The sequence below is a fragment of the Sander lucioperca genome, chromosome 9 (assembly GCF_008315115.2).
Source record: "Sander lucioperca isolate FBNREF2018 chromosome 9, SLUC_FBN_1.2, whole genome shotgun sequence".
Taxonomy (NCBI): Eukaryota; Metazoa; Chordata; class Actinopteri; order Perciformes; family Percidae; genus Sander; species Sander lucioperca.
Window position 1 is genome coordinate 38,025,256 of NC_050181.1, and position 125,606 is coordinate 38,150,861.

At 41.2% G+C, this 125,606-nt stretch overlaps 6 protein-coding genes and 1 long non-coding RNA gene across 22 annotated transcripts in view; 2 read left to right on the forward strand and 5 right to left on the reverse strand.

Moving 5' to 3' along the window:
• Positions 1-1,460: 1,460 nt before the first annotated feature.
• Positions 1,461-15,324, reverse strand: fndc7a (fibronectin type III domain containing 7a). 2 transcript variants are annotated; one of them, XM_036005748.1, is made up of 14 exons: positions 15,218-15,324; positions 14,652-14,670; positions 13,767-14,024; positions 12,729-12,989; positions 11,891-12,148; positions 11,226-11,480; positions 10,266-10,520; positions 8,975-9,232; positions 8,069-8,326; positions 7,007-7,261; positions 6,576-6,839; positions 6,457-6,486; positions 6,104-6,140; positions 1,461-1,537 (listed from the first exon to the last, which is right to left on the reverse strand). In XM_036005748.1, the coding sequence occupies exons 1-13, from the start codon at positions 15,272-15,274 to the stop codon at positions 6,109-6,111; spliced, it is 2,460 nt and encodes an 819-aa protein (XP_035861641.1). In that variant the 5' UTR covers positions 15,275-15,324; the 3' UTR covers positions 1,461-1,537; positions 6,104-6,108. The 2 variants fall into 2 exon arrangements, with proteins under 2 accessions (XP_035861641.1, XP_035861640.1); XM_036005747.1 differs by lacking the exon at positions 1,461-1,537 and adding an exon at positions 5,239-5,435.
• A 4,644-nt stretch (positions 15,325-19,968) lies between these two features.
• Positions 19,969-32,592, reverse strand: LOC116037444 (microtubule organization protein AKNA-like). 6 transcript variants are annotated; one of them, XM_036004896.1, is made up of 22 exons: positions 32,126-32,591; positions 30,805-31,026; positions 29,029-30,242; positions 28,815-28,889; positions 28,585-28,696; positions 27,902-28,050; positions 27,764-27,823; positions 27,486-27,619; positions 27,133-27,325; positions 25,743-25,897; positions 25,265-25,423; positions 24,796-24,955; positions 24,550-24,644; positions 24,225-24,430; positions 24,014-24,128; positions 23,267-23,449; positions 23,012-23,121; positions 22,454-22,600; positions 22,240-22,338; positions 21,097-21,208; positions 20,809-20,977; positions 19,969-20,689 (listed from the first exon to the last, which is right to left on the reverse strand). In XM_036004896.1, the coding sequence occupies exons 2-22, from the start codon at positions 31,007-31,009 to the stop codon at positions 20,519-20,521; spliced, it is 4,023 nt and encodes a 1,340-aa protein (XP_035860789.1). In that variant the 5' UTR covers positions 31,010-31,026; positions 32,126-32,591; the 3' UTR covers positions 19,969-20,518. The 6 variants fall into 6 exon arrangements, 4 of the variants coding, with proteins under 4 accessions (XP_035860789.1, XP_031137213.2, XP_035860791.1 ...); XM_031281353.2 differs by having other exon boundaries at positions 21,097-21,211; XR_004898218.1 differs by having other exon boundaries at positions 20,671-20,689; positions 21,097-21,146; positions 32,126-32,592.
• Positions 32,593-32,714: 122 nt separating this feature from the next.
• Positions 32,715-44,661, forward strand: gpsm2 (G protein signaling modulator 2). Of its 4 annotated transcripts, XM_031281131.2 has the most exons (16): positions 32,715-32,948; positions 33,889-33,927; positions 35,970-36,344; positions 38,658-38,879; positions 38,967-39,102; positions 39,691-39,830; positions 39,946-40,069; positions 40,209-40,324; positions 40,722-40,877; positions 41,265-41,373; positions 41,543-41,672; positions 41,761-41,837; positions 42,040-42,228; positions 42,377-42,536; positions 42,666-42,856; positions 43,839-44,661. In XM_031281131.2, exons 3-16 carry the CDS (start codon positions 36,280-36,282, stop codon positions 44,031-44,033), a joined length of 2,010 nt encoding a protein of 669 aa, XP_031136991.1. In that variant the 5' UTR covers positions 32,715-32,948; positions 33,889-33,927; positions 35,970-36,279; the 3' UTR covers positions 44,034-44,661. The 4 variants fall into 4 exon arrangements, with proteins under 4 accessions (XP_031136991.1, XP_031136995.1, XP_031136994.1 ...); XM_031281135.2 differs by lacking the exon at positions 35,970-36,344 and having other exon boundaries at positions 33,889-33,939; XM_031281134.2 differs by lacking the exon at positions 35,970-36,344.
• Positions 44,662-44,735: 74 nt separating this feature from the next.
• On the reverse strand, positions 44,736-61,534 carry wdr47a (WD repeat domain 47a). Of its 2 annotated transcripts, none has more exons than XM_031281130.2 (17): positions 61,304-61,534; positions 59,330-59,499; positions 58,817-58,900; positions 58,582-58,666; positions 56,823-56,954; positions 56,428-56,604; positions 55,467-55,975; positions 54,185-54,302; positions 51,683-51,864; positions 50,593-50,832; positions 50,425-50,488; positions 49,930-50,087; positions 49,379-49,548; positions 49,100-49,270; positions 47,919-48,050; positions 47,484-47,702; positions 44,736-46,298 (listed from the first exon to the last, which is right to left on the reverse strand). In XM_031281130.2, exons 2-17 carry the CDS (start codon positions 59,485-59,487, stop codon positions 46,156-46,158), a joined length of 2,742 nt encoding a protein of 913 aa, XP_031136990.1. In that variant the 5' UTR covers positions 59,488-59,499; positions 61,304-61,534; the 3' UTR covers positions 44,736-46,155. The 2 variants fall into 2 exon arrangements, with proteins under 2 accessions (XP_031136990.1, XP_031136989.1); XM_031281129.2 differs by having other exon boundaries at positions 47,910-48,050.
• Positions 61,535-63,195: 1,661 nt separating this feature from the next.
• Positions 63,196-105,878, reverse strand: camsap2b (calmodulin regulated spectrin-associated protein family, member 2b). Of its 5 annotated transcripts, XM_036004944.1 has the most exons (23): positions 105,162-105,878; positions 98,471-98,730; positions 88,550-88,729; positions 87,373-87,459; positions 83,617-83,649; positions 81,981-82,122; positions 80,131-80,270; positions 78,561-78,651; positions 78,302-78,406; positions 77,551-77,620; positions 77,142-77,426; positions 75,813-76,551; positions 75,163-75,309; positions 74,845-75,076; positions 73,910-74,093; positions 72,243-72,978; positions 69,233-69,369; positions 67,564-67,775; positions 67,373-67,472; positions 66,295-66,354; positions 65,473-65,588; positions 65,249-65,367; positions 63,196-65,160 (listed from the first exon to the last, which is right to left on the reverse strand). In XM_036004944.1, exons 1-23 carry the CDS (start codon positions 105,301-105,303, stop codon positions 64,861-64,863), a joined length of 4,617 nt encoding a protein of 1,538 aa, XP_035860837.1. In that variant the 5' UTR covers positions 105,304-105,878; the 3' UTR covers positions 63,196-64,860. The 5 variants fall into 5 exon arrangements, with proteins under 5 accessions (XP_035860837.1, XP_031136941.2, XP_035860838.1 ...); XM_031281081.2 differs by lacking the exon at positions 83,617-83,649 and having other exon boundaries at positions 105,162-105,303; XM_036004945.1 differs by lacking the exon at positions 66,295-66,354 and having other exon boundaries at positions 105,162-105,303.
• Positions 105,879-108,700: 2,822 nt separating this feature from the next.
• Positions 108,701-111,334, reverse strand: ticam1 (toll-like receptor adaptor molecule 1). Of its 2 annotated transcripts, XM_036005441.1 has the most exons (3): positions 111,041-111,334; positions 108,863-110,885; positions 108,701-108,827 (listed from the first exon to the last, which is right to left on the reverse strand). In XM_036005441.1, exon 2 carries the CDS (start codon positions 110,740-110,742, stop codon positions 108,895-108,897), a length of 1,848 nt encoding a protein of 615 aa, XP_035861334.1. In that variant the 5' UTR covers positions 110,743-110,885; positions 111,041-111,334; the 3' UTR covers positions 108,701-108,827; positions 108,863-108,894. The 2 variants fall into 2 exon arrangements, with proteins under 2 accessions (XP_035861334.1, XP_031137132.1); XM_031281272.2 differs by having other exon boundaries at positions 108,701-110,885; positions 111,041-111,333.
• A 9,042-nt stretch (positions 111,335-120,376) lies between these two features.
• Positions 120,377-125,606, forward strand: part of LOC116037393 — an 11,420-nt gene continuing 6,190 nt past the window's right edge. The window contains exon 1 of the long non-coding RNA XR_004101863.2: positions 120,377-120,562. This is a non-coding gene — a long non-coding RNA (uncharacterized LOC116037393). The remainder of the gene's footprint in view (positions 120,563-125,606) is intronic.

Sequence of the window (125,606 nt, forward strand, 5' to 3'; positions counted from 1 at the left end):
ATTGAACACATTGTTCTTAAGACTAGATTGTCATAAAGTAAAAACAATATTTATATTATGTATATATATTTTTTTTTAGTACGACGAGTAGCCTAATATTTTTATATTTCTGTTATGTTTCTTTGCATGTTTAAAGCTATAGTGCGTAGTTTCTGTCTCCCCCAGGAGGAATTCTAAGTAATGACAACAAAACTGTTGGTGCATCCATGTGATACAAGCCTTCCGTGATTGCGCGACTCTTCGGAAGAGGTAATTGTCTTCACACGATTTTTTGCGTGCGAAAGTTGCTGGATGACTCTAGTTTCTGAACATAGTCATACTGAGAAATACACAGAGAGTTTTGTGGAGCCGATAGTCTTAATTAGCTTTGTATCAACTCATTTGGTAATGGCTTGGATGTAACGGACGTACATTAATATAAAAGTTACGCACTAAAGCTTTAACATAACATGCTTAGACAACATGAAAAATAACAACAACAAAAAATTATTTATGTTTACTAATAATTTTTAGTAATGACTACTAACGTAAACTTGATTTGTCTACTGCATCAACTTACTGTGTTAATACAACTTGACCTGTTAAGTTCCACCTTGTGTAAAAACATAGACTGTTTAAGGCAACGGGTTTCCGCGCAAATTTCTAGTAAAGTCCACTAATTCAGGATTACAGTGTATGATCAATCCCTGGGGCACACCACAGATACTGTCAGGAAGGTGGAAGTGGTCAGGAACAAATGGAGCTTCAGTTTCACCCATTATCTGTGAAAATTCCTGTAAAAAACCCTCACTTCTCGACTACATGTAATATAAAACTTTATCATTATGAATTATTATGAAGAGCATGTTTCAGGAGAAATGGAAATTGACAATTACAGATGTCATTAGTCTTGTGTAATAACGTAGTTTCAAATATATGTATCTATGTAACACCACATTTTTAGAATAGTAATACTGCTTATTATTGTTACAGGAGAAACATTCCTCGGGCTGTTACCTGGAGTACATGTCAACTTTTAAATAATAGTAAGGCCAAAAGGTGTCTGTATTTATTTCTATTATTTCCCTATAATCCTGATTGTCAGTCTTTGTTGTCAAATAGGATTAAGAGCACATTGTCCTCAAAGCTACAGGTATGCAATTTCAGTGTATCATGTAAAACAGAGTAAAAAGCTGAAATATATACCACAGACTGAAAAGTATCCTGTTCAGCTTTATTTTGTCTTTGATTTGCTGTTTCTATCTCTCCTAAGTTATATTCTGCAGGTTTCCTCTCCTCTGCTAAAGTAGTAAGGATAACATTGCAGTATTTATTTAGAAGCTGCCTTTTATATATTTTAGTGTTTTAATTCAGTGTTTTTACCTTTTGTTTTTTTCATATTTATTCAGCGGAAAACAATTTGTCAGACTATATGCATCTTTCCTTACAAGCAGCAGTAACAACAAAATATATTTCTTTTGGGTAGATTGGATCTTTACAGTCTTCTGTCCATGTTGGAGGGTTGGTGTTAAGGAGGTGGGGGAAGTGGAGGGGTTCACTGTAGGGCAAGAATGATGAGAGGGAGAAATGATCAACCTGGACTCAGTGGGAAAACCAGTTATTACACACATCTCATGGTTGTTTTGTGCAAAAAAAAAAGTTTCCTTGTGGAACTTTATATGCACAAAGCAGAATACAGCCTTGTCATACTGAGTCAGAGGCTATTGAAGATCATCTTATTTATCATCACAGACATAATAACATGCCCGTGTCACGTTCCTGCTGCAGTTCTCCATCCTTGTCATCCTTTGCCTGAGTCATGTTCCCTCATTCTTCTGCCTGTGTTTTACAGACAGATAGAGATCAGCCTCACCTGTGCTTGTCTATACGCTGTATGTTCTACTCAAACATTTCACGCCTATTGTAACACGAGTGCACTATAGGCACAGTTAATTCATGGATGCTCACGTTGCTGTCATAAGATACCCTTTAAGCTGTGAAGTAGCACAATGGATGTTTTCTTGTGAAAACAGCTTTTTATCAATTTGGTACACACATGTTCACAATCACAAAGCACTGTAACTATACTATACTATAACTCCAAGTGGTCTGTAGACAGTGTGTTCTTATCTGGAGTGATTTTGATTCGCTGTTTCTATCTCTCCTAAGTGATATTCTGCTGGTTTCCTCTCCTCTGCTAAAGTAGTAAGGATAATACCTGAGTATGTGATGTCAGAAATAAACACTCTAAAAGCTTGTGATAAAGTACATTTCTTAATTTAATTTCTGATTTTTCATTCAAATTATATTCATCAACAGTTTGATTGCTTTAAATTATGAATACATCAAATATACTTTACAAAGATCACTACAAACCATTATTAATAATAATAATAATAATAATAATAATAATAACTTTTATTTATATAGCGCCTTTCATGAAACCCAAGGACACTTTAAGACTCATATACTGTACCTTTATTACTAGCTAAATTGGCTACAGGGATGTTCATAATGTTCATAATATGTACAGCATCTCAATTTTAGTGTAACGTACATTAATGTGATAGCTTGCAGTGTGTGACATTCGGTCTCGCTCTCCTCTCTGAGCTCTACCCGGCTGCTTGTCTTCAGCGCGATACATCCCAATGAACATGCAAATTATTACGCGGAAACGTAAAGTAGCTTGTGTCTGCCACGTGCAGGAACAACACGTTCTTGAATACATACATGTTTTGTGAGTTTGACAAAGTACAGTGGCACTCATAAGTTTATGAACCCATGCTAAAGTTGACTAAAAAGAGGAATAAAAAAATCATTTTTTGGAAATTGATGCCTTAATTAAAAAAATGAGGAAAAAATCCAACCTTTAAGGACACCAATTTTCTTTGTGAATGAATAATGTATCGTAAATGAATAATGTATCGTAAATAAATAAATGTTCTTCCTTAAAATACAGGGGGCATAAGTAAGTACACCCTTATGTTAAATTCCCAGAGGCAGGCAGACCTTGGCATGGTTTTATTTCAGTTAACCTAATAGCTGGTTTGATTTGCATTGAGAGATGATTTTATGGAAAGTACCCCATGCCAATCTCTAGGTATGGTGAAGGGTATGTGATGATGTGGGGCTATTTTAATTCCAAAGGCCAAGGGAACTTTATCAGGATGCATAGTATCCTGGATCCATGAAATAACTTGCCTTTAAAATTAAACATCTGCCTGCCTCTATGGGAATTTAACATAGGGGTGTACTGACTTATGCCCCCTGTATTTTAAGGAAGAACATTTATTTATTTACGATAGATTATTGGTTCGCAAAGAAAATTGGTCTCCTTAAAGGTTGGATTTTTCCTCATTTTTTTAATTAAGGCATTAAGATCAATTTCCAAAAGATACATTTTTTTATTCCTCTTTTTAGTCAACTTTAGCAGGGGTTCATAAATTTATGAGCGCCACTGTAATTGTTAGTGTAAGTCCACCTCTGGGCATTCTGGTCACTCTGCTTGTTTTGGTGGTAAATTTACTGAATGGATGTAGTTAGGAAGAAATAAAAGTGCTTTGTGCTGGATATTGTTTATACAAATAATCCAAACTGAAAAAACAACAATGATTTAATTTCCCTAAGATTTTAAAAATTCATAAAGCATTGGCAAAAAACACAGCTGAATAAAATGAGATGAAGTGCACATTGGTTTGATAAAGATATGGGTATCGTACGGAAGTTTGAAACTCTTTTCCTAAAGTGGAATGAAAATCACAGTTACAGTTAGTTACAGTTACAAGTTACAGTTACAGCAAACTGTTACTTGGATCCATAGTGGAGAAAGAGACCTGATATACACTCAAACATCAAGTCGCAGTTTTATTGCACAATTTTTGTACTGAAGAGTGCACAACACACAATCAACCTCAGATAGTGTTCTCTTTGTCAATTTTCATATAGTGCTTTGTCAATACTGTATTTGAATATACTAATAAAGCCCTTATACTTTGATTTAGCAACAGTGATTGAAGAATTGTAGTACACTGATTTTCTTTTTTTTCATAGCGATTTAATGATTACATCACTCGCACATCTGTCAAACATATCAGTTATTGGTATTTCATAGAATTCAATAATAAGTTAAGACTTTCTCTTTTGCTTATAGAGGGGTGATCATCATCATTTCTAGCCTGATCATCCACCCCTGGTAGTAAAATACATGGGCAATAAGGGACATTTTGGTAAGTTTCACCACTTTTACGTTCAGTGGAAGTCGTCTCCTGAATGAGGAAGACCTACTGTATTTCAGGATGTTTGTCTGATGGATTTTTTCTGGATTCTTTTTGGAGGACTGAATATAGCTCATGTGTCCAAGCCCACACACACACCTGAACAAAACATCTTCTACTTTATAAAGAAAACCCACACAAGATGCCATACAATGTTGTAATGCAAAAACGATGTGCTTTATTGGTGGTGATGGTGCAGTGGATGTGACACATGCATTTGGTGTAGGAGACCTGGGTTCAATTCCCACTGCGATATATCAACCAACGTGTTCCTGACCAACACACTTAACCCCTAGTTACTCCAGAGGCGTGCGACCTCTGACATATATAGCAACTGTAAGTCGCTTTGGATAAAAGTGTCAGCTAAATGACATGTAATGTAATGAACAAAACATCTTCTACTTTATAAAGAAAACCCACACAAGATGCCTGCACACAATGTTGTAATGCAAAAACGATGTGCTTTATTGTTATCTGTCAACAGAGAGAAAACAAATCCAATGAAAGCAGCAATCTGATCAGACGTATCATCCACAGGACTTGCTATGCATGACTCCGGGCTAACGAGATGGATACCTGCGGCCCCACTTTTAACTGACCCTCTTCTGAGTCACCAACCAGCTTTACAACCCAGAGGCATGTCATACAGCCACCGCATGGAGGTCTTCTACTTGGAGAAGTCCTAATCTTATTTTAAATTTATTTTGCCTTTCAATGACTACAGTATTGCCATGATTCATTTATCTGGAAGGTTCACTGTGAAGTTTCTATTTCTGCTCCTTTTTCATTTTTACTAGATGTCATTAACATGTTTTGGTTACGTCTTATTATGAAAGGGCAACTGCATTGATTAAACATGAGGAATAGCAGAATGGAAGATAAAATAACATGCAGCCTACTTTAAAAAAAAGTAGCAATAATTGTTCAAATAAATTGGATTAATGCCCACAGTTATTTATTTAGAAGCCGCCTTTTATATATTTTAGTGTTTTAATTCAGTGTTTTTACCTTTTGTTTTTTCATATTTATTCAGCGGAAAACAAATTATCAGACTCTATGGAGCTTTCCTTGCAAGCAGCAGTAACAACAAAATATATTTATTTTGGGTAGATTGGCTCTTTACAGTCTTCTGTCCATGTTGGAGGGTTGGTGTTAAGGAGGTGGGGGAAGTGGAGGGGTTCACTGTAGGGCAAGAATGATGAGAGGGAGAAATGATCAACCTGGACTCAGTGGGAAAACCAGTTATTACACACATCTCATCATAGTTTCAGTACTGATTCATCACACTCAATAAGTGGTTGTTTTGTGCAAAAAGAATTTTCCTTGTGGAACTGTATATGCACAAAGCAGAATACAGCCTTGTCATACTGAGTCAGAGGCTATTGAAGATCATCTTATTTATCGTCACAGACATAATAATATGCACGTGTCACGTTCCTGCTGCAGCTCTCCATCCTTGTCATCCTTTCCCTGAGTCATGTTCCCTCATTCTTCTGCCTGTCTTTTACAGACAGACACGTATCGATAAGTCCCAGAGGTAAAGACAGATAGAGATCAGCCTCACCTGTGCTTGTCTATACGCTATATGTTCTACTCAAACATTCACGCCTATTATAACACGATTGCACTATAGGCACAGTTAATTTATGGATGCTTGCGTTGATACCCATAAGATAACCTTTAAGCTGTGAAGTAGCACAATGTATGTGTCCTGTGAAAACAGCTTTTTATCAATTTGGTACACACATGTTCACAATCACAAAGCACTGTAACTATACTATACTATAACTCCAAATGGTCTGTAGACAGTGTGTTCTTATCTGGAGTGAGTTGAGTGACAATAAACTTACCGCACTTAATTCACACTTCGTCTTTTACGAGAGATCACTTAAGAAGGAGAGAAACAAGGTTTCAGTGCAGTCACAGTTTTCAAACAGCTCATAACTTAATAAAAGTTTATAAGAATAGTTCTGACATTTTGATAAACACGATTATTCGCTTTCTTGCCGAGAGTTAGATCAGAAGATCGATACCACTCTCATGTCTGTGCGCTAAATATGAAGCTACAGCCAGCAGCCGGTTAGCTTAGCTTAGCATAAAGAGTGAGAACAGGGGGAACATCATCTCATCTAACACTTAGCAAAATGTCAAACTATTCCTTTAACTACTGCAAAACAAAAAGTGAAGTTTAGAGGATACTTACCCATGGCAGCATTACCTCCCGGGCAGGGAACTGAAAATATGACGAAAATGAACACATTAATGCCACTTGTTACCAATTGATATTAATCATTTACACACTCCATCCACTTTATGACTCACCTGAGTATGTCCTGGGTTGACAGAAGCTGACTTTGATCCCATTCTGTCCCACTGGTGCTGCCACTACTCTGTAGACGTCCCCACACGTTTCCTCCTGGATGTCACAGTATTTGCTGTCGGCAGCTGCGATACAGGTGTAGTTGGCTGCTGTCCCATACAGCTGTACTGTGTGGTTCTGCAGCTGAGGGCCCAAAGAGCTCCAGTACACCCTGAGGGAGTTGTTGGCCCTGCGATAGAGCTTGACACTGGTTGGACAACAGGCACCTACAAGAATGAGTTTGAAAAAGTTGAGTTTGTGGTGGTGTTCATGTGGAAACTTTATTACTACTGACCATTTCCAACTGTCATTATTCATCCCTCATCTTGCACGCTCAAACAGGCATCCATGTGTATATTTTTGTGTGTGTGTGCATGTATGTTTTTGTCCTCACTGGATGAGAATCCGCGATATTTGCACTCGGACTTGTGTCCTGTGCTGCTGATGGACTCCAGGTTGACGCTGTAGTTGGTGCCACAGGTGATGCATCCCATCAGGCAGTGGGTGTCCAGGGTGTGGCACTTTGCTTTCCCGCGCGGCGACATCAGGGTGGTGATGTAGGAGCGAGCTCCGCTGCCAGGTGACCAGGTCACGTTGGTCATAGCCTGGGTGACCTGGGTCACATTCACATACATGGGGCAGCAAGGACCTTGGGGAGTGAATTACAGAACAATAATCTATACTGGATTGAATGTATGTATAATGAGCAGGGCTTGAAATCAACATTCGACCACACACCAAATGCGGATGAAATTTGCCATTGGCGGGTGAAACTGTCAATCGACTTGACCCGTTGGCGGGTAGCCAATTAGAATTGAATGATTCATTAGTTGTTTTTTTACCACTGTTCTTTCACATTTCAACCAAGTCCACCATTTCCTTGGATTTAAGCAAAAAAATGTGGCAGCACATTACTGGGGTGAAGACAACAAGCAACCAACAAAAAGATGAGGATGATTCAAAGAAAAGTTAAAGCAGACGTTTTAATACCAAGTGGACAGTTGGCGACAATGGCAAGGTTTGTGAGTGGCTAAATTACGACAGCAGTACAGAACAAATGTACTGCAGTGCAATATTGTTTTATAGTTATATTGTTTGTATATATTGTTTAATATAATGCAGTATTGATTTTGTTAATAACTTAACAACACTTAAGTTCAAGAACGATGCTTGTGCATTTCCTGCATTTCCCCTTTATGAGGCAAAAAAAATTGGCTGGTACAAAGCCTGTGTGGCTAGTGGTCAAAAAAGTTTGCTCCAAGTCCTTATAATGAAAATATATAAAATGGACAAAAACAATTGTTGAATGGTTCAGCTGGGATAGCTAAAAGAAATGGATGAAATCACAATCAAATATTTCAGACCCAATAAGAAGACACTTGGCCCTCTAAGAAAAACTTTATTTTTTGGACTGCATATATAAAATCCTATTGATAACCAATCATACTGTCCATACCTGTTTCCAAAGGTTTACTGTATCCAGGTAGACTTCTCCCCACAGTTGTCATGGCCACTGCCATGACCTCATAGGTTGAACCACAGGGCAGCTGTGTGAGCTCACAGGAGCCGTTTCTAGACTGGCACGAGTGTGTGTCATAGCGTCCGATGGCTGTGATGGTATAATTTGTGTTGGGGGTGTTGGGGGTAAGGAAGTGGACTCTGTACGTGGAGTTGTTGGTCTGCGTCATATTCACGATCTCTGGAGCACACGGAGCTGTTTTCATAACAAAAACACATAATGTTATTGCAGCAGATTGAGGAATTATTGTAATTAAGTAGTTTCAGATAATATGATGATTCACTTTCTTGCCAAGAGTTACATGAAAGGATTGATACCACTCTCACGTCTGTACGGTAAATATGAAGCTACCTTCATCAACTGATTGGCTTAGCTTAGCACAAAGACTGGAAACAGGGGAAACAGCTAGCCTGGCTATGTCCAAAGGTAACAAAGTACACATAACATCACCTCTAAAGCTCATTGATGAACATAGTATATCTCATTTGTTTGGGCCCTACATAATTAAAGTGTGTATATGTGCTTGTAGTGCTTTGGACAGAGGCAGGCTAGCTGTTTCCAGTTTTTGTGCTAAGATAAGCTAACCGGCTGCTGTATGGGACTTCATATACAGTATATTGCACAGACGTGAGAGTGGTATCAATCCTCTCATCTAATTCTTGACAACAAAGCAAATAAGTAGTATTTCCTAAAATGTCGAACTAGCATTAGGCTACTGTGTTATGTTTTAGATGTTTGATGTTTTAGGTTTAGGCAACATTCCCTGCCTTCCCTCTCTTGTTTGTATGTGGATAAGTGTGTATTTGTGAGGTGAGATGTCACTCTAAATACCCCAATTAATACCTGTCTCATGTGTCTGGGGTGTGCAGGTGCGGTTGCATCCTCGTAACTCGCTGCAAGGTGTGACGGTCACAGTATAAGCCGTGTTGCACCTCAAATCTGACAGCGCACACACTGGCGCTGTGTCGTTACAGTGGATGACATCATTAGTCTCTGCCGCCGTTGTCTCGTACAGCTCGGCCCCTTTGACGGGCGACCAATTGATCTCCAGGGTCTCTGTAGAAACTAGATTTATGCTAACACCCTGTGGGCAACAAGGAACTGGGGGAGAGGTGGGGAGTAAAAATGCAAAAATAGGTGAGAACATTAATCAACAAAGGACTATACTGATGACTTTACATGTTTTAAAATTATTTTACACCATCCAGACAGTCATTGTTTCCACCTGTCAACTTGCATGTCCTTAAAACTATTTTCTTTCTTCCAAATGTATCTTGTTGACTACAGAAGGTGCAGGTGTAACTAATAACATGGTCTCTGTGGTCCAGAAAGCCATGTGAGTGTGCTTAAAGCTGAGGTAGGCAGTTTTTTGTGTCATTATATTGTAATTCAAGTGGACTAAGAGAAAACTAGATTTCTGCACTTCCTCTTGGCTTTGTTTTCAGGCTTTAGAAAATCTAGCCTGTGATGGGAGACTTTGACCAATCACAGGTCATTTCAGAGAGAGGGCATTCCCATTGGCTGTTCTACACATGCAGATGGCGTGCTGCAAGTCCCTTCAGATGGTGACAGGCTGATTCAATGGCGAAATATCCTGCAAAAAAAGTATCTATTCCAGCATTGGTAACAACTGCCTACATGGCAAAGCAACTCCAAAAAAGAAAGACAGACGGTCATTTTCATAGGATTGCTACTATATAACAGTATGATGATCTCAATCACAAACTGGATAATTGAAATGAATGACTCGTACTGTTTACTGTATGAAGCTGTGCATATGCCAGTGCTCGTCTGGTGGGAGGGGCTTAGGACAGAGAGGGGAGAGCTGCAGGAGGAGGACTATATTTTAAAATTCTGGCTTTTTCTTTTTGCCTTTTCCAAAAAAGTGCCTACCCCAGTTTCATTTGGACTTTTCATATGTTAAACGGTGCTGTTGAACAGCTACAGGTTACATTTTTGATGTGAAAGTAGCTGTTGATAAAAAGTAATACTTTGGAAGATCATTGGTTGTAATGGAAGGTACACACAATGTGAAGTTAATGAGCTAAATAAAACAAAACCACTTGTATGGTCCTTATTGATAACAAAAACATGCATCAGTGCTAGTACTACATGTGGGTGCTTCTGGTCCTACTGGTGGTGTAGTTGCGGACGTTTGAGTAAGGGCTGGAGCCAGCCTCGTTGTAGGGGAAGACGGTGGTGAGGTAGGTGTAGCCACACATGCAGGAAAATGGACAGGTGGTTTTAGTGGTGTTACACGAATTCTCAGTCCCGTCGTCTCTCTTTATGAAAGCCATGTAGTACTCCACTAGTAGCACCTCATTCCACACAAGCGAGCAGTTGCCTGCTTTGGGCTCTTCCACCCAGATGTTCTCTGGGGGACACGGATCTGTCAGAGAAAGAGGGGTAGAGGTTCAGAAAAAATAGGAATGGACATCACTTGTGAAAGGAAAAGTTTGATATTTTGGGAAATACCCTTATTTGGCTTTCTTGCTGAGTGGTATCACTTTTCTCATTTAATTTAACCCTTGTGTTGTCTTCCCGTCAACCATGAACTTGCTTTTTCAGATGTATTTGTCACTTTTTCCATGCTTTCTGTGCTTTTAAAAAAAACCTGGGCTGGTTTAATAATAGGTTTTACACTTGTTCTTGGAATTCATGGTCAACAAACCTCATTTATATAAAATTATACATGTTTTTAGTTAAAAAAGCAGAAATTATGAATTATTTTGACTAATAGTTAAGATCAGAGGATGATAGAGTGGATCACAGATGAGTATATGAAGTTTAGTCCGGATACTGTTTTGAAACCATTTTTAAAAAAAATTCAAATGCAATGAAATTGAATAAAACACTCAAGAATCATTCATTTTACCTGAAGAATGTTGTATGGAACCATCCATGTTATTTTTGGGCAATTTGGTTGAAAGAAATCCATATTTCTGATATAAATCACTTTGAAAAACGGATCAAATTTGACCCGAGGACAACACAAGAGTTAAACAAATAAGCATACTTCCCAAAATGTCAAACTATTCTTTTAAACATGTAGGATTGTATGTTGTATGTGGCTCTGGTTGTGTGATATACCCACATGTAATGTATGTTTGTGGTTTTGAGGGGCTGCTGGGCCCAGCGTCATTATAGGCTGTGACAGAGACAGAGTGGTTCTGGCCACACTCCACAGGTGTGATAAAACAGTAACCACTAACTGTTGAAGTACAGTTTTGACGATTAGTGGTCCAGGCCACATAGGTATCCGCTCCCTGCGCTGACATCCAGTACACAGCGATCCCGAGAGACCGGCCCTGAGTCACCTCAACGTAGGTCACATCTGGGCTTGGAGGGCCTGGAAGTGAAATCACAAGGAAAGTAACAATATCTGCTACATTCTTGTTCTACATCAGGGGTCATCAATGTTTTTTTTAACCCAAGGACCCCTTAACTGAGAGAGAGATATATACATATATTGCATAAAATTAAGTTGCATACTAAACTAGGTGGGTGGCCTAAAGCCTTTATACGTACCCTTTATAGTGCATAGAATACTAAGCTATTAAAATAATTGTTGGCATTATTTTTTTATCAACCAATGTGTAATATAAACATATTCTTAGGGTTCATTGTATCTGTGGATGGCTTCTTTAGTGATTACCTTACCTATAGGCCAGTAAGCCCATCATTAGTTTTATTTTATAGGCTGATTTATATTTGCTAATAATATGTTGGATTCATGTTAAGACATCTCATCGTGTTTACGTGTGATCTGGCAGATGGTGAGGTCGTCTCCAGCTCGACCCGCCGCGTCCCAGGCTGTGCCTTTGATACAGTAGGTGGTCCCTGCTTCAAGGCCACCAAAGCGCACTATGGTGTCCGTGGTGTTGAGTTTGTTGCGGGACATGGAGCCCTCCCGGATGATGCAGAGCGTGTAGAGGACAGCGTTTTCCACCGGGGTCCAGGTCACAAGGATGGTGCCGTTGTCAGGAGAGGTGGTGTTTAACTTGGGCGCCATCACCACTACAGACAGATCAAGGTGGACAGTAATGGGAAAAGATACTGACACACAGATTTCTTACTTCTACTCTTTTTGTAAGAGGTGTGAGATGGAAACAGTTTCCCTGTGATTATGTTACATTACTCCTTCGGGGAAGGGAGACAACCCAGTTCTCATGGATTTGCTTTTCATATTATGAGAATAATATATTGCAAAGGCATGGATAAAGTTTCCACCCTTGTGTGTTGGCTGCAAGAGCAGAGACTCTGTGACAATGGGCGGTGAAATGACGCTGTTATGGCCGGCAGGGTGAGCTAACAAACTATTGTCCTACAGGGTCAACAGAAAAGGCTGCCTTTCACTTTGCAAACACTGATTACCATCTTTAGTAAACTGCTTGTAATGTGTAGTGTCCGTCCGGACATGTGAAAGTGAAAAAGGTCATTATTATTCAATTCTATAGATTATTAGTGATAATAGTGTTAGTGTTAAATCAGTGTTGTCTTAACATTTGATCTGTTGTTCAATCTTCTATTACTATTTGAAATGCTGAAGTCACATTGTGAAGGGTTTTTAGGACTCTTTAAGACTTTTGGTCCGTACCTGTCCTGGCCTCGATGGGGTACGAGGGCTGGCTCCTCCCCCCAGAGTTGACCGACATGACACTCAGCCTGTAGTCCGTGTAGGGCTGGAGCTGCACCACGGTGCCGGGGGAGCTGCTCACCACCATCTCAGAGAAGAAATTACCGGTCTTCGACTCTGCCCTCAGGAGATAGCTGCTTGCCCCGGAAACGGTTGTGAACTCCACAGTGATGCTGTCACTGTGTTTGGAGTAGGCCTGTGCAATGCTGGGGACATCAGGAGCTGGAGAGCAAATGATAGAAGCAAAATCAGTATGATAGATAACAAAATAAAGTAGGTTACTTTATGACGATTGATTGATGATTTATAACAGTTTCTGTATTTATACAGAAATATACTATAAATGCAGAAAGTACAGTAACTAAGTACATTTACTCTACTACTACACTTAAGTACACTTTTGTGTAGTATTTGTACTTTCCTTGAGTTCTTATGCTACTTTATACTTCTACTCCACCATATTTAAGAAAGAATATTGTTCTTTTTACTCCACTAAATTTATTTGAAAGCTATGGCTACTACTTTCTATACAGATAAGGACTGTTTACTCAAAACATGAGAAGATTTTATAAATTGAGGCCACAACTAACTCTTTTTTTCTTGTCCATTAATTGTTTGGTCAATTTAACTTCTAAAAGTAGTGAAAAATGTCCCAGAGCCCAATGTGATGTCTACAAACATTTTCCCAATGTGATGTCTACAAACTGTTTGTTTTGTTTTGTCTGACCGACAGTCCAAAGATATTCAGTTTATAAAGACGACCCATGGGGAAAAGCAACAAATCCTCACAGCGGAGAAGCTGCAGCCGGAGAATGGTTGGCATTTCATGGGAAAAATAATGATTAATTGATGACCAAAACAGTTAGCAGATTCATTTCTGAGGACTTTGTCCACCACTGTAGAAATGTAAGACACGTGTCTTTATGGATATTATCTGAATGTGAATCATCCACCAGGACTCATTTTCCTCCTTTACCTCTCCTCGCTGTTGTCACTGACCTGTGGTCTCCTGTGTCGCTGCACTGCTGAGGACATTGAGAGCATTGTCCATGGCTTCTAGCTTCATGATGTACACTGTGTTTGGTGACAGGGAGTTGACTGAGCCCATCACGACGTTGCCACTGAACTGAGTGAAGACTGATGGTCCCGGGGAGTTCCTGGGTGTTGCTGTGATCTTGTAGGAGCTGGCCCCAGTGTAGCCGCTCCACTGCACTGTCATACTCTTAGATGTGACTGTAAACACTGACACGGTGACGGCTGACGGAGATAGAGAAGAAAGCAATGATGGGATACATTCAAAAAGGCTTATAAGTGATGTTATCATATTTTGGGGAAATAAAAAACAGCCTGATGTTTTTTAAGGTAATTTACATTTCAAATTAAGGAATGCTGTATGTGAGTTTGGGACAGTGCCTGAAATGGTACCGGCACGTGTGATTTTATTTCCACATGAGTACCCTTACTTCTAATTGTTATTAACAGTATTATAATTTGGCAAATATTTATACCAAAAAAGGCTATATATGATGATTTCTTGGAGAGAAAAAACAAGCAATTCTACGTAAAATTGGATATTCAGCGCCCCAATGTAGCCCAAATGGAATGATCCTTTGTTTCATAACCACATTTTCAGAAACTGCGACGATTCAACTGTGAGATTAGTTGAATCAGGCTCCTTAGATCGAATCGTCGAATAGTCGACTATTCGGGGTCACCCTTACAAGATATACTGTATGACTATAAATGTATCCAAGACACATGCAATGATCGTGTCATGGAACTGCTGAATTATGGTACCTCCACCTTTTTTGGGTCCCATTCAGACACTGGTTTGGGGTCATTATAAAGTATCTTAAGGCAAATGTAAAAAAAAAGATCATTTACCACTTTGAGCAGCACAAATCTGAAAATGAAAAAAAAAAACGTGGCAGGTTAATGACTGAAACAAGGAAATAACCCTGATGAGAAATGACAGGAAATGCAGTATTTTCAAGACAGGACATCATTCCAAGGGTAGCAAGCTATTGGTATTTCACATTATATCCTGAGGCTAATTATGAAGCAGGATTTAATGCCTGTATCATATTCTCGGTGCATGAGAGGCAGCAGGCTGCACATTACCTTCACTCAACACAGATTTCAGGACTGGTCAGCGCAGGTATTTCTTTCAGGTCGGAATGAATTTGTCTATTGAGCTAAGGTTGGGCATGCCACACACACTTGTTGAAAACAGTGACACTCAAAAGAGCCAGTGTTCACATGTTTCAAAAGTCCTCCCTTTACACACACTATTATTTATCTGGATGTTTAAAATAAGCACTTTATCAAAGCTAGGGAAACTTGCCAACCAATGCACACTGATGCTGGTAAAATTGTTCTTTGTACTGTATTCTTGTGAAAACATTTAAGAGATAATCAGTGTACAGTTAGAAACGGATCTCATCTCTTACCTCTGTGAATGTGAATAAAATCAAAAGTTTCAGCATCTTTGACTTAGTTTCCCCCATGCCTTCAGCGTTTTTCTGCTGCCTGGAGGCGAGATGTGTGATGCTGTTTCTCAAAATGACTTCAGGGAAGTAGCTCAGGCTTAAATTTAACTTTTTTTTTTTTTGTTGTCCCCCCTGCCCTCCCTCTCTTTCAGATGAAACGACAGGTCCTTTATTGTTTCAGCAAATACCAAAGAGCCCAAAGGCTGTAACTCCTCCCCACAGGGGTGTCTGGGCGGCCTATCAGAGTAAGACGAGTATGCTCATCTTTGTAAGACGAGAATATCGATAAAAATCAACTGTGTAGCAGACTTTTCAGTTTTGCAACCATCTCTTAATTGATTCTTGTCTTGTAATGTTGAAATATTTTTCTCCCCCCAAAGAACTATACCCAAACATCCCAGTTGAGGAATATGCATCATTATACCTTACATAAAAAAGTTACTTGACACAAGCGATGACCTGTTTCTGTCTGAAAGGAGGATGTTTAAGGTTTCATCCAAACAATATTTGATTTCTCATTGGCTCTTATCTTGTGATAGATGAAACCTCTTTTTGAGCCATTATTCATTTTGACCTCAATTCGTAAACACAAATCTATCAACGACACTGAGTTCACTGTAAATACAGATATGACATGTTAGTTGGGTGTCAATAAATTATAGCATTTTCAGCTCAAAACAGTTGGTGTCTTAGTATGTATACAATACACTTGTTTATATTCCCTGATATATACAGTTAATGTATCTGCTTTAGAATCAGCTGAGCTCAATTGTCACTTTCACCACAACACTGACAAACCAGCAGAAACAAGCAGGCTTATGTCATCACACACTTACCCTTACTTACCGTACTCTATACTGTATGTACAGTTCAATACTGTGTATGTGCCAATAGTTCCAGTTAAGGTAACAAAGCGATGTTATCATAATAGCTTTTCTCTTCCCCAGTGGCTGAGTATCTGCCTCAGGTGTGTATTATAACGATGGGCTGGGAGGATTCCAGTGGACCAGATAAACTTGTTTGTGCATAAAGGCCAAAAGGAGTTCAAAGAACAAAAAGTATTCAATATTGTTTTGTATGTTCCAGCATACTTCAATATGTGGTAAATGATACTGTGTTAATAATTGTTTTGTGTTATTAACTATTTGAAAACTTTGAGACACAACTGACGAAGAATTAAGAGGTTAGGGTTAGGTACCGAAACCGGTTCCTATGCAACCGGCAGGAATCGGACCGGATTAGAACGCAAATTTCGGTTCCAATGAATGTGTCGACTGAAATATTTTCCCTCTGTAGCTCCAAAACGGACGTAAAAATATCACACTTTCTCTATAGTCTACCGTTAGCTAGCTACCATAAGTGTAGGCTACTTTTAAAATGCCATATTTTTCCTCTGGGCTCACCAAAACGGACGTAAAAGCATATTACAGCTACCACATCTATAAAAGATTCTTTCTTTGATTGAATTTGATTTCAGTTTTTCAAAAATCCGGTTAGGAATCGGAATCATTTTAAAAGTACCGGTTCGGCATCGGTAGAAATCCAAATGATACCCAACCCTAGAATGATTGTGTTAATCAAGTTAGACAATCTGTATCCTTAAAGGATAGGATCACATTTTGTCTGTCTCAAAACAGTACTCACATTTCCATATGGACATTAAATGTTTTATCTTTCTATAACAATTGCTCCTTCCTGAAATGTTCCTTCTTGGAATGGAAGGGGTGGGAGACTAAATCCACTGTCCTAGTTCCGTGAAAAATAGATATTCAAATGTATATCTCAACTTAGAATGAGGCTCAAGCAGTTTGTATAAGTCAAATCAAGTGACTGTCCTCAAAAGACCTTTTAGTACATAAGTCCCTCTTTTTGCACAGAATGAAATCTGTGGATTTGCTCCTCCCATTACTTACCCTGGAAGCACTTAAGGAAAGATCTTGTTTGCCAGTATGGGCAGAAGGAATGAGTAGGTACAAGTGAAAACTGATTTAAGACAGACTTGAAAATTGTGCACTCATCCTTTAAAGAAGAACAAGAAGACATACTTTATTGAACTCTTGGTAGAGACCACAAACATAAGAACCCACCTGCAGCTACAGTTGTGTTCAAAATAATAGCAGTCCAACATCATTAACCTCATAAATCAAATTTTTTGGTAGAAGCGATATTTCTACATCGCAAATAATTTACTAATAAGTGTTGTAGAGTCATAGAAAACCAACAGACCCAACAGTCATGACATGCATGCTGCTCATTCTGTGTAATTGAATCTGTAATTGAAAGGGGCATGTTCAAAATAATAGCAGTGTTGTGTTCAGTTAGTGAGGTGATTGATTCTGTGAAGAAACAGGTATCAATTATGGCCCATATTTAAGGTAGGAAGGAAGCAAATGTTGTGCATGCTGGTTATAGTGCATTTCACACTGAAATACTCAGCAAAATGGGTCGTTCCAGACATTGCTCTGAGGAACAGCGGACTTTGATTAAAACGTTGATTGGAGAGGGGAAACATATAAAGAAGTGCAGAAAATTATAGGCTGCTCAGCCAAAATGATTTCAAATGCCTTGAAATGGCATCCAAAGCCTGAATGACGTGGGAAAAAACGGTCAACTACCATTCGAATGGATTGAAGAATAGCCAAAATGACAAAGGCTCAACCAATGATCAGCTCCAGGAAAATCAAAGAAGACTTAAAGTTACTTGTGAGTACTGTTATGATCAAAAGAAGGCTATGTGAAGCAAAGCTATCAGCTAGAAGGACACATTGACTGGCCAAAGGAGAACTGGGGCAACATTCTGTGAACTGATGAGAGCAAAATTGTTCTTTTTGGGTCTAGGGGCCGCAGACAGTTTGTCCGACGATCCCCATGCACTGAATTCAAGCCACAGTACACTGTGAAGACAGTAAAGCATGGTGGTGCAAAAATCATGTTATGGGGATGTTTCTCATACTGTGGTGTTGGGCCTGTTTATCGCACACCAGGGATCATGGATCAGTTTCAATACATCAAAATACTTTAAGAGGTCATGTTGCATTATGCTGAAGAGGAAATGCCTTTGAAATGGTTCTTTCAACAAGACAATGATCCAAAACACACCAGTAAGCGAGCAAAGTCTTGGTTCCAGATGAACAAGATTGATGTTATGGAGTGGCCAGCCCAATCCCCAGACCTCAATCCCATAGAAAACTTGTGGGGTGACATCAAAAATGCTGTTTCTGAGGCAAAAGTAGTGCAGTTCCTCAGTGATGCAGAGGAATTGGGGAATGTAGTTCAATCGTCCTGGGCTGGAATACCTGTTCACAGGTGCCAGAAGTTGGTTGACTCCATGCAACACAGATGTGAAGCAGTTCTCAGAAATAATGTTTATGCGACTAAATATTAGTGCAGTGATTCAAAGTAAAGCAAACCCTTGAGACATTTTTCAGTTGATACAGTAAATGTTTCAGTTTGTAAAGAAAAATGCAAATACTGCTATTTTTTTGAACAGCCTAATGTTCGTTTTTCTTCACTTTCTGTAAAGGTATAACACAAACGTGATCAATTTTGGTCATATTTTGATTTGGAATTGAGTGTGCAGTGTTCCCAATGCATTGATATTATGGAATTAAAAGCTATTCTAAGGATTTTAAGCATTATTCACTTTTTTTAAACACACTGCTATTATTCTGAACACAACTGTATATAAGGTGACAGTGCCAATGACAGCAGCTTTTCCTGTACCATTCCAAGTCAAGTCCTTAGACCGTTGCTCATGAGAGGGAAATTAATCTAATAAAGATATCCCTTTTTGAGAAAACATGAGTCATCTGACCATCACAAAGACGTGGAATACTAACTGATTTCCTTTGTCTTTTTTGCACCTATTAGGTATTGAATTCATGTTGGTTTTTATGTGGCTAAACCCTTTGCACCTCCACCACCAACATCAGTTTTGTCTCATAGTAAGGTTACTCAGTGGTTAAAACATATTTAATATTTTCTATAAATAGTTTGGCTGGCCATTTGCAATATATAAAGTATTTTACTGCACAGTATTTTTAGCTTCCCACCTATAGTGGACATTTAGGATTCTACAACTGTGCTAACTAAAAATGGCTCATTAAACATTCAACATGAGTCACTGAAATGTCTGTGTTTAAATGTGAGAGATCAACTGCACTCATAGACTACAGTCTATGACTGCACTGGTTGAAGAGTCATGCTTGCATGCGTGACTTCTTCCTGTTGATGGCCCAGAGGTTAATGCACACTGAGAACTTTATCCGCTCTTTGAACAATCAGATGGAACCGTTCGGGAATGTTGTTTGGACACATCTTCTTTCCTGATACCCCCCTAAGAACAACAGTCAAACTAGATACCCCACAACAAAATGTGAACACAGCCGCACCTGCAAAGCCCTGCAAACAGAAACTCAGTAAGAAGACACTGTCGCTACACCCACAGGCCAGCAGGGATGCACATTAGAGGTGCCAAATGAGCAAATGGGGCTCAAAGGACAAAAGTTACTCATTCAAACTAAAGGCAGAGAGGGATTTTCCTGAGATGTAATATTACAAATCTGGCCTACTTTTAAGTGGCTTAACTTCTTCTCCTAACCCTGTGACTGCGTATGTGTACTGGATAGCGTATAGTTAGGGAGCAGGTAAAATAAAACAAAGCAAAAGGGTTAGGTGACACCTTAGGTTAGGTTAAGTGGACTGACACAGAGAATTGTGAAAAGATAAAGTTTATTGCTTCATCTGCTGAGTGATTGATTGTACTGTGACTGCTGTTGCCCCCTAACAAGAGGTCACAACTGGATCACATTGTTTCTGCTATCAAAAATATAGTGTCAGAAAGTCATTTTCTCCCACTGTAGTGGCTATAATGTATTTTTGGTTACATTTTACACACCGGTCAGAATAAAATTGAGATGCTGGAGAATTTTTTTAAACAATTAAGGGACCTAAAGACATAATATAAACATTTTTTTTTTAATATATATATATAAACAAAATGCTGCCCGTCAACAAACATATGCTTTTTAAGAAAAATCCAAAAACCTTACAATATACAGGTGGTTATAATATCTAATAAAATATATTTTTGCAGTGTGATTTCAGACTTTTCTATGTATAAATACACAAACAAACCATGTAAAAAAAAAAACAATAACTTAACACAAACAGATCCTTAAATAACTTATTCAAAAAAGATATGTTCTACATAGGCCTCAGGAATCAGTGACTGGCAGAGTAAACTGGTGTGTACTCTGCTCGTTATAATGCGTGGTGTTTCCTGCCCCCTGGTGGCTGCATGCTGTGATGTTTCCTGTGGACTTGCGTCTCAGCCAGGTCCGCTGACAGTCTCTTGGCCATTCGGTCGGTGGTCCTCTTCATGCTGCGGGCCACCTCAATAGCCTGGTCTAGAGTCCTGTTCATGTCTTCCTCCTAGAAAACAGTTAGCAGACTTTAATATGAAATTGTTGGCTTTTTTTTTTGGAGAAACACAGCAGATGTTCTTTTATACAAGGAGAATCTCAGCAGACATGCATGTGAAGAAATCTCACCTTGTTCCCTCTGCGTCTGCCTGTCCTGCTGCCAGTCTTTGAGGGCATTGATACTGGGGACGGTGTCCGCTGGAAGTACACATTACTGGGCAGGAGGGCCGAATCTGACTGGGTGGAGCGCTTTCTGTGATGGGACATGGACTGCAGAGGCGGCTCCCTTACTTTATAGCTGGATTGGAGGACACACAGCAAGAAAAAAATAACTCCACTTTACCCGAACTATATCATTTAATATCTTTACCTCTGGTTAATATCTGTGTGCTTTCAGTAAGTGATGTGTATGTTTACCTCGCAGGCAGGCTGCTGGAGGAGCCGTAGCTGACCTGGAGAAGAGGCTTCTGGAGAGATGCAGAGGAGAAAAGAGACCACCTCTCCTTGGAGTAAAAACTCTCCGTGACAGCTGCTGATCACAGGAACATAAGATAAGAAGCACTACAGTATATGTACCAATAGAATACAATACTGATAATCATGGTGATGATTCCGATGACTCGCAAAGACGTGCATGCTAAATAACTCCTGCCATTGCCCTTGTTGTAGGTACTGGCATTACAACTGGAGTTGGTCTCCGGGCGCTGACCACTGCTCCTCATTAGTTAGGATGGGCGGAAGATACATTCCTCGTATGTTTAAATGTACTATGATATATCTCTGCCCTGTTTCAACACTGTTACTCTTACAGATGGATCAACAAAAGTACATTCCCAGGATAATAGCCTGACATCCCTCACCTTCCGCTCTCTGTGTGGTGCTGTTCTCCAACTCTGTTCGCTTCGGGAAACTACAACAATCTTCGAGCTAGCAAGCTACACACTGAAAAAGGCAAGTTTTGAAGAAAACAACAAGGCAGGCCTGCTTGGTTCTTACGGGGAATGATTGTAAAGATTTACAAAGCATATTCTCTAACTGGGACGTTGTGGGACCGATGGGCAGGGATTGCTGTGGACAGATTACACACGCCAGAGACACTGGTAAGAGCAAATTAGGTTTAACTATGTATCCAGCTAATTTAAATAGCTCACATTTCTGTATTGTGTGAACAGTTCATTTAATATTGTATGTGACGTTTTCAAATGTGGGTGCAAATATTTCACCAGAACAAGTTCCTTCCCGAGACTATTTTTGCAGAGCCACCGTTGCTGCGTCTGGAGCTTAGCACCGCCCAAGACGATTGTGATTGGTTTAAAGAAATGCAAAGAACCTATCCTCGAATGTATCTGTGGTGTAGTCAGACCTTACTTCACAGCGCTGTGGAGATAGGTCTGGCAATGCAAGACTACTCTTACAGTATACTCTGAAACCAATTTTTTTTAAATAGTAGAATTTAGTTTAAAATCTGCTATATGTAAATCGGACAAAATGCATTGTTTCATCAATCACAATGACACCAAAATGTTGACGTTCTAAACATTAGATGATAAAGTCACTTACTTTGTAGTCTCTGCTTGGCATGGCTGTCAGAAGCCTTCCCTCCTTTTAAAATGGAGCTGTTCAGACGAGAGGTTTTCACTGAGCTGTTTCCCTCTGACCCTGAAGGAGCATAACACACATTGTTCCATTTTTTTTAAATATCATATCACCCATGTAAATTATATACAATTTACAAAGACTGTGCTACACTGTGAAAAACAGCTTTGGCTCGGACCTCTGTTGGATTGCAGCGCCTCACGAAATTTATATTGAAACTCTGGCGCTGAGCGCACACTGCCGCCGCCGCCTCTCCTGCTCGCTACAGGTGAACTGTGGAACTGCAACATGATCTCAGAGCCAGCTGTGTCACCACTGTCTGTACCTGAAGAGCAAATGATCTAACCATAGTAGATGATGGAGGAAATATACGGACACACGCTCCTCACAAAAAAATGAAAACTCTGTTTCTGTTTTTTTCTCTTTGTTGATGTCAAATGTCAGTAATTTGATGTTTAAGAAGGTGTGTTAGTATTATGCTTTACTATAAGGAAGCCACAATAAAGTTCATAATCAAAGTTTTATTTTACTTTTGCATCTAAGAATTAAATACATTTAATTTCAGAAAATTACTTTTGATACTTAAGTACAGTAAATATCAGAATCTTTAAGACTTTTACTCAAGTAGTATTCTAAAAGGTGACTTTAACTTCTACCAAAGTAATTTTCTGGTAAGGTACTTTTACTCAAGTATTGCTTTCAGGTACTTTATACAAGACTGGCGGTGGTGGAGTACCATTGCTCTTGCTGGGGCCAATGTCTGAAGAGATCCAGTCCTCTATCCTCACCTGACTGGAACTGAGATCGCTCACATTCTGTGTGCTGCCACTTGATGGCTTGCACACACTAGAGAGTAGAATAAAAAGGGTCATAATAATGACAGTACAATGAATACATGGTAAGAACATGATGTCTCTTTCATACATCAATACACCCCCAAAAATGGCCATTATACTTCTGTTCCTCCACTAAAACCAGGCAGCGGGATCACCTGTTGCATGCTGGTCTGTGGTGGGTGCGGGGTCTGGTTTTAGACTTGCGCTCCTGACGATCCTGTCTGTATTTGGAGGTGAGGTAGTCCATCTTCTGTGCTAGGTGAGGCAGTTGGACCAAGCCTTCCTCCAGGTCCTTCTTCAGCCGGGATACCTCTGACTGCAAGGCCAGGAGAGCCTCACTAAACAGACACATATACAGATGTTCACTAGGGCTGTAACGATACATCTATCTGGATCGATATTTCAATCATCAATGATCCAATATTATCGATACAAAGTGAAAATAACGATACATATTGTCATCTTTAAGATGTGCCTTTATTTTGAAATTCCCATCTTGTATTTATTCTTTTTATCAAAAAGAGTAGTTTGTTTTTAATTGTTTGTGTTTTAAGGGCTAAGTAATGAACTTGTCAAATCATATTTTAGTTGTCTTTCATATAATATATAAAGATGTAAATGTCTTAAATCGGCTTATGTATCATCTTATATCGGTCACAGGCCCCTGAATTAAATTGAATCGGCATCATATCGTGGCAGACTTTGTGATATCAGTAAATATTCTATCGTTGTCCAAGTAATCGATGTAATATTGTATCGTGGTAAAATGTGTGATTTACTACCCTAAGGTTCACTGATTAAATAGGCAACAGCAGAGAAGAGGATGATTCAATATTTAGCTTAAAGTTGTAGTTTTTCAGCAGTCAACCACTAACACTAGCTGCTCCTGAGCATACACTGACCTATTACATGAGCAGGAGTACAGTGGGCTGCCTCTCTCTTCTGTATCCATGGTGGTGCTGAGTGCAGGTTCTGATACGCGGTGATGGAGCTGGGCAGGCGGGCTGCGTTCAGATCCTGTTTGGTCAGTGGTGGAGAAGCGTTTATCATTTCAGTATTGACCAGATAAGATGAAATAAAAAGAGAACTTCTTTATTACATGGATTTGCTCACCCTGCAGCCTGACTGAAGGCTCCTTAGTGGTGCTCTCCACCCACCGCTCCACTGCCGCTGCTGCACCACAGGACTGTGTTTGGACAGATGGGTGGGGACTGACCCACTGCTGGCTGGTGAGGGAGGCTGAATGGATGGCTGTCTGCAGGTTGGAGCAGGAGCCCTCACTGTCTGAGCTACTTAAAGCATCGTTCTGGGAGTGCACACTGTAGATGAGAGGATCAAACTTCTCAAATTGACATGTAGATAGTAACTGTCGATTTACAGAAACTCATTTTATTAAATACTAAAGTATTTCATTGTTGCTGTGTATATCGTTTTGTACCTTTCTGTGAGCAGATTTGGTTGAAATGGTCCAGAAGCTGATTGATTCAAGTAAGAGCTCCCAAATCCACTGTCTGTCTCCGGGCTCAAAATCCTCTGCACCCCAGAAAACCCGACATCAGTTTAAATAAAGCAGCCTGTGCATCCTCCACACACGACTGTAACTTAAACAGTATCCCTAAAAAATCTCTTGTACAACAAACATTAGACCAAATATGGTCAAACAAACCAACTATCTGTGACTGACCTGTGATACAGATGAGGTGTTGAGAGGAGGCTCTGAGAGAATGTGGGTGTCTGAGTCGTTGCGTGCATCAGAGGAAGATGAGACCTCCACAGCCAGACTCACACATTCACCCAGATCCCATTCACACGCTGGGTTCAAGACACTGTCTGGGGTGCTACGACTGCAGCAACAACAAGTGAGATATTTAGAGTCCGTGGGGTGGAGATGAGGGGAGTTTGGGAAGGGTGAGGGTTTTGCTTGAAATACAAAAAATGACATACAGTATGCATAGGTAAAATATACATACATACATACATACATACATACATTTTGCACTTACACTGACAGAATTACAAGATGGATTACTTGTATTAGCCATACATTATTGAAAAACAAACCAGTACAGAGAAACCACAATAGAGAGTCAATCAAGTCATAGTTAGCTCTTAGATCTATATGGTCAGGTAGCCTTTAACATCACAACACAGACCTGTCGGGTGTCCACTGCCTCTGTCTCAAGGATGAGCTGCTTCCACTCAAGTATGCCAAGATGTTACTGTTATCTATCACTTCTAACGAAGCAGAGCTCCTCTCTTCTTCAGCCTCAGCTGTCTGGATTTCCAGTCCCTCCGCAGAGCCCTGTGAGCTCCTAGAACAGGACAGAAAAGAAAACCTGCACACAGCGACTCAAACACTCTGTGGAACCTAACACCAACGCTGCACCTGAAACACTATCTGCCCAGGGGAAGGCTGAGAACGTGCCTTTTATTTGAGCACAAACACACATGCAAGCACCACTCAAAACATCAACGGTTAGACAAAACAGTACTCTATCATATGTATGTATCCTAGCCAGGATAACTATTTTCTTTTTTCTATACAGAATTTACACTGCTACCTGTTTGAGTACTTTATACACATTTTGTATTGTTATATTATTGGAGCGTTTAAAATATCTTAACAAGCACCTTGAATGGCAGTATCTGTGTCCAGTATTTTTCAGTAGAGAGTCAGTTGTTATGAGTTCACTGTGTTGCTGTAATTCCTCACTGGCCTCCTCCACTTCCTCCTTATTTTCGTCCTCCGTCTTATAACCCACATGGGTAAAGCCTGCACTTGGCCCCTGAAACATGAGACCCAGTCAGATAATTTGCGGTTAGTGTAATCTTCCACACACACACACACACACACACACACACACACACACACACACACACACACACACACACACACACACACACACACACACACATATACTCAGCATTTTCTCAGTGTGTGGATGCTACAAATTAGCTTTTACTATTCAACACAGAGCAGGTTGCACCCAGGCTGGAGTATATGACGTTAACATTAGAAATATTGAGAGAATATTGAGGTTCAGTCATTATTCATCCTGGGTGGGGATTGGAACATAAATGTTGTTTAGTTTTAAAGTATTTCACTCTGAACCATAATGTCAAGCCACTGGTTGCGCCAAAAGAAAAGTCAGAGGGTAATCTAAGACATCATGATTCATCCTCTGGGAACTATAAATGATAATTCACTTTGGACAGAAGGGCTGACTAACTGACCTACTTCAGCAAATCCTAGAGCCCTGCTGCTAAGGTGGCTTCAAATCCCTAAAATCCTTGAGGTTAATGTATCAAAAAAAGAGAAGGAAATAGGAACCTAAACTTTTAAAGCTAAATTGAAATCAAATGTATACACTATAAAGTATAACCAACATAAATCCCGAAAATGTTGATTAGTATTTAATATGTGCAGCTGACAAACAGATCTTATTTTTTTATCATTTCTATGCATTAGGTCTCATTGGTTATGATAACCTACATTTGTAATACTAAGCTTGCACAGACACAGAGAGGAAATGTCGCTACACACTACTATACAACCATAGGCCATTACAAAATGAGTGATCAGGTATTGTGTATGTACAGCAGTACATTTATGGAAAGCTGATTAAAATTATGAAGTGGCCACAAAAAGCAAGTTAAGTGTACGTTCAGCATTTCGACTGTAAAATAGCTCCATTGATGTGAGCATTATCGACTGTTACCAGAAGTTTTCCCCAACAAAACTAGTGGCCTATACCTCACGTACATTGTTGTTGAGACATTTCACACAAAGCCAGAAAAGTCCATTTCATGGTGGTACTACAGACAAAAGTAGGGATCACCTTGAATGTCTGTACAAAAGTTCATGGCAATCTTTCCAATATTTATTGAAATATTTCACTGTGGACAGACTGATGGACTGACTTGCATGCCATTCCTACAGCAGAGCTGCTAGAGTGGCAAAGAATTGTGAAGGTGAGCGAGTTTTTTTTTGAGGCAATGGGTGTGTCTGTGAGTTGGTTACCTCATGCAGGGATGGTGGAGGTGAGAATGTGGGCATGCAGAGAGGACTGGGCTTCACATGCAGCATCTCTTTCATGGGCGTGGGAGTGGAGGATGAGTGGGGTGGAGAAATCTGCTCACACACGTGTTTGTCTATCATCTCCTTTATGTCCTCAAGGTGCATCCCTATCCTGAATATGTCTCCCTCTATCAGCCTGCACACACACACACACACACACACACACACACACACACACACACACACACACACACACACACACACACACACACACACACACACACACACACGCATGAAGACACAAAATGAGGCAGACACATTCACACAGGTGCGATGGTGTGGTCTCTCTCTCTAACCTGTTTGGGTCAAAAGTGCCAGTGTTCCTGGACAGGCCCATGTAGTTTTGCATCTCCAGAGCTCTGTGCTCCTCCTTCTTACTGATGTATTCTCTTTCCAATTGGTCCTGAGCCTCCATAATGCTCCTCAGCATCTGACAATGGGCACATTTTACATTTATGCACATGCAAAGAAATAATTTGCACCTCAGAGACATAAAATCAAGATGTTCTACATTTCCATATTCTGTGCATTACATGCCGTAAAGAACTGCAAATAGGAAGTAAACAATAGTTACCATTTGCTGCTCTGCTGTGCTCACTGACATGTTGCTCACACTCAATTTGAATTCTTCCACCTGAATAGAAGAAGGTTCAAAAATGGTTTTAGATGTCTATGCATTTAATGGTAGCCTTTTAATATGCTTCAAACTTACCTTTTGCATGAACTGGCTGATGATGCCTGTCAGCTCAGCAGTCATTCTTTCCCCCTCACTTGGACCCTCCTCAGGCTGGCTGGAGGAAGCTGTGTTCACCTCCTTAATGTTGCTCTGGGGGATTGTTTCTTTTTTCTCACCTAAGTTTTCTGATAACAAAGCATTATGAGCACCATCAATTTATAAGCAACATGTCCCTGCTAATGAGTCTATGATAAACTTTGACATTTACATATCATCTATCGAATTGGTACAGAAAGGGGGAATCAAAGGATAACTTTTTCTTACCTGTCTTTACCTCATGAGTGTTCTTGATGAAGTGTGTAAGCCAATATTTTATACTTTTAGTGTATACATGCAAATAATTTGCAAATGCCTGTCTTGTGAACTATTAAAAATTGCACATGATGCGTACAGTTACTGACCATCTTATGATTTAAAAATATGACAGAAATTGTAATTTAGTGTGGTTAGGTTGTCCAGTTCCCAGCTATCGTTTTCCACTTACAGTAATTTAATTTAATTGCTCCAAAAGCAAAGAAAATATGTTTGTGTAACTAGAATAGTGTCATCTGACCCCATTTGTCTCTATGGAAACCAGCTACACTTCACTGTGTAATTTGCAGGTAGCGAAGCAAAGCGTTGACCTCACATAATATCAGATGTCGGACACAGAGACGTACCTGATGGGGGAAGGCGAGGAGCCACGCATCCAAGATGGCTTCCCTCAATTAAGTTTCCCTGATGATCATCATCACACTCTAAATAAAGCATCAGTTCTGAGGAGGGCTCAGCCTGTGAAAAGAGATCCATAAACTTGTAACTTGCATTGAAAATATGAATATGACTCGAAAATTATAATTGATTTCTGCACCTACACAAAGTAGGTCGGACAAAAAAACTTTCTACTTACGTTGGTTCCTATTCTCATTTGATCTATAAGGTTCTCTGCCTCAGCATATTTGGTTAGTAATTTATCATATTCAGCCTAAAGACATATAGAATGAGACAAATGTTAGTCCTATGTCGTATGCACAGCATTCATACTTGATACTGATGGAGGAAATACAAGCAAAATACAACAAAGTGTAGGTGCAGATGCACTGTAAACCCTGAATGTTTTCTACCTGCAGGTGATGCACCAATGCTGGAGCAGACTGTTTGTCCTTGTCTTTGAAGATGTAGGGCTTCTCTGATGTATGGACTGAATCCTCCAGGACTCTGTTGATCACCTCTAACATCCCTGGAGAGGACTGGGCTCTGTGCATGGCAGTGGGGCTCTGAGGAACTGATCTGACTGGTCCGCTTGGAGCTTTGGGGATTTTCACCTTGGGGGCAATCTTGGAGAAGTCCGGGAGTGGGTAATGGACTTGGCCTTGACCATACTTGATCTCGCTGAAGGACCTGGTGCGCAAAAGTGGGACTCTCTGAATCTGATCATCCTCTTCAGGGTTTTCCTGCTTCTCTACGTCTACGGCACTTGTGTTCCCACTCCCCTGTTCTGAGTGTATACTTGCAGAGCTGGATGTAAAGCTGTCAGAAGCAGTAAAGGTTACATTATCAATTTTCATTTCTGCTTCTTCCTCTAAACTTGAAATTTTTGATGCAGTTGTACACTTCTCCTCAGTCCTGTCTGAGCAGAAACTCTGAACAATCTGAGAATTACAAGCATAGCTCTCTGAGTGGTTATCATTAATCTTTGTGCTGTTGTGTGCTGGAGCACAGCTAAAAACAGTGTAATCCACGCTCTCCAGTAGGGACACCTCCGGTAGGGTCTCTGCCTCAATCAGCCTACCCGACCACAGCAACTCCTCCTGGGAGAAGTGTCGCAGCAACAACTGGTTAATGTCTGAAGGACAAGGGCATGATGGGGCAACCTCACTTGGCTTGGAAGGATCAAAAAACCTTTTGTCTTGTTTGGTGTGGGCATCCTCTTGTGAAAAACTTGCTGGTTTCTCAGCATTACACTCAACAGAAGCCAAACGTTCAATAATATCATCTTTATCTCTTGTATTACATTCAAGCAAAGCAGGAACATCAGGACTTGCATGAACTATTTCTCTCCCATCAGAGCTCATATTGCCCTCAGAATTAGCTGCCTGGTTGAAGTAGGGGCTCCCGAGGTCACCATCGTAAGGTAGGTCGTCCTGATCCTCGTCACTAGTATCTTGCTCTGGGTCGTCATGCTGCTGCTTTAAGGGCGGCTCATCGTGCATGGTGTTTGGTCTTTGGGCAGACACATGCAGAATGCTGCTCTTGCTCTCTACCACCTTCTCACTCTGACTGCTGGTAATACTGGACTCAGAGGAGGTGACTTCCAAGGCTGACAGCTCTGCACTCCCTGCAAAATAAAGAACACCAACAATATAAATACCAAATTAGAGGGTCTTTAAATTTCCTTTTTTTATTCTCCTTTTTTTTTTTTTTTTTTTTTTTTAGCATTTTAGGCCTTCATTTTTTACATGACAGCTTAGACATGAAAGGGGAAAAAAAGGAGGAATGACATGCAGCAAAGGACTGGAGGTCGGAGCCAAACCCACAGCCGCTACGTCAAGGACTAAGCCTCTGTACATGGAAGTGCGCTCCACCAGGTGAGCCACCCAGGCACCCAAATTTACTTTTTTTTTTAAGATCATTAACAATGCTAGCTCCAAAAAATACAATAGATTTCCCCTCATCACTGTTGTATCATATTAACAGTGTGCCACAAAGTCTACAATCATCACTAATGATCTGTTTAAAATCTGTGAGAAAAACGCAAACTTCTACATATGTGTTATAACACTATAGAATTATTCCAACAGTTGGATGTATAGTTCAGGATGGGTAAAACAAGCCAGTTTAACATCCAACAAAAAACTCTATTAAAAAAAAAACAAAACAGCGATGACTGTAGGACTCACCACTGAGATGGATGCTTGCTTCGGAGGCAGCAGACTCTGCCTGGGACAGATGTAAGGCTAAAGAACTCTCCAAATCACTGAGGTGGAGACTTTCATCCTCACTTAGGTCGACAAAGATGCTCTGCTGAATGGACTTCTCCCAGAGCACAGTGGGCTTCTCCTCTCCCTTAACATCCTCATCTGATTCCTCTGGTTCTCCCTCCATGGACACTTTGTCTTCACCTGTGACAGGACAGGGGGGGGAGAAAGGAGGATTGAGAACCTGTTCATCACTTAGCAACTCAACTTGTGAGCCGACAACATTGGATCAAAATGTGCTAAGCTGTCAATTATTTAACAATCGATGCATTGTGTGAGGTTTGCGTGACATGGGTAAGGTGTGAATGATGTTTATGGGTAAAAGTGTGTGTGAGAAACAGTGGTGGAAGAAGGTTACTTAAATAAGAGAAGCAATTCCAAAATATTAAAATATTCCATTAGAAGAAAAGTCCTGCATTTTAAATCTTAGTCAGCATCTATCAAAAGTAAAAGTGCTTATTCTGCAGCATAACACTGAGTGAATACTTTTAACACAGCCCCGTCAGTGTTATATTATTGTAAAAATTATATTATTGTAGTATTGTTATGCATTCTTTAACATGATAGAGGCAGTTTACCCTAACTGGTCAAGAGAGTTATCAATATTCTGTTTAGTTTAATCTATAACAACCAATTAATAGTTCAGTTCAGTTCAGTTCAGTTTATTCTTTGTCCCAGAAGGGCAATTTGTATGCAGCAGGAAGACATAACATGAAAATATACATCACAAACCACACAACAATTAACTTACTAAAAAAAACAGCAATAAATACAGCAATTAAACAACAATAGTAGCAAAGTTATGTTGGGGACATATTAAAATTAATAATCAATAATGATAATGAAATAATAATAATAATATTCATCATAAGATGACATGTTATGCATGTACAATGACAATATGTATAGCAATAAACTGTAAGTATAGTAACTTTGTCAGATACATTTAATGAAGTAAAAAGTACAAAATGTGGTTCTGAATTGTAGGTTGAAGGTATATCTTAATATAAAGTAGCAGAAAAACTCAAGTGAATTAACTCAAAACTGTATAAGTACAGTAACGTTAACCTACTTGAGCAAATGTACTTATTTTCTACCACTGTGTGCCATTACAAGAAAGTAACATAGGCTGCTACACTGCAGAGTCGGACTATCAAAAAGGCAATTTCACATGTCAGCGTCTGTACTGCTATTTTATACAAAAGGTTCAGTCTCATATTGTGATTTTATGGTGTGAACTTACTCGGGTTATGAACTCAGAACTGGTCCTTCAGCAGTGCGACTTTAGTTTTAAGTTGATCCGATCCACAGCCATCCTCTTGCTCCTGACATCATCTTGCAGCTAGCCGCGTATTTCTGTGTCTTTCTTTCTTGACATATGGTTTCTCGAACAGGTTTGGTGTCTGTGGCATCATCAATAATGTAGCCTGCACGGCAGCTGCGCAACGCTGAACGTTTGGAGCAGGGCTGGCCTGGGCCTGGCTCAGCGTACAGACGGAGCCTGGTTGCTAGGTAACGTTGGGGAAACCTCCACCAAAAAGAGCGTCAGCAAGTAGAGTTAGTTTTGAAATACCAACCAGAGTATTTTAAGTATTTATTGAGAGTCTTTTATGAGGTCTGAGCAAGGGAACTTTACACCCTCCCCTCCCTTAACAGCGGCCAAGTGGTCCTGTGTGCTTACTTTGCAAGCGAAAAGGTGTCAAAATTTCATACATGATAAAGTCTGCTTGTAAATAATGACAATACGTCATCTCTTTTCTATTCAAATCTATTGGTCCAATGACTGTTGTTCGGGGCGTGGCCACCTTTGAATGTCGTCCCCTGATTGGCTACTTGGCGAAAACACATACGGTAGTACAGCCAGGGTTTTTCTTCTTTCTCATCGAAGTTAAATCGAAGTTTTACAAAAAGTTAAAGGATAATGTAGTGTGTTAGACTGTATATAACGTTAGTACAATTTGTCCCTATATTACAGACGTTTTTTTTAATCGACCTTATGTTTTTATTCTTGTGAGAAAGTAAAGAAAAGAAGAGAATTCACCATTGTTCGAACTGGATCGCCAAACGTAAGTTTAGCAGCTAACACGCTCATTTGCTAATCTTTAGCTGGATAACGTTACTGTAACCAGAGAGGGGTACATTCACAGCCCGAGGTTGTGCCTTCGAGCTGGTGTTAAACTTCTGACAATACAGTAACGTTAACGTTGACAGTTACCCATCATGATGTTCACAACCCTCGCTTTAAAGCCTCCTCATTGAAGAGTTGCACTAAAATCTGTCTGACTAGAGCTCATACCGACAGGGATGTGTCCAGTAGAGATTAGTTATGATAAACAATCGTGTTTGTGTTTGTTTACGCCCTTATGATCTATAAGAACGTATGTTGAATATAGTTAAAGTATGTATAACTTACATAATAATTGTTTAACTGTATTTGTATTGTGTGTTTATGGCCATTTTCATACAGATGTCATTCTTTGACATTATACTTGCACTTGCATTATTTAATTGATATGCCAGTTTAGTAATACACAGTTATACAGGCATACACACGCTCACATCACCCAGACCTTTAATATGTTGCATATGCTCAGTTGCCAGTTTATTAGGTACACTTTACTCAAATGTATGGTCAATTAGAGGCTATAGTTTGAGGTGATGTTGAAATGTATTGCAGTAATACTTGGATGTGTTTATAATATTTAGCCTTCCCTCATTGAGTGGTATTAGGCGAACCTGCTGTGTTATGTACAGCTAGTTTTAGGTAGGTGTACCCAATAAACTGGCAACTGAGTGTGTGTATATCATCTGGAGTACTAAACCACCAAGTATTTAGTGCAAGTTTAATGTTATGTAAAAATCTGTATCATAGTGCCCATATTATGTAAGATAAACATGTTTAATGTTCAACTACAAACTCAAGTAACCAAGTAACAAGTAACTCAAGGACTGCAACACCAGTATATTTAGGTGTAAAGTTATTCATGGTCAACACTTTCCTTGCAGGCTTCCCAGATTTCCTGTTCCTGTGTGGAAGACTTACAGGTCAGTATCCCAGTACATATGCAGTTATTTATATCTTTTGTTTTGGTGCAGGCTTTTGTTGGTTCCTGGTGTAATGATGAGTGGTGTTTCCAAATTTAGATTTTGCTCTCCTTGGCAGTAGTCATTTTAGTGCATCAATGGGCTGTAAGCACAATGAAAATAGCTCACATCTGCTGAAGATGAAATCATGTCCTATTTGTGACTGAAGAGTCAGTGATTACCCGCCGTCTTGTTTCTTTTGATGTGCCTTTTTAGTCATGGATCACTTCTTCCTGTCACACACTTGTTCATGCTCACTGTAGCTTTGTGAGCAAGGCAGCTCTCTCTTAAACACACCCAGTTGGCATTCGAAGGTGGAAAAGGCTGCACCAACATTGGCACACATCAATTGGTGATTATAATAATGTGCAGGAACATGTACTGCACAGACATCCAAAGCCATGGGCTTTAGTTTTGCATTATAGCCTAACTGTTACATTTACATAGCAACAGGAAGAACAGGCTTGGCAAAGAGATGATTTCATTCTCATAGTTTTTTTTTTTTCTTCTTTTCAGACAGGTTGATCAAAACACAAATACTATATGTGCTATAAATTGCCAGAGGCTGTTTTTGTTTAGTTAATGCATTGATTATACAAGGTAAGATACAAGCCTCTTATTTATAAATTTGCGATATCAGCAAGAAAGTTCGCATTTTATTCACACTTGTTTGTGAGCAGGCCCTAAACTGTAAAATGCCCCCTCAGTTCTAAGCTTAGTGTTGAATTTCTACTACCACTCATACTGTGTTTGAGTCTTTTCATAGAGAGACATTTTCCAGCACAACAAGAGATTCTGACATCAACAAGGCATGATTGAGTTGTTGCAATTTGTCAAAACAGTTCTTGTTTTTGTTTTGGTTGTCATCTGTTTTTAAGATGTGTGCTCTTCTTGCAGTATGAGCTCAATGCTGATCTAATACTACTATACTGTTCAGCAAGCCTATTGTATATCAAAGGTCCTCATCCAAGGTACTTTATTAACACTGGCCTCCTTTCTATGCACAATCGGTAGAACTGGGCCTGGATTCATTAGTACAGTACATATCTGACAATATTTTGACTTTTAAGTAATATTAAAAGGAAGCAATTTAGCATACCATTGAGTGACCTATATGTAAAGTAGGGCTGAACATATTAAGATAGCTGATAAAGGAACATAGTGGTCATTTACAATGCCTAATCTATAAAATGCAATGCCATTTATGTGGCATTGCCATGTGTTTCAACTGTCTCTGAAAGGTTTTAAAATATACACCCTGCTTTTTTGCCATGTCTTTGTTGTCTTTTATCTGTTATTTAGCATAAAGAATTAACCCAGTTTACAAATATCTGGTCTGCCCCATTTCCCATTGTGTGTGTGTGTGTGTGTGTGTGTGTGTGTGTGCTGAGGGGAGGGGATGATGTGTTAAATTTGGGGAACAAATGGGTGTGGCTTATATGACCTCATGGAGAAATGAGGTAATGATTGGCTCTGGTCTATACTTGGTGCCGTCTTATCCATGTAGCTTGCTTATCACTGTCCTTTCCTTTGGCGGAAGTTGCATACGCACAGTAGGTTCTTCTGGTTTTGCTTCAGTTTTTAATTTAGTGACCTTTTTTCTTGATAAATCATGTTATGCATCAGGTTGCTGGTTTCTCTTTCTTTTCAAAAACTTCCTCTTATTTGCATTTACACTCTCTGGAGATACTATTTTCCTGCCATCTCTGCCTGCTTAGGTTCCATTCTGTGGCATTCATAGCTTGCTCACCTTGTAGCAACTTTAGAGCACAAACGCACATCTCCAAGCCTGGATGAATTGGGTCACTGTCTTAGATTGATGGCTTGCCTGTGTTGAACCCATAGACTGTACATGGTTGAACCCCATCCATTCATTCCCGCCCTGCTCTCTTTCTCACTTTCTGCCTGCCCCGCTTGTGCACGCTGCTGTTTGGTTGGTGTTGCCATGGCACCGTGCGGCCAGAATGAGGCTTCACATACAGCATCTTGTGTTCTCTTCACAGAGGGCCACTGGCGAGATTGAGGTGCAGTGACGCAAAACACACAGTATACGAACGTAGCCGCGTGGACTGACGCTCAGGACTCTGCAGCTCTTTCTAACACTCATGGGGTTGCCTTCCCCTGTCAACACTCAGCAAAGGGACGGTCACACGCTCGACCACATTTCATGACATTTTCTTTGGCTTACCTCCACTTGCCCAACTCCCTTTGACCAAAGATTTTTTAAATTTTCTTTCTTGTTGGCTCTTGTTTTTAAACGCAACCATTTTTTCCGGAACGAGACTGGGATTTTCCCTCATATTATGCACATCAATGGATACCAGTGGCTCAGTGGTTAGCACGGGAACTGAGGAGCAGTCCTTTCATGTCCGCTACAGGTAGGAATCTCTCCTCTCTCAACTAAGGTACGGTTGTAGAGTATTTTTCCTGGCTCTGTTTTTTTAACATCTTGCTTTCCCTCGTTAGTTTTAGAAGGGACTGTAATTGAAATGATTGGTTGTTGGTTAAGAGAAGACAAATCTCTTTTTTGAATTCTATATCCTTGTTGAGGAAGTGATGGTATTCTGTGTTATATGGAATTGAAAATTGAAGCCTTAGGTAAATTATAGAGGGAGGACTGTTTGTTGACTAAAGGCAGGCGTGTTTCCCAACAAAGCCACTGCCAGCTGTCCCTACATACCCAGGTAAAGAGCTCTGGCAGCAGGTGTGACCTGTTCCAGTTGGCTTCAATATTTAACAAGCCCTGAAATATTCATCACTTCTTTTTTTGTTACTCGCAACACGTGTGTGTGTCCAATTTATTTTGGTAAAGTAGGCGTCTGCTTGGTGGGAGGATATGTTTTTTCCAACATATACTACTGTCAGATTGGTTATCGTTAATTACTTTATTCCCTTAGACTTCACTTCGGTCTGCTTGTGCCTGGCGCGTCTAATAAATCTACTTAGCACTCACCAGCGATGTAATCTGTCGTGTGCGCTCGACAGGTGTAATCTCGGGTGACCAGGTCAGAATAGGGAGCTTTAAAGACAAGCAGATTAGCTGAGAAAATGATGATAGAGCAGTTTCCTTGCTGCCATGCAGCAAATACTGTGACAACATCACACACGTCTCCTTGAAGGTTTTCCGATGCGTGATGCTAAAATAGCTCTATGATGTCAGGTGAACAATGGATTTGATGTCACAGGAAACCTTTTTTTAGACTTAAGATCACAACAAACAAGATCTTGATCACCATCCTTTACTACAGACTACTAAATTGGTCTCTCCATGCTTCAGGCAAAGAGAAGGAGCTGCAGCCTGGAAGTTTGTCTAGTAGAAACCTCGGTAGATGCCTCTCAGAAGTTCCATGTGCTGCTGTTGTTGTTGTTGTTGTAAGACACAGAAAGCGAGCAGGTAGGCTAGTATTTGCTACAGTGTTGGAAAAGTATGTCTTCACAGTAACTTTGTAGTAAACAAAAAGATAGGCTTTTTTTTAATTTAATGCCTAAGGCTGCTGATTACATGAGCATTTTAATAGCACACCATAGACTATGTAAGCTTTTTACTTCACATGAGGAATCCACACTAGATGAACAAACTGAATAGACTTTGTGTGAAGCCGATCTCTTCCCAACAATGCAGTTTCCTGAAAAACAAAAGTTGGCAGCAGACAAGTTTTGCTTTGCACACATATGCAGTTTAATCTAAAAATAATCCGTGTGCAGATAAGGCACCAGCCATTGTCTGACCTTTCTATCATCTGGCCCTGAAACGCCTGAGCCTCATTTGTAACTCCACAAGGCGTGGTTATTACGTCTTTTTGAGACAACCCAATTCTAATTGCTTTTTAAATATTATATCCTACATTTTATATTGATTTCCTCCAGTACCCAATGTGGATATGTTAAGGCACAACACAACATATTTAAATCAATTCTGATTCTAAAGCAAAGCTGATAACCAGGGGAATGCTGAACATTGGTATACTTATTCTTTACTATTTCCACCCGCTCTTTGCTTCATTTGACTGTAAAAGTAAGGAACCAACTTCACTTTCTGAGGCATGTCAAAAGGATGTGAGCTCTACCATAACAAACAGACCCCATTGTTCTCTGTATGTGGAAGGAAGTAGCTCAAATCTGTCTTTCTAAGCAAAGGCTAAAAGCTTTGTTCCTTGGTTGTGAGTGGAGTATGGTCAGTTGGCTGTAGCTTTCAGCCAGAGAAGGTCTGTTTTTCCACAGCTTCTTCATTATTGGGCCTTAATGATGCTCTTTGGATTTAGATACTGTGGTGCTGCTCAGTAAAAAGCCAGTTAAAGGTTCAGTAGGTAAGACTTATAAAACTAACTTTCTGTCATATTTGCTGAAACTGACCCTATGTTCCAGTAGAACTACATGAAGCAGGTCATTTAAAATCCGGCTCCTCTGGCACCACCTACAGCCTGTAGTGCGATTTGAAAAATCGGGGGCGTGTCTGACTGCGTGTCAATAACTGCTCATGCACACACATTCATTCTCCCTTGTGGGGGGGAGGGGCTTAGGAGACCATTTTGGGCTTTAGCAGAAAGGGGGGAGGGACTGAGAAGTAGTCGATGTTCAAATTTTTTGGCTAAGTCCTGGATCTTCGCAATCCTACCTACAGCACCTTTAAGACAGCAGGCCAGATCTTTGTTAGACACCTGATGCACTGACTCTGCTTCTTTCTGCTGTAGGATGGAGGTGTCCTGCCTGGAGCTGGCGCTGGAGGGTGAGCGGCTCTGTAAGGTGGGCGACTACAGAGCAGGCGTCTCCTTCTTTGAAGCTGCCATCCAGGTGGGCACAGAGGACCTGCAGGTGCTCAGTGCCATCTACAGTCAGCTGGGCAATGCCTACTTCCACCTGCATGACTACGCCAAGGCCCTAGAGTTCCACCGGCACGATCTCACCTTGACCAGGTTGGACCTGCACAAGAACCCCACAACCCTGCAGACCAACAGATCATTACAACATGTATTATTACTAACACATTGTGTGTTGCATAGGACAATCGGTGACCTGCTTGGAGAAGCCAAAGCCAGTGGAAACCTTGGCAACACATTAAAGGTGCTGGGGCGATTTGACGAGGCTGTGGTTTGCTGTCAGCGGCACTTGGACATAGCCAGAGACATAAATGACAAGGTGAGGCAGCAGGATATTCAAGCCTATTGTTGCAGTGTATAGTGGTGGGGAAAACCCTATGTATCACGTTTTCTTTTTTTTGCAGTGATTTTTATAATCTATTCTTTCACCTAGAATCGTTATTTATTTATTTTTTACCAATGATTTAGCTACATATTTTCAGTTTATATGGAACTGCTGACGGCTACTACATCATATCCGTTTTCAGCAAAACAGAGCAAAAGCAGAAAATGCAGAAAATACATGTTAAGTTCTTTTTCTCAACTTCTTTACAAATGAAATAAATGAGATGTGATGTGCACTCTTCTAAGATTTTTTTTTTTTTTTAGAAATGTCTCATGATAGTTTGTCTCTAGAAGTGTATTATTCAACTTTTGTTTTTAAAGAAGGAAAAGAAAATCACAATACTCCATACTATCGAATAGCAGTACTTCTAGAATTGCAATAAATGAAATCGAACCGGCACCCATGTATCGTGAAAGACTCGAATCGGAACAAAGCATATCATCCGAGCCCTAGGAGTGTACGGGGGGGATTCAGAAGACATCAACCGTCAGCACTGACATGTTTTTCCTGGATGTGTGTTAGGTGGGTCATGCGCGAGCTCTGTATAACTTTGGGAACGTGTACCACGCCAAAGGCAAAAGTATCTGTTGGAGTGGAGCTGAGCCTGGAGATTTCCCAGAGGAGGTCATGGTGGCACTGAGGAAGGCAGCTGAGTACTATGAGTGAGTGACTGCACAGTACGGTGCTAGTAAATATGCGCGGGTGATATTTTAATGACGCAATGCCTTTTTTGCTGTTATGCCGTCATAGTGCATTTGACTGTATGTGTATTTTCAGGGCAAACTTGGCGATAGTGAAGGAGCTCGGAGATCGTGCTGCTCAGGGTCGAACCTATGGTAACCTCGGCAACACCTACTACTTGTTGGGAAGCTTCCGCAAAGCGGTAGCTTCTCACGAACAGGTGTGGTGTAACTCTAAAAAGCCCTTTCACTATCAAAGCATATTTGCAAAGTCTACACACTCCACAGACAAGCATTATAAACCTACTTCTGTGATGACAGTATGATAAAATATGTTTTTTTATGTCTCTTTCTGAACAGCGCTTGCTCATAGCTAAGGAGTTTGGCGACCGCTCGGCAGAAAGACGGGCTTACTGCAACCTGGGGAACGCCTATATCTTTCTGGGGGAATTCGAAGTGGCAGCTGAACATTACAAGTAAGCCACAGCCCTACATGTGAATCTTTTTAAAGCATTGTCTGACGCAAGTACATTTTTCCTTAAACAACGGCGGCAGAGTAGATAATGATAACTTATCTACACAGATATAAAGTTGTGTTTTAAAATGCAAGTGTAATGTTTTCATTCTTGATTAAAAACCAGGGTTCAAAATTAACTTTTTTGTCCACCAGGCAAATGGCAATTAATCTCAATATCTAAAAGAAAAAAAAAAAAGGGGAAACTTTACTTTGTGTATGACATGGTATGTTGTTCCAAGAATGTGGGAACTGTGGGGACTTCTTGTGAGAAAGTAAGCCCGTGATGTAAAAAGCCAGAGGCAAATATTGAGGCCTCTCTGCAGTGTGTTGAACCAGCTTGTCTGCGTGTTTGTCAGGAGGACACTGCAGCTGGCCAGGCAGTTGAAGGATCGCGCTGTGGAGGCCCAGGCCTGCTACAGTCTGGGTAACACCTTCACACTTCTGCAGGATTATGAGAGAGCCATAGACTACCACCTCAAACACCTCATCATAGCCCAGGACCTCAATGACAGGTACACACACACACACACACACACACTCTATCACTATCTTTGTGGGGACCTGTCATTGACATAATGCATTCCCTAGCCCCTTACCCTAACCTTAACCATCACAACTAAATGCCTAACCTTAACCCTTACCCTCACCCTAACCATAACCTAATTCTAACCCTAATCCTTAAACCAAGTCTTAACCTCAAACAGCCCTTTAACCTTGTGGGGTCCAGCATTTTGGGCCCCACAAGGCTGTGCAGACCCCACAAGTATACTGTATTCCCCAGTTTTTGAACCCCACGAATATAGTAAAACAAACACACACACACACACACACACACACTATAGGAAGAAGAATTTGAACTACACCTCTGTATATGTATTTAATTGTGTTTTCTGATGTAGGATTGGGGAGGGTCGTGCATGCTGGAGTCTTGGAAATGCTTACACTGCACTGGGGAACCATGACCAAGCCATGCACTTTGCTGAGAAACACCTTGAGATCTGCAAAGAGGTACGTCATGTAAATGAGAGCAGTGGACAGTTTCCTTTGCTGCATTTCGCCTTTACAGTAAAGCACTGAAAAAGATATTCTAAGCATTTTTACTTTACAAAAAAACAGGTAAAGAAATCCTTCAGTAGTAAAATTAACCTGTGTGTGTGTGTGTGTTTTTCCCCTCTAGACTGGAGACAGAAGCGGCGAGCTGACGGCTCGTATGAACGTGTCTGATCTCCAGACGGTTCTGGGTCTAAGTTACAGCACAAATAACTCCACTATTTCAGAGAATACGGACATAGACTACAACCTGCATGGTGAGTTATACATTACACGTCTTCTTTTAACAGTTTGTATGACTGGTGTTTAATATGGTTGTAATTGTTGTACTGTATGTGCTTTTAGGAGCGAGGCCCAGGATGAGCAGAAGACACAGCATGGAGAAGCTGGAGCTGATGAAACTCACTCCAGACAAGATAAATGTAAGGACTCCTCTCCTGCCCCATGAAGTCCTCGACCCACTAACACACACAATGTTCTATCGTGGCTCTGTCTATGTCCCGCTTTGCTACTAAAACCAAGTGTTTACCACATCATTGGATGCTTTATCTTCTCCAAGCTTATCGTCTTTCCCCTCATTTCCCTTCTGCATTGTGGTAACTAATCCACTCCTGTGTGTTGAAGGGTCAGAAGTGGAACAGTGACATCCTGACCAAACAGTCTAAACCCTCGCTGGCTAAGAGCTCCTCCAAGCTGTTCTTTGTCAACCGTCTGCGTGGGAAGAAATACAAGGCTGGCGGCTCCAGTAAGGTCCTCCAGGACACCAGCAACACTCTGGACACCAGCCAGACGGCCACACAGGGACCACAGAAGGTACACAGTACAGGGTGCATTCAGCTGATAACCACACACACACACACACACACACATCTAAACCTCATTTAGTCGCCTACAGCTATCATTAAACAAGGCCTGTTCTGTTTAGCTCTTCTTTTATGTTCATGTTTTTGTACTTTACCAGCGACTCAGTCCTGACATGCTCGGAGACGAGGGCTTCTTTGACCTGCTGAGCCGTTTCCAGAGCAACCGTATGGATGACCAACGCTGTTCAATACAGGATAAGGGCAGCAGGTTATCATTAAGCAGTGGTCCAGAAACGCCGCCCAGAGCCATCAGGAAATGTGAGTCCATGCATTCACACTCAAAACGAATCCAATTCTCACAGTATATTGTAGTTTTCATACTGAAATAAAACGTTCTCGGCTGTGCATCTCTCCTGGCACTTCATCGTTTCTCTCAAACTCTTGTAGCTGTATCAGAGTCCGCCAACGTCTCTGGCGCCCCAGGCCGGCGGGTGGAGGAGTCGGCGGCGGCAGGGGGAAGCCTGCCCGGCCTCAGGCTCCATCAAAACAGCAACCAGGCCGTGCTCAGCCACCTGATGGCCAACGCTGACAATGCCGAGCCTGACGACGACTTCTTCGATATGCTCGTCAAGTGCCAGGTACCTGATATGACCGAATACACAGTGCTACTGCACAATGATAAGCATGCAGTACATTTAATACACAAGAAGTTATTGTGGTGTAATTTCCAGTTTACGAACTCATTCTATGTATGTTGAGACAGCGGCACCCCAGGTCTTATTCAGGTCAGTGTCCATCATAACCTTTCCAGGCAGAGGAGTACTTCAGCTCTTGGCCTCCATAGATTCTGGGAGTCTAGGCAGCTGCATGATGAGGGAATGTTTTGTTTCAGGACTGTCTCCTTTTGGAGGTTGGTGGGTAGGGCTGGGCGATAGGGAGAAAATCACATATCACGATATTCTTGACCAAATACCTCGATATCGATATTGTGGCGATATTCTAGGGTTGACAATTGATGCTTTCACAAAATATCTTCACACTTAGATTTTAGATAAATAATCATCAGTAATGTGGACATAATGTCTAAGTGGGGAAAAGGCAAATAATAGAACAGCTAGAACAGTTCAGAAAAGTACATCACTTTACTGTAATGCAGCCTTTAAAACCAGGAAAAGACAACACTTCTGTCATATCACGATATCCAAAATCTAAGACGATATCTAGTCTCATATCACAATATCGATATAATATCGATATATTGTCCAGCCACACTTTTACATAATGTCCAGAGAGAGAGAGACAGGCTGAACTAGGCTTTACCATCTGTGTTTTAGGCCACTGCAATATCTTTGTTTACCTTAAATGTTCAGCTAAATTTAAATCTTGCAAAGTTTAAATACACCTTCAGGAAGACAGGAACTTCAGAAGTTGGGATGGCACCTACACTGTACTGTTTAATCCTAAACTCTCCTCAATCTCCCGAATCTTCTTCATGCATGTGAAATAACTTGTGTGTTGAGTTTTTCGTTAACAGTTATGTGCTTTTCCAAACAAGAACATATAAAAACACATAACCGGATCTCAAACTGCAGCTCTCTTCCTTCCTGTTCGCTCGACCAGGGGTCCCGTTTGGATGACCAGCGCTGTGCCCCTCCCCCTCCTCCGGTCCGAGGGCCCACTATACCAGACGAGGACTTCTTCAGCCTCATCATGCGCTCTCAGGCCAAAAGAATTGACGAGCAACGTGTCACCCTGCCTTCTGCAGCAAACGCAACAGCCAGGCCTAGCTCCAGCTCCAGCTCAAATAAGCACTAAAGGGACAGTCAGGTTGTTTTTAGTTTTTCATCTCATGAAGGTGTGGACAGTGTTCTGACCAATGGGTAGTCACTCACAAAAGAAAGCCTTGTTTTATCTTTATTTGTCCTTTTGGACACAACAAAGCACTGTCAGCATTATATGTAGTGATACAGTATGGAGAAAAAAAAACTCTAATTAACAAGGACTTGTTTAGCACATCTTGCACAACAACAAACTCTCAGTAGTATCAGGGACAAGACAAAGTGTAGTTGTTTTTTTTTTATCCTTCTGTACACATTTCAGTTCACACTGTGTATTTTCCAATACACAACTGCAGCTATGTCTGTATTTATTGTACTTTTTATGATTGTTATGATTCTGCCGTCCCATCACTGAAGTAATGTGGTTTTACTCACAGTGGTGTCCGAGTCAGTGTAGACAGAGGTACAGCACTCGTTCCATGTATTTTGTTTATATGTTAGTTTTTGGGGGGTGGGAGTTGAAGAGTTACCAAGGTCATGCTAAGGAAATGATATTTTAAGCCAGCTATTTGATAAAAGAATGAATTTAACCCGTGTACAGCCCCTACGCTCGTTTGTACTAAATGCTTCAATGACGTCAGAGGAATAAAGCCTCATCCACGTAGGCATCTTGTTTTGACTTGTTTTTTTAAATGTTCAATGTGATCTGTTCATTTCAACTAAACACAAAAGATCCAGCTTGTGTAAAAGACACTTTATTTAACGTACCAGCAGTCAGACTTGAGTTAGCTTGAATTAATTTAAGTCACTTTTAAAAACAAGAATTAAAAAGGCTTAATACAAGAGCCACTAGCATTTCAAAAACATAACTGTACATACATAAACACAACTGAAATAAATACATCTATGTACGTATTAGTTTGGCCTTATTAGTTAGAACAATATACTGTGTACTATACATTAACATAAAATATGCATCTTTGTAAGTAAATCAATTTTAGGAGACAATGTTAAAAGAAAAAAGTGCACATGTAAAATACATGAAAAAAAATACAATGCATATGCCCCAAATACTGGTTCTAAATAAATATCAAAACACCCGTGCATCCATTCAGATTTCATTGTGCATATGGTTAGACCCCTTCTATGGACAAAGCCTGCCACCTACTGTTGTTGTATTGTTACAGTAGACAAACCAAAGCTTTTGATCAAAGACAACTCCTAAACAGAATGCTAGGGCGCTCAACCACAAATTACACTTTGTATTTCCCTTTGATGCTGACATTATAACAATCTTTCATTGCAAGCAAGACACTAACAGTTTCAGCGCAAAGAAACACCGATTTCAAATTTAAAACAAATGCACTCGCTAATTTACACATTTGGAGTCGTAGCAATGCAATGGATACAGTAACATTAGACGTCGGCACATCCCACAGGGAAGCAACAGCTGACTGATCAACAGATAGTATGACCTCCACAGATTCAGCCTCTTGATAGGAAAAGCTCACTACTGACACGCTAATCAAATTACATTTCACACCATAAATTCAACTCTTGTGTCACCACACAATAGCAGCATAACACCAGCTGTAAGAAAATGATGTGCAAAAGAAGAAGGAATGTAGGACTTCTCTCAAGACGACTTAACAAAATTTGATCTTGGAAAAAAAATGACCATATTATCTTTTTACATTTTTGCTATGGAAACTGAGAACTCAAGGAAGGCACCATCATGAACAAAGCACTCTGTCCTGTCTAACCTCAACAGCTCCTCAGGGAAAAGGACATGCAGCAGCTGACTGGCGTGTAAGGAGTGAAGATAGAGTGATGGTGAGAATAATGAATGATCCTGCTGTTGAACCCTTCAAGATGATGACAGTCGGTGTGACGGATGCAATGTGAGCAATGTAAAGAAAAAAGGAGAGCATGCAACGTGTGCTTTTGATGTGTCACAGGGTTGTATCCATTTTGGTTTCCTACAGATGAGTGAAAGGCTCATTCAACAGTGAATGTGGTAATGTGTGTTAAGTGTGTTGAAAGGGAGCGTGACAGCGTTGGTAGTGCAGAAGGAGCAGTGTTGTTTTAGGGGGAATGTGTGTCTTTTAGATTATAACTGGTTGTGTGTGTGTGTGTGTGTGTGTGTGTGTGTGTGTGTTTTATGGGTTGTGTGTCCAGAGTGTGACAGTGCGGTCAGCAGAGGATGAGAGGAAGGACAGGTCTTGTGTGTGCCATCGACACTGAATCACCTTGTCGCCGTGCTCTCCCACCACGGTCTGAGGCAGCGGTTTGGTCAGGTCACCTAGCAACACACACAGGAAACGGAGCGCAGACAGGCGGCGTTAAAATCATGACATTCTTCATCACATTCTTTTGAAAAAATGTTTTCCTGTAACTTGGTCCTGGGATCCATGATCATTCCTGGGCTTACGTAAAGACCACTTACTGTAATATATATTCGAAGAAAACACACAAGTGAGGTTACAGCTAGGGCTGGGCGATATGGAGAAAATCAAATATCATGATATTTTTGACCAAATACCTCGATATCGATACCGCAACGATATTGTAGTGTTGACTATTGGTGCTTTCACAAAATATTTACACAATGAGAGTTTTGATAAATAATCATCAGTAATGTGGATATAATGACTAAGTGGATAAAGGCAAATAATAGAACAGTTACAACAGTCTGGTAAGTTCAGAAAAGTACATCACTTTAAAACCAGGAAAAGACAACACTTATGCCATATTACGATATCCAAAATCTAAGACGAAATCTAGTCTCATATCACGATATCGATAGAATATCGATATATCGCCCAGCTCTAGTTACAGGTGAAATGGAAAAGGGAAATATTAGAACCCTGTACAAGGCATATAAGTGGTTTGAGGAGACCCAGTTTTCTATTACTTTCTTTTCCTTTTTATAGACATTACAAGCTGTGGGAAACATACTGCAAGTAGAGTCTCCCTTCCTCATAAAATATACAGAATATGTACTGAGAACAGGTGTTTCTAAAAAAATATATATACGTAGGTATCCAACTCAGAATCTGTGATCTCTATACAATTTTTCTACACACTCTTCCTGGAGTCTTGTCATCATCGTGATGTTGCCAAGGCAACCAGTGAAGATTCCAGGGCACTGGTCCCAGTCAAGAAATAGTTTGGCACATAACATTCGAAATCCCAAAGATATTCAGTTTACAATGATATAAAACAGAGAACTGTTCATACAATTCTTTTAATTCCCTTAAGTTTACTACAGAGCCAGAGAGATGCACCCTGCATTGCCCTCATATGGATATTTAACAACAAGTTTCATGAAGTACATAGCTGCAAACACACAGGCACGACCCATTTAGGTTTTTATGGTCATAGTAAAACAGGATAGCCCACACGAAGAAGCTAATGGCGGGTAAAAGCATTAAACTATTTATCATAAATATGTCATTAATATGTGAGCAGACGAGACATACTATACCTTGGAGGTTGGAGACAATGACTTTTGTGTCGTAGGAACCAGTGAGCAGGTAGTGTGCTCCGGGGGAGAACCGGACCGATCGCACATCACTGGAGTGTGGCCGGTACACCTGGACGATTCGTCCTCCTCTGATGTCATACAGCATGCATGCGCTGTCTTCCTGTCCTGTTGCTAGGAGACGGCCACTAGGATCGACTGCTACTGAGGCAACAGGACTGCCTGTGGAGAAGAAGAAAAAAAGAGGGGTGCAGCTGTAAAAAAACAGTAAAAATCTTCCGTGCTGACTGAGAGAATCAGGATTTTCCTATAGAGAACATCAGCACCTATTATGGAATATTGTAAGTGTTACATTCTGGTGTCATACGTTGCTCAAACATTCCAAGGGTTTGCTAGCGATATTTGATGTAAGAATGGAGGTGAACACACAGGTGATACCTGAGCCGTGGAAGGCAGTTCCCACTACTCGGACACAGCTGGGCACCCTGAGGTCCCAGAAACGCACCGTCTTGTCTTGAGAGCCAGAGGCAATCATCCAGCCTCCCCACGTATACAGAGACAGAATGTGACCTAAACAGCAACACAGAAATGACACGTCACACACTGGTCAGTGGCAATACTAATATAACTGCCACTGTTCTACATACCGACTTCTGTAATTATTATGAAACATATCTGTATATCTGTGTCTATGTGTCCCAACTGGCAGCGACAGATGGCCGCCCACCAACAGCCTGGTTCTGTCCAAGGTTTCTGTCTGTTTAAAGGAAGTTTTTCCTCGCCACTGTTGCACCAAATGCTTGCTCTTGGGGGGAATTGTTGGGTCTTTGTAAATTATAGTGGTCTAGACCCACTCTATCTGTAAAGTGTCCTGAGATAACTTCTGCTATGATTTGACACTATGGGCCCTATCTTGCACCAGGCGCAGTGCAGCGCAAAGCCCGATGCAAGTGTCTTTGCTAGTTTAAGACCGACGCAGTTGTCAATTTCCCGTCCAGCACCCGCGTCGTTTAAAGAGCAAATACACCTCCGCTCTGGTCTTACAGGGAGGTGTGTTCAGGTGCATTCTTACATTCTTTTAACAGCGCATTAGTAAAATGCACCTAGGCTTATGCACAGCACGCGCAGACTATGCTTGTTACACACACACACACACACACACACACACACACACACACACAGGGAAGTGCAGCAGCACACAAACATGCAAAAGATTACAAATAAAAATATTACGGTGCAAATTCGCCATCATAATAGCAATGCACCAAGGTACAAATGCGCCTGGCTTTTAAAGGGAATGGGAGATGGCACTCTGATTGGTTTATTGCACGTTACGCCCAAAACACACCTATGAATTAATGAAGACACTAAGTACAACCCTTTTGAACCATGCGTCCGGCGCACGGACCCTTTCCCCCCCCCCCCCGACGTCAAACTAGCAAAAGTGGATTTGGACACGCCCTAAACGCACCTGCGCCATGCGCTTCACGTCGTGCGCTTAGATTGTTAAAATAGGGCCCTATAAATAAAACTGAATTTAATCCAATCTTTCTCTCTTGGACTCCACTCCATGTGAGTTTTTCATTAGGACAGGCGAATGGATGAGACAGTCAGTGTACCTGTGTGCCCACTGAGGGCGTGCAGGCCCTGTCCTCGCTGACAGTCCGTGGTGTAGATGTTACAGTCTCCAGCTCCGGCACTGATCAAAATGGCTCCTCCACTTTCTGGACCCTCCATGAAGGCCAGGTCTCTGATGGTGCCGTCATGCATGCTGAACTCCAGGTCTGGGCCTAGGGCACAGAGAGACACAAACATAAAATGAGAATGCTTGTGAGATGCGAGATAATAACAGGCCCGTGCCCTGACTTCACATCAATGCAGTATCCAACTGTGTGTACCTGTGGCGTTGCATGTCTCTGCACTGAAAGGTAGGACTTTGACATATTTGTCATTGGAGCCTGTAGCCAGCAGCTGCCCACAGTGGCTCCAGGCCACACAGTAGATGGACCCTTTGTGGTGTTTGTTCCTCTTGAAGCGGACGACCGGCTGCTTTATTGGACTTGAACCACTGAGGAGAGGAAGAGTGAAGAATAGGGGGGGGAAAGAGGAAGGAGAGGAACGACAAATGGAAGAACAGAAGTGAGTACACTGGTAGACATTCAAACTATATATGGGGATGTTTTTCTGGAATGAAAAAAAAAAAATTGTTACTTTTTTCTGAAAGTGGTCAATTTGTTTGTTTTTTTTAAGTTTCAACTTTTAAACCAACATGGATGAGAAGTCCTTAAAGTGCCCCAAAATATCAGAATATGAACTTTCCATGACCAACTCAAATGGCATGCATCGTACCATCAATCATATCAATAATTCTGTTAAAGAGGGGGCTACTCTTTATAAGAAGAAAAAAAATGGTTAGACGATTGTTTTTGGATTGTCCACGTTACTGTACCTTGTGTCTAATGTTTCTGGATAAGCACAGACACGTAGAGTTTTAGAGTTGGATCCCACAGCGTAGAGCGATCCAGACGGGTGAAAGGCGACAGCTCGAATGGCCTGAGTATCTTCCAGAGAATGCACTGGCACAAACAGGCTTTTAGGCTTGTCGCCCTGCAAACAAACCACACATATAAAAACACATGAACACACAGATTACGTGTAATTAGCACTATAATCTTGGATTGGTCCACAGTGTCATGATGCCAGCATGACATTGTGATATAATTATGCTATAATCTGCTTAGTCAAATGCCAAATTAGCATTACCCCTGTACAAAAATGAGAGGGAATGTGCGCAACTTTAAAATCAGATGAGAGCCAGAGAACAATTGTTCTGTGACAGGTTGATTTTTCAGCGCAACGAGACAATTACATGCTTGGTGAGGGATACGTTATTTACAGCAGGTGTGACAGAAATTATTGGAGTGTTACTTGTGTGCATACCTACCTCTTTACTTCGGGATAAGGAGCCTGGAGTGTCACCTTGTGGACTTCCTTTCTGTTTCTGCTCACTGCCAAAAAAACAACAACAACAACAACATAAATACAGTCATCATCAAATTCAACCCCGTAACAACCTCCGGTATAGAAACAAAAGACATAGCACCCACAGTACCTCTGGGAGATGACAGGGGACTCATTGGGAGGTGGGACCGGGCGGCCCCCCACGCTGCGTTGTGGGGTGCTGCTGAGCACCCCTCCCTCTCGGGTCTGCCCCGGGGTCACAGATGGAGGGTTGTTATTGTCCTCAGAGGCGGGGGTGTTCCCGTTGCCATTACACTGCTGGGCCAGAGACTTCACTTCCTCCCCTAAATCCTCCATCCCCACATTAAGCTCCTCCAGCTTCTGGATGGACCTGAGTAGCACACACACACACACACACACACACACACACACAAACTGTCTCTACAAATCTTTCTTTCTTTTAGCCTGTGCCTTTCTTCCTCTCTCGTTTCATAAGAGCTTTCTTGTACTTACCATTTGGAAAAGGAGAAAGACACAAACACATTTAACTTTAGCCTACGGGCTCTCTGTACGCTGACTGAGTTGACTCAGTTAAATCTAGGTAAAATTATAAAGTGCAGAGGACAAAGGAAAATGGAGGTAATGATGTCGTTATGCACAGCTACCCTGGTGAATAATGCAGAGGAGACAGGGAGAGGCTGGGGAAAGGGAGGACTGGAGGAACTCTCGGGGGACAAATCAAAGGGCCTTTGTCCTGCTGACAGAGCAAAAATGAGCAAATTTCCAAATTCATTTTTTGTCATAGACTTAAAATTAAATGTACTCTTGTTGTGGTTTGGGAGCATTTGCATACATGTTTAAGTTGGGTGCTATTTTTGAGTGGAGTCTGGGTCTAATATTGTGGATAATTAATACACGTGAGGCGATGGTCCCATGTAACGTGATGTAGCTAATCACCACAGATGGTGCAGTGTGGAGTGGAGGTGGCTTTCTTTTGGGGGTGGGGGAGGTGTGTGTCATACTATGAAAAGCCACATGGGGCTTTAACACGTCTACTTCTCCTTGTCTGACAGCTGCTCCTCTATTGTGTGAAGATATTAAAACCCATACAGAACCAGAACTACCCTGACACGGCCGACTGCTTTCAGAGCGTTTGCCGTATGACTTGACAGGTGTGTTACAATATGTGCACTACCTGTCTGACAGGGGAACACTTCAGGGATCTCTTGTCGTGTCTGTACCTGTTGAGGAACTTCTCTGTGAGGCTGTGCTGCATGTCACTAGGCGGGGGTTCCTGCTGCACCCCTCCCTCCAGCAGCATCTGCTGGTACAGCTGCCTCTGCTGCTGCTTCTGCTCCAGGTGCTGCTGCACGCGAAGACGTTGCCGATAGTACTCCTCATACTTCTCTGTGGAGTCACGAAGCTGAGGAGTGAACATGATGGCGTTAAAAAAAAAAAAAAAGTCCTCCGTCACTCAGAAGGACCTTATCAGACTCCCTCTGCTGACTGGCTTTCGCTTCATGTTCCACGAGCTCGGTCTAAACTTGTAAAAAGAGCTTTCATAATTAGTGCAACCCGATTTCTGGAACAAATTATAGTGCTTACTTGTGCCTTCTGCACAATTTAGGAATCTGGTTTTAAACCTCCAAACTTCTACTTGTAATTGCTTTACATCGTTGTACTTTCTTTTGCATCCCGATTATCCTAATTTATTTATCACATTATTTTTCCACTTCAGAAAGTTTCAGTCTCTTTTTTTTTATGATGGTGTTGCTTCTTTTCTGTGTGGTTGTTTTGTTTTTGTAATTGACTCGATGTCATTGTAAATGAGGGCCGCCTCTCAATGATCTCTTGAGTATAAATAAAGGTTGAATGAATGAATGAATGGTTGTTGTTATTACAGCAATTTATGAATGTAATCTCCTGTTGGGTGATTAATTTTAGAAAGAAGAAGATTAAGTCACTCTGGATAAGAAAAACAAAACCTAAATGACATAAATGGAACATACAAACATAGATCTGTACGAATGAAAAAGGACACATGGAGACAAAGTATAATGATATTCACACACAGCGAAGCATGTTAACATCTGAGGAAAGTCTGCCAACTCTTATAACACTGCTCAAAGGCAGCATTGTGATCAGAGTTCAGGTATTAGGGGAGGAAGGAGGGTACGACTGAGAGATGAGGACAGCTCACTTCCCCTCTCTGTCCTCTGCTTCCTGTCCTGACAATCTGATGGGAAAGCCTCTACTGTTTGGAGAGGGGCGAGACACTGGCACTGGGCCCGTGCTTGAAAAGGAGGGGGGGGGGGAGGGCTCTATGTGTCTCTAGGGTGACGGGGAAGGCAGTACAAAGCACTACCTTCACACTGAGCCACACAAAGGGACCAGAATAGAAAGCATGAGACAGACAGAAAAGGATACTGTGTTAACACTGTTTACAGGCAACATGAGGGCAGTAAAGACTCATTTTTTTGTGGTTGAGCTCCTGAGTTGTTGAGCCACGTGTCCCTACTGACCTAGAACCAAATCCACCTGGGCTTCTTCTCCCAGTTTCTGCCCTGCTTTGTTTTTTTGTTACTGGCTGGATACTTGAAAAAACTAGAGCTGCATTATGTCTCAGAATAATCACAACGTAATGTTAAAAAAAAAAAAAGGAGAGTCTTTCTTCTAAGAATTCTAAGCGGGTTTATGGACTTTTATTTTTTTTTTTTATCTTTTGAAAGTGTAATATCTAAGAATATGTGTATCATGTCTGCGTGTTCAGATTTAAGTTGGGACTCAGAGAAGAAGTACACATTTTGATTAATCAGTGGGCCTGTGTGTCTGGACACAGATATGCAAAAAGCCCATTCCCTACATGTACTAAGGCTTAACGTGCACATGAAGTGCTGGGACATGATGAAAACATAGCAACGCTACACCACCAACAAACCAAAACAAGGGCAACTTCCTTTAGTCATAGTCTGTCATCCAGGCAGAGGACAACAGCGCTGGAATGGACTGAGCCTCTCACTGTAAGCAGCTATGTCAGCATTGACAGGGACGAGGCTCCAATGCAGACTTGCAGGAGGAAGATGACTCAGACACACCACACTGACAAAGATTCATCAGAACCGGCCTATATATAGACCGTGGTGTAGGCAACACCCATCAAGGAAAGAAAACAATTGTTTCCCAAAATGGGATATTCTGTTGTCACCATTAGATTCTTTCACAATACATTGGTGCCAATTCGATTTGTACTGCGATTTTGATTTACTGCGATTCTAGAAGTATTGAGTACTGTGATTTTTTTCTCTCCTTCTTAACAAAAACAAAAGTTGAAAAACGGTTTTCTAAGAAGAATGCACATCACGTGTCAGTCAGTCTGACATTTATTTCATTTGTAAAGAAGCAGATAACATGGATTTTCTGTGTTTTCTGTTTTCGGTCTGTTTTGCTGGAAACCCATATGATGTAGTCGCTGTCAGCGGTACCGTATAAACAGAAAATATTTAGGTGAATCATTGGTAAAAAAAAGAAATAAAAAATATCAATTCTAGGAAAAAGAAACAATTTAAAAAATCGTCCCCAAAAAAAAATTAAAAAATAAATAAAATCACGATACATACATGAATCGATTTTTTCCCGCACCCATAAAAACAATGCAGCGACATAATAAAATAAAGCCCTTGTTCAGTAATATGTGACATACAACAGGTCTAACGAGTTAAAAAGCAAAGGTCGTTGAGGTTTACCTCGTTCCTGTCGTCCGTGCCAGCTGATGGCGCGTCCTCGCCCGGAGCGGAGGCAGGACGCAGACTCTGAGCTCCGCCTGAACTCATCATCTTATCCACGGGTGTGTCTGTCCTTGATCTTAACAGAGAAAACACACCAGAGCAACAGATTATCCAAGACATCTGACAACAGCCTGCATAAAACCAGAGACTGGCAAAAAAAACGGGTCTGGGGCTGCAACTAACGATTATTTTCATTGTCGTTTAATCTGCCAATTATTTTCTCAAATGTCAGAAAATTGTAAAAAAAAAAAAAAAAATGCCGATCATCATTTCCCAAAGCCCAAGGTGGCGTACCAAAATGTCTTGTTTTGTCCACAACTTAAAAGATATTCAGTTGCCCTGAGGGGAACGCAATTAATTGGGAGACAGTTTGGGACATTTTCCAATGTTCCAAAAACCCAAATCACCGGTATATCCACTTCAACATATGCCATTGGACATATTGGACTCCTCAGAAGAGATACGTCTCTAAAGTCATTCCCACTCCCTATTGTACTTTCTGTCAACCTGAACAAACTGGAACTTTCCTGCATATGGTCTGGGAGTGTGAACAGGTGCGTGAGTTTTGGAATAAAACAACATCAATAATATCTGATGTGATAGGATGTGGAATTCCTACCGACCAGATTGTTTTGTTACTTAATGACGACTCTAAATTACACCTGCTTGGGAGACAGAGGAAGATTTGGCTAGCCGGCTCAACTGCAACCAAGAAAATGATAGCTCAGCGCTGGCTCCCCCCTCACTTGCTTTGTATAAAACAGTGGTTGGCGTATTTTATAGACATAGTTATGCTTGAGCTCTCTACAGCAAGGATTAACAAAGCCAGATCATCGACTATCAGCCTATGAAAAAGCGCAGACTTAATGACCTCAGCCCCACAAGAACTAGAGGAGAGTGATTAGGCAAGGTGTGATTTCTGTTTGTTTGTTTGTTTTGTTTTCCTTGAGACCGCAGAGGGTGGGGGGTGGGTGAGGGTCTTTGTTCTGTGCGCCATCTGACGTTATCTGACACATATTGTGGAGATTGTTTTGTATGTCTGAAGGTGCTATAAAAAGAAACTATAAAATATTCACATTTAAGAAGCTGCAATCAGAGAATTGTTACTCCTTTTTCATAAAAAATTACTTAAACCGATCAATCGATTATCAAAATAGTTGGCGTTTAATTTAATAGTTGACAACTAATCATTAATCGCTTCATCTTTCCAGCTCTAACCAGGTCCACTCCAAGCCCTTACGTTTCAGGGGATTCCTCAAAGATGCTGTGGCAGTCAGAGCTCTCCATCATGAGACTCCTGGTCAGGCTCTGGCCTCCTGCTCCAGGGTAGTGGAAGTTGGCAAACGAGTGGGACATGGGAGAGATCCCTTTGCCCGGCACTATCTCCCCGCCACTCGCTCTCTTATCCTGGCCAGACAGCCCGTAAGACAACCCGTCCAGCGCTGGGTTCAAGGAGCGTGACATGTAGGTATCGGCGGACTGGGGGCGGCGCAGCGGGGACGAGGGGTACGGAGACAGTTTGCTGATGAGCGGGGTGAGGAGGTCGTAGCCCGCCTTTGTGGGCTTGACCAAGCGGTCCACGTGGATGTTGAGTTGCTTCTGTTCGAAGGCGCAGGAGAAGACGGTGTGGGAGAGGTTCTGCATCCAGGAGAGCAGAGACAGGTCCAGGTCATCACAGCCGTTACCGCACAGCATGTCCACACCCAGCAGGACCTCGCTCTCTGTGATCTCCTCACCCGTCGCCCTGCTCTGCACGCAAACAAATCCAACAAATATTAGTTTCAATCATCGGCAAAGACTAGGGCTGCCCAATTTGGGGCCTGTGGGCCAAGTTAGGCCCGTCCTCCCTTTGTTTTGGCCCACCATAACATTCAACATGCTCATGCTTACTCTCCTCTTATTTTATGGATCATCTCTGCAAACTAATAAAATTACTGTAAGGCAGATTAAAGAGCAGTGTTATTTTATTTTATTTTTATGTAATTTTATTTTAGATTTAGAATGTTAATTTTTGATGAAAAAAATAATACATTTTATTGTAATGTTTTTTCACATAACATCAACATTTATTTTTGGCCTGTGGCCTTCCATCCAGATACATTTTTGGCCCTTTATATGAAAGAATTTGGGCACCTTTGCATTAGACCATGTGTAAACTGGTTTAGGCCACAGTATTTATTTTTGCTTTTAGTAGTTCAAACCTGGCAGAACTCCACACAGCACTCATAGAGGACTCCCTTGAGGAGCAGCTGGAATAGTCGATCCCCACTGGCCTTGAATCCAGCCTCACTCAGCTTTCTGTCTGCAGGGATGAACTCTGCCACCATGGTGCAGGCGTCCTCAAAACACTGCACCCTGGCCGTGCTCGGGTTCCAATCCTGCAGGAACACGGAACATGGAAGTAAAGATTTCAACAAAACACAGTATTGTTTTATAAGTGGAATCAATTAAACTGGCAGAAAAGTGCACAAGAGAGTAAAAAAGATGCTATCAGTTTCAGCAAATTGCAAAAAACAACAAACTTTAAGTTTATAAAGTAAAGTTTATTTTTCACAAATGAAATATTTCTGTTTCGATCCACTTTCATAGATCTTGCCTTGAACTCTGCATGGTTTGTGAGGCGAGGCAGTGTGAGGAGCAGACACAGTTTGCTGTAGTCATCTTTAGATGGACAGAACTCTTCCAGGGCATGGAGGCACTTCACTGCTTCCTGCATGGTGAACTCCAACTACAAAACATAAATACATATTTCAGATTGCCGCAGATGGCCGAGTAGAAGTTTCTCTCTGAGCAGCAGAGATAGAAAAACATGGTACTTTTAGAGAGAGCTTTGTCTCCAGCAGCACACCGGAGGCACAGATGGCTTTTAAATGTCAGTGAGACTGAGAAAACAAACCAAAAACACCAGCTTCCAGGATAACATGCACAAGAAATCAGAAAATGATACAGAAAAAGAGGACAGCGATTTAGTCCTATTCCTAAAATGTTGTCCTGCACCACCCTGAAAAGTCATTGCCAACACACAATCGACGCCATATCACAAAAACCAATACCCATCAGCACAGCAGCACACTATGTCCACAGATGTCCACAGAAGTCTGACCTAATCCAGTTAAGGACACGGTAGCTCTGGCGCAGTGGCACAAACTGCAACTCTGCCGTGTGACAGTCGGCCCACAGCTAGAGCGTGAATAGGAAAGACAGAATGAGTTTTGAATGGCTCTGCATGTGACAGATTTATTGATTTATTTGATAACTGAATTAGGATTTACAAACGCTTGGATCCGACTCAGAGTTGTCTAGCCTCTGCAAGGGTTTATGACAAAATGGCCACCAGCATCAATGTCAATATTTCGTTATGCATTTGTTGTGGTGACATTTCTGCAAATCATAAAGAACTGATACAAAAAAATAATGTTCTCTAGAGCTGTTGGCAATTCTGCAGATGTATTTCATTCTTCAGTTCGTTTTTAAGCCCTCTGGTAGCACATCCTCATGGCAACATTTACATGAATGTGTTATTCAGCGACACGATTTTGGACTGACACGTCATTATTGAGCTACAACTCAAGAAAGCTAACACTCTGATTGTGAGAAGATGCAACTTGCTTATTCCCATAAATAAACTGCTTACTGTGGCATAGAATCACCTTACTTTTGGATTTCTCTTTAGATCAATTTGGATTTCTGTTCATATTCATACTCGCCTTGCAATATGAGTACATTCTGTTGTTAAGAAAACACTTATTATTATTGCTTATTGAGGCATCCATTATTTCCCTTGTGTTAAATGCAACCTATGGCTCAGACAAAAAGGAAGGGGGGCAGCAGATGAACGGCACTTTCTTTCCCTTTCAACCATTTCATTAGTGGGTGGGACGTCACAGGTGAACAGATATATTATTTAAAACGGCTTATTCTAACATGGAGAGTTGATCGCGTAGTATCAGAGGTGCAAATAAACAGCTTAACCCGGATAAGTCCTTCACCGCACTGAGGCCAACAGCCACGTCACTCCTTGCATACAAATGCAGCCACTGTTGAGCACAAACACACGCATGCACACACGCACACATACACATACACAACCTGCCTATAAACACAAAGATTGTGAGGTTTGTTCACATGACTTGCAGAGTTGCAGTTTTAAAACTACATGTATTGAACAACACTGTTTGCTTCTCTTCTTGTCTTTGTTTACTGCCAAGACAACCAGTGACAGTCAGTGGGAAGACAAAGCTGCGCTATTACAAAGTCTATTCAACGGGAAAAGAATTCAAGGCTGTGTTGTCACTTGGGAGGCTTAAAAAAACATTAGAAAATACTAATAAATAGTACATTCATTAGTGACTTACATGCTGTGGCTCATCTTCTGCAGACATGGCGTTATTCACACACAGAGCCTCCAGAAACTTCTGCTTGAGGATGATGTAACGAAACCTGCGGCCATGACAGTTAGATTAGAAATCGTGACACAAAAAAAGCAATTTAAGTGGTGGTCAAACTTGCAACAAACTGCAGGCTACCTCCGCATCAACAAAGGATACATGAACCTGAACGTACGGACAGTGACTCACACAGTGAACCCACCTTGTTCGGTCAAACTTATCCATGCACTCCAAAGGCTGGATGAACTGCAAGACCTCATCCCACTGGCCATCCAGCACCAGTTGTCTGAAACAAATCATTTTTAACACACAGGTAACACATGAAATTATGTCCTCATTTTTAAATGTCCCACAAATGTGTAAACATGGCCATAAAACTGAACTCTCTACTTGCTTGGTATTTTCTTAATAAAAAGGTGTACCATGACAAGGCATATTAAGAGACACTAGGTGAAATACCAAAATGTATTTAACACTCTAACACGCTGAGTAGAATTGCAGACAACACACTTTTGGCTGACTTTCAAGGAAGCACTCACATCTACAGCAGTAGTACAGTGTTACATTATCCCTAATGTAGAGGACACTATCAGAAATGTATGACTGTAACAGTGCCTGTTGTTCCTGTTTCATAGTAGGCAGCTTTTTGGAGCTGCAACGTGAGACGGCCGTATCCAGACAGCACGGTGTGGTTGTTGCTGTTGAGTTCATCTACCTGAGGAAGAGCATGTCATCTGAGTAGAGCCCATTGATGACGCCGCTCTCCTTCTCCAGAGCCAGCATGCTGATGTGCAACTTCCTGGAGTTGAGAAAGTCCAGGACCACCTTGATGATCTCCACCTCCTTCACATTTATGGTTTCCTCCGCTGTCATGGTGACGACGGGCTGCAAACAAGGTCAAAGACGCAAAATACTAATTTAATTAAATTACACACACACACACACACACACACAAAGTAAAAACTAACAAAATCAGTTTTTAAGTGTTTGTTTTATGTGCTTAAAACAAAGAGGATATAATAATTATTACTCGATTGCTATGAAATGTTGTACAGATATTTGTGTTCCCCAGTGGAACAACCCTACCAGACTTTGGTCTGCTTGAGTTTATGACCAAATACCTACAACACTCCCATCTGCCCCAGCTGTAGACTACTTTGTGTTTAATGCTAATCAGCAAATGTTAACGTGCTAACACGCTAAGCTAAGATGGTGAACAGCATGTTAGCATTGTTGTTGAGAGTATTCTTTTTCTTCGTTTGTGAGACTGAAGACAAAGTCCTTTTTAATTGCTCCTTATATGATTTAAGTGCTACACTGTCTAAATGTTTGGTCCCAAGTAATGCATACAAGTGGGACACAGTGTATTGCATTGAAAATCAGTTTGATTCCTCATAATGATTTTGCAAACACTTGCATCTAGACATACATCAATTTCAGAAAATATCCTTATTGATATCCTGATAATGATTTCAGCCATATTGCCCAGCCCTAGTGGCAAGTTTCTCTTGGAGAAATCCAGTGACTGTAAAAAGGAGAAATCATATAAAATGCAGACGGTGGTTAGACTGGAACGCTCCTAAATATGCATGTGTGGAACTGTATGCATCTAAAATGAGTAGTGCCTCATTTTGTACCATGAACAACAAAAGGCATTATAACCCCAAATGTACAGATTTTCATCCTAATCCATAGCCTGATCAAATTTCATCTAACATACATGAAACTCGCAATGTATAAACCCAAAATGCAGTCACAAATCTCACATTACTTCTCCTACTCTGAAGAGTTTAACTTTTGCAGATCAAAAGTGTATTACCTCACAGCAGTGCAGTCTGTTGGGATTTGAAACAAACTATTGTTCGCATGCTAACTTTTATCTTTAGGCTACACCCTAGTCAAGTAAATTGGTGGTGTATTAGATGATGGACTGAGCCACTGCTTATGATAAATGTTAATGCTTGTAAGCATTTGATTTAACCACTATCCATCTTCATACAACTACTTATGTTATTATAATAAAGGCCAAGCTGTTCCCTATCAGACGATCATGACATAGTGACGGCAGTGTTTGGACTATGTCACACCTTAATCACATTAAACCTAAAAGTCTGATAAACAGATGTAAGAGAGCAAGACAACAGAGGTTGTTGAATCAGGACAGTAACTGCTGCTCCTCCACATGTTGTGCTTACAGAGGAGACACTCATCTCTTCTATTATTGTCATGACAGTAGCCTCTAATGCATTTATGGTTATCTATCTATCAAAGATGTCACACCAGATACAAAACTAGCAAGAAAGCATTTTTGCCTAGCTTAACGTTACAAGTCAAAGACACAAGCACTGCAGTCCTGCTAAGCTAGCATGGGAGATGGTTAGCTATTAACACTACTGGCACTAAGCCTCAAGTCAAACAGTGGTCTATAAGAAGCTTATGCTACTTGTTAGCTTTAAATAGCTTCTGAATGTAACGACCGGATTACAGCAAAACTAACAAATAGCTAGTTACTGTTGGAGCTCATACAAAGCGGGCTAATTTAACCGGCGGTTGGAGGGGGAGAGTGACTAGCTAGCCAGGCCGAGGGGAGAGAGGCATCATCCGTTAGTTAGCTGAACGGGCGGGGTGCGCACTGACAGCTTTCACAAGAACAACACAAATCCGCCTACGCGCTGCGTTTAATGCTCACCTGTTTCTAAAAATGCATGGGATGAAAAAAACTGTGCCCCGGTTGTTTCCGCGCTGTTGACAGACGCTGTCACGACGAGTACCGTTCGGTATTGTTAGTGGTGTTGTCTTGCCTGGCTGTCCCTCCTCCTTGTATGGCTGTGTCCCCTCCCTGCTGGATGTTCCTCTGCCTCTACGCTGCGGTCCGCTGCTGCTGCCCAGCCCTGCCTGCTGCTACCCGCCTGCTCTGCAAGAGCACCGCCTCCATCCATCCCTCCCTCCCATAGACTGTATGCTCCCTCCACACACACTCAGCAGCAGCAATAATAATGCAACATGATAGAAAATAAATAAATATTGTGACAGGAGATAGAAAATGAAAAATTTCAAACTTGTATTGTATTAAGTGTCACGACACAGTGGCGTGCACAGAGATTAAAATGGGGCCTTTTTAATCTTATGTGCAAAATTGGCTTTACTTTCCTCACAATGTTTGGCTTGTGTAGGCTTCAGTGGTGGTTTGTAACTGCACATTTTGAAGTACTCGAACTTTACTTGTATTTCCATTGTCTGTTATTCTATAAATTTTGGAAGCCAATATTGTACTTCTTACTCCACTACACAGCATACAAGATACTTTGCAGAGTCAGATTATTAAAACAAAATATAAATGAACTAATATAAATAATGAGATATTATTAAGCTACCTGGCAGTAGCCTATATAAAGTATCTAAAATTAGTGCCTACTAGCTGTAACATTAGTGATATTTACACATAATGTATCATCACTAATAATAATCCAGGGTTATAGATATGATTCTGACATGAGCGGCTCAAGTATACATTCTACATATGTATACTTTCACTTTTGGTACTTTAGTTATATTTTCATTATACTTATGTGCTTTTACTTAGGCAACATTTGGAATGTAGTAGGCTATTTTAACTTGTACTTCCAAAACGTTGGGCATTTGTGTAAGCTGTTAGTGCTTTATATGCCTGCAGTGTCCTGTCTCTATTAGCACTGACCCTTCAGAGGCCCCTCAGTGCAAACCTCTATCCTGTCACAGCCAAAGACCAGGCCGGTGCTCACTTTCTTTCTAACCCCTGCCCCTATTAGTGTTTGTGGTCTAATGCATAATGTAATACATTATTTCCACAGCCCATGCAAAACTAAATATCACATCTGTTAAACATTTATATGTATACATGTTATAAAGGAATGTAAAGTGATATATCTAAGAACATCATATTTGTCCATTACAGTAATTTAGGCAACTCATAGGTGCTTAAAGAAAACATCAATTTGAAAAATAGCAAGCAGCAGAACAATTAGAGACAGAACAATAGTTTTTGAGAGTGATAACAAATTTGATCAGAATTTATAAGGCGATATCCATTTTTTTTTAACATAAACATTTGATAAGGATCCCTTTAATTTATCATTAGAGAAATGTCACTAGCAAATGTGTGTGGACACTTTATAGTTGAAAAATAAACCCTGACATATGAGCATATGGTGGATAAAGTGCAGACTTTCTGAATAACTTATGTTTTATTTAACAGCCCATTCAGTGTCTGCACCAGTAAAGCTTCATTAGTCTTAGTACACATCACACTACTACAGACAATGACTAGGATGATGATTATTAAGACAAAAGTATGTCTGGTGTTGCAGAGTGTCTAGACTTTTTGTGAATTGTCCGAGTCCCTCTGATAGTCTGTGTTTGTGCAGCCTACACAGCACAATAATGATGATGACGACGATACAAGCAGGTATTGCATATGTCTATGATGATTACATGTTTTTAACTTAGCTCCTGTGGTAGTAGAGTGATATTATGTCAGTTTAAATGAGGTGAATATTACATTTAAATCAATCAAGACAGGGATGTGAAATGAGACACCATGCATACTGTTGATAGCTGGCATTTTAATAAAGCTCAAGTAATAGAAAAACAACCAAAACCAATGAACAGTTGAGCATATTTAGTAAACTGCAAACAAATATGGATTCAGAGTTGGAAAAAAAAACTATGATTTTCTCAGTATACTTAAGGATTTTCATACAATACCACAATAAAGCCTCATCAATTAAGACTTTATATACCTTGCCTTTGCTTTCAACATACTTGCTTCAACAACTGTACTGTGCATCATTAGTACACACCTCCAACAGGTCAATGTCATTACAAAAAATACTTCTTTATGCCAAAATATATCTGTACAGTGCCAACACAAACTGAGGAAGGAACATGATAACAAAAAATGTAACAGTAATGTGAAAGTAAAGTAAAAAGCATGACAGTCCTGAAGCGGACACAACTCAACGACCCAGAGTGGACTGGGTCTTGAAGCGCTATCATAGGTGAATTCATGTATTTACAATTGTGGACTACTTTGAGGGTAATCAAGATCTAAAAGGTAAGACAATATCCACATGAAAGTGGCATTTTGAGTATTTGTTAGTTCCAACTGCAACATGAACAATGGTGATTAAATTACTCTTAAATTGCACAGACTGATGACACAGGGTGGGACATCCGTCTATTCTACTACTGATGACCGTCTTCCCAGTGATACTGTTGAGTGATCACACTTTTTTTGCATTTGTAGCACAATTAAAGGCCCCAAACGACAACATACCAATACACGCACATGATAAATTATAAAAGCTACCACAAGCGGACTCGTTCATTTCCAATGGATCTGCCATCCTATACAAACTAATTTAACTTATTTATGTACAGTATATTATGTTTCTCTGAATAAAATCTAAGATCAAAATGTCTTCAAAGCATTATCAAAATGAAATAAATTAAGAGTCTATTGCAGGTGCTTTCCAGAATTGTTTTTCATGGTAGTCTGTATGCTCAATACTCTCATCATTTCACACTTTGCAATTGCAATCACCAACTGAGGAATTTGTACTCGTCTTGGCACTTCACTATACACACACATACACAAATTTGAACTTTTTATATGTTTTTCAGTCACATGTTAAAAAACATACCTGTATAGCAGCAAAACTCATCAAGAATGCTGCCTCTACCTGATCACAGATCAGACAGGCCACCCTTATATCAACCTGGGCTTGAAGGGGGGGTTGGGGGGTCTGATCCCAGACCTGTGAGTACACAAGCTCTCCTGTATCACAACAGACTTTTTACAACAAGCGCTGACAAAATCACACTAACACTCACAGCGCATCCATATGACACAAAACAAGCATAAGGCCACACATGATTAACTTATAGAAACCAAACATTCAGTGCTTCAGTGGTTCAACTAGGTAAGGCATTGGTCCGCCTATTGTTTTCCTCTCTTTTTTTTTTGGCACATGAGAACATTGATACACATGCTGACATACAGTACACACTCGTGCCCCATTTAAGTAGTCCAGATTGTAACAACTCTGTAACAACATCAACGTCTGTGAGGCCCACTTGTGTTCTACATTCCAGTTGTGATTTGTTACAGTGGGATCGTGCGTCCTTTTAATGAAAAAGTAAAATCCGCAACTTCTTCTGTGTTCATTCCAGAGAAGCGTGTCCAAATCTTCCCCCGGCCATCTGGTGCTACTTAGTGTGCAGTTTTTTGGGCGTCCCCTGCTTCTTGGTTTGCCACAGATGGCTGGCGATGGTGATGGCGTCCACACTGGCGGACATGGTTTTGGCTGGGATCTGGCTGAACTGCTTCCTGTCCGAGTTGTACTTGTACAGGCCCTCGATCATCTTGGTTGTGATGCTCCTCGGCCCGATGCCGGCCAGTTTGGTGATCTCCTCCGTCTCGGGGCAGTAGGCGTACACAGACCTGAACTGGCATCCGGCGTCACGGAACAACACAAGGAAGTTATTGGCTTCGGATTTCTCCATTTCCTGCAGAAAAAAAAAACAGAGAAAAATCATTGTTTAGTGCAGAATATTTAATGCAGAAAGACACAGACACATCATTGCAAAAACATACATCAAGTATCTTGTTCTTCTGCCCCTCGTTGACTTTGCCAGCCAGGCAGCAGTGAGCCAGGGCGTTCTGGATGATGTGCTTGTTGGACTTGGCACTGGGCTCCTTGTAAAGTTTGGGTCCTGTGGGAAGAAAGCACAGGCATGAGATTGCAAGAAATAAAATGTCTTGTCATGTGCAGTAGCTGTGTAAATGTTGACCAACTGTATAAACAGTATGTACTCTACCTGTGTACTCATTGTTGGAGGGAGTGGATGAGGTGGTGGAGTCATTTTCCCAATCCTTCTCTCCGTTACGACTACCAGTCGAAGGACAAGAAGAGAAACCTTCTGCAGAGTCTGGCCTAGAGACGGCCACATACAAACCAACAAATGACACGCACGGACACAACAGAAACCCACAACAAACACGTAATAGTTGTTGATACACAAAAGCATGTATGAACGTACGCCGACAGATTGCACAAACAGACATGCACACATACATTTTAAACACACACACACACACACACACACACACACACACACAGAAAGATGTGGTAAAACAAGGTCAGACACTGTGACACAATTCTCCAAACCCTGCCTGTTGTCTTGCATTACATCATACTGTACAGACTCCGACGAAGCTGTGCAGCGAGGGACAGAAAGGCATGTTCAGCCAAGCAAAGCAAAGTCTCAGTGCTGTCTTTATGGCTACTGAAAGGGATGAGCTTGAGTACTTGTGGAGGAAACAGCAAACACAGTGGTCAAGCGAGAGCAGCCAGCACGGAGAAGAGAGCAAACAACAGCCTGATAGCAATACTGCAGAAGGCAGAGAGAGAGGGTAAAGAGCAGGAGAGCTGAAGCGGAAACATCTGAGGTCCCGTGCACCGTAATGCAGTAAAATAATATGTTAGATTATTGCACTGTTGACACATCTGTCTACTTTTATGCGAGTCTGTGTTGAAAGAATGTCTAATGAAATGCAGGCTAAAGCTACATGGAGCTATTTCTACATGGAGCCACATCCAGTACACGTCATCTGTCGTCACTTTTCTGAGCATTACTGACCTTCCCTTTCTGTCTTTGGGAGAGCTTAGATAGAACGGGATATGGGACACTTTATTGCCTCTGAGGGACGCATGCAAAATAGAAAGAGAAATGAGAGAGGGATACAAGAGATTCAAGAGAGTGTAAGCCTCATAAAAGTCAAGACTTAGGAATAAGAAAAAAATAAGCTCAACATCAAAACACGCCATGAAATTAAAACCACAGCAGAGTATACGACACCTGGGTGTGACACACATTTAAAAAGGGGTGGGTGTTGGTAATATATGGATGAATGGTCAACAAGTCATTCTGAAATATGTTTTACAGTTTTAATAAACAGACATTATAAACAAGTGGGATATTGTGACATTTATACTTAAAGAATAAAATACGATTGTAAGGAGTTTGAAGAAAAGGTGCATGGATCTGAGATGCACGTAAAGAGTGAAGTCAGCACGTAGAACTATAAGTTGTCAGCCAACTTCAAATTTGCTGTAACTTAACCTAATCATTGAGCCTCCTTTAAAACAATGTTATACAAACTGCCAGCTCTAACTGTGTCATCCAATCTCGGTACTACGTTTTTAACATTACTACTTTACAATTTTAACCTGTCAATAGTGTAATTCTTTGCCTTTTAATGCTAGCAGTGTATTATTGACAAAGACAGGTGCAGGTAGAGTATTTGTTCCTCTTGTGCTTCTTACATCTTGGATTTGTAAATTAAAGGTGCGCTATGAGTTCCTGCATGGTCACTTCTGTTGATGTTCCAAGTAAATTTCAAACAAAACAGAGCAAGCTCGTCCCTCCCCCCATGTTTCCGTAACTGTCATGACTAACTGACTAACTGTCACTAACTCCCACCCCTCCCCCAACCATCTTGTCAGTGATTGGCTGGAGTGGTTTGTTGTATTTTGGTGCACAGGCTGTGCCCCTAGTGTTTGTTTGATGTTTACATTTAGCAGGCAGCTAGCGGCTCAAGGAGAGATGCCTACTACAAAAATGAAATTGCGCTGAAACCATGCAGGAACTCATAGTGCACCTTTAAGGGGAAGATAAGAGTCTAAAATCCACGCTCCAGGCAGAGAGTGGGTCTTACCTGTTGTTCTTCCTGTTATTTGGCTGATCTCTGTCGTTGTCAGCCAGATTGAGAGACGCCAAAGAAACACTTGATACTGAGAAGCCTCGAGGACGCACCCCTGCAACACGAGGACAGGTCAGGCACGGATCAGGTGCTGCCATGCACCGATAAGTGAGTTTGTGCATATCATTTATATGCTGCCCACCCACCTGTCGCTCTAACGGGGGGTGTAGTCTCCACGACGTCCCTGTGGATGGACTTGGGCCGGGGCTTCTTCTTGAGACTTCCAGATCGAGGCTTGATGACTTGGTCCATGTCTTCCATCAGCTTGAGCTGCTTCCTCCTCATATATTCATGCTTGATGTAATCCCTCCTCGCCTTCTCATCATCCTTCTTCAGCTGCTCCTCCTCGGCTTTCAACCTGGAGAAAGATGCCGAGACAAAGATTCATTGTGTGACTGCCAGTGCAAAAGACCCCCTGTATGCAGTGGTGGAATGTAACTAAGTGCATTTACTCAAGTACTGTACTTAGGTACAAACTTGAGGTACTTGTACTTTACTTGAGTCTTTTCTTTTCATGCCACTTTCTATTTCTACTCCACAGCTTTATTTACAAGTTACGTTACAAATTAAGATTTTTGCACATAAAACACGTTGTTTATAAAAAGACAACAATACAAGTACAGCTGAAATGATTAGCCGATTAAACACGATTGACAGAACTGTTTTGATCATTTCCAGTTTCTAAAATGTGAGGATTTTTCTGCATTGAGTACTTTTACTTTTAATACTTTATGTACATTTACCTGAGGATTCTTATGCTACGTTTACACGTGGCCGGCTATTTTCATAAACGGACATTTCAACCTCTCCGTTTTCAAAAATAACATCGTGCACAGCTGTCAGTTTTCAGAAAAGTGTTCGTTTACATGTACCCGTGTATATATGCCGTCAAGAGCATGCCAAACCTGTAGGTGGCAGTGTAACGAGAAGCTCAAGCCCACGTTAGCCAATCAGAATCCCGAAAATAGCAACAACAGCAACGAATCACTTCCTCTCTCTTCTCTTCCTCACTTCCTCGGCTGCCTAAACCTCCATTTGTCTCAGTTTACATGCAAACGTGCAAACGAAGTTTTCCCAAATCTCCACTCTGGCCGGAGTTTTTTAGAAAGAATCATTTTCAGAGGTGAATTGTCCAAGGGCTCAAATGAAGGGAAATATCTCAGTTTTTCAAAATAACCATGTACGTGTAAACAGGGCCTTACATACTTTTACTTAAGTAACATTTTCAATGCAGGGCTTTTACTTTACACACTATTTACAGTGTGGTATTAGTACTTTTACTTAAAGTGCTCATATTATGCTCATTTTCAGGTTCATAATTGTATTTAGAGGTTATATCAGCTCTCTGTTTTAGCTACAGAGTGAGGCATCACACTTCTAGTCCATCTTTGTTGGGAGTCGCACATGCGCAGTAAGTACTGCTAGCTAGTCAGTTGCAGAGTATGAGGGAGTGCCACGCTAGCAGCTAGGTAAGCATTATAACGTGTGTTACAAAGTGACGCACGTTCGTCACGGAAGTAAAGGCTGGACTACAACAGAGCTGTTTGGAGCAGTTTGTGAACAGTGTTTTCTGTTGGAGATGGTAAGTCCCTTTGGGGTGGACTTTGGGCTTTTTCACTTTGTAAACCTATAACGTGCACAAAAAAGATATATAACACAATAAAGGAAAGGGGAAAAGCCAAAAAGCATAATATGAGCACTTTAAGTAAAGGATATGAATACTTCTTGCACCACTGCCTGTATGTATATTACAAACCATTGGGAACAGTGTTAAAATTGGCAAATGGACAGAGAGAGAGAGAAAGTCAGACCGACCGTGCAGCTTCCTTCTTCTGCTCCTGGTCCAGCTCCTGCTGTTGCTTCTTCTCCTGCGTCTCCTTCTCCCTCCTCAGCCTCTTGTCCAGCAGAGCTGCTTTCTTTGCTGCCATGTCCTCTTCCCCTTTCACATCGTCCTGGGGTTTGAGGAACACACAGAATACGTCAGATTATACGTAGAAATGTTCACACTGCCTCTTTATTACCGTCGTGACATTTATCATGACAAATAACGGCCCAGTGTGAAATTGTTTTGTCACCTCTGCCCTCATAAATGTTTGAAAGGCAGGATACTGATCCTTCATAATTATGGTGTCATTTAGTATTTAATGTGGCATTAATTACCTTCTGTCAACAAAGCTCTGACATTTCTCTATAATCACAGCTCTAAAGGTCTACTATGCATCTGTGTTCTGGCAGTCATGTTTGGCCTAGATTCACTCATGTATTGTCTTTGATTAGCTCATGGCTCAACAGGCACAACACTGCACATGTGGTGGCCTGCCCGTGCAGCATGAGATTCTTCCTGCACTGCTCCCTGCTTATAGCACCACAATACTGTATAGACTGTATTATTAATGAGAAGGGCATTCATTGTATCAGTTGGTCTTGTAGTTTTACTGCAGTGGTTTAACCTGGGGCAGGTGGTGACCAGGGGGACCAAATGTTGGAGTTAAACTTAAAGCAGCCATATTATGCTCATTTTCAGGTTCATAATTGTATTTTAAGGTTGTACCAGAATAGGTTTACATGGTTTAATTTTCAAAAAACACCATATTTGTGTTGTACTGCAGTGCTCTCTCTCACTGCTGCAGATCCTCTTTTCAGCTGGTCTCTGTTTTAGTTACAGAGTGAGACCTCTTTTCTTCTTCTTCTTCTTCTGTACTATCTTTGATTGCACTGCACATGCCCAGTAGCTCAGATGTAGATCATGTCAGCTAGCTAGCTCCATAGACAGTAAAAGAAAGGCTGTTTCTACAACTTCGGTCAGTTACAAGGCAGGATTAGCTGGGAGACTTCTAAATGAGGGCGCACATGTAAGTAGTTCTTTTGTAGATTATGGTGAACTTGTGTGTGTTGTAGCAGTGCTTTGCTATTGAGAACGAGGTAGCATGCTAGCGTTAGCATGCTAGCGTTAGCCATAGCGTTAGCATGCTAACGCTACGAGCTAATGGTTGCGGTTAGCCTGCTCGTTTCGGCTTGTGACGTCACAAGCCGTGCTGATTTTGAACAGCTCACCCAGAGACTGAAGGCAGGACACATTCAGAAACTGTATCTCACTCTAAACAGCATGGATGGATTTTTTTCAAAGTTTGTATGTGTGTGGAAGCACCAGAGACACAACATAACACCCCAAATCCCAGAAAAAGTGATTTTTTCATAATATGGGCACTTTAAGTTGCAAAGCACTTTTTCCACAGCAGACATTTTGACCTGTCAAACACAAGGTGCAGCTAATCACATTATGACTTGCTGCACTGCATTGCAATAATTATATAGAATAGAATGGAATACACTAGGGCTGCACAATATATCGTTTTTTTTATCGTCATCTCGATATCAACTGTCGCAATATTCATATCGCGAAAGGCTGCGACATATCGCGAAAGACACTCAGAGATTTATTTGTGTTAGTTGAAAGAAAATATCAGTAGAAAACCACACTTTAAAATGGAACTGTCATTCTTTTTTTAGTGGTGCCTTTTATATTCAATTCAATATTAAATTTGTTTAACAAACGAATGTTCATTTATTTTAAATTCAACAAGCAAAAGGCAGAACTGAGTTCACTCTAATATTTGTTTATTTATCGCAAATAATATCGTTATCGCCATATTCAGCAACGTTATCGCATATCACAAATTTTCCTCAAATCGTGCAGCCCTAGAATATATTTTATTGTACCCCAGGGTAAATTTGTCATGGGCATAGTGCTACAATCTGTTGCTTCACAACACAAACATGTAACACAAAAAACATTTTAAAATCAACATAAAAAACATAAACATAAGATCAACGACAAACATCTCAGGAAATTAAAAAGATAGATATGACTGTACAGACAATACAACATCTTATATAGTAACTGTAATAATTAAAGTGCGAAGTGCAAAAAGTACTGGTGTATTTATTAGACTTTTTCTCTGTTGTGCTAAGATGTACTGTTGGAGTTCAGCAGCTTGATAGACGTTGGAATAAACGATAACTTAAGTCTGTTTGGACGCCATTGTTATTTTCATTAGTGCTAACTGTTCCTTTCAGCTGACAAGTCAAAATGTCTGCTGTGAAACAGTTTGTTATAAATCTGATTCATTTGGAAACAATATAGATTTTTTTTTTATTTTAGATTTATTTATTTTAAAGGGACAACGCACATCAATCAACATGAGCACAGAGTCCAACATGTAAATGTGCCAGATTAAGCCATGCAGGCTAATATCCATCCGCAGTCCCTAGAAACAAGTGGGCTCTGATGCTAGTACGGCTAACAAGACACGTGACTGTTGACATGAAGAAAAGAAAAACTGATGATGCTCATCAAGCCAACATATCAGTCAAATCCAAAATATAAAGAAGCCTACCTTGGTTTTGAGTTTCAGGAAAGCCTTGTGTCTTTTGTGTGTATAGATTGGAATTTTGCGCAAAGTTTAAAGCAATAGTTCGACATTTTGGGAAATCCACTTATTCACTTTCTGGCTGAAGGGTCTCATACTAAATTTCCACGAAAAAAAAATCCCTACAATAAGCAGTATGGAGGTAACACAATATGGCAACAGAAAGCAGATCAAGTCATGTTAGTTTATGGTTGAAGTTTATAGCTAAACCTGTGTCCAATTGAGCCCCTACCTACATGTGTGTTTGTCCAGCTCAAGTACAGAATTAAATTCATGTTACAGAAAATATCTACAGAAACTATTACATGGATTATCCTAGACATTGGGAAGATTAAAAAAAAATGTTTTCATGACAACACACATGATCCTACATTTATTCTGTAGCTCCAGCTCACCTTGAAGAAGAATCCACAGCAGATCTTTTGGTCTTCTCCGTACATGTCTCCTCCTGCCTCTGTCCCTCCTGTCATCTCCTGACGGTGCGGTGGTCGTCCAGGAGGTTTCGGTCCAGACAGAGGCACCTCCACCAGGTCTCTTCTGTCCTGGGCGTCTCCCTTTACCCGGCTGCCTGTGGGCCCTTGGATCTCAGACACCGGTTGACACAACACCTCCGATGACCTGGTTTGCTTGACTCCACCCTTGGAATGAGCTCGCTCTGCCTGTTTTCTTCCCTCCTGTCGCTCATCTTCCTTCTCTTTGGCTGCTTCTGTAGTAGATGGCTGAGGAGTGCCAGCACTCTTCTTTACCACTGCTTCTTCTTTGTCCTCAGTGTTTTCTCTGTTGTCTTTGGCCTCTTGGTTCTCGCTTTCCCGAGGCCCCTCATCGTGGCCCAGATAAGCAAACGCACTGATCTGGGGTTGGCTGGGGGTGAAACGCCTCAGTCTGGGTAGGCTGTCCACAGAGGTGGGGGTGTTGAGCATTCGACTGAAGGGTGTGACTTTCAGATCGTTTGGTCGGGGAGTCCTAGGTGTCCTGGCATGGAAGGAGGCCGGCCGGCGCTTAAGGCCAGCAGGGGAATGATTGGGAGCGCGGGGAGAGCCGGAAGAAGAAAGGATGGGAGATAAAGAGCCAACAGAGCCTCGGCCTGATCCCCGACCTGTTACACTGCTGCTACGCAACTCACGGAGCTGCCTGTGGGGAAAGGAAACACACAAGGTGGTAGATGATGGTACCTGTTACACACTCCTTTCAAACAACCCACAAAAAAGAGCATGCTCAGGCTTGCTAACAGCATCTCTTCTGACTCCATGCATGTTTTAAACTATGAATACCAACCTTTGCCATCGAACAGGCGATTTAGAGTCCTTTGTTTAGACACAACAGGCTCAAGAACTCTTTTATACATCAGTCTGTCCTGTTGCTAAACCAAAATCATGTGTGCTGCCAATTAAGATCTGGATCCGAGGATATCATGAAACATGTTTCTTTGTCATGGCTGTTTATGTGTTTTCATCTTTTGTACTATAGGTGTAATTGTTGGCTTACTTTGTGTGTACTTTACGCAAAATAAATTTCAGTGTAAACTCATAAAAAAGTTGTATGGTAAACTTATTTTTCAAGTAAAATGATTCATATATAGATAGGCCTGTAACAATGATAACATAATTGTCTTATTGTCAATTGTTTTTATATAATCGCAGTTTCGTTGTTTAACGGCAATTCATTTCTAACATTAGCTAAGGTTTTAAGGCGTATGACTGGTAATTGTTGATTTTGTTTAGATATGCCAAATTTTAAATATAAAGTGATTATTGGTCGGACTATGTATTTTTCTTATTATTTTAATTGTTAGTTTTTGGCACTTGATCCTATACACGTTCATAACAAAAATGACAAGGTGGGATACAGTTAGAAAATTTGTTTTATGATATTAAAGACGCGTAGTTTACTTTATAGACTGTGTATTTGTGTATTCATTCAAAACTTTGTTGGAAAAAGTAATAAATAAATAAATATTTTTAAATTTGAATGAAAGAGACAATTATATTGTCAATCGCAATTATTTATTGTACAGCAAAATTTGGAAATGTTACAGCTCTACATATATATCCTTAGGTGATACCTGTGTGGAGATGGAGCAGGGGGAGGAATGACCCAGGCTCGTTGCTGTTGCTCTCTCATGGACATGATGGTCTCCTGCTGCTGGGACAAACGCTGCATCTCTGTCTGCAGGAAGCCCAGCGACGTGTTCAGCCTCTCAATGGAGCGTGTGTATTCTGTAAGGTCGATTTCTCCCGGAGCCACACCTGTATCCCCACATTACATACACAGGTCAGTCAGTCAGTTACCTATTTGGTCATCATTCTGTCCTTGTCTGTCCTGCTATTCTATTTCCCTTATTTTGTGGTTCAGTACTACAAAGATTTGTCAATTCATCAATTAGTTGATTAACAGAACATAGTTAAAATCATCTATGAAGTAAAAATATCACATAATTTGCTGATTCCAGGCTCTGAAATGTGAGGATGGGCATCATTTTGGGCTCTGCATAATTGGGCACTTGATGGGCATTTTTTTGTTTACTATTTTCTGACATTTGATTAATTGATTAATCAAAAATAGTTGACAGATTATTTATGATGAAAATAATGTTTAGGTGCTTTCACAGCTAACTTGTTTGGTTCTGCTAAAGTGATCTCTGACACTTTTTTCCCAAGCGACATAACTGTTACTTATTGTGTACAATGCTGGACCTGGGTAAGGAATTTCAATAATAAATAATAATAATAATTTAAACTGAATTGAACTGAACTGATATATATATATATATATATATATATATATATGTCAATAATTTTGTAACCATAGTAGCACATGCAAGATGTGAGTGTGGGGATTTTCTCTGATCAAAAAGAAAGTGAAAAAGAATTCAAACTCAGAACGTGTGCTTGTGACCTACTCTGTGAGTTTTGGCAGTCCCTCAGTAAAACGTGATGACCACACAGTCACTTCACTACATTTCTGAAAGCGAACTTTAGTTGCGCCCCTACTACTCACCTCCACCATCCTCACAGGGGGATTTCGGAGCTGCTCCGTCTGGCTTGCATCTCTCGGCCCGCTCCATGCTGGCCTGGCTGCTTTCCTTTGAGGCTGTGAGTGGCTCTGGAGAAGGCGTCTCTGCGTCCCCTGAGCTGGGGCTGAGAGGGGCAGTGATTCCTTTTCTTCTCACTACATTCAGAAAGGCTGTTCTGCCCATCCTCTGACGATGGCGGGTGAAAGCTGCTTCCACCTGGAAAAATGTGAAGAGAGCAACATGGCGTGAGCATTTACATTTAAAGCTATACTACTATTTTTCTCCGTTTTTTATGTGTTTGCCTTCTTCTTCTGGGCTTCGATGGCTCTCCGTTTCTCCTCCAGCTTCATCCTCAGCTGAATCATCTCTGAGGCTATGAGGTGGGAGGGGTCTCTGGGGGAAGGTGTTACTGGAGAGGGAGATGTGATTGGCAAAGGAGGTGTAGACATCTAGAAAGAAAGAAGAAAGAAGTGAATAGATCATTGCCATTAATTCTATGCCAACTAACCTCACTCCAAATTGCATTTCTGCCTCTGCAACAAAGGTAGAGTTTATGGCGACGTTTGAAAAGATGTCATACAAACAGTTCGCCACATTGTATGTCTACACGGGAAAATGGGGAAAGTACCTGAACTTTCTGGAGTGCTCCTAAGGAGCTTTGTGCTGGGAAGAGACGTGTATGATGGGCTTAAGGTTTTGTCATTTATACATATGTTCATTTGGTCTATAGTTTGTCTATTTAGTTATTATTTTGTTGTATGGTCTTGAATATTGTAGTTACTGTGTCATTGTTTTTTGTTTGTTTTTGTTTTTTGTTTTTTTTTGGGGATATGTTCATGTTGCAAATTGTATGTTTTGTGTGTTATGTTGAAAATAAATGAAAAAAATGTTAATCACAAAAGGCAGAGTTGAAATAAAAGAGGGAATGAGTGACACACAATAGGACACAAACCTGAGAAGAAATGCTTCTTGGCAGGTGTGTATACGGCACATTGAGATCTGAACTCTCTGGCGTGGTTCCTCCACTACTCCTTCCCTCCAGCTTCCTGAACTTCTGCTCTGCAAAGCTGGTCATCCGGACCCTGCCGCCTCCAGAGCCTCCGGAGGACGAGACGGGGCTGACTGTGTAGGACCTGGGGATTGTGGGTGCTGAACTGGGACAGGGGCTGCTCCTGTCACCTGTATCTCCCCTCTCATCCTCGGCGTCAGCATCACCGAGCCCTTTCCGTCCTCCTTCCCTGCTTTTCTCCCTGTCCGGCTGGTCGGGCAGAGGGCACGACCGGGTCATGGCCTCACAATCTGGGTCTATATCTGAATAGTCTCTCAGAGAGGAGGAGTCCTCATCCAAGCTCTGGATGTCCTCTGTCCTCACATGGATGCCTGTGTCAACTTCATCAGTGGATACAGAGTTGAGGTCGTGGTCGTTCAGCCGAGCCTTAGCTGAGTCCGGGTCGTCTCCTTGACCCTGGGCCCCTGGAGGGTCTGAAGGGCCCCAAGGCTCGGCGCCGTGAAGAAAGAAGCCATTGTCTCCATCCCCCACACCCAGGCTAGCATGGGGCCTTTCTGTGTCGTGAATAATCTTCAGGGCCTCCTCAATGCTTGGAGGAGTTGATGGGCTGATGTGGCCACTATGGTTGCCATGGTGATTGTTGGGGATGTGGTTGCTGTCCGGGAGGACTCCATTGGAGTACCTAAAGAAAGGTTTGGGTAAATGAACTGATGGTTGTTTAACTAACAGTCAGCTTTGGGCTTTTTTCACTATTTCTCCTGCTTACCCAGACTAAGATAAACTACTGGATGCTCTTCTTAACTTTATGTGTCTTCATGCAGTTTGAAAATATTTTTACCTGTAAGATGAGATTTTTTAGCCGAGCCCTTAAGTAACATATGGATTCAAGAACAACTTAAATCAAACTTTTTGTGGGGTCTATCTATAATAAGTTTACATGCACGTTGAACTCTTGAAAGTTGAGGAGCAGCACAAAAAAACATCTGACAGTGAACAGGCATCTGTATGTATACTGCATGTATCCTGCTGGTGCTGCAGGCACATGGATAAATCTATATATCTATATATATATATATATATATATATATATATATATATATATATATAAATATAATTTATACACTTAACCTCTACTACTTATGCAAAATAAAAGTACTTTGTTGTTATAAAAAGCCATCCATTGATTTATCTTGTGTAAATCACCCCCCCGAAAAACTAAACTGTCCCTCCAAATTGACAATATGGCAATTTAGAGGATTCATCCCTCTGTACCTGCTTTGGTCCTTGACTGAGAACGTGTTGTTGCGCCCCAGGGGTTTGAGGGAGGTGAACTCCTCGTCCTCCTCAGGTATGTGTCTGCTCTGGCCGTTGACATCAACGGGCATGAGGGAGAGGTGGCGCTTCATGCTCCCTCGGGATGCATAGTGAACTTTGAAACTTTGAAGACCATCACTGCTGGCTGAGCGAGTCATACCGCTGAGGGAGGGAGCTTCACAGGGCAGCACAGTCAGGTCTCCGTCCAGAGGAATCTCAAAGGAGATTCCCCGAGAGGAGGAGCTGAGGGAGGAAGGAAAAGTATTGTTAGGTTAATAGGGAAACAACAGACCAGGTGAAGTGGTCATGTAGGTACATGAATGTTATCTGCTTTAGTGGAGTACACTTTGGAGTTTAAGGTACTAACCGTTTTTCTTTGGGCCATGTCCCAACACAGCCATCCACGTAGGACATGGAGGTAGACCTCTTCATTATACCTGTTACAGACACAGAGTGGCTTCTTACAGGATGTATCAAATCCCTTACTTCGCCAGAGAACAACAAATGTGGAGTAGTTTAGTTTCAGGAAGACAGGGGCTTAAATACGTACACAGTTTAAGCGAGAGTACTGCTTACTTATTCCAGGATTATTGGATTTTGCCTAAACCAATTATACTGTATAATAAGTAGTTGCTAAATGTTCAAGTGTAGGGCTCAAAAGTAGCATTAGAGCTACAGGATGTCTGTAAATCAGCCACTAGAGGGCCTCTGGTTTCAAAACACATCCACACATTCTTCCACTGTTCTGTATTCATGCCCCAGGTAACAGCTAATAGTACTGATGATGTCATTTTTCTTAAAAGCACCACACCAGTATGTATGGGCAAACTCAAGAAAGTAAGAAAGTGAAAGTTATTTTGAGAAAAATAGTGATACCAAGGTTCCTGTTGTATTGACGAGTGAGGAACGTGAACCAATCCACGCTAGCATTGTGACATCTCTGCCTGCATGATCACTAAAGAACATACCTGCAAACTCAGAAGGGCTGAAAAAGGTGACCACCCCCCACCTACCCCCCACCCAACGTGGAAGACATTTTCCCATTCAAAACAGCGATTTTCACCGAAAAGCGACTAGTTTGCAGGTATGAAAGAAAGATCTGTGCTCAGATATTTTACCCTGTGCAGGGATGTACTCTGGACTGCCAGGTCTATCTGCATAGCTCTGTTGAACTGGACTGGACACAGGAGCCATTTTTCTACAGGATGATACAGGCTCACAGGCTGCAGAGGGAAACATACGACACATACTCAATATTCAACTGCAACCTTGAGTTAATTATTAGAGATATCAGTTAGCATGGATAACATGGCAAAACTGTCATCGTCATTGCAGTTAACAATAGCATGCTGATGTTATTGTGAACTTGTACTGTACCGTTAGGGTTGAAGACTCTGGGCTGTACAAATGACGGTTTAACCACTTCAAACCACCAGAAAAGCTCAGCCATAAACACCAGGTAGTTACTCTGCAAGACCACACACACACGCATGCACACAAACACACACACACACACACACACACACACACCGTTGTGGTTAATGTTGCAGTCATATATGTAGTTATTTATTAATGTCATTAGCACAACATTTGTCTGTACAGATGTTAGATGAGCTACAATCGCAATATCATACAGCTTTTTGACAGATCAATGAGGTCACGGCCCGCAAACTGTTGCTAGGTAACAGGCTCAGGTGTGTGCGTGTGTGTGTGTGTGTGTGTGTGTGTGTGTGTGTGTATATTAGTACATGTTTCATTGTCAGAGTGGTTTAATGTCAAAACCAAACGCCTCTTGATCACAGCATAAAACACCATCTGGAGTTTAGTTTAAATATGTCACATGTTCACAGATAGATGCACAAAGCAGAGAGTGAGTAACCCGAATCAATGATAAATTCATTCAGCCGAGAGGCTCTGGGGGCCTATACAGATGGTTTCATCTGTAGGAAACCTCTTGTTTAACACACACAGGTCAGTTTATTTACTTTGTAGCAGGGATAGAAAGACCAAAAATATTTCTATTCCTATAAACTGCATCTTCATTTGAGACCATAGACTGCATAACATAGTTTTAGGCACAGCATAGAGAACTGCTTAATGGCATAAACAACATTTCTTTTTGTGTAATATATTAAATAAATGGGTATACACCCACAATCTCACAAACACACACACACACACACACACACACACACACATACGTACGTACACACACACACACACACACACACACACACACACACACACACGTACGTACGTACACACACACACACACACAAATACACTTATTTTAATAGTGAATACAGAGCAAAAAGAGCAAAGAGTGCTGTGTTGTTTTAAAGAATGGAAAGTCCCAGTCAGCTCGGACCGTGACCAAATGTTTCTACCCACGTTCCCTGCATACTATTTACCCACACTGCTGCTTCTAATGTCTGAATGGCACAGAGATGCTTTAAAGGTTGTACAGTAAGGAGATCTCCGCCTGAGAATTGGGTAAATCAGCAGTTATTTTTATCTCTAAAGTTCACAGATTTTGTTGTTTGATAAAAGCAGACGGGATGTGGAGGGGAAGAGAACAAGGGAGGCAGGCAGGGACGGGTCAGGACTGTGAATCTCCTCGGAGCAGAATCTGTCCTCTGTCTGAACGGTCTGTACTAGAAAAGCACCAACACACGCACGCACGCACACACACACACACACACACACACACACACACACACACACACACACACACACACACACACAGTAACAACCCCTCCTGCTCACACACTTCAACTTTTCCTTGTATGACTCATTTTTGCCTATTTAGAATTTCCCGTCCTGACTCTCCTTATGTTCTCAAACACTTTTCTTTTCTCTCTCTTTCTTTACATAACTGAATCCACAAAAACACTTTCCACGTCCTCCACATACATTTTTTTGTTTTCATTTTTGAATACTTCCCTACCTTTATGGATGCATGTGCGTAGAGCATGTCCTCCAGGCTGAAATGGCAGCAGTGGTTGAGGTTGTTCCTGCAGAACTCCTGCACCAGCTGGAGGTTGTACAGACTGTCAGCCAAAGACATAGTCTCCTTGAGGCAGATATCTGCTCCGCCAGGGGAGGGGTCAGACACACACAAACACACACACACACACACACACACACACACACACAGAGGAGGGGTGATAGCAAAGGCCAGACAGGAAGACAAGGCAAAGATAAGGCATAGTTTACATTTTCTTTCAAAAGTAGATGAGAACAAAATGACCCTACTTTCCTACTACAGTAGTATGTGCACCATATGCGGTAGCTGATTTAAATCACTCAAAATCCTTGAAACAGTTCGTGACACAAGTTTTCAAACTTCCTCTGGATGAATCATCAGCATTTTTACCCTCTGACATTACTGTGAGGATGGCCCATGCATGTGTAAAATGTCTGACGAGGGGGAACAGACCAGGAACAGACAACCAAACATTAGAGCAGCTGACTTTTCTGGAATGATGTCATTCTGTACTTTTCTGTATTCTTAGAGTAAATCAAGCTGCCAGTAAGAAGACCCAAATGAACTTGCTTCCACATCTGGTTCACATGTGTATGAATGCCCTGTGAACTACATTCTATCCCAAGAGTCTTAGAGCACCGACAGGAGAGTTGTTTATCTTTGAAATAGCTGCCAGCTACTCCTCTAACGGTCCTCCGTCACATATCCCTCATGACCAATCACAGCCCAACTGAAGGCATTTTTAGAAATGAGGACGCGGGCGAGCTGAGAGGAAACCAGTCTTTGTTTCTCTTTGTCTCACACTCGATCTCCATGTCTGTCCTGAACCCTCTTTGCCTCACAGTGTCTTTCTTGGGTCAACATCCTTAACAATGTCCTACATTTATATCATTAAATGTAACCACAGAAAGTCAGAACAGAGTCCTTAATCTCTTGATTATGTTGTTTTTTGAGATTAGGTTTAGCCCTTTGAAAATTAGGAAACTTTTCCTGCAGAAGACTACTATGCTATAATTATTTGTTTTGTTGAATTGACATACTTGCTTATTTATTCAAAAGGCAAAAGGCCCTCAGAAAATAAAGGCTTAGTTTGAAGCCATCTATTTAAATGTATTGTTGTAGACAGTGGTGGAAGAAGTATTGAGAGCCTTCAATTGAGTAAAAGTATCACACCGTAAACACAATAACTCTGTTACAAGTAACAAAGTCCTGCATTGAACATTTTACTTAAGTAAAAGTACGAGTATGAAGTATCATCAGGAAAATGTACTTAAAGTATTAAAAGTAGGCCTACTCAATGCAGAAAAATCCTCACATTTTAGAAACTGGAAACAATCAAAACAGTTCTGTCAATCAACTAAGTGTAATCGGCAAATCATTTTAGCTGTACTTGTAGGCATGTATATTGTTGGGTTGTTTTTATAAACTACATGTGTTTTGTGTGCGAAAGATCTTAATTTGTAAAGTAACTAAAGCTGTCAGATTAATGTAGAGTAGAAAGTACAATATTTCTATCTGAAATGTAGTGGAGTAGAAGTAGAAATTGGCATGAAAAGAAAAGACTCAAGTAAAGTACAAGTACCTCAAATTTGTACTATAAATGTATTGTTACATTCCACCACTGGTTGTAGATGATAAAAGAGCCACCTTTGTGCTGTCAAGTTGGGACTGAAAGTCAATGTGGTTAGCTCATTGAATGCCATTTCTCTCATATTGCTAATTGTATAAGTGAACTAACTCTTGTCTGTTTGGAATAATCACAACAAAAGAGGGTGTGGCTAGTGAGATCAGGTGGGTGGGGTTGTTCCCACCTTCCAGTCTGACGGCCTGTGGGCAGTAGAAGTGCAGCACGGCGGTCAGGGCACAGCCGTCTGTGTTGTCCTTCAGCAGGTTCTCCACCAGGGGGAGCGATGGAGCGCTCCTCTGCTGGGCATGCTCCCTCCTATAGCGAGCCTGAAACCATGGCAACGGCACAAAGACATCGTCATCGGGCTGGATATGTACAATACAGCTGGCTCTCTGATTGTTGGTGCGAACACACCAGCATTTGCAGAAACACTTTTATCAGCATGCACCAGTGCACACACACCTACAACTCACTCACACACAGGGTTCATTTGAGGAAAGCATAGGGTGGGCTTCAGGCTCAACTCAAATAATGCAGATTAAATTGATCATGCAAATAATCAGACACAACATCTGGAATTACATTTTTAAATTATCTTGAATTATCTTAAATTATATGGATTAAAATAGATGCAATCATAACACTTCAGCACTATTTTGCTCCCTTTGATTGCCTCTGAGGAGCGGTTACTTCTCTAGAAGGAGAAAAAGAACAAAATGAATGAGCTGTTTTCAGCATTATATATCTTCCACTGTGGTGATGTACAGTGGATGTGATGTAAAGTTTAATAAGAATTTGCGTCTGGGCCTGTAAAAACCAGTAAGACAACACCACTGAGTATGTCTTCAGGGCATCAGTACCCTTGGTACTCTCACAAACACATAAAAGTGGCATCACGTATGTATTTTACAAGAGCTGTGATGGAAGCTTCAATCACAGCAGCTCTCACTGTCTGACAGCCTCTCAGTCTATTGCATCGAGTTCTGAGGAACAAAATCTTCCTTCGTCAGATTTGGTTTGTATGAACTAGGGCTGCTCGATTATGAAAAAAAAAAAATCATAATCACAGTTATTTTGGTCAATATTGAAATCACGATTTATTTAACACAATTACTCTTTGACTGACTGATTGACTTTGGAAAGATGTTGCATTTATTGAACTTAAAAAACAGAACGCAAGACAAAACAAGAGTTTACTTGCAAAATGTAATGTGCAAAATCTTCGTTTTTCTCGACTACATTGTTTTTGTGACCGTTAGGAGCCGAACTCGGAATCACGACCACATTTCGATTACTGTAATTGCACAGCCCTAGAATGAACAGGTTTTACAGTACCTCTTTGACAATTTAAACACATATACAATAGAAGGAAAAAAAGCAACTTGCCACTTTGTTTTTAATGCACAACCCAGACAACAGACATGCCAGACCAAACAGGAAAATGGGTAGCTAACAATACCGGGGCAGTGGCATTCGTTTCTGGTTTTAAGTGGAACGTCTTACAAAAGATAAATTGGCTATTTCCTGGTATTTATATGATCATGCTACAGGACTGCTCTTCCAGGTAGAGTTTCTGACCCTGAGAGAGAGGCAAGTTTAAAATGGTTACTATATGATTCAATCAGATTCCTAAGGAATATGGAGACACGGGTTGGGGTGGGAGGTATCTGACCAGTGCATGATGGGTCTCAGGGCCACATGCAATGACAAGAGAACTGGAGGGGACAAAGTGAAGGGGTATTCTTGCAGGTTTTGGATTAGACAGAGAGGAGGTAGATGGTGGTGGTTGGTGAAGAGTTCTTCAGAATGGATGGACTTACAGGTACTAATCTCCAGTACCATTTGCTAGGAGACTTGATGGTGGATGATGATTGGACAACAACAGGAGAGAGTGGGAGAGGGATTAGGCCAACAGCAAAAACAGTTTAGCTATTGCAGCTGAGACTGGGGGACAATCCCTCTCTTAACAATAGTAAGAAGTCCAACAGTGCATGCTACACCTCTGCAAAGGCTGCACTTTGTTTAATCAATTTGTCAATAACGTCTTACATATAACATTTTACATTGCAAACACATAACTTTGTCTCTTCAAATAAAATGAAAGTCTTGATTTTAATCATCCAACCAGAAGAAGTCTTTTGAGATGGACATTTTACTAAAAAGTGTAGCACTTAAATCTTCATATAAGGAGCAATTAAAAAGGACTTTGTCTTCAGTCTCACAAACTAAGAAAAAGAATACTCTCAACAACAATGCTAACATGCTGTTCACTATCTTAGTTTAGCGTGTTAGCATGCTAACATTTGCTGATTAGCACTAAACACAAAGTAGTCTACAGCTGGGGCAGATGGGAGTGTTGTAGGTATTTGGTCATAAACTCAAGCAGACCAAAGTCTGGTAGGGTTGTTCCACTGGGGAACACAAATATCTGTACAACATTTCATAGCAATCCATCCAATAAGAGTTGTATTTCATCTTGTACTGTGAGGAAACCATTTACATTTGTTTGAATATGCACTCATTTCTTAGCCTGGGAAAACCCAGACGAACTTCCGGCAAATTTGAGATTTGCTCTGCAAGTCAGTCTGGCCAAGAGCCCATTCAAGCCTATTTTCAATTTTTCCAAATTGAGGCACCAATCACAACCGTTGAGGTGGGCTTTACTCCAATCACAACCGTTGAGGCGGGCTTTACATAATGACGATAGCGCAGCGACGGCGGGCAGCTTTTGCCGTTTTCGACATTTGAGCGGCGTCCGTTGGTGACGCCCCTTTGGAAATGAGCTGCGAATGAAGCTTGCCCAGACCCACTCTCAGTTACAACTGAGAAGGGTCTGGTGTCAACCAGGCTACTCATTTCTTGGCCTCCGTCCAAAAATGTTATTGAAATCTGTCGAAAGCTTTCGAGGTATGTTGCAAACTAATATACCGACAAAAAATGGGACCTACTACTTAACCTCCTTGATGGAAGTAATCAAAGCTACAACTAGTTATTGTTTATTTATTATTTTATTAATTTTATTATATATTTTTATTAATTACATTCAGTATCCACACACAGAAACGCTGAGCATTTAGTCATAAGACCACGGTTAAAGAGTTTTTACGCCATCCCAGAATAGATCCCATACTGAGAATTGTCTTGCGCTTATCCATTAGTGTGTGTGTGTGTGTGTGTGTGTGTGTGTGTGTGTGTGTGTGTGTGTGTGTGTGCGTGAAAAGATCTACTCTGAGTATGTCCTAGTCAGTGAATAGACTTCTGTTGAAGTTGTTAATGCAGAGAGGGAGCTGTGTGATGGAGCATGCAGTGGGAAAGCAGCTGACTGACACTGAGTGTACAGTATATTCCTCACACTCTTTAAAAGACCTTCTTCCCTTGTTCTTGCCTTTGACAAAGCCTGAGTTTGTCTATGTGCGTCAGTGTGGGGTGGGTCACATAACCCATGTGTATTATCAGCTTACAGGGCAATCGCACTAAGGCAGTGATCCCTCTAACTATAACGACACAAAGACAAAACAATGAGCGGGAGAAAAGTTGCCAAGAAAATCCCACAGCAGATAAAAGCTCCTTCTAAACTCATTTAGCCACTTGTGACATCCTGCAGCTCTTTCTGAACAGAGTGGTAATTTACTGTGGCTCCATTGAGGGAACAGAGACACACTCACCATGTGACAAAACCTATGATTGTATGTAAACCTATGATAACGTGTGTTTTCAGCCATGCTTGCCATGTAGCTTTATGCATGGCAATGTCAGTCTGTCAGACAGTCGCTTTGCGCTAGATTGAAAATATATCAAAAACAATTTTTTTTTAACTATCGGATGGATTGGCGTGACATTTTGTACAAACATTCATGATGAATCCTGGAGGTTTTGAGTGAAATGTCTAGACCACTGTTAGAGGGAGTGTCATGAAATTTGGTCAAGATACTCATGTCCCCCTCAGGGTGAATTTTAATAACTTTGGTAATCCTTTGACTTTTCATCTAGCGCCATCATCAACACTTTAGTTTATGACCAAATACCTGCAAAACTAATGACATTCCCATCAGCTTAAGCCATTCAGTGCTAATTTCGAAGATGTTAGCATGCTAACATGCTAAACTAAGATGGCACACATTCTTTCTAAACATCAGCATGTTGCTGTTACTTTGAACATATTGCCATGCTAGCCTTAGCATTTAGCTCAAAGCGCCCATGTGCCTCAACACAGCCTCACAGAGCATCTAGCATGGCTGTGGAGTTATAGTCTTCTTGACTCGAGACAAAGGTTAGCACACCAGTTAGCTGAAGCTTTCTTTGAAACCACACTGGTTCACTCGATGTCCGTTACGGTATTTATTTACACATTTAGCTCAAACAGAGTTTCAATCAGTGTTTACCTCTTTGACTTGCTATTGAATTGCAGGAAGTTTACCTACTCATTCCCATTTGCAACAGTTATATTGTACAACGCACGCAGTGAGATTATATTCCTTTTTCCATTTTCAAACCTTCACCCTCTTGTCACTGTTTTGGAGCAGCGACCCGAGGCGAGGGTCATGGCCTGATAAGGCTTTGTGCTGTAGCTTCATGGTTAAGTGAGTGGAAGAGGGTGGTAGCTGACTGCTGTGTGTTTGTCCCAGCAGACTGACTCGTTGTGTCACATGGACCTTACATAACTATGAGGCCTGCAGGATGACAACACTGTCTCTGTCTGTCATTGAGTCCCTTTAGCTACAGCTGACAAAGTTCCTGAGTGTCTCTCTCCATGTCTCCCACCCCTGTGTCATTTCTCCCATTTCCCTCTCTCTGATTTTCCCTCCTGCTTTTCTTCTTTCTTTCTCTCTCTCTCTCTCTCTCCGTTTCACATTTCTTTGTCTCCTCTAACAGCGACGTAGCGACTCTTGCCAACATTTCTCTGCAGCTGGTCTGAGACTGAGCTCATCTGTTTCTCTGATGTACAGAGCTCTGTGTACTGTGCTGTATGTGTGTACGTATCATGTGCGTCTGTCTGTGTGTGCCTTATGTGGATATACATGTGCTAATGCCTATTAGTAACAGTAGGAGATATTTAAAATGTAATATCAACAGATAGAAGACAAAAAAAAGTTTGAGAAGCAGAAAATACAACTCAAAACAAAAGCAAATTAGATAAAGATATTAAAGGAAAAAAAGTCCTGTTTTGGTTTTCCTACTTCCTTGTTCCTAAGAAAATAGTTTGGGGGAAATATACTTGTTTGCTTTCTTGCCTGGAGTTGGGTGAGAAAATGAATACTCATATCTGAGTGGAGTGTGGTCTCAATCTTCTCATCTGACTCTTGGCAAGGAAGCGAATAAGGAGTAAAAGAATTAACAGTAATGTCAAAACCACAAGTTGTCATTTTTTACATTTTGGTTGGTGTGCCAATTAAACAAAGGCAGAGATATTAAGTATTAATAAGTGAACGTTAAAGGTGCTGGTAGGAAGATTTTTGAACATTTGACAGAACGGGCCTAGCTGTTTCCTCTTGTTTCAAGTCTTTGTGCTAAGCTAAGCTAGCTCCATACGTAATGATGAATGGGAGTTTGCGCGGTTAATGTGTGTGTCCTCTTACTTTGTGTGTTGTTGTGTTTGACTCCTGGAAGTAAGCCTCTCTCAGCTTTTGCTCTTCGACAAGAATGTCCCTCAGGTGTTCATTCACCTGGAGAGAGGATAGAGACAGACAGACGGACAGACGGACAGACAGACAGACAGACAGACAGACAGACAGACAGACAGACAGACAGACAGACAGACAGACATCAAGGTCAAATTTCAGACAAGCGTTTTGTGCACACTGACTGAATGGTAAGTCTATGGTGGAGAGAGGAGAAACCTGAACATGAGAACAGCACACAGTTGACTTCAGACTCAAGCTCAAAGTAGAAAGAACTTCAAAGATTACTCTAATGATAGTATTTTTTCTATAAAAAAAAAAAGACCCCTCTTTTACGATTACTGCTTTTCTGTCTTCAAAGCTTCTGTACAAACAGTGATGTAACATTTTGGCTTGAGGGTGCACAAAGTCGCATCAGCCAATCCCCACCATGGCGTGCTAGGTCTCAGGGCTACACAGAAAGACAATCCCCCATGTGTGTTTTTAAATGTGTGTGTGTTTGTGAATTAATCCTGCTGCATGTGTATCTTTCCGTCTTGGACTGGAAAACGGAGCCACAAGCACATGAGCTTTTGCAGCAGGGAATGGCAGCGATTGTTGTATGTTCAATTGACTAACCCATGCCATGCTGGGGCTTGTTTCATTATTTTAAACAAAGAAGAATTAGGTCTACATCATATTTTGAGACAACTGTGTCAAAAGTCTCCTGCAAGTAAAAGCAATTTGAAATGGCTTAATAATCTGTAAAATGATGAAATAAACTAAAGATGAAATCAGAGAGACTTAACTACTGCACTGCCCTCTTAAAGCTTACAGCTTACTCCGGGTCTGATTTTACTCTCCCAATCCTGCTGTAGCAAACCAGAGGAGGTTAAATGGAGTCAGTTATCTCTTGGTAATCTCTCTGCCATGATTACATGTGGTTGGTGCCAGTTCTTCGTCTAGTTCTCTTGCGGTGTGGAGGAATTGAGCTCTGACAGACTTCCCAGCACCTCTTGTGTCTTCTATTTCCAGAATAAAACAAAGTACTGTGTGTCACATTGGAAAAGGCTTAAGGATGTGTACAGTTGTTATCCTCTGCACATGTCCTCGTGGTTGTGTGTGCACACAAACGTGCTCCTGTGTGTATGTGTACCTTGTTGATCCAGGTGGCGATGGCATCCTCTGTGTCATAAGGCAGCTCCTGGATGTGTCCGTCACCGTGTAGGGGTTCAGCTGAGGAGTACCTGTTGATGCAGGACATCACCCTCTCCACACTCACCATCTCCACAGTATAGGCCATCATCAGGGTATCTATGAGTGCCAGATGGGAACTCTGTAGAAACATAAGAGCGTTGCAAGGATTGTGTTTTTTAATCTCCCACTTTTTTCCAAAAGCATCAAACTGACAATTAAGGGCCTAACTTTATATTCCCATGTTGTGCTTCTCCGTGATTCTGTGCATCACACTGACTGTCGGCCGACACTTTCTGTGTGTGTGTGTGTGTGTGTGTGTGTGTGTGTGTGTGTGTGTGTGTGTGTGTGTGTGTGTGTGTGTGTGTGTGAAAAGATCTCCTCTGAGTATGTCCTTGTCAGTGTGTGTGTGTGTGTGTGTGTGTGTGTGTGTGTGTGAAAAGATCTCCTCTGAGTATGTCCTTGTCAGTGTGTGTGTGTGTGTGTGTGTGTGTGTGTGTGTGTGTGTCACACGTTTTGTTCTCTTGAAAGAGAAACGATGTGCAAGTATTAACCCTTTCGATACAGTTCCAAAAGGCATCTGAAACAGCATCTACAGGACAGCAATTACGATTTGACAACACAAATTTTCTAAATGTCACATCTCCTCTGTCTAAAATGCTTTTCAACAATCTGCCATGTGTCCTCGACCTCACTTTCATGCAGTGTGTCAAACCTGACAAATGTCTTGAAATTGTGTAAGGAACCCACTGAATGAGGCAAAGGACAGTGCAAGTGGTGTCCCTTATGCATGCAAAAACTGTCCTCAAATGCAGTGACGCGATGCTGACATCTGCTGCACCATTACACCTTTCAAGTAGGGTTTCTAAAAAAAATTACTGAGCAACTAATAATGCAGAAGTCATCCTGTGAAACAAATTCCTTGTGCACTAGTAGAAAGAGCTGAAGGATCAGAGTTGGGAAATATGACGGCATATGCTGTGTGGCAATAAAAATGTGTCTATAGCCAGAGGTTTTGCCATATCCTGATATTTTGTGGGGCAGCTTAGGCCTTTTTTAATTGAATTTTAATTGACAGTAGAGAGATATTGCAACAGAGATGTCCAGTGTTACTTGAATTGGGGCCGTTGCGGTCTGCAATTTAAACCTCTAGACCAGTGTTTCTGAAATGGGGGTGCGCAATCCCCTAGGGGTACTGTGGAGAACTGCAGGGGGTACGTGAGATTTAAAAAAAATAATAATGTTAATTTAAAAAAACATCAGTCATAGTCTCGGCATAATTCCTAAAATAATTATACTCTAATAATGAATGAATTCAGTGATGGATTCTAAACATTAGAAATAGCATTTAAGTGTTTTTTCAGTTACAGGGTTGTTGTTTAGTAAATCGGACACTGATGCAGTGCTATAATGTAAGGCTTTTTTTCTACCAAAAATGGTTTGCGCTGGTCAGACGGTACTTGGCTGAAAAAACATTTCAGAGGGGGTACATTATTGGAAAAAGTTTGAGAACCACTGCTCTAAATCACCAGCGCCAGTAACAAAGTAAAGTAAATTCTCAATTGATTTTCATTATAATTTCTTATGCATCACATTGGCTTAACTTACTCTTACTGTGCGGATTTGTGTTTGTGAACTTTAGCCTGAGCTCAATAAAGCCGCTATGCAAGTGTTTGCTATGTACTGTAAGCAAGGATCTTGCATGTGCGGCACACACTTTTTGTTTGCTTGATGTGTAATATGTAGCATGCCTTAGTGACTGTCATACCTGCAAACTCAACAAGAGCTGAAAAAGGTGACACATCATTCCCCCTCCCCCACCCCCCTAGTGGCACCTAAATAAGGCACCGAAATCCGCGTTGCTATTCGGTCCGGTAGAGAACAGTCGTTAAGGCACCGGTGCCGTATTAGCACCGGGTCTCGGACCCCCCCCCCCAAATAAAAACTGATTCATGTGGATGACATTTTCCCATTCAAAACGGCGATTTTCGCCGAAAAGCGACTAGTTTGCAGGTATGTACTGTACCCACATTGTGATCTATCATGCTTCAAACCTACTTGGGATGTCAACTGAGGACGTTTTGTGGACACCAGAAAGTTGCTGAGATGTCGGCTAAATGTTTATCTTTAGAGAATCACAGTTTCTGATCCGTCCAACCCCTCTAAAACACATCTGTAAAGATCTGTAAATATATAAAGTAAGTAATTTTATAGTGCACACATTACCTAATGTGGTTTTACCAGCCATCAACACCTACAGCACACAAAGCTTGACATTCTCCTGGCCTTTCTAATCCCATTCCAGGCCGGTCAGACTAACAGACCTCCCCTTCCCTTTCCTGTCACACCACCAGGTTAACTCAAAAACATGTAGGCTACACTGTGTGTGTGTGTGTGTGTGTGTGTGTGTGTGTGTCTGTGCAACCTAACTGAACAAACACCTAAAGTCAGGTGCTCCATGATCCAGGTGACTCAAACCAACAGACATAAACAAAGCAGTGAGACCTCGTGTCACCGCAGCCTGTACTGTCAAGCACAGGGCTCTAATTCATAACCACAGGGCCTCTTGTAAAAGCCAGTGTGACCAAGTGTTTCCCAAAGAAACCAACAACTGATCCAGCGCTATGAATCAAAACTGCTGCGGGTTCTCAGCGTCTTCCAGTCTAAACAGACAGCGTGTACCGAAGAAATATGGCTGTTAGAAACAGACTCCTCATGGAAATAAGTGCTGATGTACTTGAATATACTGGATCTACGTATCACCTCATGTAGGCATATTTCATCAATTTGATCATTCTTACAAAATAGAGAATAACTGTACAAGCTTACTGAAAGCTGAACAGTGGTCTGTAGACACTGATGCAATGCTGACCTGTAAAATGATGTATGCTGGTGGACATACAGTATGTTATACTGAATGCTACAGCTGTAGTGTATTAAATGGGTAAACAGGATTGTTTGGATTGGAGTCTGATATTGAACTGTCTATGAAACAGTCTGCAGACACTGTTTCGAATTCCTGCATCTTCAGGATATTGCCCGTCAGATATTTGACATTGCTTGCATTCTTCTCCAGAGGTACAGCCGCCGGTCTGGCTGACAGCTGGACTGACTGACAGGCAGACAGAATGAGGGAGAGAGAGAGAGGCCAAGCAGCTTAGACTGGAGATCCAGAAAACCTGATTTTCATGAAAACCCACCGAGCCTTTTCTGTGATTGAAGCTTTTCTGAACACATTTGCATAAAACCCTTCTAAATCTTTAATGTTGCTAAGCTTGTGAAGGTGTGTGCCCATCCGCCTGTGTGTGTGTGTGTGTGTGTGTGTGTGTGTGTGTGTGTGTGTGTGTGTGTATTTAAACGCTAATGACAAATCACTTTGTGAATTTATGTTTCATTACAATTATTGTAAATTAACATGTGCGTTGAAACTAGAGTGCGGATCGGGCTGCATTTTTCTGTCCGAGCCCGGCCCGCGTCCAACATAGCAGTAACTGAACCCGGCCCAAGCCCGACAGGCATTAAGATATTTATGTCCGAGCCCGACCCGACTCGTTTTTTTTTCTCATACTAATGACACATGTACATTTGTAGGAAGGCATTCGGAAATGTCAACAGATGAGCGCATCAGCGCACACGGGGCAACAAGCGCACGTTAACACAGGCGCGCACCTACATAATAAGCTTTTTTAAATTTAAAATGTTCAATGCCTTATTGTTGACGTGACCGAGCCCGACCCGAACCCGAACATCATTTCTAAACATCTGTCCGAACCCGGCCCGGCCCATCGGGTACCGTCGGGTACCGTCGGGTCCCAACGGGCTCGGTTCAGGTATCCATCCTCTAATTGAAACCTAAACATGGATCGCAATTTTGTATGCCTACGTAGTTGAATGTAAAACTTTGACCATCACTTGACAAAAGTGCATGTTTTGTCAATTTTCTAAGGGACTGTATGAAAATGATTAGAAGGCAGAGGATTATGTATTTTTTCTTTTTATTGACTACATTGGGGACGGACTTTTAGAGTAATAGTATAATAGTAGTACTGTATAATAGTTACAGCGAGTAACTCCCCGTAAAATCACAACTTTCTGTTTTTACATTTCTATTTGTGCACAGATTAAACAAAAAGATAAAACGTGTTAATTTGTGAGCTTTAAAGGTGCTACTAGGCAGATTTTTAAACTTTAGATAGAGCCAGGCTGGCTGTTTCCCTATGTTTATCCCCTACCTTTTGTTCCTCCTCTTTTTGCTAAGCTAAGCTAGCTTCGTAATTATTAAAACATACAACATGAGTGGCTTTAATCTTCTTATCTAACTCTGTGTGTATTACCAAAAATGTGAAACTATTCCTTTAATAACAGTTTTTAAAAGTAAAAAAAGAGTTATTGTTACCATTATTATTCATTATATCAATATAGTCTAAATGTCACAAAGACAAAGGTCTGAGGACTGATCCTTGGATGCTACCAGGTTATTGTTCCTCACTGTGTTGTGTAGGTTTGTCTGTGTCACTGTTTTCTCACTGTTTTAATAGGACATTGTATACAGATCTAACATGCATGTGTGTATGTACATATGGTTGTGTGCACGAGAGACAGAGAAGGAGACAGACAGACAGACAGTATATGGAGCCACTCCATAGAGACTGTTCTCATATCCCCAAAAAAAAAAAAAACCCTACTGTTGACACTACAGCATGGATTTAAAAGCCATGTGCTGTCTATTATGCCTTCACAAAGACCTGGTGTGTGTGTGTGTGTGTGTGTGTGTGTGTGTGTGTGTGTGTGTGTGTGTGTGTGTGTGTGTGTGTGTGTGTGTGTGTGGGTGTGTGTGTGTGTGTGTGTGTGTGTGTGTGTGCGCACGCACGCACAGAACCAAGTCTAAACCACTCATGGTGACAGACGGGCCTTATAAGGCTGTGGAAATGGCAGATGCAAGTCATAAAGTGCTGTAAAGAGCTGCATTGCTCTCACGCACACGCTCTAACGGGGGCATCAGTATTCATCCTCACTACTGTTGTACGGCTGCATGAGTGTGTGTGTGTGTGTGTGTGTGTGTGTGTGTGTGTGTGTGTGTGTGTGTGTGTGTGTGTGTGTGTGTGTGCGCATGCGTGTGCGTGTGCCCTTGATCAAAGGCATCTATAGGAAAGAACAATACAGCTGAGCAAACAGATAATCAAAGTAACCTCTTTCTCCACAAAGATCACGAGTGTCCATTCAACGCAGGTACACATCTGAACAACACAAGTGTTTTTATTGTACAACTTTACACCTACATGTCTGGCTCTGCTGAAATGTCCAAACTGCCACAAAAAATAATGCCCGCCCTCGCTATTTTTCTCAGACACACACACACACACACACACACACACACACACACACACACACACACACACGTCCATAAAATCCTCTTTTAGCGCAATTCAGCAGGATGCTTTTAGTCGAGGGTAGACGCCCCACTGCAGGAACTTTCATTTAGCACTACAGCTCCCTCTCCTCCGTCAATTTCTCGTTTTAGGTGGCAGAGTGTGCAAGACAGAAAACAAAGGTCAAAGAGAAACCGGAAAGTAAACTAGACAAGGACTCACAGGTCTCATGCACACTGCTGGAGGTCTGACAGCTCTTTGGAAGTGTGTGTGTGTGTGTGTGTGTGTGTGTGTGTGTGTGTGTGTGTGTGTGTGTGCACCAGACTTGCTTAACTCACTGTCAGACCCCACCCTCCACAGTGCTGCAGTAGTGCACGTCACGTCTTCCTCCTTCCTCCTCTCCTCAACCCTCCCTGCTCTCCTCCATGTACTCCACTCTTCTCCTCCCCCGTCGTTTCCCTTTTGTCCCCTCCTCTCCCCTCTTTCCAGATGGCCATATTAACAGTGGGCCTTTTCCACTCGTTCTCTGGCACATACATGTCGTCCTGCCCGCCAAAAAGGCATTACCTTACCCTTCCCTCTCCTCTCCGTCTTTCCTTCCCTCCTTTCCACAGCTCTTCGCCATCTCCCCCTTTCCAACCGTCCTCTTGAAAACTTCCACATCCACCCTTTCCTCTCTTCTCTTGCTCTACTTTCCTGCTAACTCCTAAATCACAGCCAAATGGCAGCCCCGAAACTCTCCATCTTCCCCCCCGTTCCCTCCTTACTCTCTATATATCCATTCACCATGTTACAGACTGCCACGCTCCTCCTCCTCCCTGACAGGAGTTATTTGTCTGCTGCACAGTATTTGGAAAACCATGAGGTCATCATTTTCACGGCAGATATACCATAACCCAAAATGAAAAGTCTCGACTTTGGCGTGACTGAAATGATCACGCTGAGTCCACAAATACACACACAGGCAGTTCCTCTACTTTGCAGAGCCAATTTAATGAATCCAGAAGGGCACAGAGCAACAATAACGACGGACAGATTAATGTGTGCTACACAAATGAAGGTCAATAGCTATAGGGAGTCGATGGGCTGTGGGCTCCATTTGTCTACTTAACACTGTCCCTGAAAGTGTACGCTAAATCACCTGCATGCACACAGAATCACAGAGACAAAGAGAGATGTATAGACACACACTTGCACTTTTATAGGTGAGAAAGGACACGGGATCATTAGGCGCTGCACCTAATCGCCCACCTCAATCATGTAGGGAAAAACTGGAGAGCACAAGCGGAGGGCAAATAAAACACTGGCTACAACCCGAGAGAGAGAAACATGCGTGGGCTCTGGCAGGCTTGGTGAAATATGATTAAGCTTCAATTAAATGTTCAGGAGATAACAATGTCCAATGTGAGTTTGGATGAGACAGAGGTAGGGGTAGGAAAGGATTCAAAAAACTAAAAAACCATGAGAGGAAGAGAGATAAATGAAGAAAGGAAGGAGGAAGGTGGCAAAGAGAGAGACGAGGAAAGAAACAGTAAGAGAGAGGCAGGGAGACAGAGTGTGAGCCGGAGAGGGAGGGAGCGGAGAGAGGGCGCACTGCAATGCAGACACCTTTTGGCGTCAGCAGACGTGCTCGCTCTCCAGCCATGCGTGTGGTAGCAGTGTGTCTGGATCTGCTGCCACAGACTCACAGACTTTCTTTCATGACTAAAACACCATAAATAAATGTTTTTTGGGGCTCAGAATCAAATCCTCCCTACACAGTCCAGTAAAAGGTGGCAGTACTATGTTCTACAGCTGAAACAATGAGCTAATTAATTGATTAGTCAATAAACAGGAAATTATCGACAGTTATAATAGTTGCTAAGTCATTTCTCAAGCGAAAATGCCCCAAATTAGCTTGTTCCAGCCTCTCAGATGTTAGGACTTTCTGCTTATCTCTGTTTAATATTAGCCTCGTGAGACCGTCCTGATCTCGCGAGCTCCAGTTTTCCACTCGCAGATCAGTCTGGCATCTTGAGACAGAGAAAATTTGGAGCCGTTTGCCAAATGACAGACCAATCAGCGTTGGTTTTGAGGCGGGTTTAGGTGTGACGCAACGAGAAGCGACTGTTCAGTCTTAACGACATGGCGGCTTCCACGGATGAGATGAGCGTAGCTATCGCGCAAGTTTTATCCAAATTAGAAAGTATTCCTTCATTGAAAGAAGAGCGAAAAAGGGCACTGGAGGCTTTTCTCGGAGGAAAAGATGTTTTTGCTCTTCTCCCAAGAGTTTGATATATTGTTGATCTGACTGGTTGATTTGGCCCGTCTATCACCAATATAGGTGGTGATAGACAGATGGTTTATCCAATCAGCTAACCAGTATTTTCGCCCCTTCCCAAAAGTTCTCCAACGGAAAGTTCCCAGATGGATATGCCGAGCAAATGCGAAGCAATCCATCTGGTGGAGTCAGGTTAGTTTAATATCATTGTAAACTGAATATTTTTTAGTTTTGGACTGTTGGTTGGACAAAACAGCAATATAAAGACATTACTTTGGCATTTGTCTCTAAATGACTAATCTATAACTAAAAAGATAATGAATTTTCAGATTAAGATGAATTAATAAGGAAAATAATGGTACATTGCAGCAATATTATGTTCTTCCATCCAGTGCTATTGACAACATACTACTAGAATTTCTCTAGGGCATGTTTGCCCGGAGCTGTCTAATGACACAGAGACCGAACAGTGAGTAATGGGTTGCTATAGGAAACCTGTCATTAGCGGTTGTTTTTCTCTTAACAGGACAGATCTTGGGAGGACGGTTTAACAGTCAGACACATGGAGCCGTACACACAAACACACTATCATATAACATACTGATTCCCCATGAGGGGAAGACACAGCAAAGCACACAGTGACATCCACTGTTAGTATAGTCCTGAAACCATCAGCTGAATAACAAATCAGTCGATGGAAGTCATTTATCAAGCATTTGCTGGTTCCAGCTTCTCAAATGTGTGGATTTGCTGCTTTGACATAAACCTTATACGTTTGGGTTTTGGACTTTTAGTTCGTCAAATCACGCAATTTGAAGACGTCGTCTCGGCCTCTGGGTAATCGTGTTTGACATTCTTCGCTAGTTTTTGACATTTTTTCAATGAATGAAAATCAATCCTTTGTTGTAGCCTTGATTTATATGCTTATGCACTTACATGTGTGTGACCATATGTATGAATTTGCAAATCAACAAACTGAGATCTAAATCCAGTGATCCCATTGTACACATCATGTCACCATGGTTACTAATATGTATGCATTTTTAAAGTGCTCATATTATGCTCATTTTCAGGTTCATAATTGTATTTAGAGGTTGTACCAGAATAGGTTTGTTGTACTGCACATTGCTGCAGCTCCTCTTTTCACCCTGTGTGTTGAGCTCTCTGTTTTAGCTAAAGAGTGGAAATCTCACATAAAATATATCCAAACAAAACTGTCTAGAAGTATTTCAGTCTTGGCTAAAGCAAAGCACATTTTAGACTACAAATCACTCCACATTTTGTATTGTTCAATGGTGTTGCCATATTTAAATTACTGTGTAGAGGTTTGGGGAAACACATATCAAAATTCATTGAAATCGTTAATTATACTTCAAAAAAGAGCAATAAGAATAATTCATAACGCTGGATATTTGGAACATACCAATTCACTATTTTCACAGCCTAAAGCATTAAAATTACTTGACCTTGTCGAATTTCAAACAGCAGCAATTATGTTCAAGGCGAGAAACAATTTATTGCCTGGCAATATACAGAAAAGATTTTCTGAAAGAGAGGGGGGCTACGAATTAAGGGGAAAGTCAAATTTTAAGACTCCCAGTTTTCGAACTACAAGGACAAGTTTCTGTTTATCTGTCAGTGGCACTAAATTGTGGAATAAACTACATAATGAATTAAAGCAATGTCTAAACATATTCAAATTCAAAAGATGTTCAAAGAAATTATATTCTAGAGGTACAGAGAAACGCAGTGCAATTAATAACCTAGGCTTATATTGAACAATTTGTAGTATGTGTATAATTATTGTTGTGTATGGGTAAATATATGAATGTGAATAGAACTTCTGAAAATATATTTTCATTGATTACAGATTTATTATCTCTATAGACTTATTATTTTGTAGCTAACTCATTTATTATGATAGAAAGGGTACAGAGGGGTAGGAGTACATAAGTTTTACTTCTTCCTACTCCTTTTTGCATGTGTAAATAGAGGTCTTTAAGTCCTGGAAATTATGGAGTTTTATTTTTTAACTTTTTTTTTAACAAAAAGATATATAACACAATAAAGGAAAGGGAAAAAGCCAAAAAGCATAATATGAGCACTTTAAGTGTGAACATGTTAATGTATGTGCGGTACAAACAATTGTATGCAGAAAAAAACATGAATTAGACCCTACTGTAAAAATGTAAAACCATCAGAAAAATCTAGATGTTTTCAATCACGTACTCAGGTACTGTACATCTCCACTCACCATGTGTATGGGCGTGCTGGTCAGATCTCTCTCAGTGACCAGTCGGTCCTGGTCAGTGACGTACAGGCCTTTCTGGGCCAGGGCCTGGATGACAGCGTTGTGTCCCAGTAGAGGTTTGACAGCATCACTGCGGAGGATCAGGCTTCCCGCCCGGCAGTAGAGCTCTGCGGACTGGAGCAGGCAGGCTACCGGAGGCTTCAGGTGCTCCTGGTTGTACTGGTCCTTGTATAAAGGCTCGGCCAGCTCTTCTGGTACTGCATCTGAGCAGAGAGAAAGACACAGAAAGGGAGAGGGGATGTATGGGTTAGAGATGATTTTTCTTTTTTAAGATCATTTTTTGGGGGATTTTTGGCTTTTAATTCATAGGAAGAACTGTAGACAGGAAACGTGTGAGAGAGAGAGGGGGATGACATGCAGCAAAGGGCCGTGGGTCGGAGTCGAACCCCGGCCGCTGCAGTAAGGACTGAGCCTTCATACATGGGGCGCACGCTTAACCAGGTGAGGTACCAGGGCGCCCCAGGTTAGAGATGATATTGATCTATATGCACCTCCTGTCTTCCAGCTCCATCGCTGCTGGGACACCTACCATCCACAGAGACACTGAATGCATGCAGGCAATAAAAAAAACCCGCTATGCTACTATTCTTTCTATATTTTATTGCCTTTGTTATTGTTGCTATGGCTCCCGTTCATTATAGCTCAGAGCCTCGCCTTCGTGCCCACAACCTGCTCAAAGCTTGTTGCCTACATAGAATAACACACAGAAAAGACTTCATACACCACAATACCTCCTGAGCTTCGTCGCTAAAAATACAGTATATTTTCACGAAAAAATAGAGGGAAATGAGTTACTATGAGCATAAGGTCAGTTAGTGGTGAAAGGCAGTTCTCGGGCAGAGAGAGAGTTTTCACTATTATAAGCGCACCAATGTCATGTGTCTATTGTTGGTACTTATCTTACTGAAGATCCACACATGACATATTGTGAGCACAAAGCCACAGTGTGTGTGTGTGTGTGTGTGTGTGTGAAGTTTGTGTGTCGGTGGAATTGTATGTTACAAAGGATAGAGTACCTTCTAATCCTGTTACCTCATCCACTAAATCTGATTTGAAGAAAATAGCTGGACACAAACACACACACACACACACACACACACACACGCGTACATACAGAGCTACACTTTAGGGCTTGCTATTTCTTCATCATACTTTGTTGTTAACCACGTTGTGACTTAAAGTTATACTATACAAGTCATCAATCTGTCATTGAATTACATATATACTCTATCTATGCACCTCTATCCCATCACTTTAGTCAGACAAGACTTGTATCGTACAGTATGTGTGTGTGTGTGTGTGTGTGTGTGTGGCGACACACTTTAATAACACTGCATGTTCCAGTATAAGTGTGTATTCCTGGTGCATGGGGTCATTTCCTCTCTGCCTGCCTCTGAATCACGCTGAAAGAAAACAAAGGACCCTAAAGGAATGTATCTTAAAGCTACAGCTTTCTGCTCTTTAATCCTCCGAAATAACAACATTGTAGAGGCAAAAGAGCTCAACAAAACAACATAATGAAATTAAATATTTAAAGCTCAAACACCATAAAGCTTGTGATCAAACCGTGGTAGTTTTCCAGTGGCTGTGTGGTTAGTGCAGCCCTCCTATGTCCCAGCGGCGGCTGATGAAAATAGATATTCAAAGCAACAAGCAGATGTTAAACCACATCAACATCTACTGTTTAACCAGTCCTTCTGCATCTTGTCACAGCTATTAAATCGATCCAATGTTTGTCAGAATGTCTATAAAGTTGATTAATGGATCTGTACTTAAAGAAGCCTCACGTTTGGTAACTTAAGCGACATTTGTGTGAAGTTATTTGGGTTCTTTTGTTAGAAATGGTTAGTTACAGTACACTCTTTGAAGAGAAATCCCTCAGAAACTATTCAGAAAGATACAAGCTTTCTTTTCAGATAATGGCAGTTTGCACTTGAAAGTGTTTAGTCGGATGACCTTAAGCTTCGAGGTTAATTACATTTTTTCTAAAAACATAATAAAAAAAAAAGAAGAGCAGGCTACAATAGCACAGAGAGCAAGTTTTTATAGAGTTCATGAAAATCTGCCTTGTCAAGTAAAAACCCTCTCCTTTGTGTTGGCCATCAAAGAGGAAACAGACAGGAAGTAGCTGCCACAGGAAGTCCAGGCATGGAGAAGACTGCTCCCCTGGAGACCCCCGGGATCACAGCTCAGCATACACAACGTCACGGTCAGCACTGTTTATCTCTGCTGGCTAACTGCTCGTTGTTAAAAAAAAACTAATTCAGTTAGTGATCTGGGTTACCAACTGGTAATACGTTTTTACAGAGATTAAGTTATTAGTTCATAAGCTTCAGCTTATATGTTGTTAGTACGTGGTGTTGGCTCACTGTTCATTTGAAATAGTGCTGATCTCCCACTTTATACAGATTGTTATCACGTAATGTACTAGATCATTTAAAAAAAACACACACACACACACACACACAACTTTAAACCTGCAATAACTTTTTGGCCATTTGGATGCAGTTGAAAGAAGTCGTGAACGCAACACTGACATAATGTCACCTTTTAGGCGAATATGGCAAACTTTTTTGCAAACTGTTGCCAACGTATACATCCAGCAGTTACAGAGCAACATTATCATTCATGTGAGTCGTGTTTCTGGATACGTGACGTATGTAAGTCCAATCTTCACTCAATACATATCTGACTCTTAGCTGCTAAAAGTTCCATTATGTTCACCAGCTAGTTGCAAACTGTAGCTGCCATTTGGTGCTGGGCAGGTAGCGTACAGTCAATTTTCAAAACATTTTTTTTTGCTGAAAACAGTTGCCCGCTGTGGCCAAAATCGACTATGAGAGTGGTGAGAGTGAACCAACCCTTTCTGCCGTCTGAGCTACAGGATAGATGCAAACATAGGTTACAAATGATCTCTCATAGTATTTTGCTACATGATGGCTGGTGTCAAATGTATCCATTTACTGTACATCCAATATTTGTTAGGATATATATATATATATATATATTTTCTTACACTACATGCTATGAGCTAGCTTCTCATTTCAAAGCAGCATAACACATGAAACACAGAGCACAAAGCCATGAAAACCACTACTGATAGCTGGTCAAAGCTTAAAAGTCCCTTCACTTCAGGGAAGGAGTATGAGGAGTATGCATGTTTTCATTCCAGCCACTACACCATCTGATTTCACTGATCAGTTCCTTCATACTGTAGCTTTAGAAGCAAAGCAGAATACTCTCCTGGCTCTACATGGTCATTTTTTCCCTTTGTTTTAAGAGATACTGACAGAGTTGAAGAATTGCATTTACAACCATCCATTGACATCTTCTGAATGAGCTAAATGAAATGTGTAGGTGACCTGTGGTGACGCTGGTTACATCACTGCTGTGATCTGAGTGATACAGCCGAATCCAGCCAGAATCATTGTGGTGTCTGTGCTGCACTTGATAATCACCCTTTGGTGTAAACTCACCATTTTGATTTGATTAAATATTTAAATTATAACTGCATACTGCTGCAGTGCAGTTACACTGAAGAACCAACGCCGAGGTAAACAAATGCCAGACAGTGACCTGTACCCACCAGCTACATTAGTCCCAAGAGAACAAAAATCAATGCTTCTTATGCATTGATTCTTAAAGCCCTCCTCCACTCAAACATGTGTTTCACTCATAGTTACTTCACTTGGATGTTTGAGCGTCACTGTGCAGATACGGTATGTGAAAACTGTTTTCAGATTTATCTGCTGAAGGGGGGAAAGTTTATCTGTGCGCACATTGTCCAGTTCATTCGAACTACAGCTCCGCTACCCGATCTGGCAAACTTGCATAATGTAATGTAATGGACAATTCCGCTTCCAACAGTAGGGGGACCGAAGCGGGGAAAAAAGTTCACACATGGTAGTTTGGAAGCCAATAATGTTTCAATATGCAATGTGAAACCTCGAGCAAACACACAGGCAGGCATGCACACACACACACACACACACACACACACACACACACACAGAATGGGTTTTTCAGTGAACTAGGAGGCATCTTGTGCCCCGCAGTTACAATTTTGAACTGAATATTTGCATATTCATAGATTCTGGATTTTTCAATAAGAGGGAGATGAAATGAGAAAATGTTTAACACGTTAATTGAACTTTTTGTGGAAAATCTGACACAAATACCTATGCAAAGCAGAGTAGTTTTATATGTATTAAAACATGTCTGGTAGGGATCTTTAACAATACTTGAATCCATTAGGCTATAGCACTAATGCACTGTTGTCAAAATCTGAGGCGATCTCTATTGGTCCTTTGCTTATCTGATGCCAACATGGAGACACATCAGGATAAACGTGTGGAGACAGTAAAGCTGTGCTCTGACATTCATTACACACCCACTAACAAACCTCAACATGCACACGTGTGTTTTGCCTCAGTCCTATCAGACCACATCTTTACAAACTGCATCTTAAAAGCCATTTGTTTTCTTTGTCTTTCTTTTCATTTCATACCTTTTACTTTGGGGGTTGTACACTTCATTGTGCCTGTTTTTATAAATTGTCTTCTCAGTCTCTTTCATCTCCCTCTCTCCCGTTCGTCTTACTGTAAATCACTGTTTTGATAAGTGCCATATGCACAGGAAAGCACAACAAACAGCAAATCCATCTCTCTGAAATTTCAGAACAAACTTTCAGCTGCTGAGAAAGGTGTTAACATCTGAGTGCCACCAGATTCAAACCATCGCTCATCTGTCCAAACTAGGCCGAAGAAGGCTCTGAGGACTGGTTATGAATTGGGCCACAGTTCTTGGCGGTGCTGGGAGCTGAAACTGTGTCACTAGAGGAATGGGGGGAAAAAACAAGGCAGCAGCAGTATGCTAACTAACCGCAGGCCTTGTTGAACTAAGACATGCTGCTGTCCCTCTCCACCATTTCATGCTCTGAGAGTAAAATAAGTGAGTCACGTGCAGCTCTATTTGGCGCTCCTTGTTGAATCAATGAGTGTGATTCAGAGGTCTGTCTTTTGATCTCACTCTTTCTAGGTTTGTCTGTCTGAGTAGAGTACTGTACATGGAGGCGCAGTCGTTTAAAGCATTCATTAAGGGCTGGAGTAAATCTGTGGGCTGAGAGCAGACTGGAATTACTCAGTCTTTAGTCTGACAGACTGCCAGACCACACTGAGGACAGGAGATATATGTAGTCACATATGCAGAATAATTACTGACACACAAATCCAGATGAAAACATCCCCATTATTACTGTGAAGAAAAGCTAAATATAAGTTCATAGTCTATAAGCAGTTATACTATGTCCAGCTAACTTTAGCAGTCATTCAATCAATTTGATCAATGAATTACTTGATCAACAGAAACTTAATGGCAACTTGTTTGATAATCGATAGTCCAGCTTTTCCATTGTGAGGCTTTTCTGCTTTTCCTCATCTAATCTGATAGTAAACTGAATATCTTTTGGTTTTGGACAGTTGGTTGGACAAAACAAGCAATTTTAAGACGTTACCTTGGGCTCTATTGTGATGACCATGAATCAACAACAACAACATTCACATTGGCTGCAAGTAAAACAAATAGAAGTTTGTTTTTTATTCCAGAAGCCATTATGCTTATGGGTGGTGGTGATGGCTTAGTGGATGTGACACATGCCTTTGGTGTGGGAGAGCTGATTTCCCACTGTGATACATCAACCAATGTGTCCCTGAGCAGGACACTTAACCCCTAGTTGCTCCAGAAGCGTGCGACCTCTGACATATATAGCAATTGTAAGTCGCTTTGGATAAAAGCGTCAGCTAAATGACATGTAATGTAACTTATAAACAGCCACAGTATAAGAGGCGTTTACTGTGTGTATAGAATGACAAATGCATTTGCATTTGTTGACATGATGTGTGTTTGTGGTGTCGGACACTGTTGGCCTTACATTATAATATTTTGTGTTTTTAGATTGTTTTTATGGGTGTGAATGAATGTTTGTGTGTATTGTGTTTGCAAACTTGCTTGGCTTCAAAATGCATTTGATTGAATTTTCTGACATCTTTGACTCAAGTGACAACACAAGTCTCCTTCTGCATCTGTGGCTGGCAGTACAGATCTGTAGTCAGAGTGTTACATAAACGGTTTAGCCTCACTACTGCAGTGGGGGAATAATTAGCATCAAGGAAAGCAACAGGTTAGATCAATGACACTGTGACATGAGCAGGCATGCAGCGGATTTGATCTATGAACTGCAAGTAGAAATTGATATGTGTGTGTGGAAAACAAAAACACAGAAATTCAACCATCAACCTCAAATAGGCTACTAGGCCTAGGCTATAAGTTTGACATTTATAACTATAAGGATTTTTGCTGCTATTCCATAGAATAGAAAGAGAGGAAACATGTCAGTTTCTATTTAGAAAAACAAGGACTAGGAACATGTAAGTAAATAAGTAGTTTAATTGGGTTTGCCAGTGAGTGTCTGATTACCTAGGCTGTTGTTTACAAGGAAATACCATACCATATGGTCCCGCTGGTCCAAAACGACATCAGTCCGCATTATTACACATATTTAAAATGATTATCTTAACAATGTTTCCCACTAACTTAATCCAGAGATTAAAACACGCAATTACGAGGCGCCACCTACCCGATCCGAAAGCCTTGGCCACCAGCCACGTCAGGCTGCATGAGATCTTGGCCCTGGTAAAGTCGTAGTGATCGAAGCTCTTGATGGCAGGGACGATGAAGGTCCGTCTCAACCCTCTGTCATCTGCCGCATGATCTCCCATCTTCTATCTGTATCTCTCTCTCTCTCTCTCTCTCGGGAGCCCGCTACACTACACTGCAACTGGAGGATCAGTCAGCCAGAGGAATTCCTCCTGACTGCGGATGACATCCCGTCCAGAGGAATTCGATGCAGTAAAATTCCCCCTTCTTCTGGAAAAAAAAAATGGAGAGAAAAACTTTGAGTGTGTCGTGGTTGTTGGAGGGCACGACGAGTTGGATAGCTGACAGGGGCGCTCCTCGGTCACACGAGCACCATCCTCAGTTTGATGTTTCAGTAATATCCTTAAACCCCGACAGCGCAGCGCAGTTTAGCAGCAGGATTTCTGAAGATTTCCTCCATTCCCTGACGTTATATTCTCCTCAGGTTGTCCGACATAACGGAGCCGCTGTGCGGCAGAGGAGGAGAGCTAACAGGCCAACAGCAGCGGGACGTTTTCACACATTAACTAAAGACGCGGTTTGGATCCATGTTGTTGTTCGGCTTTCTCTCTTCTAACTGTTTTCCTCTCTCCCTCTATCTCTCCGAGGCGTCTTCTCTGCGCTTTTCCTGCGGCACTGATAGGAGGATAGAGCGCACTGCGCATGCGCGATCCACCCACCCTGTCTATTCAGTCCTGACAGGAGTCACCACAGTACAAACCAAGGTGGAGTTAACTGGCAGGATGGTTTCTGACTAAATCCCAGATGTTGTTTCAATGGAGAAATGGAGAAAGAAATTCTTCACAAAATATGACTCTGTAATATGAATACACTTATTTTATTTTGTTTTTTTCGCTTGAAATTTGGAAAGATTTGAAAAAAACATCTACTCCTAACAGTTATGATTACTTAGGCTACTAGAAGGCAGGCTAGGCAAATTGCACATCAAATCTAAGTATTAGTAGTTTTGTTTTGTATTATCTTAAAGGATTCCTTGTAAGTCTAAAACACAGAAATCGGCTAAAGTGCAATAAAGTGTCTACAGCACTTTTTTGTTCAATTTGATCTATTTACTTGGTGATTAACCAATGGAAATCATTTTCTGATGGAGAAAACATGATAAACTGCCCTCTAAGGTGTCTTTCCAGTGGAGAAAAGGTGATGAAGGGACGCCTCCTGGGTTTATTTATTTATTCATTTTATTTGTTAGGGACCATGTGCAATGTTTAACATAAATGTTGCCATTTGATGCATTGTACCAGAGTTAGCCTTAGGCTAATTTAGATCTGCAGTCCCTAGGCAGGGCACAATTTAAATCCAACAGTAAAAACATGACAACATCTAACAAAACAACAAGACAGATCACAAATCCTACATCAATATAATGCACATTGTGACACACAAACACACACACACACACACACACACACACACACCTGTTCAGCACCATGCTGAAAAACAAAAGAAATAAAAGTAAAAAAAGCAGGATGTCAGTGGTTGCAGAGTTCATATTGAGTTCATATTGAGTTGATTTTAAATAATGTTTTAATTTAAATGTGACGCTTCTGATGAAACTACAGGTCTTTATGTTGTCTGGAATAGCATTCCATTGAGTGATGGCTTTAACTGAAAATGCTGACTGTCCAAAGGTTGTATAACGGAAGGGTACAGTGCAGTTATGTATGGAGGCTGTTCTGGCAGATCTGCAGAGCTAACAGAGCGGAGATAGACAAAATTGTTTGTGCAGGAATGTGCACATGCTGGAATAGTTCTGCACCTAGATATAACTGATCTTAGGCTGAATTAGGTCACACACAGACACACAAAGACATGAGAAGCAAGAGTCAGTCTTGGGTAATAACCTGGCTGATATACAGAAGCAAGTCTGAGCAAACAGGATGCCCCTGTGAGTGAAAATAATACAGTGTTACCTTGTTTTTGTGACAGTCAAACCTGGCTTCAGCTGAACCATTAAGAACACACACTTAAATGCCTAATCACTACAAATATTACATTCATTTTTATTTTAATACCAACTATTTTATTTTAGTACTTGTTCACTTTAACTTATGCAGAAAGATTGCCAGGATGTTAATCACTGATTGGCTATTTTCCATTGTGGTATTGCTACTGTACTCTACTCAAAAAAGACTTTGAATACTTCTTCCACCACTGATTAAAGGCAAAATAAGCAGTCAGATTGAGTAGGAAACTAGCATACACACGTGTGTTATACACTGAATGAGGAAATAAAAACTACCTTAACAAAGGTATTTGCAAAAATGAACAGTATACAAGGAGATACAAGAAGAAAAGATCAACAAAAATGTAAAATAAATTACAGAAGATTAAATGTACATACATTTTTTGTCTGAACTATTAAAAGCAGCCTGTCGGGAAATCTCAGGGTGCAGTTTGGCTCATAGATGAAAAATGTCAGAGATATGTGGCCAGGTCATGGTTAAACGTGAACCTGAGATGATCAACTTCAACTTCCACTTTATTTGTGTCCCCGAAGGGCGATTAGGTGTGGAACCAACTGGAACACAACCGTAACAGTACGAGGACAAATGAATACCAGTACAAGGTGCATGGATAGCAGCGTCAAAGTAACCTACATAGGGTAGGAAAAAGTGCATATCAGCCTCCAAAGTTGACACAATATAATCAACAACGACCATCGTCAACAGCATCAGCATCCATTACATTACATCACCAACCCCTTTTATCAACGTTTCTGACATCCTCAACACATAGTCAACAGACTAGAATGTATAACCAAACAAGGAATAAAGAAAGAAAGAAAAGAAAGAGGACATAATGAGGTAGCCAAGAGATCAAATAAGACTCCTCCCCTGACCCCTATTCAAGAAGGAAATGGCTGCAGGTATAAAGGAGTACTTGTACTTCAGTATCAGATCAGTAAAATCTTTTTTCTATTAGTTAGTGGCAACCAGTCTCCAACATGTTGTTAACAACCTGCTGCTTGCTGCCGTCGTCCTCGGTATCTCCAGACGTGGTAGAGAGTTGTGACAGAGACAGGAAAGAAGTGACAACAGTTCAAATGAGAGGATATAAAAGTCAAAGTCAGCCAGGGATATAAAAGATCAAATGTTGGAAATTGTTTTAACTGCTAGAAGCCTGATCTGATCACTACAGGTTACGGTTACAGAAACCAGCACACACCCATGTAAACATTACTATGGAAAATATAAAGATTTGATTTAATCTCTTTTGGCTCTCAGATACCAGAACAGTTGAATGGATGACACTGCATTTCAAAGATCCTGTGGAGAGCAATGAGGAGCGTGTAACAACATTGCTCCCTAGTGTTTATAGTGGGTTCATACAGCTGCTGAGACCAGGAAGTACACACACATATCAGTAGATGGCAGTCCTCTGCTAAATATTCATCTGAAACGGTTCTGCTTAACAGACTCTCTTTACAGCGTCCTCTGAAATCATTAAGACGGCACTTAATTGCTCTTTTGACAGTTTTATTGAATTTGCTTTCACCAACACGTTTACTGTAAATACAATGAAGCAATCTGCAGTAAATACCCTACAATGGATATTACAGCTCTGACATTTTAGTGTTTAGACAAAACATGATTTCTCTCTTTTTTTTTTTTTTTTTTCAAATACATTGACTCCAGAAAATATCCTCTTTAAGGTTATTGCTCCTCCTCTCTGTCAATGTAATCTTCTTTGTCTGCACCTCCACCAAAATCCACAGTCATTTGAGAGTCATTACCAATCATAATGTACCTAGCATTTTCAATGTGAATATTTGGTTGTTGTTGTTGTTGTTGTTGTTGTTGTTGTTGTTGCCACTGAACCCTGCCGTCACCACCCTCCTGTTCTGGTGGAACACTGGGGCCGAAAAGAAGTCTTTGTGCCATTAAAAGGCTCAGGTTCTCTTTCTCCAGCAACTGTGCTGTGCTACACTCTTTGATCAACTGCTTCTGGTACTGGTTTAAATTCTTTAGTCTCTCCTGTCTCTCCATCTGCATTTTTACTGTCTGCTCTGCTGTCCAGATTTTTTTCTGGTTTTTAATCTTCGCTGGAGACAAAAACTTATTTAATTGCCTTGCAAAGCTGTTGTTCTCCCTGAGGGGATTTAATGTCCGCAAAACCAAAGGGATGCTCTCTCTGGGCATGCAGTTCTCCAGTGGCAGCAGAGGGATAACTGTGTTGTACTTGTGTTTCTTGTTCATGGAGTTGATAAGGGCAGAGTCTGTCTCCATCTCCAGCATGCGAGTGTTAAAGTTGCAGGTAAGCAGCAGAAGAGTGAAGGCCGAGTTGTTGATAGCATCCTCTACACACCTCAGAGTGCTCTTTCCTGGCTCGGCAAAGTCCCCTGAAAAAGTTGCACCTTCCCCATCAACTCGCATCAATGTTTCCAGTCTTTCTCTCATGCTCTCGGCCACATCTTCATCCTCCGGTGCATGCAAGATAACGAATGGATAAAATGTTGGCTTTTCCTCCTCTTCTGCATCTTTACTTTCATGCATTTCATTTGGAACAGGCATCTTGAGTGGGAAAATGTTTGCTGCAGTAGCAAAGTTTGGTTCAGTGGTTGGTTTAGTGGTTTGGTTTAGAGTCTCACATCGAGTGATAAGACTGTCCAACTTACTGCCCTCTGCGGCTAATGTGCCATCCATCTTTGAGTGTTTCTTTGCACCAAACATAGGAGGTTCACTGGATTTAGGCTGAGATGTGTGAGATTGCCCAAGTGCATTTTTTGCTTCACATTCACCAAAAAGGACGGGATTGTTTAGTTTGGATTTATCTGATGTTTCTGGAGTTATTTTGTCGTCTTGAAATGAGGCTGTTGGAGGTATACTTATCTCTAGATGAGAGGGGTATGAGGGTATTGAAGAGGTCGCCTGCAGTGGGCTGGGCAGACTGTGAGCTCTCTCTGACTGATCCTGAGACAGGGTAACTTTTAAAGTTGTGTTTCCTTCACCCAAGCTGCTAAGAGGATCATGGTAAGACCCCGACTTGAGATCCTTTGGGGAGCAAATCAACTCTGCAAACTGAGGCCCACACACATTTTTAGCTTCCTCTCTGAGCAGATCATACTCTAGATCCTTACATTTACTTGTTTTTCGAATGTCACTGGAAAGGGATCTCTTATATGCCAGATTTCTCAGAGTTGGATCACACAGCCTCTGTTCTGACAGAACCTTGAAAAGACGAGCCAACTGTGCCAAAGATTCTCCTGTAAACTCTTGAAAATGACCACAATGATCAGCAAAATCTTCAAATTTGCCTCCACTCATCTGCCACTTCTCAGCTAGATGGTTAGCGAGGTAGTTGTCCTTCAGCATCTGGAGTTTGTTCAGGGCCCGTTCCTCTTTCTGGAGAAGGATCAGACATAAGGCGTGTACAATATTTTCTTCAGGAGACTCACCCAGCTGGAATGTCAGGCTTAGCAGCTTTTGCGGAAGTGCCTTAACTAGTATGTCTAAGACATCTCTCAGTCCTGTCCCCTGATTTTCTTGTCCCCCCTGATTCATTTTCAGTTTTACGTGCTAGTCAACCTTCAGCCAATGAGATAAGCAGACAGGATCATATGTGATTTAACGACATATTCTTCTTCATTTCTTCAATAAACTGGAGTTGAAGAGAGAGGTGCACAATTGCATGGACATTCTTGTTTCTGTCAAGAGATCAAATCAACAAACATTAAAAGTTATGCAGTCAACATTTATGATCACAATTTGTTGGGCTTTTTGTTCTGACTGCTTGGTAAAAACTTGATCCACCAAGATCAAACTGACACTAAATAATCATTAACTTGATGCCATTACTCACCGGCATGGAGTCCTAAGCACCATAACTCTGTTACTGAGTCTGTGTGTTTCCAGCTCAAATAAGGAAGTCACTCAGTCTCCAGTTTTCCAGTTGAGTTCTACGAGTAGAAAACTCTCTTCTCCAAACAGAAAGCTCTTAGTGCACGTATGAGATCGACCACAGAACACCACTGGTGAGTCTTGTCAAACTTTTGATATCAAGTTTTTCAGTGACCGTACCTATGCCTGTTGTACAGGCCTCTGCCAGCTTGAAACACTTACGCAACACAATGATGACGTTGGATTTTGTGAAGTAAGGGAGCTCATGAAGGACAAAAGACAAAAGCAGGAAGAAGGAAAAACATAGCTCACCAAATGACCAAATAAGTTGCAACATCCTTAACAAATGCTATAAATAATGCAAGCATTCACCAGAATTGCTGCTCACTTCTATAACATGTACTTTGTGACACTCTGTCAACTTTTGTGGACTCAAACAATTAACATTGCAAATCTGCGAACAAAAAAAAATCACTTGCGATGAGTGTGGAAGTCTTTAGCTCCTCGTGCACAATGGGCGCAGAAGAAAGAAGAATTCTGGCTTTTCTCCCCCCTCTCTGCTGAGAGGCAAGTGTATTTTTATCCACGGAGGAAACCTCCAACCCTGTATTTACCAGGGGTGGGGTCACACCAGGCAGAGTGCAAGCCAGCATCAAATCCCACAATACAGTGCAGACAGAGAGCCTCTCTGTAGTGCTGAGTGCAGTGTGATATGTTTACTGTATGACCACTTCTGAGGGATCGCAGTAACTCTATAGAAAGTGTGGTTTCTATGTATATCGTGGCATTGCATCGGTATGTATGGATCTTTACAGAATATAGTATCAGCATTCAGTTGAGATATATACTGTAGCACATGCTACCAAGACCACAGCTCTGCTGTTTTAAGCATAACCCCATCTATATAGCCCACAGTATACTGCACCAACTAAGGGACTGTAAAAAATGATTAGGGGACAAGGGGGGTCAGAAAAGTGAGAGGGTTTTCTTTTGGCTTAAAGGACAGTAGTTTGACTTTTCTGGGAGAGCAGAGATTTGGTTTATGTTTTATTTTAGCCTAGCCTAGTTATTTACATATTAACTATATCAAAGGGTATAGCTATTGGGGTTTGGGACTGTATTGGTTAAATGACAAGGGATGAGGTTCGATAGTGTTTTATGAAATCTGAATCCAGTTCTTATTCCGTTAATCAAATTCAAATCCATTTGAATGCCTTATCAAATCTTTTTAGGTAGTTGAATTGGTGGAGAATTAATATATATCTTAGTTAAAACAAAAATATGTTTTTATTTCACTCAGTATCATATCTAAACCACAGAATTTCTACTGTGCTGAAAGGGTGAGGAGCTTTCACCACATATTTTGTCACTGCTCTGTGACATTCGCTCACGCTGTCCTGACTCATGTTTCCTTTTGCTGCGAGGGAAAACAGTATTCCCTCCTCGCTGGGGGGCTGTGCTACAGCAGCAGAAACCATAGAAGCAAAAGTAAAAACATCACAGTTGAAATAATATTACATCTAAATATCAACTGGGCTCACCATCTTATCTCACCACGGATCCCACAGTAGCCCAAAATACACAACAAACTAAATGCATTGCTGATTTTTCTGCATGTATGATGCACTTAAGATTACTTGGTCACAGAGTGGCTGGAATATTCAAAATATTCAACATTTTGTAATGTCTGCCATATATTTACAGTGTTGGGAAGGATACTTTCAAAACATATTCCGTTACAGAATACATAATACATGCCCAAAAATGTAATTTGTAACGTATTCCGTTACGTTACTCAATCTGAGTAACGTTTTCTGAATACTTGGATTACTTCCACATTGAATTGAATTTCTAAGTATAGGAATGCGGCCATCACATACAGCTTACTAAACAGCCCTATTCTGTTGTGTTCTTCTGTTCCAACTGGCTGAATGTGTACCTGAACAAGCAGATAGATTGTTGTATTTATATATTTGTAGTCCCGAACTGCATACTACAAAAATCTACCACGAGCTAATTTTAGCTAACGTTAGCTCACGTCAAATGGGGCTAGTCAGTCTTTCAAAGGCTCTGGGGCTAGTAAATCAGTACGTAGGAGAATGTAAAGTCGCACATCAACTATAAAATAGCAAGGTGACCATAAAACTACAGCGGACGTCTACCCTTGGCTAATTAAAAAAAAAAAACTTACTTTAAGATGCTTCTTCAGGTTGGAGGTGGAGTAATTTGGACGCTGAAAGGAGGTTGGTTGCTGGCAAGCAGAGGTTGCACTGCACAGTTATATTTCATTCTTCCTGTTCTTTCTTTAATGTGAAATGCTGTTTAAATTTCCAAGATAGAAACGCATTCCTGCCCTGGCTCTGTTGTGCCGGTTCCGACTCCATTGTGACTGATCACGCAAATAGCTAATCTTTTCGTTTTCATATTGGGGCTTATGGGAAATGCATGGAGTTGCCTTAATTTATTCAGAGAGTGAATAAACTCGTGAAACAGAGAAGTATCGTCATGTAATCCACTGATTTCAACAATGTAACTGTATTCTAAATACCAACTATTTAAATTGTAACTGTAACAAAATACAGTTACTCATAATTTGTATTCTGAATACATAACGGCGGTACATGTATTCTGTTACTCCCCAACACTGTACATTTAGCAAGTTTCAATTTCACTTCTAATCTGTACATTGGCTATGTTATAAAGACATTTAGGTTTTAATTGGAGTACACTATTAAGTAAGTTGTACCAATTCAATACTGTTCAGTACTGTCTTTTTAGGTATGGGGGAGAAAGATGTTGCAGTTTTTTTTAAGTTAAGGAAAGGGTGCAAAGAAAATATTTCTTTAAAAAAAAAAAGTGAAATTTCCGTACGGTCCCTAACTAGCCATGATATGCACATGAATATTCTTATAAACACTTGCACACCATATATGCCCCAGTATACCCCCTCTAACACATACACACATGCAAGCAAATGCACACATAATCTGCCCCTAACATGAAAGCACTGGAGCAAACCCACACACATTCACACAGCTTTAGGATCATCCTCAGTCAGTTACATAACAGACTGCCAAACGTCCATCTTTATTGAGGTCAGTTCTTTTAACGAGAAACACGCTCTCCCAGCAGCTGTGTTAGTCAGCCTGGCGGTAAATTTGCCTCACCTTCAGGCAAAACTATATAGTAAGAGGCTCTGTCAGTTCAGCTAATCGTGACTTTAGAACGTTTCGGTTATGGTGTTTGGAGAAAATGCATTCTGACCTCTGCTAGTTTTTGTAGTTGAAATATTAAGTTGTTTCAGCACAAACACATGCAACTTTACATGGTTTATAAACTAAAATGCACAGATGTGTGTGTCTCTGTGTGTGTGTTTGTGTGAGTGGTTTCTGGCCGTGGGAGAGAACCCTGATGGGGGCCACAGAGGGGTCACATATAAGAGGCTTTAGGGCAGACAAGTGAAAAGGAGGCCCTTTCTTGGACAGAGACTACGGATTAGGATGAAAGACGTATGAGTGGGGGATGCTCTCTCTCTTCTGAGCAAGAAATAAAGAAGAAGATTCAAAGACAGACACAGTGGAAGATGCAGACAGGGAGATAGAAAGCCACACAGATAAGATAGTGAGTTAGGGCCAGAGCAAAATTCGAATTGAGACCTTGACAGATCGATAGCGTCTTTAGAATTCAGTTTGTGAGATGGGCGAGAAAGGCCATGCAACGCGCTACTCTTTTCCCAGCCACTTGATTCGTCACACATGCTAAGAGAATTTAACACACTTGCTTCTGGAAGGCAAATATATGCTCCACACACATGTACATGTGAAGACATACGCCGATACAAGGCCATGCACTCATTCAATCGAGCATCCACGCCCACGGTTTGGCCTCTATTGAAACACTGAATGAAACACCTGCACTACAGCCACGACTGCACTAAGTAGAGAAGATTTTGCTGCATTCTTTGCAATTTTGTTACAAAGCAGCATATAGCTATAAAATCTTACGAAACAGTGCCTTTTTTTCAGATTATGTTATATATGGATGGTTGCAGCTTTAGGTAGCCTACATACATTGAGGCATAGTCAGGCCATGTGTATGCTGTGTATCGAAGCAAAAATAACCCTGGCTATCACACACTGAGGCTAGTTTATGTTGTTGACAAAGCGGGCCAACAGATCTGAATTAATGTGACAGTTAACTAGCATTAATTCAGGAGCAAAGGTAAATGAAGCGGGCCTGCGGACACGACAGGGGTGTGCGTTGGGGATGGGAAGACGTGTGTACTGTACCACACTGGACCATGCTTGGGTGAGCATGTAGGCCATGCCAACAACAATGCATAATACAGCCTCTGGTGATGGGGGATGGACACACACACACACACGCACACACACACACACACACACACACACACACACACACACACACACACACACACACACAAACACACACACACAGACATGCACTCGCACAAACACACACAAAGTCGCACGCATGCACAGACATTGACTGCGATGGGGCATGGAGCAGTTTATGCTCATATCAAGAGAAAGTCTTTGATCAGTGTGACAGGAAGGGCACTCGCCCCAAAGGAATTAGCTAACTCTTGCCTTGCAAAAGCACATCCCACAATTAATCAGGGCATGTTTGCATTTGCAACAGAGAAGAGAGAATGTCTGATATTTAACTTCATTAATATGCTAAATGTATGAATATGATTTGTTCCAGTTCAACGTCCAGAGTAGCATGTCCAAGAGTGGCACGATAACCAAAAAGAGAAGAATGTGCAGAAATTCAGGTTGCGTGTATAATCCTCTCAGTTTAATAGGTTCTTAAGCTGCACAAGCAATTTACATATGGCTTTTAAATATGCACAACCACCAGTTTTATTTTTTCTTGTAACAATATAAAAAATGTAACAGTGTTCTGAACATGAGAACTGTGTAACATTTTGTTTATTTCTGCCTCTGGAGTCTGGCGTTACAGTGCTTTATCACGGATACAATTGGAATGAATGTTTAGTGGCGCCTGGAAGTTGCTCAACATCATTTGTGATCCATCATCTTCACTCCAGTTCACATTCTGCCTGAAATTATTCAAGGTATTATGTTTAATATTTACTTATTATTTTTAATATATATAATTTATTTCCTTAAAGGAATAACTTCACTTTAGGAAATAGGTCTATTTACTTTCTTGCTGACAGTTAGATGACAAGATTGATACCACTCTCATATCTGCACACTAAATATAAGGCTACAGCTCGCAGCTGGATAGCGTAGCTTAGCATAAAGACTGGCAACAGGGGGAAACACCTAGCCTGGATCAGTAGTCTGGGGCATAACCTCCCAAAAAACACAACTTTTCATTTTTACACTATAGTTTTAATGCAAATTAAACAAAAGAACATGTAATTATTATAATTAGTGATCTTTAGAGGTGCTGGTAGTTTTTGTTTTACCAGAGCCAGGCTACCTGTTTCCCCCTGTTAATCAATGCTCTGAGTTGTTCAAATTGTAAAGTGTGCTTTAATACGAATCTGTGATTCTGGGCTTTATAGATAAAATTGACTTGATTTCATTTGTTAGGTGTAATTTGGATCTCATTAGCCAGTGAGAAAGGTTGCTAAAGGTTTTTAAAGCCGTCCGCTGTTCATAGATTTGTAAAGAAGAGGAGAAAGAAGTGACAGAACAAGAGCATAGAGCAGGAGAGGAGTGGAATTAAAACCAGCATTGTATCAGAAATTAACAGAACAAAAAGAATAAATGGCCCAAATCTGGCTGCACTTGCGGTTAGAATAGCTGCCCGTCCAAAAGCCCGTGCCCAATCTCCCATCTCACTTTTGTCCGTCTCCAAACCCTGCGGATGCTCCACTTGTATAGCAGATGAACATAACCAAAGGATGTGAGGCATGAAAGCAATGGGAAATTCATTACATATTCCTACCCCCCTCCGTTCCCCATAATCACCACAATTAGCAGACATCTGCAGTGACTCCAAAGCTGGGAGTGTATTCAGGCAATCAGAGCAGCTTCACCGACAGCACTGACTGCAGCCCCCTCTGTGATGGGCCTCATCCTGAAGGGAAGCATTCCATTAGAAACTCAGTGATTAATTGAGACAGAGAATTTGCTGCTGGCATCGAGCAGGAATGAAACCCAACAGGAGGCATTCATGATGGCAGAGTTGAACATGGGGTTGGTGGATGTGGTCCGGAGTTGCCAGGGACTGTGCCATACTGTTGATGATGTGAGATAAGACGCTCACACTGTGGTTTTGCAATTAGCAGTTACCAGACAACAGCTATATGAAGGTTTTCTGACCCATCAAATAAACAAAACCTGTGTGTGTCTAATGATAACCCAGATTTTATAGCTATACTGACATTTGGAGGCAAAAAAAGTGATAGCGGTGATTGCTATTGCTAATATCCACTGTTCTGTTTCGGAAAAACACTTGATATCTGGATTCCCAAATTACCCAAAGCACTATAATAGCCCTTTACGGTGGACATATGCACATTATAGTTATGTATCGAAATATACAGCATGTAAGATTTAACTGCTGAAACTTTAAAGGAATAGTTTGACATACTTTTATTTGCTTTCTTGCTGAGCGTTAGATGAGAAGATTGATACCCCTCTCGTCTGTAGGATAATTCTCAGAAATGTTGATTGGCCTACTGTACAGTATGTGCTCCATCTGTAGAGGATGGCAGCGTGTTAGACAGCTCATTGCTGAAGCAGTTGGAGATGTCACTCTTACTAGGCACAGTATGGGACAGCCATGGTTTTAAGCCTCAGTGTAATACGTTGTCATGGTAATCAACAGTAGCACATCGGACACTTTCCATTTGTGTTGAGTCCATGGCTGCATGGCTTGGGTCTGGATCACACACAGACACACACACACACACACACACACACACACACACACACACACACACACACACACACATCAGTCTAGCTTACACAGGCACAGCTGCACATGGGCCTTAATGAGAAAAGAAAGAAATATCAACTTTTTATGAGCTTGCTTAGCTCATAAAAAGTTGATATTTCTTTCAGACATGTTTGCAGATTGATGAAAACACACTTTGGAGTTCATAAGATTGATTTTGAGAAGATTTGGCAACTCTTGACTCGATTGTTGCTTTAAAGATTATCATTATCATCAAATGATCGAAAGCGAGTGTAATGGGAACAAAAGCGGGAAACATGGTGAGTTGCATTTCATTGAATTATTGTATGGTTTTTGTGATAAAACTCTTGAAATGTTTTCTGCAACATGCTAAAGCTAGTGTTTACAGTAGCACAAGTAGGGAGGAGTCAGAAAGTCCGAACGCTGACTCAGTAATATCACTTACACAACACGATCTAAAGTTTGCTAACATTAGCCACCATAAGCTACTGGTAAGAGTAGCATGTATTTCATAAAGTAAGGTTGGCTAAATTAAATAAATGTTTCATTTTTAGGTTTTATTCTTTCAACAGTTACATAGTCTTGTTTTAGTTGTTACAAGGGCTGTACTCATAGACCCTAACCCTTATCAGAAAGTGGGGCCAAAACCTTAGAACCCATTGAAAACCACATGGCCCTTCAATTCAAATTAAAATATTGTTTTCAGTGAATATGGAATTATAAGATTTTCACATGATAGCATTGACATATAAACTCCCACACGGTTCTAGATTTGTGAAATAGCTGTGATTGAAGCTGTAGCTAAATTAAGAGAAAAGAGAGATTAGAAGCTTAAAGGAAATCAAGCCAGGGCTGTTGCTCTCTTTTTGGATGTTTGAAATTAGACTGAATACTGAATAAATCTAGGTGCTATACTTCTGAGAGCATCATTCCCACCAGTTATGCAAATGAGCCTTCAAATCCGCACAATAATCAGATGATGTGCTGCTTTGTTCGGATTTGAGCGTGTTATTTTATCGGTTTAAGGAAGACAAGAGCAGAGCGTCTTCCCAAAAAGAGCTAATTTGTGGCGGACGGCCCCATGACTGTCGTAAAATTGTAGAGTCACAATGAAGTGGGTGTGATCCTCCACTAGGTGCTTCCTTCCTTTCAGTCCGAGGGTCTGGGCCTAATAAAAGGCCTGTGTGGTGGAGCACAGACAGACCGCCTTTCTTGCTGTGTGGAGAAATGTGTTCAATCACCATGGCTACCGGTCAGAGAAGAGCCCCCGCTGTGGCTATTAGGATTTCTCTTTCTGCTCACACACCGGCTCAGTATGCAGGTTAACAACTCACAGTCTGTATTATGGATATGAATATGTGTGTATGCAGGAGGCCTGCTGTAGGTCAAGGGTGATTTAGCATTGTAATTATCCCTCTACAGAAGCAGTGGTGGCGTTTTTACATCAAATAATCATCTCCAGAAAGCGCCTAAAATGGACTAACCCCGGACTCCGCTGCCTCCCAACAGTAGCACTGATGTGAGAAGGGGAACATGAGAAAGCTTTGAGCAGTATTGATTCAGCTGAGTACTCTCGGAGCGAGTACCAGAGGATCTGAAGAGAGAATTATCCATGCACCATTTCCTCCCTTACTCCTGTGTGGAAAATCTGCAGTTCCAGCTGTCTTGTAGCCTACATACAGCAGAAACACACACCCATACACACTCTTACACAGATACACACATACAGAAAGTCACATCCGCACACACACACACAGACTTTCATAAGGTTTGATGTTGCAAAATAATGGTTGTTTGATTTATTTATAGTTGTTCCCTTCCATCTGGTTAGTCCAGCATATTTACTTTTAACCCTAAAATAGAACAAACATAGAAAGAACAAGTCGAAAGAAAATTATAGGCTATACTGCTGTAATGGTGTAAATCTAAAGGTTTTCTCTATGTTACATAATTTTTTTCCTATATGAAATTGCCATTATGGGGTTATTACAGTGATCCCAGAGCCTATATTAAGAACTCTGAGGTCATTTCTAAACACTAATAGCTACCACAGACACTATTTGGTTACCATAAGTGCTCCAATTTGCCTGTTAGTCCATTTGAGGAGATTATTGGAAGCCATAAACTCTGGTGGATGAGTCCACCAATGAAATCTGAATTTCTGAGACACAGGGCATTGTCTGCATATGCCGCTTTGCCCCGAGTATTCTCCTCTTCCACTCCCCACCCGGTTTCTCCTGAATAATACACGACAGCGCCCCCCTCCCTCCCTCTCTCCTTTCAGCGTCATCCAATGGCAGACGCGCATTTTATCAAACTATCTCCTCTGAGCCAATCCCGGTCCTCCCGGTGATCCCTGTAAACCGGATGCCCTCCCTCCTGCCTCTCAAACAGACGTAATCTGTGGATCAGAGAGCCGGGCGCTCAGTCGGTGAAGAGTTGGACTCGGACGGATGTGATGAGAGTGAAAATACCCACTGTGACTTGAAGAAATCGCATCAGTCCACCTCGACAGGACAGTGAATCCTGTTGTTTTACAAGAAGCGGGTGAAGGGAAATTTGTGTAAGTATGCCATCATGTTAAATGCAACTATATAAACTAAAAAAAAAAATATGGAGGCGTTGTTTTGTTAAATCCAGTAGAATCTGTACAAAGTGACGCTGTAGTTAAAGGGAAATGATGCGTCTTTAATAGCCTATATTCGTTAATGTGATTAAGTAAATATTGTGCTGAATAATATGCACATTGAACGGTTGTGAAACTGACGTGATGGGGTCTGGGTTGGCGCTCTAATGAGGCGGCTTCACGTCTCTTAAATGAGCGCATGTGAAACATGCCAGCGGATAGAGAAGCGTGTCTTTCATCGCTCATTTCATAAGAACATCCATGTGACTCGAGGGGAAACGTGATTTCCGAGGGCGGTGGGTCTGTGCAACCTTTTTTTCTGCACACTTCAACTTTTCGAATGCTTTGCGAGACGCATCGATTGTACCCTGTATACAGATAAATGCAGTTTCCGCTGCTGGGAAAGTTCGAACGATATGTTTTAGCCAGTGCAGCCTAAAGGAATCCTGCTGGGAGCCTCCCAAACAATATAACTTTGATTAATTCCACTCACCAGAGACTCTGCTGTTTCTATTGGGCTTGAAAGTCGGCGAACACTGATAAATGGTGGCTATTATTTTTCAGCTGTAATGCGCACCGGCTTTGTGCGGACCATCTGTCATTGTATCGACATTACAGCAGCCCCCCTGCCCCCCAAATAATCCGAGCGAGACACCTGAAGAGCAGTAAGCAGACAGTGATCATTCACAGCCGCCATCCGTCTCTCGCCAAGCTGTGACTCATGATCCGTGATCCGTCTGCGTGTGTGTGGACGTGCGCGTAACGAAGCCAGAAAATGAATTTGCACTGAAACAAACCGCGGCAATTAAAAGATTTCGTAAAGAAGTGTGCAGTGCGACATAATACATGCATCACTGTGTTTTTTTTTTTTTAATATGGACAAGAATTGGAATAGTGCAAGTAGACTACAAGCGTGGCTTTTGCGCATCCTGAATTCTCGGAAACAGCCTGTGCGCATCTGACTTCCTCCCGGAATTTGGGCCTCCAGCACATGGCAAAAACAGCCAGACTGCCATTTTCAGGGTGGGCACTCTGAGAGGATGCACTGACCAAATAAACACACTTCATCACGAGCGTTACATACTTAGTTTTGGCTCTAATGTGCCACTCAGCTTTGACCCTCCAGATAATTTAAAGCAGCTGAGACTATCTTTCTTTAAGGAGACTTTAGAAGCTTTAGTCTCTCAGCGTGCAGTGCCAAGCACTAATATGCCTTAAGGTTAATGAGGCAGTCTCCATAAATTCTTCTGCCATTTGGATATAGTAGGTCTAGACGCTTGGTGCAGCACATTTTACTGGCTATGGATTGTACACAGTGTGCTTAAATGAAAAAAAAAACCATGTTTTTTTTATTTATTTATTTAAAAAGAAACAAACATTTTTACCTCATGCTGACATTTAACTGCTTGTACCTAAATTTCTTGTGCATAATCCAGCGGAGAAAACAAATCTGTTATGTTCTATGAAATGCACAATGGATGAACAGTACTGATAGGTGCTGATGTGCTGTGATAGCCCCACTTCCGTCCCTCTCAGATCTGAGTTGCATATAATTCACTTTGTCCCTCGTGAAGAGACAAAGCAGCATCCTCCCACTCCCTCGCAGCAAAGAGCAGAGAATGTCCGAGTGCATATCTCTTGTAGGGCTTTAATTCAGTTTGCAGTTGCTCTCAGAGAGTCATCAGGGTGCGCTGAGTGAATGGAGCAAAGCCACCGTCTGCCTGCTACTGTTATGCGAGCAGAGGGCTGGCTGGATGTTGGCTTATCTTATCTCCTGTTTGAATTATGATGGTCATTCCTGTGTAGCTCGTATAGGCACATGTGATGAGCTGCAAACTGCTATCACAGTGGAGAGTCTCAACCACACATCATCTGTAGCCTCCATAGTAAGATATATGTAAAAAAGAATGTTCCTTTTTGTTTTAGTTAATTCAGTTAAAATGTAATGTGGTTAGCATCAGGGAGTCCCATCTCACTTCTCCCACCATCACGACTCCCAGCAGACGCCCAGCTCTTTCCCTGCTGCCATCAAACATTGAACCCATGAATGAGGAGGAAGAAAAAGGCTTACACACTTGCCCCACCCCATAGCTTTTTTTTTTAAATCAATGAAATACAATAACTTAAATACAAAAACTTTTTAAATAATTATTTCTGAGTTATCTGGAAGACATAAAAAGCATACATGGCCAGTGGATAATGAAATACATATACAGAAGAAGAGTTAGGTAATGCCTGTATTGTTTCTTTATTTTAAACTGCCTTTATTGTAAATCTATGGATCCAAAGCAGAGATCCTATCGCAACTGCTGTTTACCACAAACCCACTTGCTTTGTGTTTATGCATCACAGGTAAATGAAGTTCAGGGGTAAATGAGTTCATAGCAGCAGGAACCCGTTTGTGCACGTGTGTGTGCTTGTGCTTCTCTCGAGTGTGCGGCTGCAGTGTTGGGTAGATGGAAAGATTAGGCAGTGGAGACCTCTGCACCCTTCCTCAGGCATCTTGACATACTGCCTATCTAGTTGAGTGGATGACCTCTGACCTCTTGTCTAGCCAAAGGCTCAGGTCTGCTCGGGTCAAGCCAGGTGGCTTTCAAGAGCCTATTGGCCCGTTCAGGAGCACATGACATTTGAACTCTTTCCACCTCAGGAACAAACACGTTCTTTTGGTTAATTATGAAACTCATACGGCTTGTGTGTCACTGTGTAGATGTGTGCATTATTGGTGTTACAGGTACATTTATGAATTATAAACACACATTAAGAGGGTATGAGGGAAACCTGTTAAACTCTGAACATCTGCACTCTGATGTAATTTGATCTGAACCCTCCTCTATGCTTAATAAAGTCAGACACTTGTCCAAACAGTTTCAGCTGGCACTAAAATCTTTCCTAGATACGAGAAGAAAAGAGATATTCCAGTGAGTTGTCAAAGACAGATTCAGGTCCGCCATTAGACGTCACTCTCAGCTCATTTAGGAGATGTTACAGCTGTCGTGCTGCCGCTTTAATCATGAAGTATGGTAGCTGTGAGACAAAAACGTTGCATTAGTCCCCATCTTGTCACAGCTGAGAGAAACAGCCTGTTTCAATTCTGTCACAACATGCTCTCCATTGTACTGCCATGCAAGAAACTCCCCATGGAAATTTTGGAATCTTTCCCTTTGTTCCTCAAGGAAAGGGGGCTTTCATATGGAAGTGGGGAACGCCAGGAAATGACAGGCATTCTTTGTGGACTATTTGAAAATAAACTTGTGGGTCCGCGCTTCCCTCTCGACAGCTAAGCAAAAAAATAAGGAGAGAGGATTATGGTCTTAAAAAAAATCCCTCCAATGGCTTTTTCACTTTCTTATGTTTCCTGCTGCAATTTGTCTCAAAAGTATATTTTCTTATTCAGCGTACTGGAGACATGCCATCAGAAGTTCAGCTAAAGAGCTATTGTCAAGGGCTTTTCACTCTTTTCTCTACAGTTTCTTGAATGGGTGCATTCTTATTTTCCTACTTATTTGTCCTTATTTTGCCTTATCTTCCCCCCCTGGCTTTAAACACAACCCGCTGCTTGAGCTCTGCTTTATGAGGTGTGACAGTGAGGTCTGGTTGCCGAGGCAGTCCGTGTGGACTGGAACGTAAAGCTTTACATTCAGCCGGCTGTGGTCGGGTTTGGGGAGGACTTAAACTCGCTTCACCCCTATACAGTGCCTCGTATACAGGAACTTCCTTCATACTGCTGAGCTGGCATGAAAGTGCAGAATTGGAAGGAGGCAAAAGGAAGAAAAAAAATCACGTTAGGTCTGCCTTCTTTAACCTCAGAGTCCTTAATTGCACACACACAGTTGCTACCTTTTTTACTAAGGAAGAAAGAGGAAAGAAAAGTACTAACAGGTGGTCATGATTTAAGCTTTTAAAATCATACATAACATTTTTTTCCTCAGTGTCAACAAGTCTAACATCTTTTTGAAGTGTAGTTTGGTGCCAGGTGTTCATAGTTCAACTTCCTCCTCCTTCCTTTTGAGATTTAATAACAGGTTTTATTTAACAGGCACTTTTTTTCTCCGCTGGTCAGTCTCGTTGTACTAACACTCGCACCTTATCCCCCACCCCTCTCTCTCTCTTTCTGTCTCTCCTCCTACTCCTCTTGTTGTTTTTCCCACCAGGCCAGTGGTAGTTCCCAGGTATTTGACCAGTGTAGCGTGGCCGGGAGGCTGGTTGTTCTATCCTCTGTGAGACAAAGGCAGCATGCCTCAAGGAGAAGGGATGAAAGGAAACAGGGCTGTGCAGCCACTCCTTTTAACAATGGGAAACCTCCTTAGTGAGGTTGTAGAGCAAATAACCTCCTTCTCTCTTCCTTTATTTTATTTTAACAAGCACTGAGACTGTGAGTGTATCTCTATCTTTTTGTAGTAAAAAGAGAGTGTGTGTGTGTGTGTGTGTGTGTGTGTGTGTGTGTGCGCGCAGGCATGCAAAGAGGAATGGGTATCCTTTATGTCTACATACAACGTTTTTTAGGCTTTCTCTTCCTCCCACCTGCTTAGTTTGAGGCGACAGATGGCACTTCTCTTGTTGAAGATGTTTCCTCTATGCAGGTTTGTTGTTGTGGTTTAAACTGTATAGGGAGGCTTCAGAATTGAGGGAGAGAAGCATAAAAGAAAGCTCACATGATGTAAATGATTCTGGGGATTCTGGATAAGGTGAGCCAAAAGTATTTTTTCAGTGTTAGTGATAAAATTGTTGATTATAATAGTATTCAAATCTTTTACTTATGCAATAGTGACAATACTACAATTTGGAATACTTTAGCATTAATTACTTGATGCACTTGCATTACTTGATTACTTGTCTCATGCACCATATGTCATGAGCTTGTTATGTGTTGCATGGAAAATGTTTTTTAAAAATCTGAAAAAGTCAAATATATGCAGCTGAAATGTTGTCAAGGACAAGTATAATGAAGTACCACATGATGAAAATATGGAAATGAAAG

Excerpts from the sequence above, each read along its gene's own strand:
- wdr47a (XM_031281129.2), bottom strand. The coding sequence starts at position 59,487 with ATGACAGCGGAGGAAACCATAAATGTGAAGGAGGTGGAGATCATCAAG. Across the intron at positions 58,901-59,329 it reads GATGACATGCTCTTCCTCAG|ACAACTGGTGCTGGATGGCC; the intron begins GTAGATGAACTC and ends GATTTGTTTCAG. Across the intron at positions 58,667-58,816 it reads GATAAGTTTGACCGAACAAG|GTTTCGTTACATCATCCTCA; the intron begins GTGGGTTCACTG and ends TCATGGCCGCAG.
- LOC116037444 (XM_031281353.2), bottom strand. The coding sequence starts at position 31,009 with ATGGAGGGAGAACCAGAGGAATCAGATGAGGATGTTAAGGGAGAGGAG. Across the intron at positions 23,122-23,266 it reads CACAGACCAGCATGCAACAG|TGTGTGCAAGCCATCAAGTG; the intron begins GTGATCCCGCTG and ends TCTACTCTCTAG. Across the intron at positions 20,978-21,096 it reads TCCAGCAGCCTGCCTGCGAG|CTATAAAGTAAGGGAGCCGC; the intron begins GTAAACATACAC and ends CCTCCAATCCAG.
- fndc7a (XM_036005748.1), bottom strand. The coding sequence starts at position 15,274 with ATGGGGGAAACTAAGTCAAAGATGCTGAAACTTTTGATTTTATTCACA. Across the intron at positions 10,521-11,225 it reads ACCACAAACATACATTACAT|ATCCGTGTCCCCCAGAGAAC; the intron begins GTGGGTATATCA and ends TTTCTCTGACAG. Across the intron at positions 9,233-10,265 it reads CGTCCGCAACTACACCACCA|TTCCTTGTTGCCCACAGGGT; the intron begins GTAGGACCAGAA and ends CCTCTCCCCCAG.
- ticam1 (XM_036005441.1), bottom strand. The coding sequence starts at position 110,742 with ATGAATCAGGGGGGACAAGAAAATCAGGGGACAGGACTGAGAGATGTC.
- camsap2b (XM_036004944.1), bottom strand. The coding sequence starts at position 105,303 with ATGGGAGATCATGCGGCAGATGACAGAGGGTTGAGACGGACCTTCATC. Across the intron at positions 77,427-77,550 it reads ACATGGCCCAAAGAAAAACG|CTCCTCCTCTCGGGGAATCT; the intron begins GTTAGTACCTTA and ends TTCCTCCCTCAG. Across the intron at positions 66,355-67,372 it reads AATAACAGGAAGAACAACAG|AGGCAATAAAGTGTCCCATA; the intron begins GTAAGACCCACT and ends TGCGTCCCTCAG.
- gpsm2 (XM_031281131.2), top strand. The coding sequence starts at position 36,280 with ATGGATACCAGTGGCTCAGTGGTTAGCACGGGAACTGAGGAGCAGTCC. Across the intron at positions 39,831-39,945 it reads AAGGCAGCTGAGTACTATGA|GGCAAACTTGGCGATAGTGA; the intron begins GTGAGTGACTGC and ends GTGTATTTTCAG. Across the intron at positions 41,374-41,542 it reads ACCTTGAGATCTGCAAAGAG|ACTGGAGACAGAAGCGGCGA; the intron begins GTACGTCATGTA and ends TTTCCCCTCTAG.